Source organism: Melitaea cinxia, chromosome 3 (assembly GCF_905220565.1).
Source record: "Melitaea cinxia chromosome 3, ilMelCinx1.1, whole genome shotgun sequence".
Lineage (NCBI taxonomy): Eukaryota > Metazoa > Arthropoda > Insecta > Lepidoptera > Nymphalidae > Melitaea > Melitaea cinxia.
In genome coordinates this window covers 7,387,371-7,531,549 of record NC_059396.1, presented here as the reverse complement: position 1 = coordinate 7,531,549, position 144,179 = coordinate 7,387,371, and the positions used below count along the sequence as shown (strand labels likewise).

Sequence of the window (144,179 nt, the reverse complement as noted above, 5' to 3'; positions counted from 1 at the left end):
CGACCATAATGAATTTAAATTATAAGTTTGCACATTATTAAGGTTCTGTTGTCAAAGACTATACTTCTATATTAATATTCAAGAGTGTATATGCGTGCGTGTGTCATATATATGGTAGTTTGTGTATTTTTTTATTATTGATTAATGTATTTTTCTGCATAATTTAAAAAAAAATACCATTAGGTACTCCTCTATATATATTATAAGTGTTAGAAACTTCGTACTTCTTCATCCGCGCCATTTTCGTAAAAAGGGATACCTGACATGGAGAACATCGTATCTCATTGTGTTCAGTTATCAGGAGAACGTTTTACAATTTTGTTGCATTTAAAAAGTGGCAAAGTGATATTAAATAAAGCCGCATCCGTAATGAAGTTAATTGTTCTACTATTAATTTACTTCATTACAAATATATATTATTATTTTCGTAGAAATCTGAATTATCTTGACTGACAATGAAATTTTATTTCATAAAAAAATTGTTCTAGTAGTCGTATAAATACGGTTACCAGATTAAAATATACCTTTTCCCCTCACCATTTTGATGATATAGTTAGAAAACATTGTTTAATTAGTTAGAATTTTCTTAATATTAGGTATCGATATACTCGTATTATACTTACTGTGATTTCGAAATTTAATGTAAATTATTGTAAACACATACATATTTCACACAACCACATTAATATCAATTTTAAGCCCATGGAATGACGTTTGTATTTGTAGATACATAACTGAATTATTCTGAAAGCTGGTAAACAATTCTCCGTGGTGTATGAATACTTACGCAGTAAATTAAATCTAAGGATTCCATATCTCAGAAATGAAATAAATATTTGATTAGTGGTAAATTAGAGCAGTGATTCTGCGAGGCATTAAATTCTGCAACGGGGCGGCCAGGTGGGTAATGAATACAAACTGCGGGCCGCGGTTAACTCCGCCGTAAATTAAGACAAGCGGACCACTAGTCTGAACCTCTGGCGCGGACGCAAGGAACCACGCCCGCTCCCTTGCGGACCGTTCTTAAAACTTAAAACAATCAACCTAAACCTAACCTACCCTAATAAACAACTGACCTCACTTTTATAAAGACACTTTCTTTCTGCAATAATTTACACTAACATTTTTAGTGATTTTTCACTCAGTGTAAATATAGTATACGTGTTTTTACTGTCTAAACATTATTTGATTTTGCTTGTGTCTTTAATTATAACATTTAATTCCTGTTTTGACTAAAGTATTGCAAGTAATTTAGCCTGAATTAGACTTTGTCTGTAGTTGCTACTTGATTCAGACCCCCAAAACAAGAATCTTGTCTTAACAATCTTTAGCTTAGCATCGCTATCTCCAAGCACTGCGTTTGCGTAAGTTTGTAAATTATGGTTAACTTATTAAACATATTTTTTGTTTAAAGTGTTTTGTTAATATTACTAAAGTATTAACGCAATTATTTTTAGTGTCCTAAAAACAGACAGCACCTTAAAACCCCAAAATGTTATTTTAGCTGTCTATTGAACGCCAACCTAATTTAAACTTTATTTTGAACACAAATTTAATATCATATTTTTTTTGTACTTGAATGATTGTAAATATTTCACTGTCTAGATCACAAATTTCATGTCTGATATGAATCTTGATTCATACACAATATGCAATTAAGTCAGTTCATAGTATTCGATCAATCGATAAGGGGTCATTGGCACTGTAGGCATCATCAGTGGTCGAACCCCAAGCAAGGGCTGCCACACATTATGCCCCCTACATCACCCCTTCTAAATTCCAGGAAAACAGTGTATACACATTTTTAAATTTGCAAGGGGTTGCGGTTAGTTTAAAAATAGTTTTTCACATTTGCTAATTAATAATGACGTGTTTGTATGTGATTTGGTAAAAACATTTTTTTTAAACGCACATGTTGTTTTAACACGATATCGAGGGGAGTACACATTTTGTTTTATTATTATCGAAGAATAAAAACTTTAGAACGTTATTGTTAATTTGTATTGTTACCAAGGAAGATTAAAATGGTTCAACAGATTGAGAGCTTAGTTACTGTCATAAGTAGACATACAAAGACACAATTGACACCCCGTCTTTCAAATGTACAGGATCCCGAAATTCATTTTTATATGTAATAATAATTTCAACTAGGTCTTTGTATTATAGTCTATTTCTCGTAATAGTACAAGATATGTAATTAAATTTATAATTAGCTGTACCCGCGACTTCGTCCGCGTGGAATTTAACAAAAAAGTTATATTTATATAACTGCGCAGAGTTATAAAATAATTAAATTTCTAAAATAAAAGTAGCCTTAGTTACTCCTTACTACATCAGCTATCTGCCAGTGAAAGTCCCGTCAAAATCGATCCAGCCGTTTCAGAGATTAGCCGGAACAAACAGACAGTCAGACAGACAAACAGACAGACAGACAAAAATTAAAAAAAAAAACAATTTGTTATATGTACCGTACATGCATTCAGTAAAAAGTGGTTATTTTAATATTACAAACACACTCCAATTTTATTTATTTGTATAAATGCTGATTTCAACGTAAAGTTCAGCATTACAGCCTATACAGTCCACTGCTGGACATAGGCCTCCACAAGTTTACGCCAAAAATAACGTGAACTCATGTGTGTTGCCCATAGTCACCACGCTGGGCAGGCGGGTTGGTGACCGCAGTACTGGCTTTGTCGCACCGAAGACGTAAAATTAATATTATTTAATCTTTTTCTCAACACAGGTTTATCTCAAGACGTTTTATAAAATATTACGAAAATAATTTTATCTTTTGTGCATTATAATTCACTTTTTGGACGATATAATGATACATTAAATTAAAGTAAACAATCAATAAATAAATACCATATTTCACCTAATACTATTAAATTTTCTTAAAACGTTATTTAATGTAAACTTAGGATAGAAATGGGAATTCGAAACTTCTTTTCCAATTTTCTCCCAATGGCCATTAGGATGAAAAATGTAAAGTAGATTTCCGGTCGAAGTCGAGATATGTGTTCGAAAGAATGAAATTTCAAACTAAACCGGCGCGGCTCCGGAACTGTATCCTCTCTGCTGGCTGCCGGGAAAATGACTTGAAGACATTCTATGTAAAACGTACATAACTATATCTCCGGCATGTGTAACTTAAGCAACACCAATGTCAAATAAATAATAACTTTACGACTGACGACTTACAAGATCAACACGTGTATCTAACTCGATCTTTTGAATGGAAATGTTACAATCATGTTAGATAGCGGTACTCATAACTCCAGCGCTGAAAATTCATTAAGATATTAAACTCACCTTAGGAAACAGTGTTATGGAAACAATGATAGAAGGTATATCTACAACAAACAAAGCCTCTGAGAAATATCACAAGTTAACATAGTGTCAACAGGTTACTTGAGTCGAGTTGACAGTCTGTAATTTGGCGCGGGCGGAGCAAGTTGCGGTCCGAACCCCTCGCTTATTTGCAAGCCCACAACTAACTTTAAATTGCTCAGACTAATATATAACGTCCTCGACATTGCAGTTCTTAGTTTGTGACCCACCCCAGCGATATTCTAATGGTACGGTAAAATTTTCAAAGGAGCTTAGGTGATAATTAAATGACAGTTATGACACAACACACAAATCACTTTCAATTTTCCATTGCGGATCCGAACACCGAATGTGAGTCCTTGATATTTTGTAACACTGATTGAACATTAAATGTACTTACGTACGTGTATCGATACTACGAAACTCGATAAATGTAAATAACCTTATAACTTTTATAAAACTGATGACTGTTCACGACACTAGCTACTGTAGAAATAAGAAATTATTAGTCCTTATTTGAACGTATATAAATTAAATATGTTTCTCGTAGCGAACCATAATTTTCAATTAAGAGCTTGCTATCCCGCTGGTAAAAACAATTTCTTGGAAACAAGAAGAAATTCTTCTAAGGCGCTGCACAAAGTTTTTTTTTTTTTTTTTTGTTCTTTCGTTCTCACCTATTGAATAGCCATTTCAAGTCGGTGCACACAAGTTACGCCATGTTAACAATACTTTAAAAATTACACAAATTTTGTAAGAAGAGAATATTGTGTGTTCGAAGCGAAGGCGTGTAAATAGATGAACAGATTTTAATCATTGTAACCTGATTTAATGTTATATCTTTTTTCCTATCAGCGTGAACAAAAATCCTATCTGATGAAATACAGAGATGAGATCAAGGTCGGAGACGCGCTTTTACGCATTTTTGCGACAAATTTCATATGGACAACGTTCTGTTGTAGAAAGAGGAAAGAAGGAACAAAGTAGTGAATTTTCTACGCAAAAAATATCCTATGTGTAACATTTAATTAGTGTTTTTAGTTTTTGCAATACCTTTCTAATACTATAGCCATTCCAAAAATTACAAAAGTATAACGAGAAGTTCTGTAATGTGCAACAGTATATATTTACTTACGTTTTGTATTTTTTTTTTTTTTATACAATGATAGGCTTGCGTTTGACCACTATTTCACCTGATGATAAGTGAAAATGCGGTCTAAGATGGAGCACGCTTACCTAGAAGTAACCTATTCACTCGCGACTTAAAGATCCCCAGGTTATAATTTTCCGGAAACACAGACGCTGGTAGAGAGTTCCATTCTTTGGCTGTACGGATCAAGAATGTATTAGCGAATCGAAAGTAGTAAAAGTTGTAAAATTTAAGGAGCTGTTTTTGTGTAAAGTATCGCTTCATTTTGTTCAGAATTACAAACTAACGCGTTTACCAAGGTTTTCTTGGATCAAAGAGCATTAATACTACTAGCTCTAAGATTGAATACATCTTTCTACAGTGATATTATATATTAATAACACATTTAAGTGTTATGATATTTGAAGACGACGCGTTGGCGCAACGGTCACAGCGTTGGATTAAGGCTATTGCGCAGGCATCCCGCACAAGGTTTTTGTATTGACCATACAGGTGTTTCGCGTGCTCTGGTCGTTTGGCTTTTGTATATTGCGTTTGTTTTCGGATCCCTGACACAGGGGTAAATCCTAGTGGGGGTGTTGAGTGTGGGACGTTTGTTTACTATCATTATTATTATAGCAATTTTTTCCCAGCATGTTGTTAAGTTTACAAATCATGACATGTGACGGTCGTACTATGTAACTACGCATGACACATATAAAGTTTTTTTTTTTATGTTTTTAATTTTCAATGAAGTAAAAATAATATATAAAAATTATAACTAAAAATTCAAAGCTAAACACTAAAATAGTAAAAAGTAATTTTAAAAGTTCATAAATTCAAATTTGTACAGTGCCTCACGGAGCGCCCTATAATTTGCTGTGCATATCTGAAAGAAGCGGTACTTGGGTATGCGTTTGTTCAGAGCTAGTGAGTTTCTCGCCGTTATTTCTTTAGCTGAGAAATCCTCTCGCACAAGTTTAGTTAGGAATTCCGTTCACCTATCCTCGTATCACGCCACATATTTTGCGTCTGAAGGTAGTTGAAGTTTACTTTTTCTTACAAAATTCTTTATCTATTTATAGAAACAACAACATTGATTTAAGAAATATACAATGTAGTGGGGAAAATTGGAAAAATTAGGAACATTACATGTGATGATGAGCCATTTTTACAACTTACATGCAAATACCGTCAGACGTGTACATTTAATTTAACGAAATATATGACTTTTTCTGTTTTAGTAATTAATTTTTGTAAAATATCATAGAATTTATTCCTATGATAACAAGTCGCAACAAAGCCAGCCCTGCGGTCACCAACCCGCCTGTTAAGCGTGGTGACTATGGGCAACACACGTGAGATCCCACCATTTTTGGCGCGAACTTGTGGAGGCCTATGTCCAGCAGTGGACTGCAAAGCTGAAGTGATGGTGATGATTCCTATGATAGTATTTTCCTTAACATAAGAATTTCCAAACAATGTAGATAGGTCTCTCCAACGTTTGTAAAAATCACAACCTCAAACAAACTCTGCATTCTATTGTCATTCTGAGGTAAGCAGGCTTAAAGTGGCTACATTGTGGCTCCTATTTATCTAACGTAGACTTGTTAAGGGAATTAAAGCAAAACGATATTTTAATCGCCATAAACATCTCAAGATATATTGCACATAGCGATGTTGAGACTGGAAACAAGACTCTATTCGCTTTAAAAATTTTAGACGATGTAAGAGACAGCTTACGAAAAACTGGCCAGGCCGGTAAACATGTTAGAAATCATTTATATTCTGAGTGAATTCAGTCTCATTTATCTCTGTCTTACTGCACAGATTGTAAACGTTCGTGGTGTTTATTAAACTATCAAATGGGTCTTTGGACTTTCCACTAAAAAGAGATGTGCTATCATCTTTAAAAAAATCAAGCTAAATTTCGAAAATTACACTTTTACCAGCTGAAAGCAATTTTTTATACTACTACGAACATTTTCATCACCAGGAATATCACAAACACGTTGCCAATCGTGACAACCGCATCATAATAATAAGACTCCAGCACATAAGATCACTTCTGTTCAGTTTTCTGTGCAATTTTTGGAAAGAAACTAAGAAAGACATATACTTCGGCATGTGCATCAAATTAAACAACATTTATATACTGGGTGACAGGTGACCGCGACAACTATAGTAATAACAGTAGTAGTTCCCCTTTGAACCTATTTAGAAGTAAAAGTTGCAAGCTATTTGTCCTAGTTGTTCCAATTTTTTTATTTCCACAAGCATTGGAAGTGCAACATTTCCAAGTTAAAATAGCTTTTTATCTTTACTCTACGCCCAAGACACAAAAGTATCGAGAATAACAAATCGTTTTTGTAGTAACTTTAGTTGCCTATTATACATTTACATCGATCTAAATCAAGATCATTGTTTTCTCACATTTTTGAAAATTTGATATAGCAACAAAAAATAGTTTGAGATTTTCATTCGATTGATGGCCTGCCTAGTCATATATATATTGGTCACAATACATTCACCTATACAAACAGATTATTATCCCTAACTCCCTGCACAAATAAAATGATTTTATTGTAAATTATTACAACGCTACATGTATTAATTTTGATGCGTGTCACTGTAAAATAATTAAAAAACAAAAATACAATTATTTTTTGTATCGTATGTATAGATGTTAAGGAGGATAAACGCTTTGTATTGTATCACAAATACCTTTCCTGTTTAATATGGGGAAAAACTTGCGGGACGACGGATAGTTGTGGGGGTCAAGTTAATGATATCACCGCCATTTGCGGACGAGTCCCCGTTCCGAATTGCGCCCGAGCACGTTAATGGGCCCAGCTATGGCGCTCTGAATATTTTAAAGGACATTCGCTGAAATTACTACAAAAATAATGTCGCTTTGCTTGTACCGAATTACCAGAGAAACGGTTTAGAGACCGGCAATAAATATGCCCGGAATCCTCTTCCCGCTGTCTCTTTGATGATTACTTTTTTGGATTAAATGTTTTAGTTGAAGTTTTCGAATTCGTCAAAGATATACGCGACCGCCCAGAGTTTGATTGATTTTTTAAATGTACGTAGTTTATCGAAACATGGATTACATTTTTCTTAAAAAATAAAAAACCAAGAAAGTCAGTTTCACGTGCCTCGATAAGCACATATCGGTACAGAGAGCTTTAAATAATAAATGAGGTTTGGTGATAGAAGAGCACGCAAGCGTCAGCCGCAGCCAGCGTAATATTGCTCCTCCTCGCCAGCGCCGCCCGCGTGCAGACAGCGCGCTACGTGCGCCGCATAATACACCGCCCCGTGCAAAATTCACAACTACCCTCGAGTAAAATTTACTAGCGTACATCTCATTTGCTCTTGTTTCCCTTTGAGTTTTGCGAAAAACTTTATAAAACAATTTTTTCTTTAAGTTCTGTAACTCATAAAATATAAACGAAAAATATTATTTCATTATATTCTTAGAACACAAACTATTATTGTCTTAAGTTTATATTGAATAAAAAAGGGTTACAAATTATATTTAAATTCCATGTTATGTCATAGTGGTTTTATCTGCATGAATAAATTAAAATAAGGCAAAATATCATGCTATTTTATTAATAAACCAGCTATTTTGAGGTTACGCGTGGGCACTAGGCTAGATGTGGGTGTCAATACAGTAAGCCGCTCTTCACTATTCCCTCCACAACCGGAAATTAAACAAGATAAACGCATGAAAAATACAATAAATCAATTTTTAATATGCAACGCTACTTTTTATATAATCTTAAATTGCATATGATACTGGTATGCTGTAGTTTTTAAACAGGCCGAAAATGTATGTTTTGGATGGGATGTTGCAGGAGTTATTCTCCTGTCACGGCGAAAGAATAAAGTTTAATTCAGAATGCTTTCATTGAAGCTATTTACTAAAAAAAGGCTGAAAATTATATATTTTTCATTTATTTTTGTTTTATTTGCACCTGCTAAACGTACTAAAAATGTTAATCAGCCTCTGTTCTTGGCTCTATATTTGGCTTCTAAGATTTTTTTCGAGGAGATCATCTGTCGGATCTGCTAGTATTGTTGTTTGTTTTCTTTGCTTACGACTTCACTAGCTACATTATACTACACTACTTATTAGAGCTCGATAAATCGGTTGCCATTGCTGACGTATATGGATTTCCAACATACCTATAATATTTTTAATAAATAATAATAAATAAATAAATATCTTATAATATTCACACACGGTCGTCTGTTCCTATGATAAGCAACTTAATGCTTGTGTTACAGGTAACATCCGACTGTTACAACTATTTTTTTTAAATATACAGAAATATTACATATATAAATATATAAATACAAATATTACACCCAGACTCAGGCGGGAATCGAACCCGCAACCCGTAGAACAGAAAGCAAGGCCACTACAAACTGCGCCAACGGGCTAGTCGCTAGTTTGATAGATATACTTTTCACCATCCCTCTCTACTTTCTTCGTCAAATGTTTCTATTCTTATTATTTCTAATTAAATTTACAGTTTATTACTTAAGGAGAAACAAGTTTACTGACTGTTGCGCTGGCGGTCGCGGGTTCGATCCCCGCTCACGACAGATATTTGTATTAGCTATAGAGATGTTTGTCGTGGTCTGGGCGTTTGTGCATGTGTATTGTGTGTGTTTCCGGACCCCCAACACAGAAGAAAATCCTACTGGGGGCCGTTGAGTGTGAAGGGTTTATTTATTTATTAGCTTCCCCTGATATGGTTTATAATAACCTGCCAGTAACTTATGTATGTGCGTACATAAACTGTGACTATAGGTACTATGTAAGACTTGATTCTTTATATGACTAGCAAATTTAAAAGGTCAATTATTAACTAGTCATTGAACTCGTCAATATTTATCAACCAGTAACAGCAGCCGGAGTCGATTGTTTAACAATAGTTTAGACTCGTAAAAGTAGAGCTTTGAGCATAAAAGCAAAATTATGCGAAAACTATGCGAGACGACTATTGACTGGCTTAACTGTCTCTAAATATACACAATATATTGTAGCAAATATTCATTATAAATTATAAAAATTCGTTTAAACTCTACATCTAATAATAATATAAGAAAATATTAATTAAAACGATAACAATCCCTTCATTGCTTAGAAAGTAACAAAGAAATACACAACTTAGATTATTAATTTAATCAATATCGAGTCCGATTTGTAATCGCGATAGTGGTAATAGTTTAAGGATGCTATAACGATATGATGATGACTAATGAAATGTGGCTGTCTAAAAATTATTGCTTTTAGAAACTGTCAAATAATGATTTGTCGTTTTGTTTTTCTTCTGATATAATGAGAACTTAAATATAGCCAACGCCTTAAATGCATTAGCACTGAATATAATAAAAAAATTCGAATAGCATGTAGCAAAGTACTTTTACTTTCTGTTTTAGTCTAGCAGTATAAATTTATCATAAATATATTCGTGTGTATTTTAGCGATAGAGACAGTTTTGAATAATTAAACCTTGTCAGATTTGCATTTGTTGTGCCCTATTTGTGATATAAACAGACTGTATTAATAGTTTCATATCTTTAGAAATATAGAAACATGGTTGAATATTATAATTTAACCGGAATTAATTCAACGCGAGGTAAACCTATTCTGTAAAACAAATACTTTTGTACGTATAATACATTATACGGATGAACATACTTTGTAAGGTTTATGACGTTTGAATTTATAAATAACACAACTTTATGTATAAAGACTAAAAAACAATTAATAAGACATATTTTTACTCACACTTACTACAATATCAATCTTATAATTTTAGTCCAATTTCGCTAATTATATTATTAAAAATTTATTGTATTAGTTGTATTAAATAAAACAAAGAAAAACGTTTCAAAGGAAATTTAACTTATGAGCTACTTTTGCAACAGACTGTTCGTAGAAGGTAGGCTTTGTCTGCAGCTCGGCTTCTTATTATCGTACATAAATATCAGTTCCCCACCTCTTAAATTTAGTGCTGGAGCAAGACGGCGTTCAAACAACCTGCCCCTTATTATACGCCACGTCTAGTTTAGCTTTATAATAAAACATAATAGTATTTTTAAAATGCTTAATACAATTACTTTATTATGTTTTATTATTTTGTTTTTGATATAAATGTAATTCGTAGTACGACAATAGCAATCGTAGAGTTAACGACTTTGGTTGATTAATAATAATAATAATAATAATAAAGCCATTTATTCCAAATCTCACTTCCAAAATTTTACAATATTTGTTAGTATGCTGTTGCTTTAGTTTAAGAAAGGTTATACTTATAATAAATGTTAGTATTATTTTTATGAGATAAGGACCCCTGTTTGGGTAAAGGCCTCCTCCATCCTTTTCCATAACTCCCTGTCCTTGCCTGACTTTATCCAATCGTTACCTGCGACGTGTGTTATGTCATCAGCCCACCGCCTTAATTGTCGGCCAACATTCCTCTTTCCCATTGGTCCTTTCCATCGCGTGGCTTCAATGGTCCATCTTCTGTCGGAATATCGTGAGATGTGTCCAGCCCATCTCCACTTAAGCAAGAGTGCGTGCCTGAGAGCATCGGTGAGTTTAGTTTTTTGACGAATGTTTTCGGTCTTAATTTTATGTATTCTTCGAATTTTTAACATGCTAGACTGTAACCCTCCACTTTGGTTGATTATTAGATTTTAATTTTTTAGACTATTTTTTCAAGAGTTTTAATTATAACAAAAATATGTAGTACATTAAAAAAAATACCCTATAAATCACAGTAATTTTGAAATCAACTTCCCGTAAATGAAACATTTATCATTCAAGAATAATAATTAAAAAAAAAGGCCTTTATTACATTATTTTTAAGTCTTCATAATATTTTTTAATAAAAATATATATTTAAAAATTTCCAAATATAAATTAATATTTATGACCTTGTACTTTAATTCAAATTACATTATATGAATTTACGATCACCAAAGGCAAGCGAGTAAATTATTTCCTCGGAACATCGCACTGAGAGTGTAACAAAGTTTCAATAGTATTTTACTAGATTTTATTATCTGGAACGGGTAATTTTCCCTGTACAAATACTCGGCTCCGTTCATTCGAGAGCCCCAGCGCGCGCTAAATTTGAATTCATGTTACGAACGGGCTACATAAACCAATTACGAAGCAGAGCCAATAGCGGGTGGCGGCACGAGGAGAATCGATAATTCACAATATGCCCGCTAGAGTGCGACACCATCGCCGGCGGTGCGCGCCCACACTACTCCTCCACGTTGCGCATCCACACGTATAACGTTGTAGTGACGTCAAAAGTTTTATTAAATTTTAACGTAATATTATATAAGGTAATACAATGTTTTAGTGTGGATTGTACCAGATTATGTGGATATTAGATATATCAGATCACTAGTTTTTAATAAGTTTTGTCAAATGGAAAATAAATTCACAAGAAATTTCAATGTAAAAAATCACTTAAGTACCAAAAATCAATCATAATGATGTTTTTAAAGATTAATACATGAAATTTATTTATTATCTACCACAGCAATTTGAAAACCTTATAAATAAAAATTGCACATTATACATTGGACGTGTGTACAAAGTCACAGCGAGTATGCGCTTGTAGTCAGCTGCTGCTTAGCTTGCTGTTTCGTATCGCGCTTCTTGCCCGCTTTCAATGTTTTCTGTTTTATTTTGTTATTTCTGTAATGTAAACCAATTTTTTAACTAAAATTAATGTATTACGTTAATGTGAAATATATTGTGCCGTATAATAGTGGTGCTAGCAGACATACTTCAGATACAACAAGGTAAACGCCTTAATATTTTTGTTTGTCGCGAACATAACCTCTTCGAAATCATATTCGATGTTCATTTAGAGCCATTTAGTATAAAACGAGAATTGTTAGAGTAAATAATAATTGTTATTGTGATTTTAAGTATATCTTCATATTTCTGTACCGTTTCTTGTACAAGTGAGTAGAACTATACATAAATGCAGTTGCTTTGTGACAGGGAAGGTAATTTAACTTTGAATAAATTGTATCGGGGGTCAAAATATTGGCAGATCGTCTAGTCAGTTAAAATTCGTGGAGGAAAATTTATGGTAGTTGATTATTAACATATTATGGCGCAAATGTTGACATGAAGTGAATCACCATGACAATGCCAGCTTGATAAAACAATGACGTTGTCTGAAAGTCCCATAGGAGGCGTTAGTGTGCATTGAAATGTTTAGGTAGGTAACAGGCAAACATATCTTGGTTATTTTCGTTTTTTGAACATGAACTTAGTTAATAAATTAATGTTATTTTTATACATTGTTAACAAAAAAATATTTACCGAATAACATTTATACCTTTCTTTACTATATTTGTAGAGCAGTTATAAACTTAATTTACTTTGTTTAATTTTGTTGTAAAGTAACATGCCGAACGTGCCTAAGTAACATTTACTAAAAATAAAATGTATTTAAATTAATATTTATTTAAAATATCAAATTATTGTTCTCAAAAAGTATAATAGAGACGATTTGGTTTTAAATTTCTCAGATTAGTTCACATTTTTGTAATTCCTAAAATATAGGCATGTCATCTCTGCAGGTTATCTTTTTTTTAAACTATTTATCCGAAGAAATAAGAATTAAATATCTAATATATTTATTACTTTTTTTATCCCATTTATTCTAGATTTCAATTCTAAGTCTTGTATCCTTAACTTTTTGATACTTCATCCTTATAAAAAATATGATGATACTTACATTTAATAACATTATATATATTTCATTAAACCTATCAATCAAGCAATATTGTATAATAATACCTTTGGAACCTTATATAGTTATTGAAGCTTTTAAAACTAACTTTTACAGTACTACATGTTTCGTTGTGTTTTCCTGTTGTAGACACGCATACATTACGCATATTATGTTTTATAAAATATTACTCCCGTTCTAATTCTCGTATTAAAATACAAAATAGAGTGTGTTTCTCTAGTAAATCACATAGAAGCTTCTGAAAACTGGCTAGATGTTGAATTATAAAATAAACTCTATTATTATACCCATAGAAGTATTCATATTATATCTGTGTCAAAAGTTTAACACAGATTGATGCGAAAGTTATTAAAACAGTAGGCTAATTGCGGAATGTAATCAGAATCATTTGTTAACTGTCTAGTGCGGACAATTAAAAGGGTTTACCTTAATGAATAATAGCTATTTATTTGATTAAATATTGACAACAATATCTTTTTCAAATAATTTTGGTTACGTACGTATGTTACGTTACGTTGATCTATTATTTTTTACTAACTTCAATAGCAAAATATATAGTAGGTACATATAAAATATAGGTTGGAATTTTCTATGACTTTATTGGTCATCAATAATTATGTTTGTTCGCAAACAAAAGAAAACCTGCTTAAATTTATACGACAATAAAAAAATAATTATATAAGATCATTAGGAATAACTCAAAAAGTATTCGTCAGATCTCAATCAAATTTAAATGGAACCACATAACAAGCACTAACAATCGATTTAAAAAAAAAGAGTTATCGAAATCGATACACCCGACATCGTACATCGTAAATTTCGAATAGCGAACTAACTCCTTTTTTTAAGTCGCTTAAAAAAGGAGTACATTATCATCATTATGTATTTAACGTTTATGTTATAGTCGTATTATATCCAGGTACATATAGACATACCAAACTTCGATACGATAGATCCATTAAATATAGGTAGGTATTTGTGTTACGAGTGAAATTATTCAGTCGAATCGTCGGATCCAAGTAAAAGGTAGGTACATACGTAATAAAATACTCACGATAAGACCCGTAATAAAATTTCCATTAACATCTGAAAGCCAAAATTCATCGCGGTAATAGTCTGAAACCCAAAGTTTTGATATTATAATAGTTTATAAACGTAAGTATAAAATCAATATTTTTTTACAATTTTTTTTTAAGTATGTAGATTATAATCTTAGAAGAAAAAAAAACTATGAAAAAGAAAATGAAGATGACTTGAAGGAGGTTGGTTACTTAATACTGGAACTTATAAGTAGGATGCGGCAGTCTTGTTGGACGCTGGGCGCAAAGAAGTATCTATCTCTGCCTGTGTTTTTGAGAACGATCGATTTTCACGGATTTTTTTTTACCGTTTTAATTTAATTGCATATCTAATCAGAACATGATAAATTCTTTTATCAATCTATATTTTTTTTTTAGTTTTGTAGAGATCTCTTTGTAACAACCTAATACGGTTAAAACAAAATTAACGAATATTGTAAAAAACGTGGTGCTACATATAAAAATAAAATATCAATCAATAATTATGAATAATTTTCATCAATATAGTTATCATTTTAGTTATATTACTCCAAAAAGAAACATCCAATATTAAATTATATTTTTTTCTCTGTGCTACCTGGTCCAAATCTTGACATGCACGTGAGAATTGATAGCCAATAAATTAAATTTAAAACTACCAAAATACCGTTTCTTTAATTTGGCTAATATTTGGAAACCGAAGTTGTTGGTGTATTCTAACAACAACATAAAATTAGTTTAACGTCTAAATATGATACTAAAATAATATTGCAAGTTATTAGTAAAAAAATAAATTAAACTTTTCCATTATAACTTTTACCATAAACAAATAACGTCATTTCACAATTCAAGTACTCGTATTAACGTAGAAAATACACGCGAATATACGCGCTTCTCTGTTCTTACGGTAAGCGAATTAATGCTTGTATTATAGGCAACAGTCGACTGATATATGTAGGTAGCTACATATATATAACGTAACATCGTTTCTCATCACCATGGGTAGACTGGTAGAGATCTATTATAGAGATAAGTTCTCCCTTGCCAACATCCTTTGTAAAAATGATTAATAATTGTTTTAAAGTACAATAAAGAATATATAAAAAAAATTTTTTTGATAAATATACATAAAAATAATACATATAAATAAATACAAATATAACACCCAGAATCACGCGATAATTGAACCCACAACCCGTGGAGCAGATAATAGAGTCACTACAAACTGCGCCAATCAGCGAGTCAAAAGTCTGCTGATTTATCATTCAATGGGGTTTTTTTCTAGTACAAGCTTTAAGTATTACTCAATTTACATAGTTTTCGTACTGCCTTGATACAACACATAAAATACATTGTGAACAATGCACAATTAAATGTACAAAACTGGTATAATGCGAACAACCTCGCTTTAAATGCTAAAAAAACGAAGTGTGTTGAATTTTCAATGTCATTTTTGCGATTGTCATCATCGACAAGTTATACAGCGTAAGTAGACGAAACAATAGTCATGTACGCTACGCGGTCTCTTTTTCCATGTAGGAGAAGGATCTGAGCTTAATCCACCACGCTGCTCTAATGCGGATTTTCGAAAATATTCCCTACTATGTAACGATCACTATCAGGTAGGATGTAACAATCGTTATCAGATAGGATGTAACAATCGCTATCAGGTAGATAGGTACATACATGATAACAACCGGGACCGACGTCTTAACGTGCTCTCCGAGGCACGGTGGCGAGACCCACAACAACTGCACAAACACCCATACCGCGACAAACATCTGGATGGCCAATACAAATGTTTGTCATGTGCGGAGATCGAACCCCGAATAGAAAAATAAATATCGAATAGTAAATTCGCATTATCAGAGATGACGCAAAAAGTACTAGATCACACGACTAGCATCGGCTTACGATTAAAACAAGAATTATCGAAATCGGTACACCCAGTAAAAAGGTTAACCACACATAAAAAAATACAGTCGATTGGATGTGTGAATGAACCTCCTTCTTTTTTGAAGTCGGTTCAAAAGTAAGCAAGAAAAGTTTGTATTTAATGTTAAACAATGAATTGATCAATGTAACAAAGACAGTTCTGTTCTTGGGATTCGATTCAATGTATAGTGGCTCTTGATGTCAAAGTAAAATGCGAATAGGTTGCTTTGCTTAGTAGGTGGTGATATAATATTAAAATATATATTTTTAAGAAAACGTTTACGCATGTAAATAATGTAAGATTAGGTTAGATATAAGTATATTATTATTAGGAAAATGTGTTTTTCGTTAGATAATGGAAGATATTATATAAAATAACTTGAAAAAAAAAAGAAATAAAAATAATAATAATAATAATAAATCGTAGATAAATTTATACATGTAGAATAAATAATAGAATAGTTAAAAAAAAGAATGTATCATACGTTAGAATAAGAACCGGTCGGCGGACTCACGTCTCTGTTGGAGACATTAAGTTAGTCCAACTTAATGATGTTGCTGAGTAACGCCTTCTACGATTTAAAAAAAAATGCATGTTTTAGAAATAAAAAAGGACATGGGTTCAAAATCCCGTGGATGTATATTCATTACAGCCTTTACAGTCCACTACTGGACATAGGCCTCCACAAGTTTACGCCAAAAATAGCGTGAACTCATGTGTTTTGCCCATAGTCACCATGCGGGGCAGGCGGGTTGGTGACCGCAGTGCTGGCTTTGTCGCACCGAAGACGCTGCTACCCGTCTTCGGCCTGTATATTTCAAAGCCAGCAGTTGGATGTTTATCCCGCCATCGGTCGGCTTTTCAAGTTCCAAGGTGGTAGCGGAACTATGTTATCCCTTAGTCGCCTCTTACGACACCCACGGGAAGAGAGGGGGTGGCTATATTCTTTAGTACCGTAGCCACACAGTACAGTTTAGTATAGGATGTATATTACTAATATATAAAAAAAATGTATAGTGGCTTCAATGTAAAATTACTTATTTTCCATCTTTTACGGGAAAACCCAGTTCTGCAGTGTTCATGATTAGAAAAGTAAGACAATTAACCGTTTACAGACACAGTTTAAGTGTGTTTTTGATTGAAGTTGCAGATCTTTTCTGTATGAACTTGTAGCAACACTATAAAAACCATGTAACCGTGTGTATCAAAATCAAAGACAACTTTATTCAAATAGGCTTAAAAGGCAAAGCTACCAACAATTTGGAATGTAGATTCTGCAGAGAAGAATCGGCAAGAAATTCCGCAGTTACTCATTTTGAAAATAATATATAAACTGTGTTTTAGTACAAAATTAGTAACATCTTTCATGTAATATAGCGTCACTAAGTCCACACATCTTTATCAAGTATGTAATCCTGCACCGAATAAAATACACTGTACCTTTTAATTTCTTTTTAATTTATCTTGAGACAATTCAAAAATTATTTGTGGGATTTTATTATTCATGCGAATACCACAACCAGAAAGGAGACGTTTCCTTTGCGCAGTCGGAAACTTGGAGTTACAATTTTATCATTCCTTTTCGTATTTATATCAAAACAATAATTATTCTTGTGAATATAATACATAATCTTATATATAAAATTGTCGTGTCACAATGTTAGTGTAGTTAATGTAGTTTGACTAGCCCGTTGGCGCAGTTTGTAGAGTGACCCTGCTTTCTGCTCCGGGGGTTGTGGGTTCGATTCCCACCCTGAGTCTGGATGTACTGTATATATTTATTTATATATGTACTATTTATAAGTATGTTTATCAAAAAAAATGTAGCTATACCAGTCGGCTGTTACCTATAACACAAGCATTAAGTTGCTTACTTTAGGAACAGACGACCGTGTGTGTATTGTGTAGATATTTATTTATTTCTTATTATTTATTAGTTAGTTACAATAATCCTCTGAAACGGCTAGCCCGGTTTTTATGAAATTTTGTGTGTATATCGGGTAGGTCTCAAAGTCGGCCAACATCTATTTTTCATACCCCTAAATTATAGAGGGGGTTTAAGGGGGTTAATAACATATATGGCAAAACAATGTTTGTGGGGTCAGCTAGCATTGTTATAAATATATTGCGACGCACTTGTTTAATATCTACCTGATGAAAAACATTCCGTAGGGAGACTCGAGCTCCAAGATCGTAAATGCCGCGAATAGCCCTTTTTTGCAAAATAAATACAATCTAATAGCTGTGGCGTTACCTCTCAGTAACAAACGGTAAGACATATGTTAGTTTTAGATACATATTTGTTAGCATAAACTCATTTGTCTATTTAAACGCTTTTAATATTAGTTTTATATAGGTAGTGTAAATATCAGCAGTCAATGGAATTCATAGAGTTCTATAAACTCGTAAAAGGTAAAATTTTCAAAATACTTTTGGCCACATATCATGTATCGAGTTTCAATAGTTTGACAATGAACTAGATCACGGAATTTTATATCTTATTTAATCTTAGGGTAATGCAATATATACATTGCTAGCTGACCAGGCAAACATTGTCTTGTCGCTAAACGCTATTAAAATAGGGGTTGGTGGTAAAAGGGTGAAAATTTAGGATTGTATGTATTTTTCAATCCCAAATCATAATAAAATAAAAATATAATACTTTGTCAAATAAAAATTAGGGCTGGGTCACCCTTATCATTTAGAGGTATAAAAAAAAATGTTAGCCGATTCTCAGACCTATCCAATAAGCACACAAAATTTCATAAAAATGGGTCCAGCTATATCGGAGGAATTCGGCAACAAACACCGCGACACAAGAATTTTATATATTACATTTCCACATTCAAAACATTCTAATTAAAACCATTTGTAGCATCGGAGCTAAGTGGATATTCAGGCCCATCAAAAACTGCTCTTTGGGATGTGAGATGGTAAATAAATGTACCTATCTCATGGTTGATCATAAGATATAAGACATTCACTACAACATTATTAGTTTTAAACAGCATAATTGCAAATACACAAAATATAGAGAAATTAATAACACCTACAAAAAGGTCATTAAATGAATATGCCTACATATACTAAGTATTATGAGTCATGAGTGCTTATCATAATAAAATCTCATCGTATACGATGGGCCTTTTTAAAATTTGCATTAAAACTGTTAAGAAAGCATCTCATGCATATATTTCACAACATTCGTATGTTTTTTTTAAAAGAGTTACTTTTGTTTATTGCCAAATCTTCTAGATAAAAATCTACTATACAAAACGCATTAAAATTGGCAACTGATGAGTAAAAAATTAGCATAGAATTGTCATTTGTTAACCGACTTCCAAAAAAGGAGGAGGTTCTCAATTTCTTTGATGTTTTTTACTTCAGAACCTTTGACTAGGTGGACCGTTTTCGACAAAAAAAATTTTAATCGAAAGGTGGTGCGTGAAATTTGCTCCAATTTAAATTTATTTGAGATCTAACAATTACTTTTCGAGTTATATCTAATAATACGTTTTTACTTGACTATTTTTTCGTCGACCTACTTTGTATTTATACCTACCGCATAACTTTTCACTGGGTACCAATTATGATGATTTTTAATTTAATCGAAAGCTGATGTTAATCATGTGGTCACATTTAAATTTCATCGAAATCTGAATACAACTTTTTGAGTAATCTTTGATAACGCGTATTTACTTAACTATTTGTTACGTCTACCTACGTTGTATTACTTTTCGATGTAATTGAAGTCGTTTTTTTTTCGTTTGCGAGCAAATACAATTATTTTTTATCAAGTTTACCACCTACTTTGAGAGAGCCTTCCTTTTACGTTAAAGAGCTAGCTTAGTTAAGTTTAAATGACTATTTTAAAAGCTATAGCTCTACGAACAATCGCTGATAATGGGTATTCGAAACGTTAAGTGTACATGAGTGGCTGCATAACGTTAGCAAATGTCGACTTTTGTCCAAAATGTCCGTCTCGTCAGCCATATTCCGTTTAATGTCGCAATATTGTGAACGTCGGCGGCCTGTCGCGGTCGGTCGCATGCATTTACATACATTAATGTGGACGTAGCACATGCATGCACCTCGCATTGAATGTGTGTGCGTTGCGAATTAACTGTAATTGAGCTATTCGGACAGTGCCGTCCGACGCCCCGGTGCCTCTGTAGCTTGACCGTACCTCGTGCTCATCTACGTTGTTTAATTAATTATTAATACTATCTTAAATCTAAAGTTTAACTTCAAATAGCAGTCTCTCTTTTTCGATTCGAATGAGTTTTACCTAATAATTAATAGGTCGGGAAAAATCTTTTCGTATTTTCAAGTAAAAAGTTGCAATAAAATCCTTAATAGTTGTATTTTTTGTAACTATAGCTGGTTTTGGTACCATAAATAGGTAATATTTTATAAATGAAATTAAAACGTAAAAAACAGGTAGTTATCCACCACTTTTCATTTGTTTTTCTGTCCGCCAAAATTGATGAACCCAACGAAGAACGACGAACCATTCGACTTTGTGACGTTTGTGGTATCTAATGTAGTAATGACATGAGTAGCACAAAATTGGTTTAAGCGTTTTCAGTTAGGAAATTTTGATGTCCATTTGCATTTCGCTCTTGTGGTCGCCCAGTTACGGATAAACATGACGACATTTTTGAAAAAGTGGAGCTTGATCGACATTTGAGTAGTTACAATATAGCTGTAGATCTGAGAATTGACGATAAAACAGTTTCTGCTCGTTTCGTGGACTATAAAAAAGCTCGATATATGGCTGCAACATGAAAAAATTCGATCAAAAAAAATCGCTGAAATGAACCTAACGGGCCGTGTACTCATTTGAGATTCTCTCTTAAGACGTAATGACATCTAACCATTTTTGAAGAGATTGCTCACTGCTGATGAAAAGTAGATCATGTATGATAAGAATGTACGAAAGAGATCGTGGTCAAAGATCGGTCAAGCGGCACAGAATATCGCAAACCCGGGTTGACACGCAATAAGGTGATGTTAAGTGTATGTGGTAGGATTGGAAGGGCATCATTCATTATGAGCTTTTACCAACGGTAAAAACATCAATTCGGATTACCAGTGTCAACAGCTGATGGGACATGAGCAAGAAGTACAGAATAAGTGGCCAGAATTAATCAATAAAAAAGTTTTAAGTCACTCAACAAAAATTTAGAGTTTGACTCTTAAGTCTTAATGCCATATAGGCCCGACCTTCGACTCGCAGATTTTAATTTGTTTGAGTCTCTTCAGAACTCTTTAGGTAGTGTAATGTTAACATCACGAGAGGACCGTCAAAACTTCTTGTCGTAGTTTTTTAATGAAAATTCCCAAAATCTCTACAACAACAGAATCTTGTCACTACCTATGAGATGGTGGCAAGTTATGGAACAAAATACTATAATTATTATGTATAATTTTTATAAAATCTTACCATGAATTTCTATGTAAAATACAAAGAAACTTTTCCGCCGACCTAATAAATAGAATCAGTTTAATTCGAAATAACTTCGCTAAAAACGTGACTTAATGTAATCCAAACTATTTGATTCGAAATATTAGTTTCACAACGCAAATAACTAACTAAATAAAGCATTTAAAGATATTCATCTTCACCCCTTTCGCTGAGGCACAAACAGGGGCATCGGAATTTTGTTATTAGCTTTACTGAGAGAATAGATACCGTTCCCGTCGCACACCTGACTGATTGATAGCACTTCTTTTCACCACGGGTCGAGCTTGTAATCGAGCCATTAATAAAGTTTACTACCCTCAAGTTTGGCCTGTGGATTCATTATACTTAATGAACTTGTAATTTCTTTGGAAGATATTGCAGTTGTTAATTGAGAAAATATTTGTTTCAAAACTTTGTATTGACAATATTCCATCTATTAGTGTTAATGATAAAACTACGTTATCATGCCAATCTCACTTTATTAATCCTATTTTGAAATATAAAGCTAGATAAAGATACGTCGGAATTGAAATACCTTGTGACCGTCACCATAAAATGTAGATTTTCTTTGTGTGTCATTTCAAAGCGGTATTATCACTAGTATAATAAAATTAAAGTATTTCAATAAAGTTGGCAAACATAATTATTATTATCTTTATAAAATCTTATCAACAGTTCAGGAAATAGAGTTGGAAATAATTTTATTTGGCTTCCAAATTATCTGACAGCGGGTCGAGCTAATGTCACCCGACGCTTGACAAAGCGACTGTTGGCACGGAGAGGCTTTGCTAGCTGCTATGTAAATAAAGAGGACAAAAAGTTTCAAGCAAAATATCATAAAAGTTTTATTTAATTTACTTTGCAGAATAAAATTAACACTGATTCTGTCTGCGAATATTTGTTATCACAGTTCAAGTCGGACTGAGTGAGAGGACACGTACGGATCCAAATCGCGTTTTTTATTTCCATAATTTAAACGATAAGAGAGTACTTAGTTACAGATAAATTGTATTAAGACCTGCTTTTATTTTATGCTTCTGTACTTTTGATGTTACGTCTAGGCTAAAGTCATGGAATTGTATATATATTTATTTTATTGTTGCGAAGTAAAACATAAATATACCTACAATAATATGTTCGGTATTTAAATATTATTATTTTTTTTTATCGATAAGTCCATTGAATAAAGCTACTATATAAGTGGAGTCTTTTGCTACTAAAACAATCATTTTATTTATTATCCAATAATATGTTGCATGACTAATTTTGACACATCATTTTTAATCACTTATTTAGAAATTAGTTCATATTAAAAAAAATAGCATACGAAAATTTCATTATTCCTGGCTGATTCCTCCCGCTTGCACGTGATTGAAAGTTGACATTGAGCGCGGGGTGGCGCCAGGTACGGCCCTCGCCTGCTATTTTTGACCCCGAGAACTATCGCGCTGGCGATCGGCCTTGCACAAGTAACTTTCCTAATCGTATATAATATGCCGCAACAATGCAGTTATGTTATTAAAATTTGATTAAAAACGTGATAATTACATTGATTTAAAAAATAAAGTGTATTATGGAAGTAAATAGATTGATTTCTATAAGAATATAGCTGTAGGTACTTTACTTCTACAGGATTAGTCATCAAAATTATATCTGAAGGTTAGGTTCGCATGGTCGCGGTCGAGTACATTCGAATTGGGTCAACGTCAAGAACAAAGGTGTGGCGTCAGATAAGCGACGTATCCCGTCAACCAGCTGGCGTCCGACTCTTCTGAAACAAAGCCCAATAAAATACACCTTTTTTATTTACGTCCAATATTTTTCTTTGTTACTCTACAAAGCCAATGTAGATATAGATAATCATTAGGCGTAGTTTACCCAGCGCTCTTTAATGTATTTACACTGTCGACAATTTAACACCACGCCTGTTTGTATTGTAGCCGTTGTGCCTTCCCGATTAGGGTCGCATTTAAGCTACATATTTATTAGAGCGTAGAGCTCGCGACACAACTTTCATTTCATACGTAAAAACGTGGTGACGTATAATATGACATAAGATGTTTAAATAATTATTTTCCTTTTATTTGATTACGATACGAAAGTTATATTACTTTAGTAACTAAAAAAAATATACAGAAAATTACATGTATGGATAATGGCAAAGGTGGATTTATCCCTAGAAGAGATCTCTTCCAATCAACCAATGTTCATGAGATAGCGGGGTAGACAGTGTAAGAAGTAACTGCGTAAAAAAATAGCTAAATGACTGTAATATATTACACACTTCCAAGTATAAATACATACGTACATACATATATATACAAATACGTATCATCCCTACTAATATTATAAATGGGAATTTAAGTTTGTTTGTTACGCTTTCACGCGAAAACTACCTAACCAATTGTCATGAAATATTGTACAAATATTCTTGGAAGTATTAAAAGTAACATAGGATACTTCTTATTTAAAAAAACAATATGAGTGGAGTCGCGTGTATAAGTAGAGTAATAGATAATTATATACTTACACATTCACTAAATAGATGATTGTAAATTGAGTTGTGAAATAAAGTGCTCCTTTAATTTTAATTTAACGTTTGAAGGAAACAAGGGAAGTACTTTTTTGGACGCTTTCTGGGAATTTGTTTCTCAATAAAGATATGAGTACCGCAAATGAATTAAATCTGAATTTGGTATTGCACATTGTTATATCCAGCTTTGTTGTAATGCCACGGCGACTGGAACGTTTAGGAGAAGATAAGAAGTGAAAACGGGATCAAAGATAAGAAGAATGATTTTTAAGCAAAAACGTTGTAAGTAGGTTGGACTATTTTGATTTTAGTGTATGCCACTAAAGGATATGTGGCTCATAACTCCGCCGTCTACATGTAGCAAAACGCTGTGATTCCGACCTGTCCAGAGATTGATATTGGTCGTCTATCTCTCAATACTGTAGGCCTGGCATTGTCATAAACCAATAACGACGACGACTTTTGTTAATCTGTCCATTCATCTGATCCTGCCTGATCAGGATGAGCCTGATCACCGGCTCCATTGCGTTGCCCGAAGCGAAGTCGTTATTACAAGAATTTTATCACTTGATCTTAAGTAACGACCATTTGTTATTTAAATTATTCACTCGCTAATTACACAATCATCTTCAGCACATCGCATTCAGCTGTATCAGACTCTTCTCCGGTTCTTTTACGGATAATATGAAAATACACAGAGAATAGCTGTTTCCATCGCTATCTATGTGTCCGTTAGTTTGTTGTGATCGTAAAAGAATTTAAAAGTGTACATATATTTAGTAAAATAAATCAAATTGTCTTTGTTAAACGAATAAAACGAATGTCAGAAGTAACGTGAGAAATAAGGCTCGTCACTAATTACATTGTCCTAGTAAAATATTTACCTGGGCTACGAAGAGTTTAATTGCGACTGTACCTGTATTTTACTTCCAATATGCTTTTCCTTTTTCCACACAAGGATTGATTTAGTTTTATTTGAGTACGTTACCGGAAAAAGGTGACCTGAAAATAGTACGTACGTACTCTTTAAATTTATACAAATTGTATTGATTTCTGTAACAGTAGTGATTAGTTAACTTAAATTTAAACATGTGGTTATTTCAGTGTAGATATGAGCAGATAAAACTTGTATGTATCTATCATTTGAAATCAAAATAATTGTTTTTGAGATTGTTGTAGAAGTTTTTCTACCGCTTCCTAAATTTTGTGAAAAAAAAATTGTGATTCCTTAAGATATGTACATTCTCTATATCCAGCTAAGCGTTACAACTTAACATATACAACTTAACAGGTACTTTACGCAATGTTTGTGTATTTTATTGAGCAGTGTATTTATTATGAGACAAAAAAATTCTAGCTAGGGTAGTTTATCACTTGTGAAGTAGATCGACCGGCGGAGCTCGGTGACTTGCGCCAAGACTTAATGCGTCTCATCACGCGACTCCGACACGGCATTTGACAAATTTCAAACTTCGTTTAAAACTCAAATTAACTAACCATAGGCACATGCCTATTCTTTATACTCATATAACAGGGCTGTCCCTACCTGAGAGTTTGAGTTGAAACTACTTTTTGTGACAAGTAAATATGACCATAGTGCTTAACTACGATCGAAAAGCTAACGTACTATAACAATTAAAAAATAAATAAACGGCCCATCCAACTATGACAATAATTCAGTTGCACTAGACTCGGTAAGACACATCTAATTTTAAATTAATGTCTTACTCAATAATTTTTTACCCTACGCTTGCAAAAAAATATATTGTATATTTATTGCAAGCGTACCGACTTCATTTACTATTTCCTGTAACCTCAACACCTAAAAAGAGTTGTTGTTATACTTATCAGAAAACCGTTAAAGACGCATAAGTAATAAATGTAATTTATTATAAATTCAGTATTTACTCAATCAACACTGTTATCGACGTTTCTTCTAATTAGTAATGAAGTTCCATATAGATATATAGTAATGAAGTTTCAGAAGTAAAAATAAAGAACCAGAGAGAAGAGTCCTCTGTCTTGCAATATGACGAAAATTAAACACGAGTTTCTGTATCTTCATGGGAGTAAGGCCGGGTGCCCAGACCTATCTCCGTACTCGTGTCACAAAGCAATCCATCGAATTAATCATAGTTTCTGACTTTTTCATTAACTTGCATGACTTTTAGTTAAAATTTCAGATCAGTACCTTCTTTGTATTTAAAAATGTTTTGTACTGGTTCAGGCATATGACATCTGAATGAGAAAAAAAATCAGCGCAAACTATATACAAGTAATATTTTTACGTTAATTCTACATTGTTATCGTCTCATTAGAGTTAACTGTTAACTTCGCGTTCGATTTAAAAAATAATAGCACTATTTTAAACCTAAATAGTTTGTTATTTTAAGTAACACTATGTAAATAAAATCTTGCAATTGAAACGGTATCAGGTCATTTAGAATCTTAACTTTATAAGTTAGTGTTTCACTCAGCCTTGCAGCAGTATATCCATAGTGACTGATACTAGTTTAATAAAAGCTATAATTTGCCTCAAAGCCTTTTTGTACACAATATTTGTCCAACGGACGTAATAACAAAGAGAAAAACATTTTTTATTATCATTTATACACTTGGTAAGCATTCGTCTATAGAGTTAAGAACTCCGCTTATAGATAGTGTATCAGGATGAAACCTATGAAAATATACGTAAAATTTTACAGCCCGCACGAAATGGGTACGTCGATTTTGGAAACATTGTTTTATACAAAATGTACACAGTATGTTCTACGGTTACTAGTCCGGCAAGTCCATATATATACACTAGACTCACCAGGTATGTGCCAGCACTAGGAAGGGAAAAACTTTTGTCGACAAAATTTAGCACATCCTGTCCCGCGCGGGTCGCGATCTATTCTTATGTCTTTGCATGCTATTTCGGAAATGTAGTCGCAAATAACGTCTTACTTTTTTACCATTTTGTCTTATTTATTTTTTTTCGCCAGTATTTTCAAAACATCTAGTGCCGTCTCAGTCCCGTTCATGTCCTGTCAACTACTTCACATCGCCCCATGTCCTTTACAGTTTTTCTTTCTTAATGATAAAACTCTGCCGGTACAAAGGCATCCATGCCGCTCATACACTCGTGGTGAATACCACGTGTGCACCACTACCACCCATGATGTAGCAGTGTGGCGGTAGCTCCTATATAGGACAAGATGCTTATTCAAAATCAAAATCAAAAATAGCTTTATTCAAATAAGCTCCAAGTTAGGTAGGTGAGGTAATTTATTTTTAATGAAAACTTTAAATTTATGTTGAGACAATTCCAAAATCGTTTGTGGTATTTTATTATACATGCGAATACCGTGACCCAGAAAGGAAACGTTTACTTTTCGCAGTCGGGAAACTTGGAGTTACAATTTTGTTATTCCTTCTCGTATTTACAATGCGATTATTACTATTTATTTCAAAACAATGAATATTTTGGTAGATATACATAGTATTGTTATAAATATACTGCGACGCGATCGTGAATATGTCCACCTTTTGGAAAACATCCCGTAGGGAGACTCGAGCTCCAAGATCGTAAATATAGTCTCAATATCTGCAGCATTACCCCACAGTAACAGGCCGTAAGACATAACACTATGGAAATAGCTAAAATATATTAAGCGTGCAGTTGCAACGTCGGTCAGTTATCGTACTTTTCTAACCGCGAATGCCGCGGAGCTGAGTCTACCATTCGAGGATGACAAATGGGAATTCCACTGAAGTTTTGAGTCCAAATGTATCCCTAAAAAAACTGTAGTATCATTGACAATAAGCCTCTCGTTATTTATTATAAGAAATGAGAAATGTACAACCTGTTTCAGTTCAGTCTGTAATTGTAGTTAGCTCAATAGATATGTAAATAATATGTTTGAAGAATATTTCATTAAAAACATTAAAAATTCCGTGTGATTGGTAACTAACTATGTATTGCTAAGTCGCAGTGAACAAGCAAAATTAAAGATTTGTATTGTTTTGTATGTAAGAAAATAAAACATTTGTGTTTTTCATATAAAATACAAAGACAAATTTCCATAAACAAGGTTTTTTTTTTTTACTAAATAGTAAAAGAATATACGTATATTGTAATCGCAGTTTTTTTTTTTTTATTTGTTTGTTTCATTCAATGTAATACATGTTCATTTGATGTTTTGAAAACATTCTTTACGCGTTATATTTGGGCAAATAGTTTTATGTCAGCCATTTCTACTTTTATTTTATTTTTCGTTTATTTTCCTTTGCGCGGCCGTAAAACGTACCTGGGCTCGCTCGCGGGGATAACGGAGCGGGTTCACGAAAAATTTATTATTGAGACCTTTTCGCCCGGGCTCCATCGACAGACATTGCGAAGGCGAAAGTTATGAATGACACATGTTTTGAAATATTACCTGCAGTGAACTGCTTCTCGAGAAGAAAATTTCATAAGATGAGAAGTTTATTTGTCGTGAAATATGTGGAAGCTTTATGAGAGTGGGACTTTTACAATGCTACGGATCGAGCAATTTCAGTGTTCGGTCTGTATTGCGTAGTAATAAGTCAAAAGAACGGCGAATAAAATGTGAGGTGAGACAAATTGGATGAGAAACTTTATTATTGTATCTATAGTCTCGGTTTCATTTATTTAACTAGAAGTTATTGCCAGCAAGGTCTTCGGGGGCTAGGGTTCGTTATTTTATTTCCACCATGACTTTTATTTTCTCTCTTCGTAAGGCCGCATCCAGTTTGATATACTACTATTAAATTACATTAATTTACGGTACATTGTTTTGGGATTTATACTTTATATAAATTTTATAATCATGTCTTTATGTAACAAAAACACAACTAACGTATTTACGCAGTAAAATTATTTCGCATTTCTTAGTAGGTAAAACTGAAGTTATATAAAGATGCTTCAATTGAATAACATTCTAAAGTTTGAGTAACAAACATAATTCTACCAAGTAAACTCAATTTATATATAAAGTACAGCGAGCTATTTGACGTAAATAACAATTTATCCCAAATGTCATTCGCCCGAGGGCTAACATAAACAACTTAGTCATCACCCGCCCTGCGATATGTTTCCCAGCGAAATTAGCGCCAACTTGCTTCGTCCCCGACCTCTGTTTTATTCAGGCGTTTGGGAATCGAATGTAATGAAAAAATGTTTTGTGGAATTATATATTTTTCCCATATTTAGAATTTCGTGAACACCGTCGTAGACACGTGACACCTGTCTGGATATTTATTTAGTACAGGCATGAAAAAAAATTCTATATATGTACAAAGTTAACAGGGTGTAAAGGTGATATATCTTACTAGTGATAGTGATTTGTTACAGGCAACACCTGTCTGTCTATAAAGTAAAAATTGTATATTACATCAACTAATGTCGATTGCCTACTACTTGGTTACATATATAGAAACAAATTTGTCTATAAGTTTTACGTAATTCCCCGATTCTTTCAATGATAATAGTCAATTAAAAATATCGAAATTCACCAAAAAGTCTTTGTTAATGTCTTTTGTGTTTGGGGATATTTACTACGCTTTCTTTCTATTTAAGACTTAAAACGCATTAATAAATGACTATTATAAATTATAAGTCGTTTTACAAGGATATAAGTTCTGAATACTAAACACCTCTAAGGATATTATTAAAGCCGAAGGTTTTTTATATTAGGTAATGTTGAATTCATTAAAAAAAATGTGATAAGGTTTATTTCAATTTTATTAGACAAATTAAAAAACAATCGCAACTGCATAAAGCAAAAAGTATAATAAAAGTATAGAATGGAAATTCGCGTTTTCCCGGCGCCCGCCATCACACTGAGTCATAGCCGATCGACGCGCGGTTCGCGGAATTCGCTAACCCTCAATACAACAGAGGGGGTGCCTTCGCTAATGACTGTCGGACAACGTCGCCGCGCCGCCGCCTCCGCCATCGACGCACCGTCCGAATGCAATCAGAGCAGCGTGCAAAATTACACGCTCAAAACTATTACATTTAAACCCTTAATTCCTTAGTCCCTTGCTGCATTTTGCAATTCAGTGCGTGTTTATATGCAGCCTTTCAATCGGCACTGTTATTTTGATAAATATGCATGAACTAGCGAAACCGGCTGCGTTGGTAACATAAAACGCCATCGTGAAAATTTAATATCATTTCCTGGCAGTCCGCGTAATGAGTCATATCCGCCGTAGGGTTAATTTTTTTGCGATATCGCTACACAAAATCTTCAATTTCACACATTTTCAAAATAAAAATAAACACGGAAGGTGTGCAGACCATTATTATCGCACACGAAATTTCATTATTAAAACCAGTTGTAAAAAATAAACGAATCGTATTTCAATTTAACTATTATTTTTTTCACTTACACAAATATCAACATTAGTTAATTGATAGAGAATTAGTTCAATTGGATTATACTCATAGTATTTATTCTACCAATTAATTGAATTGGATTTTCGTTATTTAAACATTTACTTTAAGTAATTACTGTTTAGATTGTCTTTTTTAATGTATGTGCTGTTTATGAATCGGAGGAAATAAGATAGTTTACATATACATTACCAATTTTAACTGTTTGATTTCCTGATTGCAAGTTTTATTAAACTAATCAATATTTAAATTTAAGATTTTAAAGTATTTTATCCATGCAAATGTTATAAAAGCTTACAAATATTTAATAAATTTCCATTTTCAACTACGCAATATGTATATTTATTTAGGAATAAAATATTATTAACTTAAGCGGATACAAATAATGTTAAATATTGTCGATGTCTGTGTCAGCTTTTTGACCTTCTATAAAAATACTCGATGAAATCAAATAACAGGCATTTTAGGTACATTCACTTTGCAAGCTGCCTTGGCCTACGCAAGGTAATTCAGTGATATTATAACGCTCTATCCACCAATGACGCCTTCGAAAGTACCTAGTACTTATTCAAGCAGATCCGGTTCAACTTCATGTGCCAAACTCAATATTATTTCCAAGACTTCAGTTGAAAATACACTGTCTGTCTTGTCTATTATTATGATTATGTCAAATATTAGTTTTTTCAAATCGAATTTACATGTTCAATAAAATGGGTCACAATAATTATTAACTACCACAATAAAAGATGATGATATGCTGTGTGGTTACGGCAGTAAAGATTATAACCAACTCCTCTCTTCCCGTTAAATTAAATTAAAAATCGATTAAATTAAAAATCGTCAAAATCAGTACACCCAGTAAAAAGTTATGCGGTATAATACAATGTAGGTCGACGAAAAAATAGTCAAGTAAAAACGCATTATTAGATATAGCTCGAAAAGTAATTGTTTGATCTCAAATAAATTTAAGTGGGATCAAATGACACACACCACCTTTCGATTAAAAAAAAATTGTCGAAATCGGTCCACCCAGTCAATAGTTCTGAAGTAACATACATTAAAAAAATACAGTCGAATCGAGAACCTCCTCCTTTTTTGGAAGTCGGTTAAAAACTAGAAGACGTTTCGCCAAACTTCTAAACTTTCGTAAACCCAATTTTTACCCTTTGATCGAGTCATTTGCTCATCACAAATTTTACATTCCGTAAATAAATAATCGATTATTATTTTTTTATTAATCAATTTGCAAGTAATCTATTTTATTAAGAAATAATAATCGATTTATATTATAGTAGATTAAATAAATAATTTTTAATTAATAAGAATAACGCTAACAAAATTATTAAGTAAATTGATTACTTTAAAACTCGTTTTGCATGTTACGATAATCGGTTATTAGGTATATAAATCGATTTTTTTTCACATTCCTATACCTATCCCTACTACATTCATATCAAGGCAGTTCATTTTCATTCGTACAAAGGTGGATCATCAGCTTCATAGGTTTCAGGTTGTTTTATTGACATTGTTATTAAAACGTCAGATCAATGTTTTCTTTATTTAAACGCTAAATCCTGACGTATTCACAATTTCGTAAAAAAAAACAGTAATGTTACAGTAACAGTTCTTAATTAATTAGATAAATATCTTATTGGTATTCGTATTTATTTAATTAGATAAACTTTTAGGTAAGACAACTGTGTACTTTGTGTTATTTTTCCCAACAAAGAAAAAATGGAAGTACCATACGACTACTTGAGGAAGACTGATGTGATCTTTCAACAAAAGGTCATGAGTGTCAGTTTCACAGCACAAAAATAAAATGAAAACAAATATTTTGAATGATTTTTATTGATACACAAATGTTGTATTAAAATCAATCGGCTTTCTGGTTTTGTTTATTTATTTCATGTTACCGTTATTGTGATACCTATATTTTTTTTATCAACAACCCTCGATTTTGATAAACCACTTTTTTTATCCATAAACGAAATTTTAAGGGAAATATAAAGATGGTAGATATATACAACTATTTGAAAACATTTTATCGCGATCGACATTGGGAGGGGGGGGGGGGATTATGAAGCCTACAGTCCGTTTCGTTCATACTGTAAGAAATCTTAATCCGATATACTTTAATTTTAGATGTCAATCAGTTTCCTTCACGCTGAGGTTTTATACTTGCCAGTTTTAATGCTAATTAACTCTTAACCGTAGCGTCACGTATTAAATTATGTTGCTTCTTAACCTTCCGACATACAGTACCTGTGAAAAAAATGATTTTTTCATTCCATTGACACCGAAAAGTGTATTGCTTCCAACAAATACCCTATTTTTCTTTGTTATGTTATTTTAAAATATTATATAGCAATATTACACATTTTGATGTGTAATTAAAATCTATTATTCTGGTTTTTGTACGAAGCAAATTATATCTCCTCAAAAAACTGTGAGTGCAGTGAGGTAAACCAATATAGTTTAAGGGATAAAAAAAACTTGACAAGAATGAAAAAATTACGCTCGCTTTATTTCTATGCATAGAGTTATGGTAGACGCTTTCTATGTATATTTTTTTATTATTATATAACCACCGGTAATTGAAACTTAATTAAATGTAATTTAACTAATTAAAGTATAATCAGGTGTAACCAGCAATTATATTTTACCCACATGTGCCATAGCGTTTTTTACTTAAATCGATATGGGAATAAAAAATTGTTCAGAATGAACACGCAATTTTTTAATTGAATTTGTTGGACAGAGAACGGCGTTCATTACTGTTATTGTAAATGTAAGATAATATTAACAATGCACCTTTGCACCTTTTAAAGTAATATTATTGTATTTCCTTATTTAATTTAAATATCCAATAAAGTGTTAATGAATAATAAATAACAATTGATTTGTAATTTAGGTAGATTTTCAATGCTGTTTTTCGTTCAAATTAAGTAACGGATTAAGATTAGGCTTTTGAGAATACGACCTCGATATTTCGGTATTGAAAATTTTCGAAAGTAACTCGTTGTCAAAATTGCATTAAACGTTTAGTATTACATCCTTAACAAATTTAAACTTCAGAACAACTGTCTTTAACTTTATACGTAAAGCCAACTTAAAACATTTATAAGATGTAAATTAATTAAACGTAATATTGTTATTATTATTTTATGACGATAGGTTTAACTGCAGTGTGCAGGCAGATGACCCGGCTAATGGACCGGTCGTGAGGCCGACGGTTCTGCTTAGCGACCGCCTTTGGTATGAGGGCTCTTTCGCAAACTGGTTTTTGAGTGTACGCCATTATTGCCGTTCCCCCTACATCCCGCCTCCTCGTGCTCTGCACCCGATTTTATCGACTTAAATTATTTAATTTAACTTCAATATTTCGATACGCAAATTAATTTGGAATTTATTATTATAAGTATAATAAATGCATTTCAGCATATTTAAGAGTTGCTAAATTATTTCAATTTGTTTAAGTATCTTCTTTTTAGACTTTGAGTTACTTTAAACACGAAGGCCACGAACTGTTTTATCTGTATATATTGATTAGCCTTAGTCCGTCTATTGCACACGATTTAGACAGTGTCAGACAGACACTGTGTCGCCTAGGACACTCTTCGGGAAAACGCAGAGTTGCCTGAACTCTGCGCCACCCTCTCGACCTCACTACTGGCTAGGCCCACAGGAACGACGAGTTGCTACGTGGGAAGCCAGTTCGGCTGCAGGAGTCTTTCGAATTTTAGAGCTATGCCCACTAATGCTTGACGGAAACCCCATTCCGGGTTTCAAATGAAGTTTTCCTTCTCCAGGACCCTAAAGATTTTGAGCCAGGTTTATCCCTCGGTCGTCTTTTACGACCCCCATGGGAAGAAAGGGGGTGGTGCTATTCTACTCGGCCGACACCACACGGCATCTGTATATATATATATATATATATATATATACAGATGCCGTGTGGTGTCGGCCGAGTAGAATAGCACCACCCCCTTTCTATATATATATATATATATATATATATATATATATATATATATATATATATATATATATATATATATATATATATATATATATATATATATATATATAATTTTATGTTTTCTAGACAGTCTTATTACTGAGGTTTTACTTCGTGATTTGTACGGCTTATGCGCAGACGCCGGCCTTCTGACAAGAGAAAGTGCACAACCAATGCTCTACTTTCCACAAAAGGCGAACATGACGCTGCATTATGAGATTATAACTGTGCATATGTTAATACTACAATTTAATGTATAAACCACATTAACGAGCAAAATCTTGACATTCCTTAAATCATTGTTGAATTTTATTTGGATAACTATAGACTAAATGTCTCTTTATGATTATGCTTAATCTTACTGTACAATAAACAGCTGAATCAGCCTGTTACGTTCCATTGCTGGTAAAGGTTCTTCGCATTGAAAGGTCGGAGCTTAATCCATCGCGCTGCTTCACTGCGGGCTAACGGATATAGGATAGGGAATCGTAAACGACCGTCATCAGATTTCTATCATACTCGTAAGAACGGGGACCGGGGGAACGGGTCTTTACGTGCTCTCCGAGGCCCGGTGGCGAGATCCACGAGGAAAATTACCATAGTTATATTTTTTTTATTTAACGAACATTTTATCTAGATAGGAGTTGGTTTAATTACGAGATGTTCCTAGATGGATTATTGTCTCGTCGTAACTATTAGTATTTATATAGTCGTGGGCGTATGGCGCCTGAAGTCGGTCGTGTGGGCGAGACGAGCCTGATGTACTAGTTCTATTATTGCTGTGCAATTTCTTTGTATACCAATTCATAAAGCGCGTGTAGCCTATTATAAGCTGTGTGGCTACGGTAGTAAAGAATATAGTCAACCCCCTCTTTTTCCGTGGGTGTCGTAAGAGGTGACTAAGGGATAACACAGTTCCACTACCACTTTGGAACTTATAAAGCCGAGCTATGGCGAATAACCATCCAACTGCTGGCTTTGAAATACCCAGGCCGAAGACGGGCAGTAGCGTCTTCGGAGCGACAAAACCCGCCCTGCGGTCACCAACCCGCATGCCCAGCCTGGTTAATATGAGCAACACACATGAGTTCACGCCGTTTTTGGCGCGAACTTGTGGAGACCTATGTCCAGCAGTGGACTGCGGTAGGCTGTAGTGATGATGATGAACATATGGTGCATATGTTCGTCTAACTTTCTTCTTTATGAATAAATTTATTAGTGGACCAACGAATCGGATTAAGCTCCAATCCTTTTCCTACATAGAGAAGCAAGCCTATGTCCATCAGTGGAATTTTACAGACTGTATCGTTATAAAATGTATTTTCTTCATTCATTCACGTCATGCATTTATTGATATACGGATAAAATGAATGCGATTAACATTTACAGTCACTGCCTTGTTATGAATAAGAAACAAATCTGCAACAAACAACTCTTCACTTTTGATATCAGAATAGATGATAAATATTGCATGAATAAATTTTATATTTAAGTAAACTATTTAGACCCGAGAAAATTGTTTTTCTAAAATCTAAGCGTGTTTGCATTACAAATTATCTTACTTATCTGTCAAATACTATCAACAACTGATTAAGGTTCTCAAGGTGTTTCAACTCTAATCTTCCTCAAAGTCTACGAGCAGCAATCTCCTCCAATCGAGTCATTTGCATGCGAGCCGTGGGCGAGCACCGCCTACCCATGGTTACACGGATCGTAAATTTTGTCCTTTTACTTCTAAGTTCCAGGAAGGCTTTTTTTCAGAGTAGCAGATGTCCATTTTTCCGTAAAAGGCTAATTTATTGCATGTTGCGGCAGTGGTCGTAAAAGGAGTTAAAATTAAAGGACATCCCGAATGTTAACGTTGCCTTTTAGAAAATGAATGTCCTTCGTTTTACGCGTGTAATAAAATTAATGCTGATATTTGTGTTTGAAATTTAAAATTAATGTTCAATTATTGGGAAATATCTATTAAATGAACAGTTCATGCATAATTCCAAAAATTTATACTAATACTAAAATGATATGCTAAAATTGAAAAATACCATAGAAATATTAGACAGGAAATACGAGTAAACTTCCAAAAAATACTTTCATTCTACTGAAGATCATAAAGCTATAATATTGTATTTGAAAGAATAATGAACGGAGTAACGAACCCAGTTTGATACGATCAGAAAGACCATTCGCGGCACCAGCACGATTCACTTTCTAGTTAGCGCAAGAGGCCGCTATTGTTAGTCGTGTTTAATTTGTACTAATGTAAAATTCGTTTTAAGATTTATTTTCCTTAACAAGTGAAGTGTTTAATGGCTTATACTAAAATAAGTTTGTCCATTTTGTTATTACGTAATTATTTGATAACGAAAAACGTGGGTATGCAAAATCGAGTTTGGATATTGCATTGACCGTTCTGACTCATACTTTTAGCGATTGTAATTATGAAAGTCGATTTAAAAATGATCAAATGATAACTTCAAAGAATTTTAGATGAGTTAATAATTATAATGTTACTAGCTGACTCGGCAAACGTTATCTTGGCGCTAAACACTATTTTAAAATAGAGGTTGGTGGTAGAAGGGTGAAAATTTAGGGTATGTATTTATTTTTCAGCGTCAAATCATAATAAAAAAAATATATCTAAAAATTAAAAAACAATTTAGGGGTGGGACTACCCTTAACATTTAGGGGGATGAGAAATAGATGTTGTTCGATTCTCAGACCTACTCAATATGAACACAAAATTTCATGAGAGTCGGTCAAGCCGTTTCGGAGGAGTTTAACTTCAAACACCGCGACACGAGAATATTATATACTAGATTGCAGACCGAATCTGTTTAAGCCGTACGATTCAATTAAAAGTAGTTTTTAGATTAGGTTTTTACATGCTATTACCGCTTGACCTTATTATTCAAAAGTCGTGTTACTGATTCAAAGAGAATAGAAATCCCGGTTACTGAGAATACATTTATACCAATTTACTTATAAGTACATATCATTAAGCCTTTAAGTATTTCTTAGTACTTTACTGATTTTTAGCAGTGTGTTCAATTTTAAAGAATAGTTTGAAAGCATTTAAGTTTCAATTTTCATACAAGTGTTAAGCATATAAATAGTAAATCAAATTCGACGAAAATGGTTATTAGTTTCTCTTAGTCCGAGTTGAAATACCCAACAACTTGGTTCGTACTTGTAAACTGCAAAATCTGTCCATTTTTTAACATGTGACCTAAATTCGCGACTATTTTATTTCCTGAAGAGTTGATTTTCTAAATTAGCTTAGTTAACTTGCTAAAAGAATATTCCTTTTCCATGCTCCAAATTCCACACGTGTATCCAAGTTTAGTTTAATTTTGTCTTTTAGTTGGTAAAACAACAGTTCTCCACATGAAGTTTTGCTGAATAATATAATGCATTTAGTCAGTAGTTAGCTTAGAATTCGCTCTAGAACGAATAACAAAACTATTAAATGAGTTATTCATGAAAAGAAAAAAACAAATACTCACCCACGACGAAGCTACAGTCACTCGATTACTCAGAGTATAATTTAGTCCTCACAAGTAAACGGGAATTAGCTTAGGGAATAAATCTATCAATAAATATTTACAGCAACATTGTCAGACGATTCGCTTTGATGAACACAATGCCTCGGTAAAATATTGCAGTCGACTTACTCATTGGCGAAGTTCTTAAATCAAGCATCTGTCTTGGATACAGTTGTTATTGATACTGTTATTTCGAAATGGGAATATGAGACGCAAATGTTAAATAAGTATTCCTACCACGTAATTAATCTTCTCGAATTTCATATATTGTACAACAGTTACATAACAGTCTCCCTGCGATTTTGGAGTACATTATTGTATTTTTTATGTAACGTGAGTTTAAATAATTAAAAATCAAATTGATAGATTTATCTAAAAAAGTAATAATGTATGTTGTTTGTTCGTACCATAGCTAGAGGTAATGCTCGGCGTTAATCTGGAACTTTCAGCCTTTAATGAACTGTAACACTTCAGTCTTCCAGTCGGCCTGAAAGCTTAAATCAGTAATGTGACGCTTTCACAAACAGATTAGTTGGTGTGCAATTAGAGTGCGGTGCTTGCGGCGCACACTAAGTGCCGCCCAACAGATTACGCCTTCGTGTTTGCTCACCGCTGAAGTGGACGTTTAGCGATCACCTCGCTAATGCCTATTGTTCGCTTATTGATCTTTGAATCATTAATACCATAAACATCTAAAACTTGTCTGCCTGGACAATGCTTACTTTTGTGAAAGGGTTAAGGAATTAATCACCGTTTCACAATATAACACCATTTCATACCTATGTGTTTGCTGCACGGTGAGTTAAGAATGTAATGGTTTTTTTGTTCGTTTTATTGTTTTTTGCAATCGGAGCAGGGCTCATTATAAAAAAATCTAATTATCCCTTGTTCGTGTTGGTGAATCCTAAGTTTTAAGTAAAATCCGTTATTAGCACGGTTACGATAACTTGTGGCAAAAGATCTCGCGGTCGTACATCATTGAATTTTTCGAAAGGTGGTTCGCGCTATGTGGACAACATTAAAAATTGAGATCTAACAAGTACTTTTCGAGTTGTATCGACCTACGTTGTGTTATAGCGTATAACTTAACTTTTCAACCGATGTACTGATTTGGATGATTTTTGTTTTGATCGAAAGAAAACTGGTGCTTGTTTGGTAGTCCCATTAAAATTTGATTGAGATTTGATTTTTTTTTTTTATGATTGTTGATAACGCGCATTTACTTGACTATTTCTGGTCTACTTATGTTGTATTACTTACTTGTCGATGTAATTCAACTTGTTTTTTTTCCGTTTGCGAATAAACAATTATAAACAAATCAAAAAGACTGACTTTACAGATTTAGATTGAGAAGTTATTGAGAAAAGAATATTGTATTGAAACCTAATACTTTAATTTGTTTTTATTTTTAAATTATAATTAATATTAAGACAAAAAAAGATGCTAGAACGTTCGTAAGCAATCCGTGGCATCTCCTTCAGAAAGACGGCAACGCCGTAAACGCCACTTGCCTCTTTGTCATTAGTAGAGAAAGTATTATGAAAGTCATAAATACACACAGTCGAACAGTAGCTGTTAAGCCCTTCAAATCTGGGGATACATTTGTTCAAAATGATACTTCAGCAGTGACACTGTGCGGCTGCGCTTCGGTACCGATAATCTAAAATGATTAAAATATTTTTAAAATATTAAAGATCACGGCCGATATGTGCTCAGGATTCTTGTAAATTTCTTTCAATTCTTAAAAAATATAATAATAATTCAATTATTAAAAAATATTAATAAAAACTTAGTCTGTGTGTTATTACCCGACTGCCAAGGAAGGGTTATGTTTTTCGCGCGTATCTTGTATGTATGTATGTATGTTTGTATGTAATATTCTTTACTACCTCATATTTTCAGAACCGCTGAACGGATTTACATAATTGAGGTATCGTTAGGTTCGTCTTAGCTGCCCAAGTGTTCTTAGATAGGTGACATTAAAAAAAATCAAACATGGCGGCTGCGCGAAGCCATTGTAGTTAATGAAAAAAAATTTTTTTTCTCGAATACTACAATATGGGTATCAAATTGAAGGGCACAATACTAATATAATATATAAATGATTATTATTACCGTAATACTAATAAAGAAATACAATATCAAAGTTTAAAAAAAATGTGGACTTTGCTCTTTCCCACGCCTATGCCATGCCAAACTCGCCTCCTAGGCGACGATCAACTTCGGGGTGTAGCCTTTCTAATAAAATACAATGGTTAAAAAAAACATACAATTAAAATTACAAATAAAAATTAATAAATGTCACACCAATTTACAATTACATTAATAAAATCAATAACAAATACATAATACCAAATACAAACAAATAATTTTAATAATAATTTCATTATATTAAAACTAATAGTTGTTGACTTAAGCAGTCACCTATTTGCTAAAGGTCAGGCTTACGTTGCTTTGCGCAGAGTGAGATCTTTCTCCGGGCTTGCTATTAGTTCTCTTGACCCTAAAAAATTACTTAATCAACCACATGATGTAAACTGTTTTAATGAATTGAACCGATTACGTAAGTCTGACTAAAAAGACATAAATAAAATAGTAATTAAAAACAAAACAAAAAACCCGCCTGCGTGAAGAACAACTAATAGAAAATCAACTGAAAAAGCTGGAACAAGATAAAAATTCAAATGCCTCCGACTGCATGTTATGTACGACGTTGCATAAAGTTTCGAAGGACTACCGTATTAATGTATTTTAAATGTACAGAACAAAATGTTTGATATTGTTTCTATTTATTTTATTCTTGTATTTGTTTCATGTTTTTTGTCTTATGAGTCATTTAAATAAAAACTCGTAGGTATATGAGCCTCGTATTTTGGGTTAATGTGAATTGCATGCCTTTCGACGGAATCGCATCAGCAGAAAACAATTAAATATCGTACATGCAAATTTCGTACCACAATACATTGTAGCGGCTTACAGCGTATAGTTTAAAAACTTATAAAGATACAATGAAACGGACATATTTATGTAATATTGTTTGAGTGATACAACGATTATTTTTACTAGGTAACAGTGCATTGATAAAAAATGTTGTAATGACACGAAACAGCATAGTAATTAGATAAAAAAAATAAGAAGATGTAAGGACTACTTAATCACATACAACCATATATGTTATGTAGGCTTTGTACGAGTCAGTCACCTCGCTGCAGCGGTGGGGGCGAGCACGTGGGCTCTTGCCAATGAACTTGAGTGCGACGACTGCCGCGCCACATGCAAAACCAAACGCTAAAAGATCTTTATTATTTGATTTAGATAAACAAAATTATACCTGTTGAACTTAAAACATTTAATAATTGATCGATTAATAATGAAGTCACTGTTAATACAAATGTCTTTTTTTTAATACAGAACGGAACCAAACTGGACAGATTAACACTGACTGAACAGAGCATTAGCTAGATTGCATTTTTTGGTTTTCATTTCTTCATTTAGTAAGGTCTAGGTTAGGTAAAGTTGTGCGTGGCTTTTATAGAGGTTGTTTGAGACAGTAATGTAATTCTTAAATTATGTTTTGAATAATTTTTTTACAGCAGTATTTGAATGCTTATTATTTATAATAATTATATTTATGACAATAAACAGTCAAATAGTGCTTCTAGATAATTATAAATTTTAAATAAAAGTGATCAAATAGAAATGAGTATTTGTAATTTTTCAAGTACCTTTTTCAACAAGGTCAATTAGGTAAATATCAAATTACTATAATATTGATTTAAAATACGTACCAAATTTTATATTACTGTGAATTCACAAAATTCCATTTCACGAACTCTTACAAAAATTTAATTAAAACATTGTAACGCTACAATAATGTTGAAAGTTTATTATACCAAGTCACACCTATAACACAGGGCTAAATACCAAATAACCTGGAAAATTATTTCATTTAGGCCCACATCGATTTCGAACAGCACGCACATTTCACGAAATTTATTACGCTCAGTACACTTTTAACATATATGGGAACTGTATATTAATATAAATTGTTCTATTTGGTGTTTTCCTTTATACATAATTTATCTGTAAATAATGATAGAGACTACGCACACAATAATTATTTAAAATAAAAGTTTTTATCGTTTCTGAGTTATAAAAAATCAATTGTTTTAAAATAAATCTTTGGCATAGACAATTGTAGTTGATTTTAAAGCAATTTTTTATTTCTTTTCTGTAGGTAATTGAAAATGTAAGTTTTTATTCACCATTGTAAAATAACAACCAATACTTCTATATATTATTGTGTAATTTTACTCTACATCTAAATCTTAGTTAATGTTATATACCTGTCTAAAAATAATAATTATTATTGTAATGGTTATTTAAGTTAAACATCGTTTCTCATTGAATTTACAAAGACATTTTATATGATCTATATAAAAGAAGAGCTCGACGTAAAGTTTAGTTAGAAAGATAAAAAAAGAACATTATTTTGCGTTCAATGACTTATTGTTAATATTTTAATGTCACCTTCGTTTTTTAGTCTCCCACTTGATAAATAATAAATTGAAAGCTATATATATATATATTATAGGTCACTGACAACAGCATATACCTACTTGTATTATATATGTATATCATATCGTTTCATACAGTCATATAAAGCAAACTAGTTAATGGATTAGCGTGGGATAGTCGATTTGGTGATTTGGTATGTTCATCCATTTCGTCTTGTTTATCGATTAGTCAAGAATCCGCGCCCATGGGCCAACTTATGTCATTTGGCTGGGAGTCAAGGACGACGATGCTCGGCTCGTCGGTGCCACGCCGACCTTATTTGGTGATTGGTGGGCAACAGTTTTACGACTTTGCCTTTTTCCTACTAACTGTTTCCATGTATATAGCTTTTTCGTATACCTACTTTAGTTACAAGAACTTATTGATATTTCTTATCTAAACGTCCGCTGCTATTTTGTTGTTGTAATATCGTTTTTTATAGTAATATATACATATAATAGAATATGTAATTTTAATTAATACAATATGTATGTAATATTCAACAAATTTAATTGAATTTAATATTTATGAAGCTGTTTGTACCAAAGTTTTAAATTCGATACATTTAGTAAAATCTACAACACGGTGTTTAAACTTTACGTAGTCTAATCCGCCCGTCCTCCGAACGACCCCGAAAAGATGGAAAAATCTGGGAAGACTCACATCAAATTACCTGCTTTAAAGCGTAGTAAATTCCCTGAGGCCTCAGAACGACACACCTTGCCTTTCAAGAGCGTCCCTAAAAATAACGTCGCCATGTCCTGCGGGAAGTTTGCAAGGTTCGGTCCGCACGTGCTTTTGTCATACTTTTGTCGAGTTTTACGTACGACGTGCCACGCACTTCGATTAAGCCTTAAAAGCGTGTTCTCTGCTAATTCTTTTTTTGAAGTTTTTGTAACATTACAACTTTTATATTTTTATAAATGTTAAAATTTTTCTTTTGTTTTAAAAATTAAGAAATTCGGAAATGTGTTCTTAGTTCGTTTCTTCCCACACTTTGTTGAGAGATCTTCTGTGATATATTTAGACGCCACAATGATTCGATTCTCTAGTAACATCATATTTAAAAATTAATTTATGTTATATACTGACATTAATAAAATTTAAAATTCATATAATCATATATCAAATATATCTTATAATTCATATATCAAATATTTCAAATTCGGGTAATATACACAACCGGTCGTCTGTTCCTAAGGTAAGCAACTTAAATCCGCACGACGACCGCTCTGGTGTATGGTGCGTGTGTCGTGTCGGCGGCGCCTAAACACCGACGGTCGCTGGTTCGATTCCCGCTTGGAGTGGATATTTGTGTTTATACAAATATTTACTTACCGGTCTGGTCGTTAGTCCTTGTGCTGTCCCTCCTCGCCGTGCCTCGGAGAGCACGTTAAGTTGTCGGTTCCGGTTGTTATCATGTACACCTAATAGCAATCGTTACTCATAGTAGGGATTTAGGGAATATATCGGCCAACCCGCATTGGAGCAATGTGGTGGATTAAGTTCTGATCCTTCTCATACATGGGGCAAGAAGCCAATGTCCAGCTGTGGGATGTTACAGGCTGAAGCGTAATATATATCTTAATACATACACATTGGAGTAAATCGTAGCAGACGGACACATAATATATGGCTGTGACGGGTGGAAGGACACAGGAGCTATATACTCTATAAAGATCTCGTGTGCTGAAAATCAGAAATCGCACCCTATTTTGCCTAACTAAAAGCAACAAATTTTTACTTAAACTAAAGACGCTTAAGATAAAGACCTTTTTACTAATTTTCTTTCTAAGCATATAATACGTTGACTTTCAACACTGTCACATCTGATTTTACAGTAAAAAGTCGAACCGTTTTACCGCGAGCAAAAACGTTTCGCAATATTCACATTTGACGCTTACGTAAAAGCATATTTCAGCATACTCTCTTCATAATGATTAGCGTGTCGTAAAGGAATTATCACAGTCGTGTTAAGAGACGTGGTAGTTAATTTACTTTGATAAATGAATTTCAAATATAGGTAGTATATATGTAGTTCCAGTTTCTATTTATTGTTGTATATTTTGTGGATTTATCTAAAATTTAAGGAAATATTTCAAATGTAAAGTAGTAATTAGTACTTAGTAAGTATATTCTACACGTTGTATTATATATACTTTTATACGACAATGGTCATTACATAACTTGTTTTGCATAAATTAAGTTTTTAATAGAACTACGACTAATTAGAGTAAAATCTAAACGCTCGCCGCACAGCGCTGAGCTTACCGGCGGATGTCACAAATCGTAGCCAAGGGCTCGGTAAGCAAATAGCAATGTTTACCTGACTCCGCCCGTCGGCGCGCCGCAGTCATTTCAATTCATAATAACGCCTTTTATTTCCGTAACTAGCTACGACGCTCTCATTTTGTCGGTTAACGCGTATTGTGACACGGCGAAACGAATGCCGCCCCGTAATAGAGTTTATAAGCGCAGCTTTTTCGCTTCGTATTGCAAAACGGGTTTATGTAACTAGAATGATTACGCGATTTTGCAGCAAATGCCACAGGAGCCTCTTTTATTGTCTTATAACACGCTAAAAGTTATTGCACACGTAAAAAATAATTTAATTGTATCTTAGTTAGGTTAGTAAAGTAGCTAGGTAGTAAGAACGGTAGTTTAGTAAAAAAAAAGATTTGGCTAATTTACGTAATTAAATCACTTGTTTATCCGTATTATGCTATTGATTTATCTGTCATGAATACATTTTAAAGGATTTATTTTAGTGATGAATGATCCTTCGTAATGTTTGTGTCAACAGTGTGTGCGTAAATGAGCTAGGGTGGCTCCTATACGCGTTCCAAACTTCAATTTAAGCAGAACTCGGCAAGAAGCCTCGTTGAGAGGCTATTGCGAGTTTAACATTGGTATAATTTGCCGGGCATATTGGAAAACTTGTAATTGGTTTAGTTTTATATTCGCGAAGCAATGTGTGCTGAGCAAACTTAAATGATATCACTTAAGAATTGATCTTCACCTCTAACTATATTTACAGTTCTAATATTAAATATATTAATTATTTAGATTTTAATTATCATTTGCTCAAATATCTAATGTGCAAAATTCTTCTTTTCAGATTTTGGCTCGGAGTCATATAATAATTTCAAGGAGCTCGCCTAAAACGTAAGTTTATAAAGAATAATAAACAATTAATTTCCTTGACATTCGACTACTAGAATATTTTTAGTTAGCGTAACAAGTAAAAAAAAAATTCAGCGCTATTTGTTTTTTTTTTTAAGACCACTCGAGTTATTTTCTACGTCTTTAAGACAACGTCAATGCGACATAGTTTTCTTGATTGACCTCCAGAGAACAGACCAGATACACCTGTTTTTTTATATCTCTCTTTACTTTAACTATATTTACACTATAGAAATATTTTAATAAAACTTAGTTTATTATTGCTTACTTATGAATTAAAAATAAACGTCTTTATTATATTTTAATCACTAAGACAGTTCTTTTTGTTTTTTAAAATATAAACCCAACGCATCAAACTATATTCATAACAGTGTATCCGAGTGATATTGTTCTTGTTCAGACGCTTATAAAAAAGAAAGTCATCGTTTTGTTTGCTGGTCCTGTCTGAATTGCTAATGCAGATAGTCATTTACCTGCCCTGTGTGCACGCCCAGATTCACAGAGCCGTACAGACCCGAAGAAATATAAGCTATTGTCTGAAGTTACCGAACCGATCCGCATTAATAAACGTTGAACGGCATCCATATTATTTTTAAGTTTACGCTTATTTAAATACATCTATTGCAGTTTCACATACACAACACAAAATAATAAAACTTCTGAAATTAGTACGACGATTCGGTTAACATCACACGGGCAAAGGCCTCTTTCTCTTTGTTGAAGAAGAATTGGAACTTAATCCACCGCGCTGCTCCATTGCGGGTTGGAGAAAAAGTTTACTATTATAAGTAACGATTTCTATCAGGTGTATATGATAACAACCGGGATTAAAGCTTAACGTGGTCTTCGAGGCACAGTGGGGAGACCCACAAGGACAGTCACCTAAAACGGAAAGAAACATTTGTGCAAATACAAATATCCGTCTCAAGCGGGAATCGAACCCGCAAACCGCAGGTGTTTAGGCGCATACATGACACAGTCACGACTACGCCCGATCGGTTGTTTAGACATTAATAGCTGACTACAAAAGGTCAAATTTTATCAGAATCGTGTTATTGAGTGTTATAACAAAAGAAATTATGTTGTCCCATACTTTCCATTTTACTTTATAAAATTAAATGAAAAAAAAAATATATATATATATACATATTCCATATTCAATGTTTAATAAAATATTATTATAGAGACTAAATACCAGACAAAAATCAAACAAAAAAAAAAAATTCTGACAAGGAATTAATATGACGATCAAACTACGGAATAGTTTTTTAACATGGTCGTTACAGAGTTATTAATGGTTCGCGGTGTCCGTCTAAAACTGGTAATAATGACCTTGATATTTGCATAAAATTTTAAATCTTATTATTTCTATATTTTCGTGTATTGAATAACATCCTTTATTTGCTCTATATTTATAAAAAGAAGTTTTATCAATAATTTTTTATTCTCTTTTGTGTACAAAAAAAAAAAAAAACGATATTTATTGATGACCTTTTTTTTTAATTTAGATTAAAAAATACGTTAAGTGTTAAGTGAAGGGATCTTAAATCTTAAACGGAGTTTGGAAGTGAAATCCCAGGCATCGAATATTTTTTAAGTATTATTTATCCTTACAATTCATCACGAGCTTCGAAATGAAAACATCGTGAGAAAATCTACATATGATAGAAGTAATTTTGAGCCATGCAAAGACATTAATCCGCAATGAAATGAAGGCGGTGAGCTTACAAAACTCAGTATCTTTTTTCTTTGTCCACCAATTGGATATTAACGTACGTCTACTGAGTAACTGACTTCTTGTATATAAAATAAATAACAAGAAAAATGTTGATAGACGAAAACAAAATGTGCTTTTGGTACCGTAATCTATTATTGATTCCTCTGTTACCGCATGAATATCATAGCGCTGCTATTTAGGGACCATAATAGGTTGACTGTTGAAATTGCTTTGATAACATTTCATAGACAATTGCAATTCTGTTGGTGGTTCTAATTAAATAAATAAATAAATAAATAAATAGACAAATAGTTTTGATTTAGTTATTAGTACGGAATCTTTCGTGTTGGACTTCGCGTCGCACTTTACCGTTTTATTTTACTACGTATCTTTGCGTATTTGTACCCTCATAACCGAATGCCACTCGAATTTAAGTTTCAGTCTTGAATCGTAGCCATTTATACTTTCTACAAACTTTGCTTTCGCAAAGTTTCTAAAGCGATTAGTCATAAATAATTGAACGCAGCCGATATTTCCGTATAAGAAGACAAAGAGATGACATCCCTAAAACTTTGTCAATTTACGTTAAGACCGTAAAGACTTGGTCGTTCATGTCCGTACTTGGTAGAAAAGTGGAGGTAACATCATAAGAAGTTTCCAGTCGTACTTACGTTGTCTAGAAAGGGATCAAACTGCGGTGCATTCGCTGCAATGTATTATGCAGTCCCTGTGCGGGCGCTGGAGTAAGCGGCTCGGAATCACTCTACTTTCCGAAGAACACTGCTATCCCAATAAAATGTTCCGCTCTAAAAGTTCAAGGAGAACTACATTGCATAGAATACGTTCTTTAATTTAATTTATCTAAAGTCAACTACTTACAAGTGATGTCATGTAAGTATTTTTAACTAAAAAAAACTGTTCTTTTATAATTACTTGCAACAGCTACTGTAATTTAACTTTATTAAAATTTATGTAAAAAATAAGGTTCATCTTCATTTTTAAGAGCAAATAATACTATAATAATAACACAGCCAAATTATTTGATTATAGAAAGATATTTTTTTAATAAGTGTTTTAAATTAAAGTAAGTATTTAAAATATTTTTTGTCTGCTAATTGCTAATATTATAATGCAAAAAAAATGAATGCATTTATCAGTATCTAGAGATACGAATGCAAAAAAATATATTGAAATTCGAGTTAATTAAGGTAAATTATAGGCTGTAACTGATAACAATGTACCAGTAATTACACATTTGTAATATTTCGTGGCTGTATTAGTTTAAAAGAATATAAATACTAATGAGAAGTTGGAACAACTTCACGTTGCTGCTATCGTACACATTAATGCTAATATATGTAAATGATAAAGATAAGATTCGATTGATTTTAATCTAATGTACATGAAATCCACTACTCTGGAGCATACTTTCTATATAAGTACGAGAGTGTTTAATTAATCGCACCTCATTTCCTACGTGTCTCGTTGTAGTGGGAAGCAGTAAATGAGATTGTGGGTTGAAGTGTCATATCGCGTAGGTGTTCTCCAAATAGACCATCACCACGGATACTACGAACTAGTAGCAGAAATATTTCAAAATAAAAAAGCAGGAAATTCTTTACAGTACTTTTAACATATTTTCACCTTTTTCCCTGATTCAAATTCCACAAGAAACTAGGTACATATTACATTTCAAAATAGAAAACTTTCAAAAAACTACTAGGTGTGTATTTTACTATAAATGGTATTTTGAGATAGTATATTTACATCGGACTTCACGCAAGTTATCTCCGTCGTTTCTCTACTTCTACGATTAATTTGAGTCGATAAATCCGCATAAAAAGTCATTTCAGGGGTAGCCAACCGCGCCGCTCTCTAACTATTCCAAGTTCTTTGTTCGCGTTGACCCGCGCGAGTTGTACCCGTAGACCTAATTACACTTTCCGAGTAATGCTTTTATTATATAATTAATATAGCGGCTACGTCAGTTCACGACTGTATCGTTTGTCATACGATATATATTGGTCTTAAATTCGTTAAGGGTTGGTGACGTAGTACGCCATGGCTAGAGCCAACGTCACTAGCCGCCCAGACAGACAGGCAGCGTGCTCGGCGCCTGCTAGCCCATTAGACGTCTGTCCGATCTGGAACGCTCGATAAACTTGTAAAAACGCCTTCTACCCATTTAATTTTATACCCTAGCTAAAAGATTGCTATTGGCAGATTTCTTCCTTCTTTTATAGGATCGTCATTAGCTGTATCGTTTATTATTACGTCCCTGGCTTGTAAGCAAAATCTGTAAATAATCGCTTAATACCTTAAATGCGAACCGCTTTATGAAAAGATTTTATCGATGTTACTAAGCCTTTTATCTGTAGCTTTTCTTTATAAGTAACAGTAACTTAAGCTTGTACTTACAATATTAATATTTTAATTATCATGGAGTATTTTTTATCGAATCGAAACTTACTATCTAGGTATTAACAATGTCATATACACATCGATATCTTTATTATATTATGTATCTTCAATTAAAGTTTTAGCTCTGAAACCGTTTGGCAGTTGTCACGACACGTACGTGAACTTTCATTCAACGAATTTGGTTATGTAATTCGTTGAAAATATTCAAGTTTTCCCTTCGGCGAGACGTTATCGCGGGTGGGCTCTCAACGCGGGCGCGAGCGGGCGTGGGCGGGCCCTTCCCCGCGGGGACTTAATTTGTTGCTCTCCTGGCGCCTCGCATCTCACTTTCAAACGGCGTAACGCGACCTTACCACGTTCCCTTCTCTGGTGCCGTGTTCACGTCATGTTCGCTTTCATCACTTACACCGCCAAACATCATGCTTTTCATTGCAATGGTACCGCCGTAAAATAAAAATAAAAAATATTGAAATCACTATCCACTATCCAGTATCCATTTGATCGTATTAATATTTTATTCATTCTTTTTATTTTACAAATAATTCTATGATTAAAGAACTTTTCGAACAATATTTTAAACATTTCAATTAGAGTATATCTATAAATTACACTTTTTAGGAAGTCGTTGAAATTTTGATGCGAATCGCTTTAATCTGATCACAATGGGTGCTGGAAAGGAATCCTCGGTAAAATATTTATAAGTCGAGAAAAGTTTGGTACTTGCTTTAGGTGTTAAGAAACTAAATACGATCCAGTCCTGTAATACATTTGAAGTATTCTTTTCTCCTATGGTAAGTGGTGGTTAGTAGGTAGGTACATATATTTACGGTTTTCACTAGACTTTAAAAACCCGAAAATGAGTCATAATTATAGACTTCTTCTAAGTATAATAAATTGTTTGTATTCTTATCAATTAATTAGACTAAAGTTAAATACAAATGGTGTCACAAAATTATAATTAAATTTCCACTTTGAAAGGCTCAATAATAGAGTCCAGAGACCGCGACGGACACATAACTCATTAGACTCGGTCAAATTGGCGCCGCCCACTGAGCTGTAACGATGATGTCCGAGCTGTCTCATCCCCATAACTAACCTAACCTAACACCTCTCGTGGGAAGTCCTAAAAGGTATATATTTTAAGCAAAGTCTCACATTTGGCAGTCCTGCAAAACTTCGCGGCTTTTGCGGTACATAAACAACTAGCACACGTGCGCGCCCGACCGCGTATCGATTGATGTAACTTAAAATGTATAGTTATCCGGTCTCCGCTGCGGTGTCCATCAACCCCCGCCGAAATTTTCAATGTGGCCGCCTAAACAACGCAGTTGTAATTTCTTTAGTCATTCAAACTTAAGTAGATATTGACTTATGTTGTTTTAAGTTTCTGAAACTAACTTAATTTTAATTACCCTTTTTGGTATTAATTACGAAATTTTGTGTCCAGCTCTCGTTATAATGCTAATAATTACAAATTAATCAACATTTTTCCCCATTATTATGAGCATTTTACAACAGACGAGTAAATAATATGCAATTAATATTGCAATCGTTTGCAGTAATGTTAATACAATGACAATTTGACTGTAATGATTTCTGAATACTTAACACAGTCGTATCTTGCTTTGACAGCGTTGTGATATTATTATTATTATTTTTTTACTTCGAATAGCGATTTTTATGCTATTAATAAACTTTGTTTAAAAAACGTATTTTTTTGTGTAATATTATTCCTGATCTTAATAAATTACTTATAAATCCTGAGCAATAATACCTGGCCTAGGCCTCTACCTGCCACTGGAGGACTACTGTTTTTATATTTTTAAATATTTTTATTTGTTTTTTTTAGGGTTTCGTAACCAAAGGATAAAAACGGGACTCTATTACTAAGACTAAAGCTGTCTGACCGTCACCAGGCTGTATCTCAAGAACCGCGTTAACTACGAGTAGACAGTTGAAATTTTCACAAATTCTGTATTTTGTTGCCGTTATAACAACAAATACTAAAAATAAAACAAATTAAAATAAATATTAAAGTGGGGCGATATTAAAATCAGCACCAGGTAAACGCTTGATATATTCACAAAATATTTAGCTTTCTTTTTGTGTTCCTACTGTTGTTTACCTAGTCAATGATACGGAAGCCTTCGTGCGCGAGTCCGACTCGCACTTGGCCGGTTTTTTTTTTTTTTTTTATTATAAATAAAAGGAACTTTGTTGAGTAAAAGATAATAAAATTACACAAAAAATAACCATGGAATGAAAAATAATATTTTAACATAGTAATCATATCGAACACGATTCAAGTAGGTTCTGAAAGCTTTTTGAAAGCTTGCAACTACGTGTGATGAAACGTTTATGCGATTTCTAGATTTCAAGCTAACGCGTTGGATCACTTGAACGTTTCAGTTTTTAATAAAAATAAAAGTTTGTGGAATTGACTTTTAATTTCTCTCAAATTATTGCGAAAAAATGCTAAAAAACATTCCATATTGTTGATGCATATATTGTATGAATATGTTTGATATAATATTGTAATACGTAAGTTAATAATAAATTGTTATTTTAATAGTAGGTACTAGAGATAGGTTTTAAGAATCTAATAAGAATAATAAGAATCTTATAATACGAATAGCATATAAAGAAAGAAAAATCTTTCCTATCATGAATGTAAATATATATATATATATATCTTTACAAAAGAGCATATTTATTAGTTTTATTGAAATCATGTTTTTATTGAATCATACTATATTATTCATAGAAGTAGGAACAGAAATATAGTGATAAATAATAAATTACTAACATTTAATGTCAAAATTTTTTACGTTCAACTGTTACATCACTGTTCTGTTCAAACATATGTATGTAGTAACTGTATCATCTAGCTGAGATAGACTGCGCCGCAAAAACACAAACATGTTTCATATTTTCACTTTTACACAAAGGAAGACAGTTCTGCATGTATTAAATTTTTTTTTAAATATGCCTTAATGATTTTTCAGTACCTAGTATATATTATTATTAATAGAATTCAAAATCAGAAGGTTTTTTTACTCAAGTATTCTTCAAAATTGCTCTTAAAACGCCAAGTTTTTGGTAAACTAATTATATTATTGGTTTGTGTTTGTACTGTGTGGCTACGGTACTAAAGAATATAGCCACCCCCTCTTCCCGTGGGTGTCGTAAGAGGTGACTAAGGAATAACACAGTTCCACTACCACCTTGGAACTTAAAAAGCCGACCGGTGGCGGGATAACCATCCAACTGCTGGCTTTGAAATACACAGGCCGAAGACGGGCAGCAGCGTCTTCGGTGCGACAAAGCCAGCCCTGCGGTCACCAACCCGCCTGCCCAGCGTGGTGACTATGGGCAAAACTTATGAGTTCACGTTATTTTTGGCGTAAACTTGTGGAGGCCTATGTTTAGCAGTGGACTGTATAGGCTGTAATGATGATGATGAATGATGATTGTTTTGTGAAGCTTTCAGCGATTCGAAATGTAGATTAAGCGGGAAAGAATCAAGCAAAAACTTTCGCAGTTACTTTTTTAAAAAAATCTCAATTATTATGACTTTAGAAATGTTTTGCATGTCATACAGCATCACCAAACCCATAAGTTTTTACCATTAATATAACCTATTAGTATACCGTTAGTATAGTAATAGATAATAATTGTTTACTTATCATATGTAGCTATCAACTAACATTATTATTACAACGTTTAAAATATACCGTCCAATAGTACATCCGTTTTATGAGCCCTAATGTCTTCTTAATGCAGAATGCATGCATCGAGTTTTCGTTTGGCACATTCACGGCTGCTGTTGGCGTTTTCACTATAATGTACAATCGTTTTTTCTTCGAATACATCTGTTCAAAATGAAATATTACCGTCTTATAAATATAATACGGCAATATTTATTAATACGTTATTTTCAATATTTGTGACATATTTATACGTATCAGCCATTATAGCATGTTTGAATGATTTACTATTCAACAGTCTCTTATCTTAATACAGAAGTTTAGAAGCTTAACTGTCCATTATCTACCGCGATTAGTAGACTAGTATAATTTACGGAAAGCTTTTTCGTATTTACAAGTTCCAGCCCGCATTCGAATCCACAAGTCATTCGGTTAACATCGATCGATTCAGCCTGTAACATCCCACTGCTGGCATAGTCCTCTTTCTCCCTGTTGGAGAAGGAGGCGTATGTCCTTCTCGGTTAAGATACCTATTTCTTATTCATTGTGCCATCTTGTCTCCTGGACTATGAGGAACTAATAGCTATTCTTAGTAGGTGTATATGAACATAAATAATAAATCTATTTCACACTCAATGTCTGAAATATAAAGCGACCCTAAGTAATGTAATTAAATCTGCGAATATATTTAATACAAAGATTTTTATATAGAACTAAGCTCTAGATAACATTATTCGAAAACGTTCCAATGCGCAGAGTTAGTTAAATATGAAAAGCTACATTTGAACGTGATTTTTTTATTTCGTTAGGCCGTTGCGCTCGCCGCACTCTCCTTTTGTTCTAGGAACGTGATCTGGCCGAGATGAAGCCCACCGACGTTATTGCTCCGTTCCTCGCTTCAATTCAGTTTGTTTCTGCTCGTCACGCTTTGCTGCTTTGCGTATTAACATCGCTAAAATGATTTCCTGTTTCATTGTACTCGATTTTCCCCCGACGAGTGAAAAATTTCTACTCCCATTTGTTTTCGAGACGTATAAGATGCATTACATTTTATGCCATTCGCTTTGCCGCCATATCTCATCGCTCCATAAGGCTTCGCTTCCAATATAACGCCCAGGAGTGACTAACGGTTTCTAGTCAAATGTGACATAAATATTACTAAAACAGAATAGGGAGAGTGTCTTTAAGATGTACTGAAAAAAATGTAAGAAATATGGTTCCTTTACAGTATTGTACTGATTTAATAATTATAATTGCATATTATATTGAAATTATATATTTGTAAAGTTTATGAATTGAACTCTGAAACATATTAAAGTACTCATAAAAGGCTTCATAAGTACTAAATATCGGCACTCAATAAACGAGTTTAAACCACGATTATCGCTTAAAACGAGTCAATTCACAATCAAAATATAGCATCCACTCGAAAGCGATTGTGTCGGATAAAATTAACGCGACTAATTAAGTGTACGCATGTGACGCACATTCTCATGTCACAACACAGAGTGGCGCCGATGCGGCAAATACTCTGGAGCAGTTATCTCAGTATCGCATGGCTACGCCCGCTGTGACCGCCGCGTTTATTTTTAGACTCGCGTGTACATTCACTATTGCTATGAAATTTTACAGCAATCGCCGTGGCTCGCCGCCCGCTAGACCAATACCCACGCTCCGGATGACAAGCTACCGCTATTTCATAAATGTCTGATATTTTATGTGAAAATTCAGTCTTGCTCGATGAGCAGTAATAATTCTTTTGTTCCACAATTCATCTGCTCAATCTTAAACAAGTATAGTTAATATTTTTTATACTGGAACGGTAACATATTTGTAGTTACTTTTGTTTTATTCCCTTCAATTAACTTTTAAAAATATTTTAATTATATAAATAAATAAATAACCAAACATTCTGTTTAAGAGTAAATTAATATGAGACTCACCAATGACAAGTTCGTTAAGAATATTCACCACATTACACACGTCGCGAAAACTAATATCCACGTTCGTCAAAACACCATTAGCCGCACAGCGCGGTCTCCATGTCAGACCGAGATTTAGCTTGACTTAGTGACTGATTAGCGCCTGCTGCGAGCTGGCGTGTGCGACAGGTAGTCGGGTGTAAAGGGTGCCTGACCCATGGTCGCATTCTGATTGATGACTTATAATCCAAATTGCACCGTTACTACTTATAAAAATATGACTTTATCCTGTACAAAAATTTTAAGGATATAAAACGTATCCGGTCATCCCACAAAATGTCAAATGTCGATTGTTCCTAGAGGTCCCACGCTCTGCGCCCGATGTCTAATAACACGAGGTCAAGTCACTGTTCATGCATATTCACGAACGGCGCGGCGGTCCATCTGTAACGGTCCTGCGACCGGTTGTATGGCTCATTGTTGCATGTATCCGTCAGTCCATATGACCAAAACGAGGCACGAAACGCAAAATGTGCCTTTAAAATCGCTTGCACGGTTTCACTCCACTTTATGTTTTTTTTTTATGTTTATAAAAATACTGGTAGTACGCTAATAGAGTTGATCAACCGGTTTGGCCACTTTTAGTTTTACACAAATTGTTTATTATATTCAGTAATTTCTCTTCAATTATATGGTCTGAAATACGTCACAAGGGCTTTCTTCATATACCTTATTACTTTACTGATAATACAATAATATCAAATCAAATTTAACCAGTTTGCTAATATGGCGTAATGTTATGCTATTTTATTTTTAGATATGCTTAAAAACTTATAAAATATTAGCATCTATAATTACTATACCCAAGAACCAAAGAGTAACCTTTTCTTTACATAATTTAGCCATATAATCGTTTTAATGTTTTAGCAAATTTACATCATTTCCAATTATTTTAATCCGAGACAGCGAAGTATTAAGATTATAATGGCCGGGTCAGTTGTTAAACGCCGGTAGATATTTATATTATAATTAGGTGCCAGCGACAGTCGTCTGTGAGGGTGCATGCGTAATTTAAAAGTTTTTTTGCTTTCTTAACACAACATTATGACATTTAATTCCAAAGTAAAACGAGGTAAAAATGTAGAGTTATCAAATAATATGATAATGCATAAAAGGTAAAAAGTAAAATGAGTATTTTTTCATATGAATATCATTAATATGTTTACTTCTAAATATTATCTTAAGAATGCCACCTACTTTTTGTGCATTTCATCTCAGTGAGCAGTAAAATAAAGATGGCGTAGTAATGCATTTTACATTTTGAAGGATCATTAAATTGCGCATTACACGGCCCGGGCCCGTCGAGAGGCAATTAAAAAAGAACTGTTAAGACGGTGCTCGTAAACTGGAGTTGTGTTCTCAACTGATTAAAAACTGCTTTAATCTCTTAGTGTGCGTTCAATTTTGATCGCAATCATTTTTTGTCGAACAAAGTTTTAAAAGTATTTATTTCAACCTAATTAATGTTGTTACGTTTTAACAAAAAGTAGGATGAATACGATGCCTTATCATTTCCTTCTAAGAGAATTCGTCTGGTTTAACTGTCAAGATGTATAAATTAACACGCAAACTCCATTGCCTTTCTGTTAAACGTCCATTAACATTAAATTGAAGGCAACATGAAGATTGGGAGCAATCCTGATCGTCTTGTAGTTTCTAGGGCATTAATTATTGGTTAGCATACTCGTTGATTAAATGTATTGTTACAAAACTTTGATTTTTTTTTTATAACAAGGTTTTCTTCCATGAATGTAAAATTTTTGACTCATAAGGAAAACATTAATTGTTCATTTTTATCGTGTGTAAAGTATGCGCAATAAAATATGGGCAATTTTCTCAAAAATCGCTTTCATATAATATAAGTAACACTTGTACCAACCCTGACAGTACATACACACGTATGAGTTATATAACTAAATAAAATGTTACCTTGTCCACTATAAGAGAAATTGTATAACAAGCCAAAAACTCGTTTCAGTATAAATGAAATTCAATATTTGCCGTGGACATCCAATCACTACGACCTTCTATCATAGGTTACGTGGCGTTTAGCAGCGCGAACACTGATCACTCAATGGCACGTTCTCGCTGTAATTAATCCTAGATAATTACAATATCATTTCACACAACGAATCTAGGCTCGAAAGTAACTACATCAAAATTCAACATAGTATACTCAATGTTACTTATTATGAAGAAACAAATACGCGCTGTTTTATGATTCCAAATAAGTTAGGAAATGCCAGTCTTGAAATAGGTGCAGGGTTTTTTTGCAGATAAGTATTTTATTGATTTTGCTGTCGTTGTTATCTTTATGTTGTGTTATGAGATTATTTTTATTAATACACTATAAAAAAATTACATTGAAAAGTAGCAAAATTTAGTTCATTCAATTTTATTATATTATTTATTTTGTCTCGTTTTAATTCATTTTTGTACCTCGAGATTGTTTCTCTGTATATATCCATGAATCTAAATCAAATAAAATTTGGCGACGTCTATTTTGAAGACAACTAAGTTTGAAGTCACCTAAACACTTTCAGTGTCGACTATGATGAAAACTAAAATAAATAATTAATTTTGCTATTTATATTTCCTACGTTATGTATCCGTATCAAGCAATGACAAAGCCTTGTTACACGGCATAGTTACAAAAGGTAATAACATCCTATTATAGACATTTTATAATAAATAATAGCGCATGGCTTAAACATACATATGTTAAACTTAATTATCTTCTAAAAATTACCAAATCTTTTATTAGCACAAACGTCCATCCTTTCAATGAGCCAAAGTAAAAGCATTTATTTAATGTTAATTATAATCATTGCCTTAGAACAGCTGGCATAGACTTACTCCTCACGCGAGCTTACGAGAGGCTAACTTAGTTCGGGAACTAACGAAGTGGCTGCATTAATTACTCAAATTAGAACGAGGTTGGTTTCAATATAGGCCGCTTACATCAAATATTTTATGACACAGCGTTCGAAATTTAGAGCTGAAATATTGTTTAATTCATCAACAAATTTTGTGTAACATAAAATATGCCTTTATTCCGCATCCCCATGTAGTGCTAAAGAGTGGCAAAATTGTTTGGGTCGTTAACTCAAAAATGCCTGTGTGATCTAATGCTTTAATTAAATTCCTAGATTTAATTACGAGATCTCTTGTTAATGGTCCGTTAATTTTCAAGTTATGCGCCATATATTTAATATGATACTTTCAATAATTTTATATTTATTAAAGATATCTTAGATGAAACGAGCTACAAATATACCATATTACATGAATTCGTTAGGGATTAAGGATATTTAAAGTTTTGGATAACTTTCTGAAAGCTTAATTTAGGCGAAGATTTGGCGCATTCGTTACAGTTATTATTAGTTATGTGTACGATTTCCACGATATACAAATGTTATTTTCTTCAAATTTATTATCTTCATCCAGAATAAATAATAACAGAACTCATATTGTCGACTTTTATTTGGCTAATTATAAGGTCACTATCAGTATAGTCAAATTATTGTGCAAACGAACTTAACTGAATTTGAGTAAAGTATAAATGAGAAACTTAGTTATGGGCGCCCTTTTTTATTTTCAAGTATTTGCATCTCTTATCTGTAATATATGGCTGCTGTTGTTTGATATTTAGGGCGTTTATATCCAACGTGTAATATGAATGTTGCGACATTCATGTGCGAATTACGAAATATCACCTGCGGTTATGATAGTGTCGCTCTGAACATATTTAGAAACCTGCGCAGGTCGGTTCGGTGCAGTGTTATTTAATACACGACCTATTTGTGGTCAAGCATGCTAGACGTTCAAACCACCTCGCTGGTTAGTAATCCTAAACCTGTTTTAAGGTTACTTTACATTGCAAATCTAATCTTTTGTACTCATTCGAATAACTTGCTTCTGTCGCTACATCGAAAAACGAATGAAAGAACGACAAAGCATAAGTTAAAAGTTGTGTTTTATTTTTTAATTAAAATGTTCATAGTTCCATTACAGATAGCGATATTAAATAAACAATTACCAAAAAAAAAACATATAATGTACATATAGTTTGTCTGAAGATTAGTTTCTTCAACATAATTACTTTTGCTATATATTATTTAATTTGCGATCATAAATTTAATCGCTTTGCTCGTCATGGTTACCGCTCGTTTACATATTGTTTTCACAATGAAATTATATCCAGTACTTCAGCTACATTCGAAAAGTGTTTGAATTAACTTAGGCTCCTTTGTAATTATGTTTATGTTTTAATAAGTTTACCAATTTTAGCCCTTAAAGCGTTTCTACGCAAAATAACGATTAACAGTTAACTTATTTTACGTTGCCTGATTAACCGATTCGTCCTTTAACACTTTTTCCTGACACGGGTGTTATGGTCTATACTAATTTCTATAATCGATAAATACTCCTTCGCAACTCATTCTCTTCACCGCTACATTGATTAAATATTCAAACATTACAGTGAATAACCGACTAGGATTATTCTTTAGTTAGAGAAGTTACGGCTAACAATAATGTTTAAAATAACGACGACGTGAAAATTATATTACCAGTTCATTTCCAAGCTTCCCTACTAACGAGGACTCGTGCGACGATCATAATAAGTAGGTCAAGTAACCCTTTGGTGTGTAGAGGAGTGAGCAATCACACGCGCCACCCGCCTAATTGAAGTCCAATGTCGCGCAGCCCGCCCACGGTGATTGATACCGCCCGGCCGCTTGGCTGCCAGGCCCTGCGCCTTCTAATATCTGCCACAGTGCAGACGTACGTGGCGTCACATACCAACATAACATACCGACCACATCGATCTCTATTCAAATAGCTTCTGCAACAACGGAAATCTACGTAATTATATGCACCCAAATAAATGGGTTACCTGCAAAAACTTACCGCAAAAACATAAACATAAAGGCAATAGTAGAGCAGGCGTCTAATTAGTTGCGCCATCGCCATCAATATCCATTAACGGCGCCACACGCGACGCTGGCCGGCCGCGTCGCGCCGCCGCCGCCTCGCCGACTGGCCGCCGGTGCTTGCGGCGATTACCGACTATCACGGTGCGATACAGTTTTGCACTTACTTGAACGACTAAATTAATATTAAATTGGAATAGTAAGAAAATAAAAATAAACGTTACATAATAAAATAAAAAAAGTTTAAATATATATTTTAATAATATGTCATGAATACAAATGGTTATTATAGTCGCATAAACAGGTTATGCTTTTAATATTTTTTTTTGTTAAATTTCAAATAGAGTAAGCGTGCAGTGAGCCCGTAGGGTGATCGGATTTAATTTGAAACTTCTTCACCTCTCGCTCCTAAAGGGTTGCCCGTTGCCCTACTCTTTGAACTATGACTTGACCGTTAATACGCATATATAATTTGATTTTCGATTATTTATACTAAGGAATGGCATGTTACGAATAAATTAGTTTCATGTTAGGGAACAAAGCCGGTCTTAGATTCGAGTAACGGTTATAGAATAATTTTTGTTTGTGTAGAGTTTAAATTGTTCTACGAATATATTAAATGTCGAAACTTAACTGAAACTTGGAAAAACTTCATTTTAAAATTTACAAAACAAATACGTATTCCTTGTTTACAATTAATTAGCAAATACTATATAAATTTATTAATAGATAAGTTTTCTATCACATATCTGAACAAATAGCACTAATGTGAACAAAAGTATAACACAAAGATCGAGAAATAATGCTACTGTTTTCGATTACTTATTTTTTTTTTTTTTTTTTTTTGTATATTTTAGTTCTATAACCTTAAATAAATTTTGGACATCTGGTGACTCCCGGCCTTCCGTTGACTTCGTGACCTCCAGGTGTAAGTCGCCTATAAGCCCCAGTTCCACACTTCATTTACATAGCCAAGGAATCCTCTGCACTTTGTATGCACTCGCGTCTCACTTTATAATTCAAATGATTCACGCGAACGCGGGGTGGATTTGAGGAAATGTGAGAAATTGTAACGGAATTTTTAACGAGTCTACGTTCACATACACATTTTATCTTAGAAAATGGTGGTACTGTTGAAATAGTACTAATTATATATTGAATGTATCATTCCATTTCTAATCTATTCTGTTTTGAACAAAACAATTATTATGTTTTGTGACATATACTTGTAAAATTTAATTAAAATTGTCTCAATCTTCATTTCATTAGGTTATGAAACAAAAACATTAAGTGCTAAAAATACGTGAGCAAATCTGAGTATGAATAATCTTCCAATTCGTGGTAATAAATTTAAATAACATCGTTGCTATTTTTGTGTAGCCTCCCAACAGCTCGTGTTTAATCTATACCAAATATAATAAAACGTGATACTCAGAAATCAATTTATCGAGCACACCTAACAAAAATTGACCTTGAATTTTAATATTGTCAAGCTAGCCTGTACACGAAAACGATGTCATATGCTCTAATATATATATATATATATATATATATATATATATATATAAATATAAGATACAATAAGAAACCTAATTTTAAATTTAAATCTAAAATCAACCATACAATTTTTTTTGTTAAATTGACTGTAAATAAATCATATAAGCTTCAGAATGAAATTTTACCGGATAGGTTAGGTATACTGCAATTAATATAATCATGACACGAGCCAGATCACAACTGTGACCTGAGCTACAGGCAAATCTAGCACGTGCGAGACACTGAGATACGCCACGATTGATTTGCTTCTCGCTAAACGATACGACCTTGGCCGATTGTAATCAATGTAGATGAGTCACAGTAGCTCACGCTAATTAACACAAACTCTAACCATAACACCACCGTAGACGCGGAATCGTATAACAACAACGCCGGCTAAGCATCGCTTACGTGTAATAAGTATTATCATTATATTTAACGATAATGATACCTACTTTATATATAGGAATAACTAGCTGTACAGTCCATTGTCGACGGCAGTTCAATATCATTCCTTTATTTCACACAAACTATAAATAATTGAATTCATAACTGTTGGGTATATTGTTCATATATTTTAGCTTGTTCCAAATAAACATCTTCGTCATTTTTGTAGATGCGTGTAGGTGGATTCACACAAATGATAACTTCCTCCTATATTACGTCATTTTGTTATGATTCAGGCAGTCTGTTTCATTAGCCACAACTTCGTAGACACACTTCGGTTTGGATTCGACTGACCTCGACGGTCATATCGCACGATATGACTTCACCGAGCGAGTTTATTTGTCTACTCGTAAAAATATGAGTAACATGATTTTTCTATATAATTTTTGAAATTCTATTGTTATCAACAATACTACACACATTATTATGAATACATAATTGTACATTATTATGAATACATTTATTAATTATGACTAGCTCGTTGGTGCAGTTTCTAGTTTTCTCCTCTGCGGGTTGTGGGTTCGACTCCCACCTGAATCTGGATGTAATGTTTGTATTTATATATTTATATATGTGATATTTCAATGTATATTTATAATAAAAAAAAGTATTTAGATATATCAGCCGACTGTTACCTATAACACAAGCATTAAGTTGCTTACCATAGGAACAAACGACCGTGTATGTATGTTATAAGGTATTTATTTATTATTTTTTTAATATTTTACTAAGTTTTAAATTTTGTAGAAAATTTAATATTTAAACTCCAGTGTTACCTGCTGTAATATTTTACTGTACCTACTTATTTGAAAATGCTGATTACGGGGTAACATGAACAGAAATCCGAGCTCGGAACAATATTACGATTACGTCATTCATAGAGTAAGTGCATTAATGCTGGCAGCGGTGGCGCCATCTTTGTCTACCTCGGTAGAGGCCTGTTTCTGATGTGAAAAGCAGTTTTCCGAGTAGTAAATAATAGAATGTCAGTCTGATGCTAACATAAAAAAACTAATGTTCCCTTCCCGTGCTATTTACCCTACACTATTACAATATGATAACTAGGCAGCATGTGTTGTTGCAATTTTTTATTTAAAAAGGAGCATAGCTTTATACAAATTAATTTCAACTACGCACTGGATTTTATTTAACTGCTTACTATATTATGCTATTGCTTTTTATTTTTGTATGAGAACACTAATGTCGACGTTTTTCTCGCGTTTATGGTTGTTGCTCTGCTGCTTGCTCCGAATAGTGTCATAATGATGAATAATTTGTAACTTGCCTCTATAAAACAACTTTATATTTTTATAATATTAATGGCAATTAGATACCCTTCCTGACTTAAAAGCATTAAAAATATAAGATATAAGAAATTATTATTTATTTGACTTATGCATGTATACATGTAATTCATAATATTGACGAAGCAAAACGAAGCTGTTAAGCTTTATTTGTTAATTAACTAATTATTTAATGTGTTGAGTTTTCGATAAGGCTTATGTGCAAATTTTTACGAGTAACGGCATTATATTCGTCAATGTATTCATTCTTATTTGTTGAAAGTTTTATTTTCATATTCCATTTGAAGAGAGTGCCTGTTTTCTTAAAACAAGAGAAGAAATGTAATTAATCTCGTATTTTAATAACCATAATTTTTAGTTACAAGTTACTTAGGTTAAGGTAAGCAATATTTTTCTTAATCTACCCTCTTAGTAATTAAAAGAAGCATTCTAAAGAAAGTGTAATTCTTTTGAATACATTATTCACGCTATACATTGTATAAAATACTGTTAAGTACAAATTTTCATACGCAATTCCGGCAACACGATCCTCTAAATAAGTGTTCCCATACGGCTAATGAAACTGCAAAGCCAATACGAGACCGCGCTTATTCAAAAACGACGATGTCGAGCAGATGACTCCCAAACAAATCTCAATATCTGGCATATGGAATGAATATTTAGAGTGAGACAGAACAACAAACGTTAGCTTTACAGTTATAATAACATCGAAAATAGATTGTGCGAATGGGGTTACACGCACCTGTTATTCAGTTTTCGGGCTGAAGGGTATGAGGGAGGCAGGGTTACAGCGCATTCATTAATAATGGCCCGCAAAGAGACGCTCTTATTTACGACCTGCGGTGACTTGGCCGAACCACATGCACGCGATCCTATGCGCTGTGCTAGTGAGGCGTAGATAATGCCGAAAACTTCGACATTAACTTTAAATTACACCAGCAAAAACATCAGATTCAAAGTGATTACTGCATTCATTATGTTTCGTATTGTATAATTTATGTTCTTGAAATCAGTGACATCAACAAATTCTCTATTCACGTACCTTGTATTCGGTTACTTATTTGGCTGACGCCATACAGGCTTAATAGCCGATAAATGGACATGCGCTTAATTTAATATATTTGTTGGACACGTATAGGGTAATGTCAAAGCAATGAGGTGAGTGAATTATAAAATGTAATGTAATCAGTAAGACGATAGTTATAAATTAAAAAAAAAAAATAACTTTCTATATATTTTGTTCAAATTAACTTAAAATAAATTTTAAGTCTTAAATCGTGCTTTATTCTTCTGATTTATCACAAAGTTTTAGAAAATTATAAATTTCCCGTAATAAGGGGATAGATTTAGCACATATAAATACGTATGAATCATTGAACATGATTTTATAAGACGCGATGAGTCGCACTTTATTTGTGTACGAGATATTCTTTGTACTCCGAATGAATTTATTATGACTTAACATTTTTTGCTTAACATCTAAATTGGGCTCATGTTTTCTATTGTTACGTGCTAATATCCTAGAAACAGGAGGCTCTTATGTCTGGATTCGTGCTTCAGCACGTTCTTTTTGTCTGAAAGACACCAGAGATCAAATCATGCTTTAGAAATACGAGTAAAAAAGTCCCTAACCATGAAATGAGATTTCTCGATGTTACAACATAAATAGATCAAATAAACATCGCAATCATTACTAAATTCGTGCATAAACAGTAAGATTGTCGGACTAGCAGGCGAGATGAGGTAAGCGACCTTAAAAGCCACTTAGCACACAGTACTCTTAGTGCCGCTTGCTGCGTCTCTTATTACTTTGATAATATTTCGGTTCATAACGTATTAATACGACGTTTTGATTCGTCATCCGAAAACTGTCTTCTGTTATTTTTGTAATAATAATTTATTAATTTAATTTGGTTCTGTTTATTTAATTTTGTATTTCAACTGTTATTTTAAATACGCCTGTTTTCTTTACAATTATATAGTACCTAACACCTACATTAAATGTGTGGTTAACATTTTTTTTTTTCGAAAAGTTTTGAGTTTATTATAATAGGAAAGTTATAAAATAAAATCAGAAAGGGCAAAACATACGTCGTTATGGGTTGTTAAATAACAACAGCAAATATCAGTCTATGCCAATAGAAGTCTTTCATTTCCGTGCCCACATCACGAATCCGGAACTCAATTCTGTACGTTTATCAAAGAAGAGCGAATGTTCAGTTCTGACCAAAGGTCGGAAATCAAATTCAATGATTCCACAATATTTCTCCAATTTCTTACATTTTGTATACAAAACATATCCATGACAATCATTTATTCCATTAAAAATGAAACTTAAAGTTTATTAGAAACTATAAAATGTATTAAAAAAACTAAAATGAACACATATATACTGCCGACGTGGATGCTTAAAGTTTAGTCTGAAATTGTAAGAGATAAGTGCGATTAAGCAACAAGGAATCAGGTGAGGCAAGTTAATTAACGTTTATGCAGCGTCATCCAGTAGATACTGACCCGCGGTTTTACCTGTATCGTAGCCTACGAGAGCTGTATCCCCGTTATCACTTTTAATTAAATCCCGAATTTTATTGAAAATAACTGCAAGAATTCTTAATTTGAACACTTTTTTTTTTTAGTTTTGCACAAAACGAACGTAGGAATTGAATTTCATAATTGTTTCAATAAAGATTTGACATATTACATAGATTTGTATCTTCCGTAAAATAAAACCATCTGAATTATGTTACTCCAGTAATTCATTTTCCTAAAAAGTTTTAAAGCACTGTACAGCGCTAAAATATTTTATGCATTTTTATTTTTATTTTTTCACACTAATTATTTAGCAATTAACGCAGTATCTCGTCTTGAAATAAATCGGACTTTTTCCAAATTAAATGTAAATAATGTTCTACAATTAATGTACAAAATACATCGCATACGAGTATAATGCTTTTATGCTCTTAACTCAAGTAAGTCAATTACAACGATGCGCTTCAAGGAAGCTAACCAATTTCTAAATTCTTCGTAAATTTAATTTAATTGGTATATAGCAGCAGTGGACCGAGAATTATAGCCTTTTTGTTAAAACGTTAATTACAAATTTATTATGATGACAAATCATACGGTTTCTTCTGAAAAATTAAAATATTTATTAATAAGTATATTTGACTGCATAAATTAACTATGATCGAATCTTAAATTTAATCAATGGTAATATTTGCCTATGGCTCAATCTTAATAAATGATACAGGAAACTCGACGCGTGCCCAGTGAGTTGATGTGGAGATGAGATGCGTGGGCGCACCCCGCTGGCTTATTTATTGTTCAACAATTGGCTATTTTGTTTTGAGATAAGATTGCGACTTGCTCTAAATAATATAAATAGGTCGGATGTCATAATTAATCAGTCTCACGTCGCCTCTTTCTAATACGTGTAAAGAGTAAGCAAGTATTACTTTTGTGAGATAGAAGCAAAGAAGGCGTGAAATGTGGCTTGAGATTAAAGTTTAGCCACGAATGGTACACGACTTTTCATTGTGTGTTTGGTCGTAATGATTGTGGAAATGTGTGAGTGTTGCGTTTGGCGTGGGACGGAACAGTGCATTTTTTGCGGACATACGATGAACGGCAGGTCAGTGAACTCCATCGTCTCGAGGACACCAAATTCGCCAACGAAGCGCATCTTCCTTATATTAATTAATAAAATATCTTTACCGAAAAATTATAAAATATTTTTTATAAGTAACATCATTTATCGAGTTTCTAATAACAAGCATCACCTATGACGGGTTTTTATTCCAATATTTTTTTTATATAAAATTTATTTTTGCTGCTGTTTGCTGGTAATAAAATCATAATCTAATAAATCATTTTAATTTAATATCTATCATCATCATCATCATCACTTATATAATATATATTTGATTCAAAAAAAATACTTATTATTGCGTTGATATATAATAATAATTTACTGTTGAAGCTGTAAGTTTATGGAATAGTCTGCCAATAAAAGAGGCTGAGTCACTACAGGCATTTAAGAAGTATGTAAAAAGTCACTATCTTAAACTGGAGACGACATAAAACGAGATTTTTTTCTAATATGTTTTTCACTCAGAGTTTAATATGTATATTATTAATTTTGTCAATTATAATAATAATGATTATTTTTTATTTATTTATTAGTTTATAATAAGGTTATGTATTATGTATGTATGTTTGTATGTATGTATTTATATGTGTATGTATGTAAGTTTTTCATATACGTAACTGCATCACCTACCCTGTCTCGAGATTATATTAAATTTATCCTTCCTTTAATTGGGTTGTCTGGCAGAAATGGCTAAATAGCCATAAGTCCGCACATTGTATCTATTTCACAGTCTTTAAATGTTATTAAATGTGTTTAATTTTTAAAATGTAGTTGTGGTGTACAATAAAGTATAAATAAAGAAATAAAAATAAATAAATAAATAATATCTATATAAGGCTAAAACTATTTATAAAAAAAATAAAAAATAAATTAAAAACAAAACTATCTATACTCAAATATTGCATGACAGATACAAAAAGATATTAAGATATATTCTTTATTTTTAACATACCTATATACTTTGTTTTTAAGTTGTTATCTAATGGCGGTATAATTAGATGGATTTTATTGTTACATATTATTTGTTAAAGAGGTTATTGAACCTCATTTTCGTGCTTCATGAAGCCACGTGGCATATTCGGTGTAATCATTAAGAATATATTATATCATTAATATTAAAAAAATAAACGTTTCGAGACGAGACGGCCGCAAGAAGTATATAAATGAGCCTTTAGAGTTTAGACGTCACGGTCGAAGGCGCGCGACGCAAAAACGAGCTCACGTCGTCATCGCATCGTGACTGCGGCTCGGCCTGCTCAGTCTTGTTGCATACTCGACTACACGGCAAACAAATCATTCCTAATTTATCTGAAATTCAGTGTGCGAATATAAAAGAATATTGCGGTCCGCTTGACTTTTACGTTGCAGATGCGAGATTGGGGCTTCGTAGTCAATACGGTTTACCTTATGTAATGCCCTCCACGATCCTGTCCGATTTCATAATGTCTTCGTTTTCTATTCTATCTGTGCTCCCATTTCCGTATCTTTGGGGCCCGACTGCACTTAGCTTTGATTTTATAATGTATTTATTACTGGGCTAAATTTTTTGTAAAATTACAAATTAAACGTTAAAAATGTTAAATGTTATTTTAAGCTACACGTAAATGTTGGTAACATTTTCGCAGTTACAATAATGATCAAATCAATATATTAGTTGCATATACAGCAATTATAGATCCCACCTGCTCATTTATTACCTATTAATGATTTTTAGTAAGGTTAGTTAGAATAATAATAATAATCTTCCATAGTCTACTAATTAAATTTACTTAAAGTATGAAATTTTCTAACAACAATCAAAAACAAAAGTACCTATTTGATGTAGTTCCAATATAATAAAGTACCGCTTAAGCGAACAAGTAAAGCTACGGTTAATCGCATTTTAGTATTACAAATCTCATGGAATCGTTCCCAATTGTATCCAGCGCAATATTGCCAAGTGGTTGGTTGCGTGTCCTCGGGCAGGTCACGCGCAGTACTCAAACTTGTTCCAGCGCACTTTCACCGGGCTTCGCCAGCGCCAATCTCTCGCACTCGCTTAAACATTAATGTGATGTCCCATTCTCGCATTAGTCCTATATCCATTATTTTCTTTGTAAGGTATAACCCATACCAAAATATAAACGGTTCTTCCTTTTCTTATAAAGCATCCTAAGTCTAGATGAAATTAATCTGCAAATATGATATGTCAACTGTTCATATTTAAGACATTACTAAGATTTAATATTTTTGCTTAAAATAAGTTTTTGGAAAGAAAATGAAATTGCATCGTCGCTTGCTTATTATAGATCTTTAAATCATGATAGTTATTTTAAAAGTAGTCGTCATGTAAAACACATTGACCGGTAAAAATTCAACATAATCAACGGGGCGGGCGGAAGTGTGGCAGTGGCGAAAAGCTCGCAACTGCATGAGGAGAAAGGAAGCGGCGCGCCGCGCGGCGTGATAAGGCAGCCGGCTGGCGTCGCGCGTCGGGGCATGGGAGGGGGCGCGGGAGCGGCGCAGCCGAGGGTGGCGCGGGGTGAGGGGTGCGCGCGCAACGACGTCCCGCGCCGCGCCACTCGCCACCCGTCAGTCGCCTGCCGACTCCGCTTGTGCTTGTGTGACTCGCGCCGCTCTGTGCACCGCACTCGTGCTCCGATCACGACGCGTGCCGCCCTACCGTGGCCGCGAACGCGACCTCTACGCTACCGGCGAATCGTTTTTCCCAACTTTCGTGCAACTTGCTATGATTTGACTTTTGGACATTTACGCTCCCTTACCCGGCTTGTTTATCCCTCATCATGTAAGTGTTATCGCTCATTATATTAGAAACGCTCGTATTTGTTGAATTTGTAACTCGCGTCAAAGTGAGCATCGTGAAAGTTTGTGAATAAAACTGGTGTTTCCATGGTATCTTATAATCTTATCGTACCCTCCTCGTATTGCTAGTGTTTTCATATTTAGTGTCATTGCGTTACGGCAGTTGTGATTTCCGAATTTAATCGGAAATTTAGCGAAAAATAGCGTTCAGTGTTAAGTGTGCGATACTCAGTTCAAAGTTCGCTCTTGAGTTTTCTGCGTCCCCATATGAGAGCTTTCGCATTGGGTAACTAGACCTGCTCGGTGCATTGGTGAACGCACTGCTGCTTTGATTATTTATATTCTTTCAAATTCAGCATTTTTATGACTACTACTATTTAGTTAAAATTTCTGCACGGTACCCATAGAAAAAAGTATTACCTCAGATCATGAAGAGTATTAAAAGTTACGTCATCCGGAAAAAATACTACTTGTTCGTTTAGGTAATAAAATATTTAAAGAAGTTTAAAATTGGTATGTATGACTTTATCACATGTTACTCTTTGGTCTCAAGTAAATAAAACAAGAATAATAACTTTGGCAACAAAATTATTGTTAGGTAGAAGTAAATATAAATTACCGGTGTTTAGAGTTATAAGTTAAGTTTTGTTGTTAGGTGAAAAAATCGTACCTTTAAAACTTCTTTAAAAGTCATTAAAATATTTATTTGTAAATTAGACAAAGTAATGTCAAATACTTCCTTCTATAGTTGTACTTTTTGACCGTAAAAGTTGTGTAGAGATGTTGTGATGAATTTTAAACTAAAGATTTTAATAAATACTTATAATAAAACTGCAACATTTATGCAAAAATTAAAAAAAAAACTTATTTAACTTAAATTATTATGTGATAGATAGTTTAACGAACATCAACGGTACAGAAATAGTTACTACAAAAAACAAAGCAGCAACAACATAATATATAACCTACATCGTTGTTTTACATATTTAATAGAATCTAAAATACAACAAGTTCTGTATAATATTGTAAACTAGTAAAATATGTCGTACGGTAGTCATATATGTGCATAAAATAACAAAAAAGGCTTTATTCGAAATTGTGAAAGATAAACAATTTAAAAGTGACAAATGGTGCATGTGTTAATTTTGAAAATTCTCGGTATATTGGATCAGCTAAGCTCGACAATGGTCTGTTTGCACCGTTTCGTCTACGAGGGTAACAGCTGGCTCCGCTACCTGCTCACAACAATGAAACCTCTGTCAATAGAGCCCGCTGTAGTACAATATTTTTTGTTTTATTTTATAATTTTAAATTCTAAAACCACAAAAAAGCAAGAGAGGCTATGAAACTCTTTTATATTCAAGCTTTTCGAAAATAGTTCGTTAAATAAAACGATATTCGTTGTTATAAAAATGTTACGCTTGTAAAAATAAATGTATCTTTTGCATCATATTGCTTTCTATAAAATATTTCAAATTAGTATGTGATTATTTCATAAAAAATGCACTTAAATCTAAGTAGAGTCTCAGATGTTATCGGAAAGAATTTTTATCTTATCTCTGTAAAAATAACGGATGTGATACACGAATCCAAGTTGTAGATTACTCGACCAAATTAATCACTGATAACGCACTGTTACGCTTAAGATAAGCACAAGTCGCCATATTATTCTATAACATAAAAATGCCATGCCTTTAAAAAGAACATGGTTCATGGTGAATGTAAATTAAATTTTTAATTCATAAAAAAATGTTTAAACCGCATTTGCAACGCTTGCGACGCCAAAACAAACCCTTAATAAGCTAAAGGTTTTTATTCCATTCGTGTTTTTTTATGCAATTCTTGTATCGTTACGCCGCTATCAATGTTTAATGTAATATCACACGAGGGCTCCCAATTCCTCAAGCAGTCGTCGTACGCTGTTCGATAAGGCGTGTACATTAACGACCGTGCTGCAGCGATAGCGCCGGAATCGTGTAATTTGCGCCTCGTAAATTTTAAACCGTCGCAAATTTTTCGCCTCTCTTGCTAATTACTAGTCTGCTAGCGTCCCCCGAGGCTGCTTAATGTGCCTCGTACATGTCCCGAATACGAGAGCAGTACTGGTTGCAATCTGCTCCGCACAGGTAACAATGGCCTTTGTTTTGACTGCCGGAACTGACCTACGTGCTCGACTAAAATTCGGTTTGCTTTGCACAGTATTTGCATCAATTTGTCCGGACTAGCTGGTAAGTCATATTTTAACTTGTAGAAATTGTAATTAAGTGCAGAAACATTGAATGAAAAAGTTGTCATATTCCATTCATATTAATGTTTGTAAGTTAATATTACCACGAGGCCTTTCTTTATATTGTGACTCAAACGACCACGTGTGTCCAACGAATGTGGAGCCGTGCGCAGAATAACCAATGACGATAAATTTCGGTGACGACGTCTTGTTAATCTAGACTTAAATCTTCGTCCCTATGTTTGCTTTGCACGAATTACTATTTAAATACCCATCATATATCTTAAGAAGGGATTTTATCGTATGGACATAGACTTTTTCTAACGAAAAATTTACTGTCTAAAAGATTAGAAAAGTTATAGACGTAACGACAACCTAATTATTCACAAATTTGATTAAATACTTGTCTTGATTTTATTAATTATTTTTTGTATTAAAAGTTAATATAGTTCTTCTTCCTAAACAAATTTATTCTAATTTAACCTCAAAAATTAAAACTGCGTTTGTATGATCATCTTTAGTTTAAACGAATTTTGTAATTGTGATATTTAGTTCCCACTGATATTCCTCTTTTAGTGGATTATCTACCGAAACTTACAAGACTAAATCGAGTTATTCAATTTAATATTAGTGTCAATTTGTCCTCAGAGAGGTACAGAGGTCACTTGCAGTCACCAACTCATCGTATCTAAAAAAAACGGACGACCTCAACGTAGTTCGATACACCTAGCAAAGATAAAAAATATAAAAAAGTTACGAAATATGAAACGAACTCTACCTATTACGTATAAGTTACGTGTTATTTTTAATTCAAGCGATAAACAAAAAAATCTTGTATATATCCCTTAATTTTTGTAATTTTATTACTGGTACCGACCATAATCGAATACAGGCCAGACAGACAGGCCAGAATATTTAGATTCTGAATTGATATAAGGAAGTATTCTATAAAGACATAAATTTATTTATACAAAAATTGATATAATGTAACATTTATGACGTACCATTTAAAAATAAATATATTTAAATAAAATTCGTTATTTGAAAAGAATCCTAATAATAATTCTAAACGTAACACATTTTTTAAATATCAACATCGCTGTAAACAACTTTATTAAACTTCTAAAATTACATAAATTGAAATACCGACCGATCTAGCATTTTAAAGTTTTGTTAGATTGGGTTGCTAATCATTTGTAATAGTGAAAATAAGATAATTTAATGTAATATAATGATTATTTGGAGCGTGTCACGTCTCAAATGAAGCGTGTCGAAGGCGAACGTATTAATTGACAGTTTTTGCGCGACCGGCGCTGGCGTTTGCAGACGGGCGCGAGCGCGGCCGAGCGCGACACCGCAACCCAAGGTCATCTCTTGCTCTTGTCTGCTTCTTTTTCCGCTTTATTGTTCAACTGCCTGGTCACCAAATACTTTTTATCCCTTGAACCATTTATCATCTTATCGTACTAACGTCGGTACCTGAATATAAACTCGAGCAGCGACAACAAAAGAGAACAAATCTTAACCAATTTAGTTTTTGTGCGCTCTAAATAAACGACCTATTCTGAAATCGATTGTGACACGGTGCACGACGTAAATGAAATTTTAAATAAAGTACTTCCTTATCGTAGATATTACAATCTTCAGTGCAAGTCGTTCTAAAGATTTTATTATTTTATTTTTAATGGACATGATCGATCGTCCTATCTTACGAGACTATTTAATTTTTAGAATTTTTTTCTTTTCTTACAGAATATTTATTGTACTTTGTAGGATAACTAAAATAAAAGTTTTTCACTATTTTAGGGGTCTCATATGTTTTTGTCCACTGGCATGTATATACAAAGAATGTTTCTGATGTCTGTTTTTGATGTATGATGATGAATACTCTCGTAAAAAGGGGTAATAAGATTTTGCTTCACGTATTAATATACTATAGATAAGATAACAATTTTATACTTTATAGTGATTAAATAAAGGCAATTTTTCTAATAAAAATGTGTAATGTTTTATGCGTCAGTATATAAATTGAATAAGTGGGACAGTCATAATCAACGTCGATACAAATGTCACGTTATAAAGTTCAATCGTGTGTGGGCAACGGCAGCGAGGGAAAGGTGCGGTTGAATGTGGTAATACTAGGTATTCGTTTACCAGCGTACTTATACGTTTGGTAATTTATTTAGTAACAATGTCGTAACAAAAAATATAACAATTACTTAGATATCGATGTTGCTAAACAACTACGAGATCACGCTCGTTCTTTGCATTCTTATTGTCTTGATAGCTCAGTGGTAAGAGCGCCCTCCTAAACGGTGGGAGACCCAGGTTCAATTCCCGGTCAAGACCGTGGGTGCGAAGAAGCGAGACGAGACTCACCTATTTGTTATTATTGCATCTAGCCGCACTTCCCGCAATCCTAAAATCATAGTGTAAATTTTCTGTATTGCAATTTGATCGAATCGTCGATCACAAAGGCCCGACTGTTTTTCTCCTCCCCTCGCAACACCCTCGCACCCGACCGCTTTCACGAGATTCTTATTTAGATTCGCTTCCGTCTGATTGCTCTCGGTAATCTTTTCACTCTGTTATTGAATGTCTTCCCCGTGCGTGTCGAGCATCTAAGAAACCCAGCCAGCGGCACCGTGCTCGTGAAAAGAATCAGACGCCGATATCCTTTGACGCTACCATTCTCAGTTACTTGTTTAATGCTCGAAATAAAACGATGTCCATTTGCTTTGAGTTCGCTTAGTTATGTGTGCTCGGTAGGATTACATTTCCGATCCGATTCGTTTCCTTCTTTTTGAATGCCAGCGCACGTAAGACGCTGAATAAGACATGCAAAGCTTACCTGGAAATATCTGTGAAATGTTTACGTATACCTGTGAAATGTATTTCAGTGTGACTTATATACTACGCCTTAATTGACGCAATCAATATAAATTGTATCTGACTATATTATAATCAGTCAGCATAAGTTTTACATTTTTTTTACAATATTTCGAAGTAATTATTAGTAATTACCCACAAATATTATATCGCTTTAAAACAAATGAGGAGAATATTGCTCTTATAAGCAACTTGTAAATAAAACAACACTCAGCAAATAGTTGTAAACATTTTTGTAAAATGTATATTAGTGTATGCTTAGTAAGTTTTAATATAAAATAAATAAATAAATAAATTATATTTTGTCTAGTGTATAAATGAATGGCTTCTTAATTGACTTGTTCAATAAGGAGGTGGGTGTATGTCGTCACAACGCTACTGCACCTATTTCAAACAAAATTTGAAGATTATGCACGATGAGGAGCGCGACGTTGCGTTGCCGCACACTGAGCTATTTTCAACTGGGTTATGCTTTAAATAGCGCATTACGATAGTATTTGGTTTCACGAGTTTTTCCCTGTTACCGGCCCCAGATAGCTACGTTCCTCTTCACGGCGCCCACACAAAGAATGTTTCCACCTCTAACGTTCGTCGGTGTGTTCACTCATCTCGGCCGTTTCATCATTTTCCTGCAGTTGCCACAACCTCGATTTTTAGTGTCCAGTTTATATTTTACGTGACTATTAATTTTTGGCTGCAACAGATGATGTCGCCTGTATTTACGTCCGCCTTTCTGGCTAGCGTTATTATTGGTACGACACCTGTTTAAGTCGCGCCACACCATGCCCTCGTAACACCTTATCAACCACGGTTCATCATAAAAATAACGATTGTTTTATCTGATCCTATTTACATGTCGCTTATTAATATGTCCTACATATTGTAATTATAAAAATTTGAAATAGTTAAAGAAAAACACAAATATTAACATTATACCCGTATGTATTTCCCTTATTCTAGTATATTTCATAAACCTCCATTGTTGTTTAACCAAATATACGTTTCATATATTACGTATGAATAGAATTTGGGTGTCTGTTACGTACTGTCTGTCTTTATGCGGTAAAATATGTATTTAATATGAATGTTGCACTTAAAACAGTTACTAAAAGGTAAATGTTTATCCATTACCTTTATTCAATCTTTGGAAGATGTGAGGTATCATCATAAGAAACAACAAGTAAATGTGTAATTACTTAACCAAATATAGACGTTTTTTGTTTAATTAAAAATGGTTACCGCCAACTAACATTGTCTGACTGGGCTGAATGCCATGATGATTGCCTCGACTATGTCAGTAGCAGTAATATAGACGTATACGGCGCGGGCCTGAGAACGGCCGCAGTGCTCGCTTCCTAACCCGGTAGCCGCTTGTGCTTGGCTCCGGGGCTGACCGCCCGGAGAGTAACCATTGTGTTTTGTTGTTCGCAGAGTTGAGACCCGCACCGCACCGGCTTGTTCGCTGACCGCCGAGCCGCTAATCTCGCTTTTTTCGCGCCCTACCGTCGCCTGCCCAGACCCGCACCGGCCGCCGCAGTCATGCTAGCACACCAAGCACCGCTCGCCCTCTACTAAATCAACCGTCAACATCGATACGAACGCGTGTGATAATAATATTTTAATACTTGCCTAAATAAGCTTGCAACGTCGGTGTCTTTAATTCTAACATAATTCTAAGATTAATACTTCGTAATTAATATTCGTCGAACCGCGGGATATCTTCGTGTGTTCCATTTACATTCGCGTGTGCAGTAGTGTATGTAGTGAAGGGTGCGCGAGCGCCACAGTGGTCACCGAATCGATCGCCGCGCGAAAGTGAGAAGTGCATGCTCGGAGCGCGCGGACGCGCTCGCTCCCCCCTGCATATGCGCCGCACTCGCTCCACGTAATTGTGCGCGCTACTCATACTCTCCTACACAGTGCAACGATGGCAACCATGGTGAACATGAATAGCCTCCTCAATGGAAAAGACTCACGTTGGCTTCAACTCGAAGTGTGCCGCGAGTTCCAACGCAATAAGTGTTCGCGACCAGACACCGAGTGCAAGTTCGCACATCCCCCGGCAACCGTCGAAGTACAGAATGGAAGGGTCACCGCTTGCTACGATAGCATCAAGGTAAGTTTAATTATGTCTTGTTCTCGGAACTTAATGGTACGGGAAGTAAATATGTAAAATATATAAACTCGGACCTTATTAGAAGAAGAAACGCCACTTTAATTAAAGGTTATTAAGAAACTACGTTTCCTTCAAACCTAACACAGAGTAATCGAGTGCTATCATTTAAGCACTTTAATAGTAGGGAGGGTAAGAACAGCAGCATTTATGTTTGATTTAAATCTTGAACACACACAATTTTAAAACACAGAAATAATTGTGTAAATGCAATATATCTTTAAAGTATGTTGTCGGGACTAAATATTTAGATTTTATTGCTAAATCTTTGAACTGGTAATATTTATCGCTCGTTTGTATCGTTAGTTTTTATTATTTTATAAGTAATATTTTATAAAATTAATTTGTCCTAATTCGTAATTTTTTAATTTTATTAATATGAAATCAAACCCTACATAGTTAATTTTCAAATTATTCACACGATACGGTTTCTTATGTATACATAAAATGATGAAAATTCGTGTTGATTTAAAGTATACTGATTTATAAAACTAATTTGTTTCTTTACAATCTATTTATATCATTAACTAAAAAGATTTTTTTGTTTATAAATTAAAACAACAAACGAAAATTAAATTTGGTAAACATTGTTGTTTATTTTATTTAAATACAATAAAGATACCAATAACAACGTTCATTCGTGATCTTTTATAGTACCATAAATAGGTAAAGCTTTTTTTATAATTATTTTTTGTATATTTTGCATATCAATATGAGTCAAATATAATATCCTAAAACGATTTAAAATCTTCATTTAAATTTATAAGTATTATAAATATTACATTAATACAACATATAAATACTGCCAAATGAAGCAAAAAATACCAAGCAGGATATCTTGCCGCTAGAAAACTGATGCAACGCATATCCTACCTTGTATACCTAGACGAGCAGATTGATGGATCTCCATTGTATAATAGAATTGCAGAGAACATTATTTGTAGGAACCAAATATTTAATGTCCTTTAAACGCAACAATGATTTTCTGCTTCAATTTAACAACGGCTGAGACAACATTTCTACCGCCGCCATTTCGAGCACCGACCTCAATACCAAGGCTAGCCTGGAGTGACGTCAGCCGCCCCACCGTAGCCGTCTACCATTGTATGGGAATTGGCATCGTGCTAACATAATGAACAGACCGATGACTCGACGGCGCCTTAGCTTATTGTAGTCATTTCGGTCGATATGTTCGAAAGTTATGTAATAATTCCGTGTCATTATTTTTCCATTTATAATGTAATCGTTATCCTTAATATCTACATCGCCATCCAGAACTACTGAACGATATCATAATATTATATTTTTCATAAATATTACTTGACCGAAACTTCACTAGGTTAGGCCTTGATATGGTTTTTTTTTTAAACTATTTTAATTTGTAGCCGCACAATGTATTTATCGTCCACTTTGTTGGGAATTTCATGATACGACCTTATCAGTTCAGTTAAATAACGTGACGTACCTATATATTTGGCGAATGCTTCGCGATAAAAATTATTCCAGTATTAATATACGTTAGATAACACTAGCACAGCATAATAGGATGAAAATCAATTATAATGTGTAGTTTTACATATGCTGCCTTACCTGAATAACAAAACATATTGTTTTTAAAAGGAGGTAAATAAAGAGAATTAAAAATGTCTCGAAATGTTTCCTTATATGTTTCATCATACTTTTCTTTGATACTCTGCTGAATAATACGATGAAAAGATATGGGAAGCGTATCCGTTCACTCTGGAAAGATTTTCACGGCTGTCATCTCGATTGTCCGCGCTGTTTTCAATAACTCGTTCGGCGCAGATAAACGTACACCTTTAAAGTCACTGTCGAACCTCGTTCTCAGCTTCTCCGCATCATCTGTAGGCGTTAAAGGTTATCGACATAAATGCAAAATAACTTTCGCTTTATTATGCGTCTTTATCTTTATTGACAAAAACTATAACGATATATCGTGGATACATAAAATAAAAACCGTATGTTATTAATGCTTAACAATTTATATTTTTCACTATTGAGTTCACACGTAGTCAAATACATATAAATTTCGTATGTAAATCATAATACGTAGATAAAACATGAATATTTCAAAGCGGTAGTTGCATTCGGGTATAGATAGGTATAAACTGCAAGCTAATACGTTTAAAGCGGTCATGTTTAGCCCGAGACGTTAAACAATAGGCAAGCGTCGTGTATTGTAAGGATTTTGTGCATCGTGTTATCAGCGTGCAACAATGGAGCTGTCGACGTCGAACCCTTTGCTCCAACCAGTGCAGCCAATGCTTATCTTCGATTTTGGTGCAATCTCACTTCCTAACTGGAAAGTTTCTTAAACTCCTAAATTATCCCCGCGGATCCTCGAATAGCACTCATTATTCATTTTTCATATTTCTCTGACTTAATACATTAAATGGGTCTTTCTAATTTATAATCTACTCATATTATGATTAATAACACCTCATAGACCAGACGGATTATTTAAACATGGAATTCTCAATTAGGTTGACTTAAATTTATGGGATATAATATATATATAATATAATAAGCAAAAATTAAACTGAGAACAACGAATTTCAGTTGTAGAGATCATTGCGCACTCGTTTATTAAAGCTAATTAGGAAAAACTGTAAACAAATTTTATACAAAGCATCAAGTTCTTAGGTAGGAGCTTGTTGCTAAAGATCAGACAATTATAGTAATAAAACAATGACGGACGAAACCGTATTTAGACTAGAGAGAATTTAGTTATTACTTATGCGCCTTTACAGACGTAGAATTCTGAGGAATAAACCAGTTACATTCGCGATTAAGTCCGCCATCTTAGTGTAAATTGTCACATGTTCCGAGCGCAATCGAGAGCTGATCAAACAAGCCCGCCCTCGCCCGCATCCCGCCGCACCGCGAAAATGTCTCCCGTGATTAAGTCTTCAATTACGCGATATGACGAGGGGGTCATATTTGATTAGGCTACGTGTTGTATTAATTAAAACGAGCTTATTGACTTATTCACCTAATCTAACCAACTCCGGCGTCAAAGCCACTGTATCAAACCGGATTTCATACTAATGCTTAGCATGTGAGCGCCGAGTCGTCCGTCACCTGACATTAAAATGGCCATGAATCGTTGACCATGTGTGATTATTTTGATCAAAGCGAGTGCGGATTGTGAAGATCTTCCGAACGCCTACCCGAATCTACATTAGATTACGACATCTTTAAAAAAACTGTTTTATATTTATGACGTTATGTGTATATTGACATGAATGAATACTGCTTATCTGCTTTTGCCCATACAAAACAAATGACTACACTGTGACATCCGCTTAGTGCACGTATCAAATGTCAGCATAGTCAGCCTCATTAGACTAAAGATTTAATTGTAAACATAAATATTATAAATGAAAGAAATTTACACAATCGTGAAGCTGTAGCATAGATATATTTTATAAAGTTTTTTAAGCTTTAATTATCCATTGTTATAAAAAGCGTGAGTAAAAGTTAGATAATTTAATTATATAATCGACAAAAGCGTCAATCTTTGATTGTGTCACGAATTCACAGCGGTCTCGACTACTTGCTTAGTCAACCAGACTCTGACATCATCGCGGTGCAACATTTGTTCATTTTGTTTGTTTTTTCCTTTTAAACAAAATTCTACTCCGTAAATGGGACGGCGTTAATTTATATACATACTTTTAAATGACTATTTTTCTTTTTATCTACCAAATTGGTTAAAAAAACTTTTGTAATTACAGAACTTTCGACAGTGGTTTTAAGTCTTATTGAATCCTCGAAAAGTTTTCGTGTAAATCTTGACAATAAAAACATCTAATTAAGTTTAGTTAAAGGGCTAAAATTGTCAGAAAGCAGTCAAAAGTCAGCCAGTCAGTCGCTTTAGTTCAAACTGTCGGATTTAATAAGTAACAGATAGTATCAGCAATTAATGGGTTAATATTTATTTTTAATCTTTTACGTGTATTCTCAATTTAAAAACTTTTTGCAAATAAATACATAGTCTTGTCCTAAACATTGTTACGAAGATAAAAACAGTTTTTTCTATTGCAAATAACATTTATTACTATTGTAGTGTGTTAGTTTAATAAATTAATATAAAACCAACAAAAATATATAAAGCTTATTCGAAGTGGTCTTCATTGGCTACAATACAGTCCTTTAAACGTTGAAGCTAGTTATCAATACTCGCACTCTTTCCATGGGAAAATTCTTTACTACCGATCGTATGAATTGTTTTAGGGACTCCCAAATTATTATGTAATTTAAAGAAAGCCATACTCTCTAAAACTGACCATAACTCATAATCCAGTGGATTAAGTTCGGAACTAGATGACGGCCAGTCTTCAGCTCTGATGAAGTCCGGAACATTGGTCTCTAACTAAGATTGGGTGGATCGAGCTTTATGACCCGGCGCTGAGTCTTCCCGAAAGGACCATTCTTGGTTATTGAATATGGTGCTGTTAAGGGACTTAACTACCTTCTCGAGGATGGTACCTTGATACACTTGTGCCGATATTTTGATACCTTTTCTACAAAAATATGGGCCCACCACACAGTCACCCCCTTCATAGCTAACATCTAACCAAAATATCACTTAAGTCAGATTATGCCCACATTGTACTCAGTTGACTAATTGGGAAGCTTACTTACAGCTTTGAGCATAAACACGGTCATTTTGTTTGTTAAAATATTACTCAATTGTAAAAAAATTCTCATCCGTAAACAAAATTTTTCTATGACCTCCCTTTGCATACCGTTTAAGTGGTTGTTTTGATTTTACCACCCTATTCTTTTTTAAATTATCAGTTAAGAAATGACCAGTGTGACTCTTATAGGCTATAAGTCCTAAGTCATCTTTTAAAATACGTAAAATGGATCCAGGTGCTATCTTCATCTCCCGAGATAAATCTTTTGCTTTCGGACAGGATTTCTTCAACTTCTTTCCCTTACTGCTTTGATCGCCTATTTCGTACAAACACTACGTGGACGGTCAGATCTTTTTCTGTCTCAAACAGAGGAGGTTTCATTGAATCTATCAATAGCCCGGTACACAAACATTTGACTATGGACAAGCGTATGGAGAGTTTTAAAAATTGTATTTAGCTCCATACATACTTAGTGTAATGCAATCACAGCGATTCGGTTCCCTTTATCACTCCACTCCATTTTGATATCACAAAATATTTTACAATTAATTGGCCCGAAAATATTGTAACAATATTTATGGCCAGACTATGCAATTGCTAGTCTAATCAGACTATGTATGTATGAAGTTAAAATGTCTACAATAATTTATTGCTTCATTAACATGTGCTAAAACGTCATTACATTCTATCAGAGATTAGCTAAATATAATATATACCCTTAGTTTCAAAATATATTTTTCAATTTCAAATATATTAACAAAACGACGCAATAATATGCATTTATGTGTTTTATTTAAATGTTTTATACTTAAAAACGACATGGACGTGGGTTGGGGTGAGTTGTGACAGTTGCTGCGATAACCGGTGTTACTCGGCACACCGACGAGTCGCAAATATATAATTGCGTACAGCTAACACCCACGCGTCCAGTTTCATCATACCGCCATCCGCTTTTAAACAGCGCATTTCTAATATAATCAATGTATTTTAAAATCAATGACAAATTCTTAAAATGCTAATACAATCGAAACTGAAGCTATAGTTTGAATGATATGAAATTATTTGATTATAATTTTCACCGCCTAACAGCCCTCGTTTTAGTGGCATGTTTTTGTTTTTGTTAAAGCGACATCTGCCGATTCTTGAACTCTTAAAATGGATCACAGCCATTGTTATCAAAAGAGGAAAACGGAACGAAGTACGCGTTGCGAATCGATAAGCTGAACTTAATTTAGTCCTTTTTACTATTTTTAGAAGCTGCTCGCTAAATGTTCCGTTATAGAACATTTGGAGCGTTTAAAAGCTGGCAGTAATCTCGACTTGCGCTTTGTTCGGTATGCCAGAGTTGTTTCACAGGTTGCGAACTTTGCGGCCGACCGCGTGCCTGCCCTCCCGCGCCGATTGATGGCTCTCTACCCAGCTATTCATTCCTGCCGTGTACACAACAATCACATAGACAAACAAATAATAATAAGTGGGTCAGTTGACATGTTGCACTGGGACCGTCTTGAATGGCAATTTTAACTGCCTAAAGAATGCTTTAAGTAGTCTCATGTTAATAAACATGAGACATTTTTGTTTTTTTTTTTTTTTTTTTTTTTTAAAGAAATATTTCTTTCTTTTATTTAATTATAATGAAACAAATTATTCCAAATACTACCGCAGTTTATTAAGTTTTTTAGATGCCCAACGTTTCGAATACAGCAACCATAGTCAAGGGAGGACTGAGGCATAAGAAAAAAAATCTTTATTTTTAAAATTATTGGTATTGATTGGTTAGAAATTCCATATTGGCAGCTTGGTGAATCGGATAGTTAGGTATATTGTACCTACCATACTGTCAACGAAAGTCTACATGAAAGTAGAAAATATATATTTTTCTTTCGTATTGTGGTAAATATAGAGAAATGCCAAATAGGGAATAGTTTTTCTCATATATTAACTCTCTCCTAAACCATTTAATTTGTCAATTAATTGTGCCAAGATACATATTTTTGACTCTAGCGTTGCCTGCTCGTTACAATATTTTTTACATACTACTATGATATCTCACGCTACGTACACATAATTAGGAATGTTACATGGTGACTCCATAAACCCGGTTATAGATAAATTTGTGTTTTTATTGATTCGGCCTGTAACATATCACTGTTAGGAATAAGCCTCTTTCTCCATGTAGGAGAAGGTTTTTCTACTCAGGAACGGGTAAGGAACTACTAGGGGATTAGGGCGTCTCTATCCAGATTTTTTTTTCCATTTATACTGCTCTGCAATTGCAAATGCGTGCATGCATATAATCTGGTTCAAGATATTTAAATTCATTGCAGAAATGGTACTAGATTTATAAGTAACAGAATACATTTAAAGATTTATGTTACCTATTTACGTAGGTACTTTATTTATTAATATTATACTTTAATCACTATCAATATTATATAAATAGCACTTATTCGTAATACTGAAGATTATCTTTTGACTTTTTACAATTTATGTAAACGAAAGTACTAAAGCTTGCCTTTGAAATTACCCAATAAATATCGGTTCTTGTCGGCATTAGATTATTTTATTCCGTATCCTAAAGCCAATTAGCATAATTAACACGACTGATCAAAACTCGCTGTTTTGCCGGCAAGCATTTATTAACATTGCACGACTGTGAACATTCAGGTACCATGCTGACGGTGGTATTAGATTTTAAAATCACTCAAACTGACCTACATTGAACGCGAACCTGCTTTAAATAATTGCTGTATAAACTGACGCTCAATTCTAATTGTACCAACGTTTGGTTTCGCTTGATTATTCGGATACTGACTGAAATAAACACGACTATTACCAATCCTAGGTGAACCGTTGTAACGATCATTCTCTGTCAATCCTTAAATATATATAATTTTGTCCATATCATCGTTTCATTGTTTTAGTAATTGCCTAGTAACCGTTATGTATGATTTAGAAGTTAATACATCTTACTTTCACGTACCGTGATAAGTAGGGTGTCACGTTTCGTTCGCTCGCCGATTTCGCCACTCTCCGCTTAAATTGCCCTCCGATTGGAATCGTGCGCTTCTTACACTAACTAGCCCATGATTTACTACTTAAACTCTCGGAAAAACGGAAATAATAATTTAACAATATATTTAATTATATTTTTAAATGTAACTATTCAGTATATGTTACTGGAAAGTACTACGAAATTGTTTTGTTGTTACCAGCTTCTATGTGAACAACGTGTATAAATATTGACAAATGCACTCTATCTACGTAAGTAAATTCCTTTTAACACTATAAAACGTTTCGTCGAGAGAAGTGACGCGCGAGCTGAATTCTCGCTTTCTAAAAACGTTAGTCTCTAAATTTAATCTTTCCACTGAGAGCAGATCGTGGATGAAATATACTGTCGTTTCGTGTCCATTAGGCACAGTATTTTTGGATAGCGCTTCACCTGATATTACAATAGCGAATATAAAAACTTGTTTACTATATCAATCATATATCAATCATACACAATCAATCAGACACAATGTGCGTTCCGATATCACGACCTTGTCAGAAAGTGATATGAATTTTATTTTTCGTAATGAACTTGTATTAATCTTCCTCGTTTAATGGAAACCACATCGACGATTCTCACTAGCATTTCTAGAGTCGTCAATAAAAAATACCACGAATCGTTCGCGAGGGGCAGCGTGCGGCGCATTCCTACATGCCGCGCATTTCCATCCGATATTGCGCCGCCATTATACCGTGCTCCTCGAGCCCCGCGCAACCATCCCCCTCGCCCTTTAATTAAACGATGAGGCTCGAGAGACATGTCTCTAGCAACGTGGAAAATCACATAAATAGCTCACAAAGTTAACGCACGCTTAGTCAGTCCACTGATACTATCCGGAGAGCCAAAATTCACTCCTTCCCTTCACCTCACATTTAATCTTCTCTTAAGTCATCGTTCTGATTAATTTTACTAAAATATTAATAATTATAACATATTATCCAGTATATCATATTCTAAGTAGCTTTTTGTCAAAATACGGGTATTTAAATAGGATCCCGACGTATTTCGTTTCATTTAACATAAGAGTATGCAGTTCTACCCCTATAGGCAACAACGGGGTGAAACATTGCGTGAAATTTAACAGCATTAACCTCCTTTCTCAGCACATCCGTAATAAAATAAAAGCGTCTCAAACAGGGCCCATAATCGCAATAGACCTCGTCGGTGGGTGTCGGGCGTAATGAGCGTGACTTTATCTGTGCCCATTTGCATGCGAAGTGTATCAGCCTCGACCTTGGCACCTTGCATCATGGTACACGCATAGAATCTAACGCCAGCAGTGCGTTAACCAACTGCTCTTCCGTTGGCATATTTCATATTTTGGCAATTGCGTGCGCAATTTTTTGAAATTTATATTTATTAATAATAAAATTTTTATTTTTAAATAATAAAATTAATTTTCGTAAGATAGCAATGCATATTCATTAGGGTAAAAAATACGCTTTTGGGTTTGTGATTATTTTTTTATTTTTTATCTTTATTTTTTTTTTATGAAAAAAGTTATGTAAACAATGTTAGAAGTTATAAAAATGTCAAGTTTAAATGCCAACCAAATTGATACTATGGATAAATGCATGCAGGAAAATGAGTCATAGACTGCTTGTAATAAACGTAATGTTCAATGTTTATTGAGCATAAATCTTTAGAGCTGAGTATTCTCTTTTATTTTTTTATAAACAATGTGCGTTTTTGAATACGTAGCACCTAATAAAATGTACGCAACATTGTATATTTGTTTAGATGGTTGAAAACTTTATTTTATTTCATAATATTAGACTCATATAGAAACAACTGTGTTCTATCTAATCTCCTGTTTCTGCGTAACCATATTTACCCATTTTGAATAATACAATTTTTTTTTTCATACTATGGAAAATAGCCAATAAAATGCACAAAAGCTCACCTATATATTATGTACACACAAACAACTTTTTCAAAATAACCAATAAACAATATTCATAGTAGCGGATTTATATCTATTGATAAAATAGGATTAGTAATGTTAAGACATTATTTCTTTTATACAGTAGTTATCTTTTGTTAAATGAAGTTGTAATTTTAAGCGATATCTGTAGATGAAGATTGCCTGTTGAACTATTGTATTTGGATCAATTGCTTCAGAGATAATAAAAGTTAAGAACAATAGGGTACAGCGAGTGCTTGATGATAGTTGGATGAATACAGTCACTGGTGGAGAAATTGGTTGGCATGGATTGATTATAATATTTCTGAATTAAATAATATAATGTAGTAGTGAAATCGTGGCGGGTCGCTTAGAATGAAATTAAAGTGTTGATCTGAGGTTCATTCACATTTCTAAAAAATATACGTGGGAGACAATGGAGACAAAAAATAATTGCTACCAAGATATGTAGCCTTATTTTTATTATTTTTACTGACATATATTGTTTACTATAGTTATAAAATAACACGATGTCTGATTCATTATTGCAGAGTCTACTATTGATGTTAGTTAACATGTGGAATTTTGTAGGGCTTTTTCACGATGTGAAAACACGGTAACAGAGTATTTCGAAGTTTCACTCTTTTGAGTTAGGGTTGATAAAGCCTAAATGTCTTGCCAATAAAATAATAAAATTAAATATAATACTAGTATAATAAAACTAGTAAGTTCCCATTATGTAATTTTATTTGGCTTTTGATGAAAAATTAATGAATGTATCAGTATGTGTCGTATATTACTTAATTTTCTTAATTATTTAATTTTCTTGAATCTAATCTTACAGAAACTTCTATCCTAGTTTATTAAATAGCAACAGAAATTTAGAATGTTGTTTTTCATGACGCAGGGGCTTATTATAAAGCGATTTTTTGAACTTTGACTTCTAAAGAGATGAGTGGAGGCAGCAAAGATTTTATGTGGAGCAAAAAAACCTTTTTCTTTTTAATTATACTCTGCCATCAAGATTTTTAGTAGTAGAATCAAACTAGAGACGATTTTCAACCATCTGTGGATGGATGGAAATTATTTTATATAATTAGTTTAGTGGAAATAATCGGCATATCTATCGAATGTGAAAATACATCTTTCGATCCTTACTAACCGTTTCAGTGTGTAAACCAATCTTGTATAGCATATGTTTATATAAAGAAAAAAAAATAAACATGTTTTGTACGTGTGCATGTCTGTGGGAGTAGCTGTGAAGACGCAAATTCATATTTGTAATGAAATATTTAAAAAATACTAATTGCTTAACACGTACATTTCACAATGGTACGCATATACCTATTCTATTTTGGTATTGCACTTTAGTAGGTACAACGGTATCCACTTTCAAATGAAATTTGCTATCTCTAGATCGTCTTAGCAAATAATTTTGATTAACGCTTGTACACATTATTTTGTCTGGCACATACGTCTACGTTATGTATGCATTAAAGTTTTTTTTAGAAATGAGTCAACTTGAAACCATTTTTTAAACATTTGAATATAAGATGGGTTAGTCGTAATCGGTTATCTAGTGTAAGTATGTGCCTAGTGGTTTCGCGACTCGTCCGTCATATTTCCATTTTTCTGCTAAGGTCGCCGGCCTTCGTTTCTAAATAACAGCAATCATTTCGAGAAAGTGCATTTTCAGCCGGAGGCTAAACTCCGCCTCGTGCCGCACTCGTAGGACGTTTTACATGACAATTCCTGTGTCCCCCAGGCGAGTATCGCGTAACTCAAGTGCTTTCGCAGAGCTATCTCGACACGTCACTCCTTTACGTAGTTATGCACTTAAAGTACTTTTAATGGAACATAGTTATAGCACGCGTACGTAACGTTCGCGACGTTCGTTTCGTCTAGGTTTATGAGACAAAGCTTAATATACATTTTTTATTTATTTGACAGTGAGAAAATTTTACGATTTAGCAAAGATTTAAAAATAATTAGAAGAGACGGTGTTACAAAATAGTTGCACACGTTCTTAGCAGATGTGAAAGTATAGATAGTGAGATAAATATAAATACAGTCAAAATTATTGTTAAGACTTACGCACAAATGAAAGACGGGAACCGCTTAGAACGAGCCCTCGCTATGTATATTACGTATAATTTTATTTTTAAAGTAATTTCATTCCATTTGGATATTTAATTAGAGCACTCTAAAGGGTCAACAAATACATTTTTCAAAGCGAGTTGGTTGGGGAGCTTCGGGTGTTCTTTCGCGACTGTGTTTGCATAATTGAATATCTACTACATTCACTAGTCGCGTCACGCGCGCCTCTACCCGACTTAGCATCCTTAATTGCCCTACGTATTATTTGCCAATTAAAGTAAATTCTCATCGTGGACGTGACACGAAACCAGTATAATTTCGCAGCTAAGATATTTTCACCCTAGAAAGTCCTTTTATGTATGCAAATAAACGTATAACAAACCTGGCGAATGTATGCTGTTATTTCGTATAATTGTTAGACCCGTAATCTCATCATAATTAAGCAGGTATTTATACTTGCAGCTCTACCAAAACACAGGTGTTTATTTAATATTATCTTTTTTACTTCCATTTCACTTACAGGTTTTATTACGAACGTAGGTATAAATTTAAGTTGTTTGTAAAATAAAACCAATATGAATTAAGTTTAGAAATAAAGTGTTAAACCTGAGGACAACAAATACAGAAAAGACCATATGTTATTCAAAATTTAACTTGGCATACAGATTGTTTAAAATTCAAGGCCATCCGTACAGTTTAGAAAGCGAGTTCCTGATCCGTTCAGGAATGGCTCGCTCATTCCCGACTGCTCGACAGGAATGCGTGCAAAATAAACAAGTATAACCGGTTTCCTTGCGCATCGTGCGCTTTGTCCACTCGAAAGCAGACATAGCCTTAGCCCATCTCGCTCACACTTGCAACATTGGATCTCACCGCATTAGCATATCACAATCCCGTCATCCTTGCAAGAAAACCACAAGAACGCTTGCCTTGTCATACGACACACATCGTATCTTATTCGAAGTTATTGATTTAATATTCACTAGCACTCGGTTGTTGCGATATCAGATTATTACTTTGCAACAATATTGAAACAGTATAGTACTTGATTTAATGTAATTGACGCGGGAAGGATAGAAGCAAAATGAACATTTTGTTGCTGAGGAAGTTCTATCTATTTATAACTTTTCTGATATTGCTTTAGTTGCAAACAGGTTGTGGTATGGCTATGGACAATGTAACGTTGCAACGAGCGATAGTCGGCTACGCCCATATATCTTGTGACGGCCACGTGATCTATTGCCACCGATCAAATCCCGCTACAAGCTTTCTGTGTAGTTATAGCCGAACATTAACGATAATAAAATATCTGACAGAAGTGTTTGAGGTAGCTTTGAGATATAAAATATTAATAGAATATTGTTTGTTGACGTATGATATGTTTTAAATTTTCTTTTTTATTTGCTGCTTCAAATGTTAAGACTAGAGTGTAGAAATTACAAATCTTCCTTTCTTAAATAATACGTAATATAATAAATTTGCCAGTTTTTTTTAATGACTTAGCTGCTTGACAGAATAAAAAATATTTCGGTAAACTAGCCACCCTGTACGGTTTTATCTGTGTTAACTTCATTGGTTATTGCTCTACTGTTCTATTTTACTCTGCATGATGTTGTATTGATAAACAGACATACGACAGATGTGGATTTGACCTCTTTATTTATTGTTTATAGTAAAGACAGAGACAGTTATAATATCTAAAATAAAAGGGTATCCAAAAAAAACTTCGTTACAATGTCACTAGGATTTTTTTATAGAGTAGAAACTAATTGGTAACGGTGTTTCAAATATTAAGTACGACCTCCATGATCAGAACAGTAAAGAGCAAATATATCAAATATGTATATATATATATATATATATATATATATATATATATATATATATATATATATATATATATATGTATGTATTATTTTTTCAAATCAAATCAATATATATATTTTTTATGTAAGCTCGGGGATAACTATGTCGCTTATAAACCGATTTTGATAATTCTTTTTTTGTTAGAAAGGAGATATCCCAGGTGTGGTACCATTATAAGGAAACCATCTATGATGAATCTAATGATGGGATTCCAGAGAAATCGAGGGAAACCCCTGAAAATCTGCATAACTTTTTACTAGGTGTAACGATTTTGATAATTTTTAATTTAATAGAAAGCTGATGTTTATCATATAGTCACATTTAAATTTCATCGAGATCTGATTACAACTATTGGAGTAATCTTTGAGAATGCTTATTTACTTGACTAGTCGATGTAATCGAAGTCGGTTTTTTTCGTTTGCCAGCAAACACAATTATTGCTATCATAGAGACACCTAATTATTAGTTTTTTTTCTTTTTAATATAAATAAATATTATTATGTCTGTTACAATTTCATTATATCTGTTAAAGCAGAGCTATAAACCACAAGCATAAACTACGAGTATAAATCCAAAACATTTTGACTTACACAAAAAGTAACTATAGACATCAAGTACGCTGATGAGTATAATAATTAAGTTAATTAACCGCAATAACCGCGCGGGATGCCTAGTAAACGTCTAGCAGGTTTCATATTGTAGCACATACGCCTTTCCTTATTAGGAATTAAGTTTCGAATTGTCTTTGTACGTTGGAATATATATGCCAAATAATTTCTCTGAACAAAAAGTTTCTTTCTCTCAAAAGTCTGAATGAAAACATTAATAACATTTCGCGATCTTTAGTTAAAGTTTAGATGAGCGTGAGCGCGATGAGTTCTAGAGACTGACATCGATCCGTACGATACCGAATCTATACATTTAATGTGAAGGACCTGGGTGACCGAGCTTAGCTCGGTATTTTTAGTAAATCGTGTTTTTTGAAAATCATATTTAAATACAAATTACATATTGATAAAATATGAATAATATTTTTCGATTTTATTTTTTTTTTGAAAAAAAAAAGAAAAAAAACGATAATCGATCTGGAATACGTGAGGATTCGAACCATGATCTTTTCGGCCGAGCGCGATCGGCCGATTTCCCCTGAGCTATTACAACTTTATTGACAGATGCGAAATTTACCTTCTTATTCTAACGATATTGTAGCCATTTTTTCATTGCCTAAAAACAGGGATAAAACGACATTTTCTAAAAATGAATCCTAGCTAGATTTATTTATCTCCCCCGTAATCCCCTGTATGTGCTATGTGCTGTGTGGCTACGGCACTGTGCTGTGTGGCTACGGCACTGTGCTGTGTGGCTACGGCACTAAAGAATTTAGCCACCCCCTCTCTTCCCGTGGGTGTCGTAAAAGGCGACTAAGGGATAACAACGTTCCACAACCACCTTGGAACTCAAGAAGCCGACCGATGGCGGGATAACCATCCAACTGCTGGCTTTGAAATACACAGGCCGAAGACGGGCAGCAGCGTCTTCGGTGCGACAAAGCCAGTACTGCGGTCACCAACCCGCCTGCCCAGCGTGGTGACTATGGGCAAAACACATGAGTTCACGTTATTTTTGGCGTAAACTTGTGGAGGCCTATGTCCAACAGTGGACTGTATAGGCTGTATTGATGAATCCCCTGTATACTAAATTTCATGAAAATCGTTGGAGCCGTTTCCGAGATTCAGATTATATATATATATATATATATACAAGAATTGCTCGTTTAATAGTATAAGATAAAATTATGTGTAAAAGACACGATAAATCAATAAAAATTTAAGATTAATTTATTAATAAGCATACTCTTTTATTTAATGTTCGAACATATAATTTAATTATTTAAGGTTGAATTTCGAACTACTAGATGTTTCTAAACCTAACGTGTCTATTGTTTGAACTAAGAAACCTCAGTGGACAAAACAACTTATTTAATAATATGATATAAAGTATGAATTTGTTTTTATAATTTATCTCGTGCACTTCACCCAAGTGATGAAAAACAACGTCTTGAAATTTATAATTATAAAAAAATACTGCGAAAAGTATATTCGCTAATCCAAAATAGAGCTGCATCGTGATTTAAAATTCAACTCTTTTCTTTTTAGAAGATTAGCAGCAGCAGCAGCATTCCCAGTCAGAAATTATATACAAGTGAACTATTACAGTAAATTTATATTGTAAGAAAATTAGAGTATCATTTTCTTTTGAACAGATTAAAATAACTTAACTGTTTTAATTGAATTAAAAATAAGCAAAGCTATCTTCTAAACTTTTGTCAATTAATTTTAACAACTCTTCTTAACTTTCCTGAATTCACAGCTAAAATTAGTGGCGTAGAAATGTACAAATGTCAATTTCTTACGTTTGATGCTCAATATCTAGGTATACAAATAAGTAAAATTGGAGTGTCTGTTTGTAATATTAAAATAACCGCTTTTTACTAAATGCATATGGACCATATCTGCGAACTGAACAATAACTTTTTTTAAATTCCACTCGGATGAAATCGCGGGCACAGCTAGTCAAAGATAAAAAAAATGTGTCAGTTTGTGACATTAGCATTAGCATAGTATTATGTGTAAAAAGTGCAACTCATTAACTCGTAGTTTGCTCGTTAGCTATGCAATTCTCTGTCGACGTATAAGGTGTGATCATGTGGAAGTAATTCACGACTCTACGCTAAAAGTGCTCTGACGTACTACGTGCGAGAGCTTCTCAAATACCTACCGAATTTAAAATAAATATTACTATAAAAATCTTAATGTTAGGCAATACAAATTGCTAACTTTAAGATAAAACACGCGTAATTTTAAGATAAGAACATTTTAAGATAATAATGTTACGAGATTAAACTAGGAACACTTTAAGGGATGCGGTCCTAATATTGATCATTTGTCTTATTGGTTCTCTCCGAACGAACATAAACTGAATCACTGTTTTTATTCGTTTCCTTTAGCAGTTTTGTCGGATGTTATTATGAAGACACTAAAACATTTTCCTACTACTACGTTTCCTACTCCGTAAAATGGTTTTGTTTTCATAAGACGCGGATGGGCTCGAAACGTTGAAAGTAGAGAGACGGAATAAGTTGTAAATAATAATTATTCAGTTCGCTAACTATGCACAGCTTACTGACTCAATGAGATTCATGAGTACAAAGAGAAGGTAGTGCGATTATTATCGCTGAGGCACGTGGTACGGAGCGCAGGAGAGTTTTTGTCGGCAGGTTCGTTAGTCGGCACGAGGTGGCGCCGCTACAGTACTCGTGCTCGAGAGCGCTCCTCCAACTCTTTAACTGCCTACATGAAGGACACTCGACGGTGCACTCTCCTATTATAAACTGCTCTTTTAATGGTTTGCGCCGATTTTAATTATTTTCCCGATTTTATTTCAAGTTTGTTTTTAACATCAACGTACACACTCTACATCCATCCGTGTTACAAATGAACGTTTAATTTTATTTTGTTACGGACAGATCGCTAGTGCTGCTTGTTAATGCATTATTGCCTTTTAAACCTTAAATTCTTGCGCGCTATTTTCGCTCCAAGGTAACGAGCCGATTCGAAGCTCTCGACGCGTACTCGTTCATCGGCGAGTGGAAATGTTCCCAGTTCCTTTCTCTAACGAAGACATTCAAAGTTTCTCTTCAACATGCTAAACTATTGACACCAGATTTCAAGGATGAACTGCTACGTATCGTGTTACACGGTAGACCGCTCGCTTGGAACAACATGTATTTTCATACCGGCATCGCGTACGAAACTCAAATTCGGACAGTAATCCTGTTAGTTTGCAATAGGCTGACCGCTTCGGATACCACGCCAACAAAATCTATTAAGTGCGCTAGCTCTCTCTATAGTTGCGTACGATAATGCAGGCATTGTGCAGCACCGTCGCAGCTTACAACTAACCATTCGGTTATATTCCACAACTGCTGATTATCTCACGCACAATATCCAACAAATTGGATAATACACTTAAAATACAATCGCGCTATGAATGCGTCGTAATCTAGTGATGCGGCTGACGATGAGCATATTAATTTGTCGCGGGGATGGGATTAAAACAATGGCGAACAATATTACGAATATTGACATTGTTTTATGGCATTATACATTTATTAACGCCATTTAATAACATGTTAATAAAATTAAGTTTTAGTCTAAATGTAACAAAATATTTTTGTCTTAGTCGTATATCTGAGTAAAATATTACTTTTTAAGAACTATAATAATATATACAGTATGATATTTATAAAAACTTATTATAATTTTATACATATGTTAATCTACTCAGCCGTAGTATATTTTAAATATTAATATTGTCATAAAATATCCCGCCATGTGGTGTTTATACCAGTACCAAACTCAACTCATATAAAAAAAATGTGTTAGTAACTATAACGCAATAAAACTCTACAACGGTTTTCTTTGCAACACCTTTCAAACATAATTTAACATCACGATTATTGATCAGAAATATATATGATAACTTAATTTGAATTACGTAGACATCAACGGAACCCTAAGACTTCTCTGTCCGTTCATCTGCCCCTTTTAATAGGTTGTTAAAATAGGTTAAATAATAAAAATACTATGTAAAAAATCAAAGGGGTCGCCAAAAACTTGTTTTTCTGCGTTCTAAATTCTTAATAAAAAATATTTCGTTTCAAATATTACACGGTTCCATCCACGTTACTTTATTACAAATGATTTTTCTTAAGTAGGTACTTACTTATTTTTTGTCGCTTTTTAATAAACACATAGGACAGTGAAAGATCGTTATGACTATCAATCAAATTTATTCATTAAATATAATATGTTCTTAGAAATGATATGTGTAGAAATAAGAAAATTGTTAAAAAATAATTAAAATTACAAATACAAATATACTTTATTGTACAACCAAAAACAATACAAATAACATAAAAGAAAAAGAAACAAGCGAGAAATAATAATAATAATAATAATAATAATAACAAAAAAAGGAATGTACAAAAGGCGGTCTTATCGCTAAAGAGCGATCTCTTCCGAAATTAAGTTATAATAATCATTAGCAGGTACTGCGCGCTGTATTGTATTATAAATACTTCAGATACAATTCAGACGACAGATTTGCTTCCATCGCACTCTACTTATATAAATAGTATACGCTATTTCCGATATTGCGGATGTGAGCAATATTTCTTAGTTTGACAGTAAGATCGCGGCATCCCGCACCGCGCCGTCGTCTTCGCCTTCCAACTTTCAAGGCGTCCGCGACGCTTCGCTGTGTTTCGTCTCGTGAAAGTTTAAAACTGTGCGCTTTAGGTTCTTTATTGTCTTCACGGGAAATGTCTTTCTACATTAAGTTTTTATCCTTTTTTTTTAAATAAATAAAACGTATTTTAAAATCTGACTAGGAATATATATATACTTATAAATATTCGTACATATATATGACCCTTCAAAGCATCTCCTAGCAACAACTCGAAACCGTTATCAGTATTACATAATATGTCAAGACATAACTGCTGGTGTTTCTTTGTAGCTCCGCCCTTTAAAGTCCTTTCAACGCTCCTCCCTTTGCTTTTTTTCTGCGTGCTGAATAGAAAGAATACGTAGACTTATATGAGTTATACGTTGTACGATTCGCTGTTCATCTTCGCATTTTATCAATGCCGAAAAAAGGTCCAAGACCATAGAGTACTAGACTTACAAATACTATGTAAACGTGATTTAGTCGTGCAAATATACATAGTTTTAAAGTATTTACACGCACCTGGTGTAAGAAAATAATAGAGTCTACAAAAGAATCCCACTGGACTATACCCGTGTCAGTAAATCGAAAATTTTCCGTCGCCACCGCGGCCACCGTCATTTACCTTGTAACTCACTTTTGATGTATCGTTGTTTTTCTGTAGTTAGAATGTTGTGAGCATCACGTTCTGAAAAGTTTTGGGTCCACTGCTGTACAAGCATGATATTAGTATACGTAAAGTCAAAGTTTTCACCAACTCGCTCATATGATAACAACGTACCTCATGAACTGTCTAGATAAGCTTGAAATTGTACACTTAGTTCAACTAGAACATGTAGTAAAGATGTTGTTCGTTAGCACTACGAATATGCATTTGTATTCTGATGTAAAACAAACGTGTATTAATTTACGTCTTTTCACTTAGATTTATCCATTCTGTGTATTGTGAATGTGAATATTTTATGACGTATTTCTACTTTTAAGATATTTCTGTAGAACGAATGTTTTGCGAGGTTGTATCGCTATGTATAATGACCGATACATATCTAATTTTAGTAATATTTGTCTGTTGCAGGTAATTATCAATACTTGTCGTCGACGTAAATTTGTATTGAAGAATGGGTGAGTGCGTTCACTGGTTTGGTTTCAGGGTTTTATGTAAAGGGTAACCGATAAAACATCCTTCGTTCGTGCGTGGCTCATTTGCATTCATAGGCTCGTAACCCATACTCGTACGCTGTTGGGGGCTCGTCTGCCGGGCACAAGCGTAAAACTGCTGCCTCACTTTTTGCAAAATAATTTACGACTCACCATGTAAAATGTCGTGGACCCAATATGAGTTACCGATGAGGATCGCTAGGTCGTGGCTGTGCCATTCCATTTACATATTATATTAAACTCGCCGTCGTCGAAGCCTCTACTCCTCGCCGCCACCGGCCGTTACGCTCCAACTTTTCTCAATTTTTTCGTCCATAAAACGCCCAAAACGAAAGTTTCTCCTTCCGTCGCGTGAGGTCGAGTGTAAATACAGATTTTATAATGTACTTAGTCACTCTGTCGCCCTCCAAAATAGGACTTCTTTAATAAGGCGCTCGTTTCTTTAGTACTTTTTTTTAGAAATTGACATCATAAATAAACCTTAATTTTTTTTTAGGTTCAAATCGTTTCGAAAATAACAAAGATATTAAAAACTGTTAGACTGCTGTAACAATTTATAATTAGAGCATGACTTTTGGGGTAAAATTGATTTCATAAATTTGGGGTCAATAAAAATTTCATGAATTACATTGACATTAAATAAGTGTAGACCTAAGTATAATTTTTTGACGCTCAATTCTACTTTTATCCGATTCAAGTTTCTTACAAACTGATATTTGTATTTTTTAACCGACTTCAAAAAAGTAGAAAGGAGATTACTCAATTCGACCGTATAAATATGCTTTTTTATCTATGTTCGGGTATAACTTTGTCGTTTATGAACCGATTTTGATAATTATTTTTTTTTGTTGATAAGTCGATATCCCAAGTGTGGTAGCATGATAAGGAAACCAGGATCTGATGATGGAATCCCAGAGAAATTGAGGGAATCTCCCGAAAATCGTAGTGACGAACAGTGTGTTTGTAAATTTTTTTCGTCTACCTACGTTGTATTACTTTATGATGTAATTGAAATCGGTTTTTTTCGTTTGCGAGCAAACACAATTATTACTATGTCTTAATTAATTATTACTAAATCTGGAATATCGTATCTTTCTAATGATTAAAAATGTTTTAATGAAGCACTAGAACTATTCAAATTATCCTTCATATAAACACAGGTGTAGAGAACTTAAGCTTTCTCTTTATAACATTAGCATAGACTTAATTCATATTTTCTCCAACGGCTAATGTAATTTAAGCACCGGTATTTAAATCCTACAAATAAATATTTCTAAAACAATTACGATTTTGTCATATTTATTTTTATTACAAAAGCTTGTAATGTTCAAAATTAATCTAAATAACACAAACAGGAAAACAGATATTAAATATTTCTAACCATAATTTAACCTTATTACGTGTTGTAACATAATACACTTAGCAAATTCTGTTTCACGACTGCCTGCTCCGTCGGAAGAAGCGAGTAGTTAAATAAACAAACGTACGCAGCACAATTGTTTACGATGAATCTAGACGCAATCCGTTCATTCCAGCGACTGTTTTAGCTCTAGGGAAATATTTGGTAATTCTTTGTTTAAATAGTAAATGTAGACCCCTGAATCTAAGCTTTTAATAATAATAATATGCTTAAAAATATAAATAATTATAATCTCGATCTGATTATTGATCTTGTTTAATTATTACCTTACTTTTTTAGCAACATTAAATAGCAGAAAGGAGTCCTAAACTTTTCTCTCGTGATAAAATTTAATAATTCATGTCCTCTGACATCAAGAAGGTTATTTGTATATGTTTCTTAAGGTAATCCTTTCTAGATTTATCTTACACCTTGGGCTGTGCTAAACTTAATCGTTAGCAAGTCCTACGGTTTAGTTCTATTTACAAAAAGTACTTAATGCGGGGGCAGAAGAGAGCGCTCGTAGACAGACTCTGTGTCCCGATAGCGTCAATCTAACGCTCAATTAGGCCAATGCGATTATCCGATCTGTATCCAGAATCATGGACGATTTCCGCGCATCGCCCCAAGACAAGCGCGCAAACTTTATTAATTAAGCCCCGTCTTATCTCTTGTTAGCACTCATTCTATTATTTGTCTTTTCATCCCTCATTTCCATAATTTCATTGGGTAATTCCTTGCCACAAAACTAAGAATAACTAACTCGTTTTGTTTGTTTTATTTCATCGCCGTTCGGCTCGAAATATTACGCTATAAAAATGATACAGAGGTTGGATTTTAAACTGAAACTCAACATGTTAACATGTTATTTTTGCACCGCTCTTAATAACACTAAAGCTAAAACAATAAGTAACTCACAGTCGACAATTTCATTTTAAATAAATTAATATTCGTACAAACTCAGTTCGTCGTTACAAATATAGAATTAAGCGGCAGTTTGATAATTGTTTTCCTGTTTTATTAGTTACCGTTTTATACTTGATAACATGATGCGTCGCTTACGAACCGCTAAGGGTGGTTATATATGGGTAGGACGACAGTGTCCAGTCACCACTACTGTGTGTTTAATTAGCTTAATTGACTTCGCGAGGCGCGGTGTCCGAGCGTTTGTTTGCACTATTGTGTTACCGGATTCGCCGGCGAACTACGTCGCTGTCAATATCGTTAACTTATGTCTGAAATTGTTTTTGAGACAACACCGTTTGTATGATGTCAGACCGATTCCGGTTATAATTAATCCACGGGATAAGCACAACCAATTATAATTCGTGACCCATAGCTTATCTCATTACTTATACATTTCGTCGGCCTAATTATTAAAATCCTCCATACGGTTAGAAGAAAAAAGAAACGATTGAAGTAAATAGTTAAATTATTGACGTTATTGTCAATTAAGGTAAATAAATACTGCCGCAATGTGTTATGTAATAAAATAATGGTTTTTGAATAAGAAACGTAGCTAAAACATTTATAACACAAAAAAAAGTTTTATAATCAGATCGAGTAGTATTTGTAATAGTAATCAATTTAAATTTAACAGGCTAGATGTACCTTGCGTTTACCATTTTCTTCTTCTTTATCCGTTAGAAGAACGATTTTTGTGTATATCAAAAACAAAAAGTTTTTTCTTCGTAACATTTAATATAATTTAATAATATAGTGGAGAATTAATATTTGATTAAAGGATTCAATAAATATAGTAAAAGTACGGTAATTTTATTTTTAACCAATATTTAAAGCTGAAATATAAAAAAGTATGACTTACATAAAGTATTGAAAAAACCTTTGCAATTCCGGATACCCCCGTAAGGATTTTGATTAAACGCTGACTCAATACAGCGCCATACGGCACTCTCGATTCGCTGTGCTCGTGCAAACGTCCTTAGTCTGCTCTTCCGCCACCCACGTGACACAATGAAACAAATTAAGTTTTTATTCCTGAACTTATTGAAACTTGCTAAATTTTGTAATTAAAAACTATTTATGATCATTGTTATATATAGTAAGTAGCTAAAACTAGTGCTATCATTATAAAATTGTTCTAATAAATACTAGCATGCTTGTAAGATTATGGCTTTATAATATAATATTTAAATATTACTTAAGTAAGCTGACCCCGTTACTTAAAAGTTTGAGTTCGTTGGTTTTACTTAATCGTCTAAGTTATCGTATTACCTTACATATTTTAGTAATTTTCTGTTGTTCCTAAATTTGTGTAGTTCAGTTCAATTTGGTTATTTTTATATATTCACATAAATCATCACTACTAAAGTTGTTAGTAGTCAACAGTCATATTAATTTTATAATTCCATACATTTATACAAAATATCCTGTTCTGGTTATGTTATCAAAGCGACCTAATTACCGGATAATATGTTACCAGGTTTGTTAAAACACATTTAAATATACAATACTAAAATATTATTACTAAAATACATACACAGAGTGGCAATATTGCTTATCTACTGTAAGTTGTGTAAGGAATTATCTAATCTTGTTTATCACCGAGTTTTGCAATCGAAGGTACGGGAAGTCTCGTTGCTATATTACTATTTCGTTGACTTACCTATTAACTCAGTGAAAGTGTAGTGAGCGAGTTTGCCGATCGTTTCCTCCTAATGAATATCTCTAGCTCGTCATATATAGACTCGTGTGATTAATCTCGCCCCTAACAAAGAACGATTCGGACTGTTCGGGTCCTCCATGTGATCGATCATCCACCTCCAGGAGTAAAAATAATAATAAATAATGGGGTGCCGGCTCTATTGTTCAAACAATGATCGCGTGTCGGCTATAGTTTTACTATAAGCGTTAATAGAAAGATAAAAAAAATCTCGTTTAGTTCTTTGGAAATAATGCATGTATTTTGTTACGATTAAAGGAATTCAAGTAGTGACATTTTATTTTTTTATTAGTATGTTTATATAGAACAAATTCTTATTTAAAATGAGTACAACATTTTCGTTACAATGATATATATATTTTTAAACAAGCTTAGTTTTCTAAGCTTTTCTTGTACATACAATTATATTAAATCAAAGTGTCGTACTAACATTGGTTTTTGTTATTAAATATTTCTAACACTTATATGGAATTTAATCTGAAATAAATAAATTATTATTATTATTTATTTATATAAATGTGTTAAAAGTAATAAAATAAACTTTTCTTTAAAACTTTAACTGTCAACACGTTATAACCCAATTTATCTAATATATAAAATTCTCGTGTCACGGTGTTTGTAGTTACTCCTCCGAAACGGCTAGACCGATTCTCATGAAATTTTGTGTGCATATTGGGTAAGTCTGAGAATCGAACATCTATTTTTCATCCCCCTAAATGTTAAGGGTAGTCCACCCCGAAATATTTTTTTTAATTTTTAGATAAATTATTTATTTATATTATTTGGTGGCGTTGAAAAATACATACAACCCTAAATTTTTACCCGTCTACCACCAACCCTTATTTTTAAATAGCGTTTAGCGGTAAGACAACGTTTGCCGAGTCAGGTAGTATGATATAAAAGTTTGTATCGAGATTTACCTGTGTAGATAACAAGTAATATGGCATAAGCTATCCTCTGAAAAATCTCGTATGGAGAAAGACTAACATGTGCTTTTTAACCAATCTCGATAATGGTTTGATTAAAAAAAAAATAGGTAATAATAAAATTGGGTTCTTGCAGATAATCCCAGATAGCTCTGATTAGTTATTTTATTATAGTAGAAACTAAAAATATTAATTGCAAAAAATTTAAGAATTATTCGGTCTTCATATTCAACAGGCTTCTTAGTTAATAATTTCCTGATATAATAAAAACCAGCTTATTTCGACAAGTGGGTCTCACTTTTTTTTGCTATCATCCGTACATGTTGACGTCCAACGTAATATTTATTTAATCAATTCTTTTTACTATAATAGCAGAAAAACCGACTTCAATTATATCGACAAGTAATACATCGTACAGACAGACGAAAAAATAGTCCCGTAAATATGCATTATCAAAGATTACTCCAAAAGTTGTAATCAGATCTCGATGAAATTTAAATGTGACCACATGATAAACATCGGCTTTCGATTAAATTAAAAATTATCAAAATCGGTACACCCAGTAAAAAGCTATGCGGATTTTCAAGAGTTTCTCTCGACTTCTCTGGGATCGCCATCATCAGATCCTGGTTTCCTTATCACGGTACCAAACTAGGGATAGGAGATCCTTTCCAACAAAAAAAGAATTATCAAAATCGGTTTATAAACGACGGAGTTATCCCCGAACATACATAAAAAAATATATATATTGTCGTACGGTACGGTATATAATATAACCATATTTAACTAGCTGAACTGGCGAACTTACTACCGCCGTATTTTTTCTTAAATATAATAATTACATATCAAGATAAAATATAGCCTATCTTTCAAGTTGGATCAAACTGCACACGGTGTGCAAATTAAAGTCGGTTAAGTAGTTTAGGAATTCATCGCGAACAAACAACGTGACGCTTAATTTATATATATTAAGATTTATGGTTTGATGTTTAATCTGTATTAAAGTATGTATTTGATAGCATTGTTATAAAAATATAAGGTTTAAGAGTAAGCGCTTCCCGTATTTTTCAATTTGTGAGAGTAAAGCAGAGTCTGTCTCATCGGAGGCGTGCAAAAGCAGACATAAATGATCTTGAAATATTTGTTTACACATAAGACCACATGATCCTTGCAGAATCTCTCGATGTTGTTCCACATTCACGTAGAAGTCTCGTTCTGCACATAAATAACTTTATATGAACGCTCTAAATCTCATTACGGCTACTGTAATAGCTTCCAAGGCTCCGCTGTCGGCTGTGACGGGAATATAAAGCAAGCCTGATTTATTCCTCCAAATTAACCGCATCATTGTATAGTTTGAGAGTAAGACGAACAATGGAAGCCACGTCTGTACACTAGTTTCTCTTCGGTATTAAATTATGAAACACCTCAGTTCAGTAAAAAGAAATGTAGAAGAATGTATCAAGAAGATAGAATACTTTGTCCGAATGATTGCCAATTTTTCACAATTTCTATGAGATGCGGCACGATTCAACCTTTGAAAAATTGAAGAAATCCGGACTTCGAAACCGCCGCCCCTTTTACCGCTGTCTTCATGATAGTCGATAGCGTAATACCAAAACAAATGGCCTTCTTTGTCGCCCCTTCATTTCGATGAGTAATGCTCTTAAAGTTTATGTATATGTTAGTATATTCATATGATACCTGAACTCCACACAAAATACTTTGTTTCCTATTTCCTAATACAAAAATAGCAGCTGCACTGAAATAAGTTTCACGAGACGGTTGCACTTTTCGCAAGTTCTTTTTATTCGTCTCGCTATTCACTGGAGAATCGCTTCCAATCAGGGTTCTTTTAATTGGCACAGACTGAACTATGTAAACACAATCTCGCTTTACGTCTATCTTTACCTGATTTAGAAGATTCGAAATCTTTACACTATTTATTTTATACTAGACAAAAAGTGTACTACAAATATCCATCACTTTTGGATTATGATTTTGCATAAAAATAAACGATTTGATAAATTCGATTTTGTTCGTGAGCGACTGTAGCGGAACATAGAGGCGCACATCGATCCGATCTACGTTACCGAACAAAGAGAGATGAAATTTTAATCGGTCGCGTTGTCTGCCATCGCAGAAGTTGGCCGCCGAGCCGGCGCCGGCGTTTACTCGTATTGTAATGAGCGGACCCGGTCGACACGCGGCATAGGATACTACTGAATAGGTAATCCATATTAAGATGGAAATGGCATAGGCCAGATAGTCGCAGATATGAAGTGCAACTTCGTTTTTAGCTGTACAAACATTTCTAATTTCAAAATACGATTGTCATACTATAAGATCAACTGTTGTTATAAGTTAAATTTTGTTCAAATTAACTTCGGAATTTTCCACTTCCATGCTGTAAGGTTAAAATCTAATTAAAAAGTACAATGCATGCGTTAATCCATGAAAATTAGTTACTTTTAACGCAAGACTTTCGCTAGCAATTTTAATAGTCATATAAAAAACAGATGAATCTTTGATATCCGTGCCAGCATCATGTTCGACTTCAAACCAGATTTCAAATTCTTACATAATTGATATCCTCGTTATGTTCAAGGTTGTCTTTTTTTTGCTGCATATTTATCAATAATCTAAATGACATCTTTTTTTAATATTGTCTCCTAGGCATTAATATAGAAATATAAAGCAAGCAAAAACCACCTATAATAAAATAGAAAATATCTCCTTTTATAAGTCGTTAAGTTGTTTTGGAGGGTGCTCTTCAAGAGTTCGATGCTACAGGACCGGCGACTAGCAATCTCGTTAAAATCTACGACGAAACTCTGCAATGGCGTTTTCCGACCATCCAATAGATGGCGCATTCCCTGCTTATAAGATTGTATTCGAACCACATTAACGAAAGTATTGATACCAACTTATGTAGGTATTTAATATTACGAAATGGAAAAGTTGGCTTTATTTGTTTGTTGTTGATTTCAGGATTTAATGACTCGATTTCAAAAATTGTAAATCCGCAAAGTATGTTTATATATATAACACTAGCTGTACCTGCGACTTTGTTCGCGTGGAATTTAACTAAAAATGTTATTGTTCAGTTTGCAGGGTCATAAATAAATTTCTAAAATAAAAGTAGCTTAAGCTACTCTTTATTACATCAGCTATCTGCCAGTGAAAGTCCCGTCAAAATCGGTCTAGTCGTTTCAGTGATTAGCCGGAACAAACAGACAAAAATTGTAAAAAATGTTATTTTGGTATATGTACCGTGTATACACATCCATATGCACTTATCGCGGCTATTTTAATATTACAAACAGACACTCCAATTTTATTTATTTGTATAGATTTTGAAGTTTCTCTTTAATCAGTATCATAGAACTAACCAACTAATTGATTCATCGTTGTTAATAAATGAAAATATTCAAGGTAATTAAATTTGGGTAGTATGATGATGATGGTAGTTGCGAAGTCATCTTTCCAGTTCCCAATTTCTGATGTACAAAATGTATATATACAATATAGTACTATTTGTGTATGATGATGTCGTCGTCAATATGTGTACAGTGAACATACAAATACCCGCCAGCCAAGGTTGAGAGCAATTTTTTTTTTTATATAAGTTGCTAAGTGTATGTAAAAATGGCACTAGCTTTAGTTATTTCATAAAGCTAATTGAGATCTTAATCTACATCTATCACTCAAAATACTAACTGTACCACATCTACTTGGAGCTGCTAAAACTATTATGGTATGCTTGTATTGATTTTTTATTTATTCTTTGTAAATAAATAACCATTTCAACCACAACAAAATACACCATTTACCCGAAAAATGAAGAGAGAAAAGAAGGGTTATTTTCTATAAGCTGTCTTTACGTTGGTGTAAAATAAAATTTATAAAAAAAACATGTTCACATCTTGTTTACATATTTATTTATTTAACCAGTTATATCATAATCAAAATCATTCATATCTAAACGAAATTGCTTTTGGGCTCTCTCATTTTTCGGACTGCTGAACTTAATTGCAGTAGAATGTGTTTCAGTATTGACTTCATTTATGATATTGTTCAAAGTTCTTCTTGAAATTCCATCCGCATTTGAAATTCGCTTTTGAACCTTTTTTAAATAATTACTTACATTTTCATCTTCATTTTTTTTTAATTTTCCGGCTTCGATAACCAAATATTTATAAACATTGAAGATGATTTCTGGTAATTGACCTGGGTGGAGTGTTAACAACCATATATATATAACTGGACGTGACTGCATTCTATTGTACGTGGAACAACGACTGACATAACGTGACACGGTAGTGTGCGCCAGAGACAACGCTCTACGAAGCTTAAATTAGTCGATTGCCTCTTTCCAATGTGGACGTTTATAATTTGCACTTTTATTACAGAAAAGAACAGATGTTTCATGTAGGCTAATTTGCGCATAAAACTTTCACTTCAGCCTATCGCAGTCCACTGCTGGACATAGGCCTCCCCAAGTTCGCGCCACACATCCCGGTCTTCCGCAATCCTCATCCAGCCTACACCGGCAATCTTACGTAGATCGTCAGTCCGACGGGCCGGAGGACGTCTCACACTGCGTTTGCCAAACTTTATGATTACTAAATTATTTTAAACATTTATCAATATTACAAATATAGAAACGTTATCATATTTCGATAAAGAAATGCAAAGATTTTCAAGTTGTCTGTTTTATAAATATATAAAATAAGGCAATACTACACTCGAATGTCCTTCCCGACAGAAATTAAGTTTGATTTCTTCCTGTGTGTATTTAACCTCCATTGCTGTCCACTTCCACGGGGAGTCTATCGTTAAGGACTTGTTGTCTCCAAGCGGAGACCCCTTATCGCGTACGCTACGAATAATGACGTCTTCGATGGCTGGCTAATGGCCTCCGTGGTAGCACTTAGATACGCAAATGAGCATCGAAAAGCCATCACGATTACACACATTACGAACCGAAGTGTAAATTTTGTACAATGATTTGTATTCTAATGTAGTGTAATTTTGTTCATTTCACGTTTTAATAAATACTTAATCATGAGTTCATTTGAATATCTGCTATCTTTCAACGATGCAGTCATGTTAATGATAATTTTATCAGTATTACCTACTGTACTAATTTAAATGTTTAACACAATATTGTACCTACTGAATCAAACATAAATATTAAAAAAAGTAAAGAAGAATAATTGTGGCGTCATAATATTGCATTTTACAGTATAATATGCGACTGCAATCATGACATGCCACGAGTAGTCGACTTTTGACTGGGTTCCTCCAGGCATTGCGCGGTCGCTACAAATATACGAATGCTTGAACTGTCGATTATTGGGAAGCTATTGAAAAATCGTCCCCCTCAACCTACCTCCCACTATTTGTGTGATAGTATCAGCGCTTTTCGCAAATATCTATTTTTCATAGAAAGATTTTGTACTACCGTAGTAAGAATTTAAACGCCACTTTTAGAACTCTCCACATTTTTTATAGTTAAATTCTCTGATTATATTCAAAAATTGCTTTTATGTTTTACTTCTTTAATATTTATTAGATAATTCATTTCGAATATTCGTATGTCTAAACAAACCAATTTATATAACCCGCATAACGTCAAAGAAAATCCACGTCAACCCATATTTAGGATTATGTAGACACGTTAAGCCCAAACTAAGTTATAAGTTTTTACTTGTATGTAATTTTCTCATTGCTAACAGCGGTTTAGTCGATGTAAAAACCACAGAAACTACACTGTTCTATGGCCGATTTGAATAAAGGATTTATACATTATACAATATCCCTCGTCCCATGATAACAAAACATTAAATCATAATATTATCATTACAAACGGTTTTAAATTAGATAAATCCCTTCTTTAAGAAGGGTGGCGTAATATTTTGCGTATACTAGTTTATTGTAATGTATGAGACCTTAATTTTGTCTTATTTGCATAAAACCTCATTTTATTTAGTAAAGCATTTGATATAAACCGAGTTGCACTTGTAGTGCTCAAATATAAAATATTTTATGAATATAAATGATTTAAAACTCGCCTTCAAACAATCGTTCGTAGCAGGCGTTTCAAATGATTTGTCATATAACTTTAAAATAGATATTCCAAATTATATAATATCAAATTCTTTCATTTGATTACTTCATTCGAATACCATTGAAATAGTAGTAAATCATTCTTTCTCGCTAAATATCAAGATTATTATTTAAAAAATGATACCTTGGCTATCATCAATCAATTATAAATAGTGACAATTACATTGCAATGTGCGTTATTAAACTCAATAAATGTTCATAAGGTCTATAAAACAATATTATAACAGGAATAATCCAGTGCAATCTAAAAGCTGGAGTAATTTATTCACTTCAAAAGATGTTTGTTGCGTACTAACAATGCAGAAAGCCGACGATGTGGCGCCCGCCCAGCTGTAAATGAGGTGCGCATTAATAACCAACTATGGAATAAATGTTATTGTTTGTCATAAACTTTGCTTTATGTCGGCCGACTCGCTCATCCTTGTTCCACTCGATGGTTTCATAATCGTGGCGTCCGATTTGTAATTACTTTTATTTCCTATATAATATATTTATAGTGTTTCTCATCAAAATAAATAAAATAATGAGTAACTGTTCCTTTTAATTAAGAGTCGGTAAAAGAAAATGTATACAAAACAATTTTACATTTTAAAGTTTTAAAGGATATAAATCCGATGTCGAATATCCACGTAGGATCGCTGAGTCAAAGCAAAAGTTGCGCTTAGTTTTGCTCTAATATTTTCCTCGACGACCTACCTACTTACGAAGACTTCATATTTATCAAAACGTCGTCGTGGATTGCTATAAAGTATGAGTATTTGTTTCCATTTTGTATCTCCTTAAACAATAATATTAAATAATTTTGACAGGTCTATTCCTATTTATAGTTATTAAAATATATACATTAGTATTAAAATATATACATTAGTAAACTATGCCTAACATACAAGTACAATAACAATGGAAAAATTGCTTTTGAATTAATATTTCCGAATTATTCTTATAAGTATCGAATTATCTTCACAAATTTTTGCCAGACTAAATATCGTAATTGTAACATGTTACAAAATTATTTCGCTATAAATATCATGAAATAGCCTTTTTCGGATCGGTAATTTGGAGAGCAAGCTTAACGGAATCCGAACGAGTCGTGAATCTATGATGACGACGCAGTACGACTCGGCTTATTTGTATGTAGCTCAGCCTCGCCGGGGGCGGATCCAAGACGTTCAGCGCAATTTTTCAACGCTTCGATTTCGTGTTTGGGAAGTCGATAGAGCAACCGCAGTGCAGCCGCTCCTATCTCCCCAGTGCACCTGCTCTCGCGTCGCGCCACGTATTGCAACTTTAATCCCCGATCCGTCAACGCACGACCGCACATCGACGCGACGCTATATTTCAATTAATTCGACCATCCATTACGACGTGAAACCTCATCGTTCGGCTCAAGCCTCGAACCATCTCGCTGTCCAAAACGCAAAGTGACGTTAATGCATTGAATTAGTTTTGCTGGATATTATACGTATCTTGATCAATATCGAAAGCAATATTTTTGTCGTTTAAATTAAAATTCATTGCGGATATCGGTTTTTATGTTGGCGCTCGTCAATAATAATTGCTTTAGTTGAATACACACGAATCGCAATAATCATTAGCGCCTTGGAGTTCATTTTTCGTATTGAAGCTTAGGGTGTTTTTATGCCAACGATTACGGAATAGCTTAGCTAAATAATAAAAATCCTAAATTTTTCTTTATTTTTTCAAATATAATGTAGTCAAAAGTGATTTGCCGAACTCATTAGTTTTAAATTTAATATTAGAATTCAAAATAGAAAAATTTACCTATAATAATAATAATCGTTACTTTCATTGTTTACAATTTTAACATCAATATTTTACCGCTATCCCCACACAAGTCGTAATGTGAAATCTATTAATAAGTTATAGAAATTGATTCAATTAAGTCTGTGACCGTCCACTGTTATATTTATAAATTCCTCTGCCTTATGAGACAGTTCTGTATAGAATTTATCGGTTCATTTCTTATTCTTATTGCGCACGCTAGGGCGCCGCACGTGTCCACTCCGCTGCTGAATCAACTCAACCCGACCGCCGCTAACTCTCCGCAACTGAATGAACTTAATTTGATTCCGATTGTATTTAGCTCCACCCACGTTCCCACCTAATGGCCGAAAAGAAAGGAGTAATCCATTTTTATAGCTTCTAGTTCAAATTTGAATCAAAACCTTTGTCTCTTACCTTTGCGCGTTTTCATGGCTTTTATTGTCTCTAGCGAATTTATCCTACTCTTCACTCGTCGCTACGTGAGTTTAATCGGTTTACGTTTAAATTACACACGTTGTGTTTTTCAAAATTTTTGTACCCTTTTGTTGCGGTTTTAATCTTTAACGGACTTCAAAAAAAGGAGGTTCTCAATGATTTTTTTTTTGTGACCTTAGAATATATCCGCCAACCCGCATTGAGCAGCGTGGTGGATTAAGCTCTGATCCTTCTCCTACATGGGGAAAGAGGCCTATGCCCAGTAGTGGGATATTACAGGCTGAAGCGCACCCTCAAATTAAATTGAATAAAGCTGACGGAAAGCCGTGGTGTTTGTAAAAACCGCAAGCAACTTTGCAGCGATGTTACATTGTAGAGACAACTGGCACCGCGGAGGCACAAAGTAATTAGATAGCTGTTGTACTGCTCACTTGCTCAGCGCTATTCCAATGAACGGTCGGCCGTTCTCTTGTTTAATTGCGGCCCGAACCGTAACGGACAGCGGGCCGTTTTTGTCCAACCCCAATGAGACGAATCGCGCATCCTTTAATGATTCCCCCGACCCTCCCTTGACAAGCCTTTACCCTTCTCTTTCTAATAGAAGTATACACACAGTCGTTATGTCGATGACTTCGTTACAAAAGCTTTTCCATTAATTGCTTTTCTTAACTCATTACTTAAACGTTTAATATTTTTAAAAAATTCTAATTCAAGGTATATATATATATATATATATATATATATATATATATATATATATATATATATATATATATATGTATATTATTACTAGAAACGCTATTGTTAATAATGATATATTATAAAGTTATTAATACAAAAACTATTATGAGACACTTTTTACCGGCTTCCAAAGAAAGAGGAGGCTCTCCATTCGATTTTGTTTTTTATGTAGGTATGTTACCTCAGTACTTTTGACTGGGTGGACCGATTTTGATGACTTTTTGTTTCCGAGAGTGATGCGTGTCATGTGGCCCCATTTAAACTTTATTGTGATCTAACAAGTACTTTTCGAACTATATCTAATAATACGTATTTACCTTACTATTTTTTCGTCGACCTACGTTGTATTATATCGCATAACTTTTCATTGAGTATACCGATTTTAATGATTCCTATTTTATTCGATTGATCGAGATCTCACTACTTTTTGAGCAATCTTTGATTGGTGTGTTACTTGTCGATGTAATCGGTAAAGTCGGTCTTTTTTTTGTCGTTTGCGAGCAAGCACAATTATTATTTAAGAAACTAGGTAACAAATCAGTCTTCGTTAATAATGTAATTATTTAGTCTATCTATGTTATTATATGCTATTGATTGAAAATCCTACTGAGTGTAGCACCAAGATAATTATGGTATATCACGCTTTGTTTAACTATAGCATAATACATATTGAAATTCTATTGTGTGTGCTAATTCAGCAGTCGCGGTACACACGCAAAACTTTGCCTTCAATCTATCTCGGTAACGCCCGCATTCGGCACCGCGTGAACAATTCGCGCTCCCGGAATGAGTTGCCCGGATCGGATGCCCCATGTAATTCCACATTTTCGCACCAACGGCCTTCCGAGTACGCATTTAAGTTTTTGCCCACGACCCGTGCCTATTCACGGTTAATTTTCCGAATTCAATTTTACAACCCATTCGTTTTGAGAACATTGCGAAAATACTTTGTTTAATTGGGCTGTGTTCGTTAGAGATTTGATTTCAGCATGTCTTTTTTTCTTTGAAAATAAAATCGTTTTAAATCAATATAGCTAGGATTCATTTTTAGAAAATGTCGTTTTATCCCTGTTTTTAGGCAATGAAAAAATGGCTACAATATCGTTAGAATACTATAGTAAATTGCGCACTTGTCAATAAAGTTGTAATGGCTCAGGTGGGAAATCGGCCGGTCGGGATCGACCGAGAAGAACACGGTTCAAATCCCCATGTCTCCAGATCGATTTTTTTTTCTTTTTTTTTTCTAATTGCACTCATGATTTTTTATTTAAATAACCAGTCCCCCCGTGACCATGGTTGCTGTAAAGTATCCGAAACGTCGGGAATCAAAAGATAATAATAAACCGCGATAAAATCCGAAAAAAGTTGTTTCATTAAATTAAATAACCAGTTCATTTTTTTTATTATTATGTCGGTAAAATCGGAAGATATTATTCATATTTTATCAATATGTAACTCGTATTTAATAGATATAAATTCCAAAAACACGACTTACTATAAATACCAAGCTAAGCTCGGTTACCCAGGTACTTTGAAATAAAATGAATATATTTATAGTAAAATTTTATTAATATTCATAAGTTAATTGTTTGGTCTCCCGGATTGTAAAAAAAAAAATTAAATATGCATCAAGGAACTGTTCCAACATTATAAATTCAATACAATATGCGAACACTAAATTAATATTTAAATAAAGATTCATTAGCTGTTAGTAATTAATTAGACGATGTCGTTTATTCAGCAAGTCGCCCAATAAGCCAATTTGCGGTAGGTAAGATGGTAAGAAGGCGGCTTAGCCCGCAACGTCATGCAATAACCATTTGTCATAATCTCCATATTTGCTATTACTGTCAAGTATAAGGCAGTAAACAATGATTAACTATATTAGCGTCATCGAAATCTAAGATCGTTTAGAACTATGACTTAACTGTTCCTTAGAAACGTAACTAAATTATTATTAAATATAATATACAAAATTCTATTGCTCTCTGAGCCTACAAAGCTATGTAAACATATTTGGATACAAAAAATAAATTATATCAAAATAGAATCAGTTTAGTTAACCGATCAGCGACCTCGTTGCACTTAGAAGCTTTCAGTCGAAGGTACCAAACATTACTTTCCTCAGTCCTTTCTTGCTTGTCATCGCCGCTGCTCGTTCTTTGTGGCATTATGTTTTTGTTCGAAAAATAAATCCTGACGCATTGAAATCACATAAAGAAGAGCGTGGAAGGTTTAAGAGGCGTCAATCAAATGTTTTTTCAAGGTAACTCGTTCGAAAGGCCGAAACAAAGAGGTGCATTTTCGAAACAATCAAATTAATTTTACCCGTTGTTGTTTAATTAGCGCCGACTCTTGGATGGCAGGGTGGGCGCGGGGCGGCCGGTGTTTATCATCGGAAACAATCGCAACCCCCCCCCCCCCACCCATGCTGCTTCCGTGGTACCCATTATTATCGGAGTCAAGACTTTTAACCACAATGACTGTAATTCGTCACTCCCATAGACTTTATTATTATTAATAAAAGGTATTTTTGTACTTCCTTGAGAAGTTAAAAAATAAATTTGAAGAAAAATCATACTTAATTTATATTATTTATTTTGTTTCAGGTAAAGTCATAATGATCTCGGGTGCAATTCCTCCATATTTACTTGGAGGCAGGTATAAAGAAACATTAAATTTGGATGTCTAATATTTAAAATCAATAATGAGTATAGCATGTTTGTGAACTAAAAAATGAAACAGCATACGTTGTGTGAAGCCCTATGAAGGTAATCTGAAGCCGTATCTAATTAAATTGTAGGTGTATGTGGCCGACACAGGTTATTCCTTGTTCAGTCGCCTACCTGTACGGACTCATAAAATTGTGAAGTCTTTAATTTTTATTTCTTTCCTTAAAAGTAAAAATGTGTTTAAATTAACAATCTACTCATTGGACTCTAGGTGAGATAACAGTTTGTTTTTTAAACTAATTGTTATAATTCCTAAAATTTAAGGCAATACCGTGCATTAACACAATTAGGCTAATTAGATTTTCAAAACGTGGACGTACCAAGTAATCGATTTTTAACCAAAGATTTAAGAATATTCTCTCTTTTCGTTTTAAAAGCAGTCACGTCTACCTAGTTTTTGAAGTTTTCTACTTTCCTGGTAATAGTCCAGAAACTAATATGTAATAGGAAAACTTCACTTCAATTTACTCGTAGACTCGGTCGGCGGCAGCGTCTAATCTAATTATCGAGTGAGCTCTTCAAAAAATTACGAAATGTGGTGTGAGAGAATAACTTCGCTGCGTACTTTATGTTTTGAGTATTTATAAATTTAGATAAAGGAAAATCGCAATGCCATTGTTATTTAGATATGTATGTTTTATTAGCAACGCTGCTTTTACGTTTTACAACATTGTCGTAAAAGCGAAAAGTTATACATGACCGCATTTTGTCCCTTTATTCCGAGGCCCTGTCCGCCCGCTGCTAATTCACTACGACGCTTGTAAGTGCTCACCCTTATAATAAGGGGAAATAACATTTCTCCCCAGACGATAATTGCGTTTCTTCATTTTCATTACTTATATCGTATCGTATATGACGAGTTATAGACGTGGTTATTACCTATTCTTAAGGCGCCCTAAACGAAGGGATTACTGCCAGTTTCCGGCTCCACTCGACCCGACCTGGAACTTTGACCTCGAGGTGTTTCCATTGCCTTCATTTTATTAACCTGTTTTACTAGATAACGGAATGCGTCACTATATTGTTAATTGTTACGCAAACATAGCTCACATTAACTTTAAAACAACGTAAAACTATCATTTTCTCATAAATAACTTTATGTACCTATTTAAAATAATTTTATTTATTAATTCTATTTTAATTTATCAAAATATCCTCGTTGTATATTAAATAAGATGATCTTGAAACATGATTTACATTTAATATATTAAATGTCAGGCTATATAAATATTAAACGGTTATTATATTAATTTCACTCTTAATATAAAAGGTTAACAGTTTTTCTTTATAACTAAATGTGCTGTTTATTGGTAAAATGAAATATTTGCTTAAAATAAATTCAATAACATATATTTGTACCGGCTCTTTTGATAAACATGCAAAATTGGTATTCGACAGTAAATATAGCGATGCTACAAGCTCACTCTGTATCGTACAGGAAAATATCCAGTTTAGTATTTGATATGCCGCTTTATCACGTCAATTTTGCATAATGTATAATATCTCGCGAGCGTATAAAGTAACTTAACATATTGCTAGTTTATTTCGTCGGCGGGCAAAACGGCTCAGCTCAGAGGCTCGTATTTGTAACGCGACGGGTTATTAATAGCCGCGATAGCAGGTAGCCCGCGGCATAACACGATATTTGGGAAATCCGGATTTGCATAGGATAATGGGAGCGTGGCGGTGCAATTCGCAGTTTGGTGGTGGCGACCGGCCCGGAGCCTGCCAGAGTGCCAGCTGCGAGCCATTCAAACTAATTGTGAATTTAGGTATCGTCTGTACTTGTTGGTGACTTACTTTGAACGAAATTTTCCTATAAACAAGCCCTTAAATATTTTTTGATATATACAAAGAAACATGTCAAAAACAAATTTTAAAACTTTTACAATGATTGAAACTTATTCTATTTAAATACTTAGAGACATCAGAGCTTTAGATATCACATAAAATAGTTTTAAAATGCATATGTTACTAATTTTTATTCCCAATTATCATGTTTTAGTAACCTGTTCCGTATGTATAAAAAAGCTTTTATGAAATTTTATATGATTGAATTATTATTCATCTTATTTCATGTATATTTGATTGAATACGAAGATACGCTTAAACTCACTTATCGCTACATGAAAATCTGTTATTTATACACGATAATTTAATTAAAAATGTTATGTAAGAGTTATTTTTGCTTACATTATAGTGTAGCGTTAATGTTTCTTAGTGCAATAATAACGAACTAAGTGACGCGGTCCGGTTTATTCGCTCAGAAATACGATTAAATAGGGAAACAATGATGATAACAATTAGTAGAGGACCGTAGCTAGCGGGTGTGCGGGGGTGGCGAGTCGCGGGGCGGGGGTCGTCGCGTGCCTGATGTATGCGCCGCCGCTGCGTCGCCAGACCCGCCGGCGCCGCGACGCCGTCGCACAATGCAGATATCGTGCACCGCCACCGCAACCTTAGCGTTTTCACAGTTTACGTCCACGCAAATCTAGACCCCCATCGCTTCGCTGCCAAAAACCCAGTTTTATGGTTTCAGGAAATCATTATTCAAGACTTACTTAGACTGAGAAATATTTCATGGTAATCCCAAGTTGGTATCGATTATACAACAAAGTTTTCTTATGAAATTTCTCAAAACATATTGTTCGTGAACTGCCGCGTTCTAGAAATGTTTTAAGTCCTATATTTTTAAAATGATCATCATCGAATTATCACGGTGATCCTAATGAGTAGGAACAATGTTGTAGTATTTATTTTCCACACACTCATGTCGACCTTTGATTGATGCGTGGCTTAATGACGCGGGAAACTATTTCCTTCACATTTCCTCCACTCAATAAAATATCGAATATGCTTATTTATATGTTCGCGTCAGTTTATTTGGGGCTTTGTCAATGCGGTCCGTAGTGCCGACTACACTTGAAAGACCGTCATTTGTCAAGATTACGGCTGTTTGGGGATTGAGATATGAAAAGCGGTTATTGTTTAGAATATATATTTCTCTTACATAAGAACTCCGTTTTTTTTTTTCAAACCCATAATTATCTGTATACCCCATAAAGCTTTATGATACTTATCCTTTTTCATATAGCATGCAATATTACCGCAAAAGAATATAAGGTCGTAAGAAACACAATTTTAGTAAAATTATTGAGTGTGTAGCGTTTATTTATTATTATTGCTACTAAAATTTGTGACAGCTTATTTCATTCGTATCTCGGATTTAGTACTTAGTTGTACTTATAAAAGTTTATACAATTAGCATGCTGCGTGCGGATCTTTTCAGTCACGGACTGGCGCCGAGTGGCAATTACGATATTTTATCCTCAATAAAAGTGCACTCGGGCGCCGTTAACGTCCAAGTCCGAAGAAAACTCTCCGTCCATAAAGCTAATGTGGGCGTATGAAGATTTAATTGACGTGTTAGACAAGAATTCTTATATATCCACAAAATGTTATGTTGAAATTAAAATGTATTTTTCACCATATACTTATAAACAATGTAGTTAAAATTGTTGTAAACTTAAAATAAACAACATACCGACGAGAATCTATTTGATCCTTTTGTTGTGATTCCTGTAACAGCCATTACATTAAGTCTTACATGTTTACCTCATCAATATGTCTAAATTGCGAATAACGGGACTCGTATAGCGTGTGAGAGAACATTTTGGCGCTATTAATCTGACAGCGCTGTGCTATATCGAGACGCTGGAGGCGGCACATTTATTTTATGTGCCGGCAATGTTACATACGCCATAAAAGTCGTTAGGAGGACGTAACGTCTCGCTTGGCCGCTGTAATTACCAGTTCCTATATGGTATTTCTATAACTATAGCACCCGGTATCGCTCGTGCCGAGATCCCCTTGTCGCATTTCGGGCCCCCAGACATTTAACCTAATATAAAGTAATAACAGTCTCACACCTAACGTATTTAATGATACACAAAACCCTATATTAGGTGATATAAATTTACGATATATTACACTTCGACTTTGTAAATAAAATTACAAATAATTTAATGTAGCTATAAATCACGCAAAATCTCATATTATATAAGGTTCCTCGCGGGCATCTAAGGCTCGGTGTACACTCGGTTATTCGTGTTGTATTTATGAAAATATGTTTGACATTATCTTAAATAGAAAAACATAAAGAGAGAGATATATTAACGGTGTAAAAAAAGGTTTATAAACAACTCAATGAAAACACGACGAAGTAGAAGCTTTCTTTTGTAAAAATCACGGAGTTAATAACTCGACTGTGAAAAGAAAATTGATTTATGCGAACATGTTTACTAAGTTCTCGGATTTTAGTGAGTGGAATACGATGTAGCGTGGGAACGACACCGGGTGCAACGCAGACTTTAAAGTCTTCTAACCGGAATTCATTTATACTGTACTGTCAATTTAATAAGATACCTACTGGAGTTTTATCAAAGTCACTTTAGTTTTAAAACTTACTTAAAAGACAAAGAATTAAAATACAATTTATAGAGTTGATTTACATTCATAAATTTATTTGCATTTTATTCTCATTTAGGATAATCTCCTCGCTCTTTCGTAAAGTATGTTAAATATTAAATAATAATTCATTTGCTTAAACATTCTGAACAACATAAAAATACGCTTCCTACGAGGAAGTAACAATAAAAGCATTAGAAAGCTACTGAATGGAGGAGTTAAACTGTCAAAATGAGTTTGCGTGTGTCGAGCGCCCGTGGAGCTGACGTTTCTCGTACCTATGGGGTCAGGCACGGAGGGAAGATGGAAATTTATCACGCCCGCCGGAGCTGAGACTACAAGTTCGCGCATTAAACGACTCCGGGACATTAGCCGCTTGCAAGATGCCGCCCGAGATCATAATTAAGTGCCGCCCAATTTATCGGTCCGACCCGCACCCGAAAACTCCCCTTAAACTTCTCTTATCGTAGCTACTAAAAGCTCTTTATTTTGTAGTTAGTCCGCCTCGCAATTATCGCCTTTTATCTTTGATGTCACGCTATTGGAGATTGCACTTGAACTAAAACCAAGACATGAATGTAAAACAATAATTTTTCAACATATTACATAAAAGATATACCTACACTCAAAGCTTCAGGAAATTTTCCGTTTACCTAAGTTTTATTTCGTAAACAGTTAAACTTTATCTGAAAAAGGTTACGATGTCTTAATGTAATATAAAATTATTAGTTTTTAAACCTTCTCTACATGGAGAAAGAGGCCTATGCCCAGCAGTGGGGTATTACAGGCTGAAGCGAAAACTTTAATAATTTAAAAAAAAATGAAGTTAATATTTAAATCGAACAACGATTTTTCAAACCAGTTCAGTGATATGTTTTTATTTGAGGTCTTTTTGATGTTTTTCATGTACATATAAAATGTTATGATAATTAAAATAATAAAAAATGAAGGTAAAGTCGCAAATATCAGCTAGTCTAGAGTAAGCATTTGTTGGGACGTTTTCAAGTTATCTGTCTTGACCACTGACAACACTGAAAGATACCGTTGTAGAAGTGACCCAGAAATCTTTGTTCATCGAGAAGCTATTGTAGTTTAAAAATGAAAAAAGAAAATACTTATTTAAAGTCATAAATGTTGTTTAATAGGGAGACAGTTGTAATATATAGGTATGTCACTAGAGTGAATGACTGACGTAAACGAGTGAATCGAAGTATGTCAAGCGAGGCATGCCGTGACAGAGCTCGTCTGCTTAGACTAATTACTGCAGCAGCTCGCAGCGACTAAACGGGTTAGGAAGTGCTGACTCGCCTAACTTGGCAACGCTTCAGTGTGTTGTCTACATTCCTTTCGTTGCTATAGTGCCCATTATCCACAACTTAATTATTAAACGTAGAAACATGAAGCGCATAGTTCTTTCACTGCAAATAACTTCCTACTAACTGTTCACGCTTAATTATTTTAATACCCTTAGATGAAACAAATCCAGAGTTAACGTTATTAAAATGTACCCACCTAAATCTTAAGACATTTATAAGCTAATGTTTTTTTCAACTGGGCAATACGTTAGTAAAGCGGCCAATTTACGCTAGCCTATAAGTAACAAGATTCATTAAGGCAGTTACAAAGTAGCGGCGTTCTTAAAGCGAATGGCCCTCGAGCTTACAGCGTTCATAATGGCCGTACGAGCCGGTCGAGGCGCCGCGCGCAATTTAATGAAACACCTGGAGAGGTCGTGCCTGCTTCCGTTGCATTAATCTCGCTGCTCGCACCCCGCGGCTGTCCGCCCGCGCCGACTGTATTATCATCTGCGTTGACCAAACATATGAAAATAATGGCCAATATTTTTCTCGTAATTTATAATAATTATCTCCATCTGTTTATTAACAAGGTTTGCGTGATTATTGATATATATATAAAATTTTCATCCTAATAATATTAGCGACTATTTCATATAACTCCATTACCGCACCTCGACATTTAAAAGTAAGCAACTAATATTAAAGCCGGGATAAACAACGGCTGACCGTCCGCTGCCGGCGGCAACGGCAAAAGTGGCCGAGATAACTCCGCGCACGAATGCATATTTTAACGTTAAGCTACGGCACCGCGATGCAAACTTGTTTGGAACTTCACCAGAGTGAATAATTCTTGATTTAAGATATCTCCTAAAAGAACTAGCTTTTTCTCTTCGTTTTTACTTTAAAATATTTGCGAATATTTAAAAATTTGTAACAGAACATGACTCTTATTTTTTCGTATAGAACTGTAAGGATTCGCTTTCATGTTTTTACACGTATACGTATTTGCGTTACGTGACTCGTGAGCAATTTGAACGTAGTGGTGCTTGGCGCCGCCCAGAGCTGAAAATAAAAAAGTAGCACGAGCGCGAGGCGTAAACACGCGCCCCTCTCGCGTGACGGCTCATTAGCCACTCCCCTGCGCCTCTATAAATCATTTTAAATTCAAATTTTACTTTCTTCGAGAATTTACTTTGCTTACCTAATTCCCTTTGCAACCGCAAAATTTTGAAAATTAGGTTATACCTACTTTTTCTTTGTACAAAAAAGAATATATTTGATACCCCGATTGGAATCTTCGACGGACATCGCCTTATACGAGTATGTGCGATGCTTTTGAAAATTGATATTCAAAACTTTAATTTTACATTGTTTAGTCCGTATCATATAATTCCTAGAACATACTTTTTGTGTAAAATATTTAAAATCAAATAGTCGCTTTTCGCTTAGCGCAATGTAATATTTCCTACCTAAAAATGCCCTGTTATTTCGATTCCTTTGGCCGTCCCTTTGTTTATTACGGGGCGATATCTTCTGAGCCTAAATAGCCAGATTTTTAAATAAAATGTGTATAATTTACTAGGTACGCTAGTAATTTTTTTTATATTAAATTACTAATTGTAGCCTGTTCAATAAGCGTACGAAAACTGATAAACATTACAGTGGTCGTATGGACTATTTGTCTTATTTACATACTGTAGTGTTCCGTATTGTTTTGTATTCTACAGTGAAAAGGACTCGCGTCGTTCTCATTCTTAGAAAATATTAATCCGATAAATATCGGATGCAAAAGCGAAATTGCTTCATTCCGTGCTAGCTAATTCTCATAGTTACAGTTAAATAATTTTAAAACAAAATATAAAATTATACAGTCGCCTTAGAAATGCTCACACAAATATCACAATTTATCATGTAGACAAAATGTAGCGGGATAGGCACGTGGCCACGTGCCATAGATACCGACGCACACTGGGACGATACGACACTCTTACACAGGTATATAAGTTGGCACATGCTACCGGTCGTTTCTATTTCCATCCCTGTTTGACATCATGAACATTTTTGGCACCCACTTCATGCGTACAAGTGGGCTGTAGATTCTACCCGTGAGTGTCATTCATCTAATCGTCAGCTCATTGTTTTCCTAGTGTATCGATTCGCAGTGGCGCGTGTCGTGTCGGCCAATAGTGAGCTAGCTCGCTGTGAAGCGCTGCGCTTACGACAGATACTATTATCTTGCCGCTATCAATCGATATAAGCGCGTGAATCACTTACATAGCCTACATTAATTATTTAACTCGTTTGTTTATTTACCTACAGTGAATAAAATAAAAAAGCTTTTTAGCGTTTATTACTTTATCACTGTGGCACTGCTGTGTCCCACGGTAACATCCTTTCTACCATAGAAAGACTGGTAGAGAACTGAGGTGGGGCACAGCAGGAAATTTCAGGAATTTGGGGGTAAGTGGGGGTAGAGTCTGCAACGCGTTTGCGATGCTTCTGGTGTTGCTGGCGTCTATAAGCTACGGTAATCGCTTACCATCAGGTGTACGTACGCTTGTTTGCGACCTAGTCACACAAAAAAAAGATCTCTTATAGAAATAGGTTCGCGCAACATTCTTTGTAAAGATGATTTATACTTATATTTTGTCGACATTTTTAAAGACTTGAATTTTGACTTTTGACAAACGCTGAAACACGTGTTTGTTTATTTTTATTGAAGAAAAATGTATGCAATATAAAATTTTGTTGAGTTAGGTGATTTATTTTTAATCTCCCCATCTTTCCCACCCTCTTAAGATAAACTCTTCATTTACCTACATCACAAAAAAAATCAACTATCCCTAAATACTGCTTTCTACATCTAATAGTTTCGGATATAATATAGACACCTCATATGAAGAACATTGTTTCTCATTTTGTTAAGTTCTCAGGATAGCGTTTTACAATTTTGTTGCATTTAAAAAGTGGCCAAGTGATGTTAAATAAAGCCGCATCCGTTAAAGAAGTAAATTGTTCTACTATTCATTTACTTCATTTCGGATATATGTTATTATTTTCGTAACCGAAATTACAATTTTTTGAGCAGAAATCTAAATTATTTTGAATCAATTGAAAAACATGAAATTTTTTTTCATGTGAAAATTGTTGTAGTGGTCGTATAAATACGAATCTCAGATTGAAAGTTACCTTTTTTTCCCTCAGTATTTTGATGGTATAGTTAGAAAACATTGTTTCATTAGTTACAATATTCTTTATATCAGGTGTCGATATGATGTATCTGTTAAAACCCTCATTTATTTTATGTATTACATAGAACGCTTAGTTGAACGCTTACTACGCCACTCGTGCCATGTATGTATGTGTATAAAACAAAATAGTCGGTGTATTAATTAGTAAACCAAACGGTTATTTTAACGATTTAAGTATAAACAGTCATTGCATTCACAAATATTTTTTTGTTTTGTTAAAGTCTAGGTTGCAGCGCAGTAATTTTTCCGTATTAATTACCTAGTCTCGTTAAGTCGGTCGCCGCCGGCGCGCGCGGCAGTAACGAAGGTGCCGGCGCGTGCCTACTGCCCGACTGCAGCAACTGCATTGCACTACACTGCACTCGAGGACCGTTCGTTATACGCGTTACAGCTTTAAAGAGCACTCGGCGGCTTTACTCGGCTCCACGAGACAAAAACGCCTCCGTTCATTTTTCATTGATGTCACTTTTCCATAGTGATACACGCTTTCCGGGACATTTTAAGCACATTTAGTAACGTAAAATAACAGTAACCAAATAAATATGTGTAAGTTTCGTTTTAGTCTTATATGTAGATGTGAGTTGTATATTTGTTTAAATATTTTCTTGTTTAATTTTGGAATAGATGCGTAGTAAATGATACCGACTAAACCCTTACTGCGAGAGAGCATTGTGTCATAAAGGATATGGCAAGGGAGTTACTCCTCATCTCTACACTCACAAAAATGTTATTAGTTTTGGATGGTTATAGTCCACCCTGCGACCGTTAACCCTTCACCATTCACCCTAACAAGTGCCTATTGAACATTCTAAGCTAGGCCGACATAACCGATATAATTCTAAAAATATACGTTATTCTTATTTCGTAACAAGTTGTAAGTAGTAAGTATAGAAATAAATCATACGCTGAATACGCAAAATTTATTTATTTATTTATTTCCATAACATATAATAAATAAAGCATCTCTTGTTAATTCATTCAGAGTACAACAGAATATGACCACCTGATCTAACAAATAAAAAATAGATGGCGATATATGATATAGTTAAGCTAAATATTTTAATAGAACTAATATTATAAAACAATAGAATCAATTGCGATATATATTTTTGAAAGTTGAAACTCATAAGGTAACGAACTAACGAGATCGTACAAAATCAATAATATTTAAATAGAGAGAGATAGTGGCAGCAATTAATGCATTGTAATGTGTAGAGAGGGCTGGAACGTCGGCCGTCCGTCTGAGGCGATGCGGTAATTCGTCACGGCGGGAATCTGTCACGCTAATCGATGACTCCACCTGCATAAATCCGAATTGCAAACTGTTGGAAGCGGGACTTCAATTGTTGCAAACTAGTCCAACCAAGACAAATATTTCTACAACAGGGGATAAAATTGACTTGCACTTTTAAATAAATAAAAACACTGTAAATCAAATACTAATTCAAATTAATGCCCATCAAGTATACGATACATATTGTCGAAACCATCTCCTCAAATAAATATCAATTTGATAGACCAAAGTGAGTTATCGTAGTTAAAACAGAAACGTGATCACCCATTCAAGTTTCACAAACGGCTTGCTAGGAATCGAAACTCGGTTAAGTAGACGGCGCGGCGTAACAGGAAATAATAACTTTATCCCGAGCTTAACTGCGAGAGGACCGGCCAACTAACATTATGCCTGCCAGTAACAAGTTAATCTAAATGCAGCCGACTGCTTCTACTAGCTAGTTGTAGCATGCATCGCCGAAGTTTAATAACTGAGAAATTTCCAGTACGTCTGCATTCGATTCGTTGATATATTTAAATCCGTGTTTAATTAAAAAATATACATATTTGCTACTTTGTTTTTGTTTTTAGGAACTAACTATAATCATATGGACTTGGTTGTTACCGCTTAAATGCTTTTATAAGATTATAAAACGTGACGGCTTGAAAAGGACGATAGCATTTATCTTTTTTTTCACGAGGCACTAGTGTACAAAATAAATTAATCATGAAATCATTGAACTAAACTGATACTGCAAATGTGTCGCTGCTAATCAAAGAACTCTTGTCTCTGGTAAAAGAAGAATTGAAACTTAATCCGTGAATCTGCTCCACTGCGGCTTGACTCTTATATGTCTTTCACAATTCATAAGAATCAAAGTTAACATTATTGGTAATAAATTTAAAAAGATAAAAAAACTAAAATTATAGAATACTCTGATTTATACACATAAACCGGTGTTATACTTGCTTTACCTTTTTGTTGTATAAATTTTTACAAACTATAATCCCACCAAAACAACATCTTAGATTAATAATCTGATTAAATGCGTTCGCTGTTTTGCGAAGGTACTTAATATGACCGCTTGTTATTGAATTTGTAAAGTAAATTGTAACATAAATCATACATTTGAAAAGTTGTACTGAAACTTTATAAAAATCTACAACAGTAAGAACGATAAATTTGCACCAAAGACGTTATCAGTCGAGTTTCTAACTAAATTGCTTTGGTATTCAGTTGAAGTTTGTTTGTTTAAGTATTTTCTTTAAAACGGCGATAAGCTTTTTTCCGGTTTTTTTTTTTGTGAATAAAGTAAAGCGTGGAGCTCGCCGTTTAGAGATAAAACGTCTACGAAGCCCTTCCTGTCACGTCCTGCGACAGTTAATTACGCGAGTGTAAATAAATCATCATAGACGGGTGCGGTAGGTTTTGATTTCGATATTAATTACCTCGTCGTCACTGAGCCTATAAGCTAAAAATTAAATAATTGTCATAAATGTCACGTTTTTATAATATATTCAATTACAAACAAATTTAAATAAAGAGTAATTAATTTTTTGGTATTTGAGTGATTCCCGATTAAGCCTAAAAATAAAGGCCTTCCATATTAATATTATTTCCTTTTCAAATCTATACAAATAAATAGAATTGCGGTGTCTGTTTGTAACATTAAATTAACAGCTTTTTACTAAATCAAATGGATGGTATACACGGTACATATACCAAAATAGCATTTTTTAAAATTTTTGTCTGTCCGTCTGTCTGTTTGTTCCGGCTAATCTTTAAAACGGCTGGACCGATTTTGACAGACTTTTACTGGCAGATAGCTAATATAATAAGGAGTAAATATGACTACTTTTATTTTAGAAATTTATTTATTTTACAACTCTTTCCTAACTCTCATTTTATAACTAAGTTTTTTGCTAAATTCCACGCGAACGAAGTCAGAAACATCGTTTTTAATTATATTGCCAATATATGTGAAAGAAATAATTAAATCCGTTAAAAGCTTGAAGGTGATTGTGAATTTATAAATTTTCAGGGTCGGTGTAACCGCGAGAAGCCGCCCTGCAAGTATTTCCACCCGCCGCAGCATCTCAAAGATCAGCTTCTCATCAACGGTCGGAATCACCTAGCACTAAAGAACGCTTTAATGCAGCAGATGGGGTTGACGCCGGGCCAGGTGCTGCCTGGCCAAGTTCCAACTGTGGTGAGTGAATTCGTTTTACATATGCTAACACTAAATGAATGCTTCGAGCGATCGGCCCTCAAATACTAGGTACATTGTGCACGCAACACGCAGCTTTCGGTGTAACTTGCTATTATGTAATTTTTGAGCATTAATTGATTTACACGTAGATATACCTTATTTAAAAATTTAAATTGTTCCTGTATATTAATTTCTTCTAAAGATATAATAACTTGTTAATTACTTTGTAATACATGCGTAAGTTTAATTTTTAATGTAACAATTATTATCGAATCAATTCTGTTAAGAAAATTCATTAGATGCAGACAAGTGTTTGTTGTAAGTTAATAGTTATTTACTTTTCTATAAGAAGTACAGTTGCTCTTGGAGTTCTGAGCTTCAATTTAAACTTTTGCTCTGAGTTGGTAGTGTTAACAAGTATGTAGCTGTACAGTTGTATATCATCAACTCGTAGATTTATTTAATAACAGGTACAATTTAAATTTTTCGCCGAAGGCCGATCGCTCCTTACAGCTTAAGCATGTTTGTTTTGTATAATTTTATTTGTTCCTTAAGTGGCATGTCTCTTTCCAAACTTACAATTGTATGAACTGGGTATAAGCGGTAATGCAAATTAAATCACTGAAATATACTCCCTCACTATTCACACTATTGCTAACGTTACGGCCCGATCTCCTCGGGGTCTCTCCTCGCACCGCCTCTGTGTTCTCCTTCAGGAGCTTCTAGTTCGTACATACGCAACTCCTGCGCTTGAGTAGAAAGCTGGTTGGACTAGTGCGCGGAGTGACATCGAGGGGCGAAGTACGGGCGCGGGCTGTCCCTCGCACGATGAGTAGCGTGTTTGTGTGGTTTTGTGTTGAGGTGGGCGGCGTGAGCGGAGCGGGAGCGGCTGCGAGCCACCTCGCCGCGCTGGATCCGATCAGTCTCGCCCTGCTCGCTCCGCAGGTAATCTCGCTGACGACGCGCCGCCACTGCCGGCCCCTCACACCGATCGTACCACTCGCCTGTCCCTATTACCTTTTACTTTGCCTATATATTATTATGTTAGTTTAGGCTTTTGGTTTTCAAATAACAACACTTCCGAACCTGATTCCTATCCTTTGGCCGGTGGAGGTAGCTTACTGGACAAACCGTATGCTTTTTAATTTTTCGATTTTAAATACATTAAAGCATGCCGAGCTTTCAGTTACGCTAACTTTACTAATACTAATAATAATAGTACGTTCTTACGCAGATATATTAACTCTACTTACGCTTTTTGAACTTACTAGGGCTTGTTGGATTTTATTACTTAAAATATTTTGGGATCATTTATAATACAAGAAAAAGTATATGAAATTGTAATTATCATCCAAGTGAGAACTAATTTTGTATGTTTATCTCAGGCGACGTCGCCATACTTATCGGGCGTACCCGGCGTAGGGTCGACGTATGCCCAATATTATGCGCCTCAGCTGGTGCCAGCAGTACTCGGCCACGACCCGGCGGCCGCAGCGGCTTCGCCGCTAGGCGTGATGCAGCAACCAGTGCTGCAGCAAAAATTGCCGCGCACTGACCGTCTCGAGGTAAGAACATTACGTTACCTGTTTGAGTCTCTAATTGTCCCTAACACCTGAGTAGCGCTTCCTGATGTTGCCACATATTTTGGGGACCGACACGAATTATCTAATAATAGTAGTTATATAATATACTTAAATATAAATTGGCAGCTCAATATTTACTATTAATCAAACATGTGTCGGTTTCCTAAGCAAATTAAAGGCGATGGAGCCTATACCTGTCCCCGTGTGTCTGTGGCGCGTGGGCGCACTGGCTCAATACGTCTGCGCGTGCGCTTTGCGAGCAACACTCGCTTTACTCTCTCCCGGTGAAGGGTCTACACTGTTGGCGTAACGTCGGCAACAATGCCACGCTTTATCTAAAACTTACAACTCACATAGTTAATGATTACTAGTAGAATCGAAAATATAGTTTCATTATTCACAATAAAAGCTGCCGCCTCCTTGCCTTAAAACTGTAATAATTTTTTGTGCCTACAATGTAGTGGTGCCAGTTTGTGATTACGGTAATTAATAAAAAGTTTTTGATTACTTAAAAATAATTATTTAATGAAAGATGCGACGGATGCGTTACTTTTAAAAATATCATAACGTAAAGTTTTCGTACTCGAAAAAAGCGGCGTCGGGTGAAATGAATTGCTCTCACTTACATTTGTTAGCAAAAATGCAAAAGGTTCTTGGTTAAGGTCGATAATTTTTTCATATCGTTAATCATCGTTGTCGCGGTTTGAATTTAGGAGAAATATAGAAGTTATGTCGCGTACAAATAGGTTCGAAACAAAAATATAAAACGCTAAACAGCGGTGCGATGTAGACGAAAATAACGGGTAGAGAGGCGCGCGTGGTGACGGGAGCGAGGGCGCGAGCGGCGACATGGCTGGTGTGTGGTGGTGCAGGTGTGCCGGGAGTTCCAGCGCGGCGCGTGCAAGCGCGCCGAGTCCGAGTGTCGCTTCGCACACCCGCCGCCGCCCGTTGTCGCGCACGACGACGGCTGTGTCACGGTGTGCATGGACGCCGTCAAGGGCCGCTGCGTCCGCGACCCCTGCCGCTATTTCCACCCTCCCCTGCACCTGCAGGCGCACCTTAAGGCGCAGGCGCGCGGCGCGGTACGCCACCAGGCTGCACGCTCTCGCCTCGCTCGCTCGCGCTCGCTTGTCTTCTTCCGCTTGGTCTCGCTCGCCGCGACGCCGCTTATGTTTCGCAGAGCTTGTTCTGTTGAGTTCGCCGCGGTGTCGTCCCGCGTCACGCTTCCGTCGCACTCACGCTTCACTTTTAATTTTTTTTATCTATCGCATAATATCACCTTACGCCGAGCTTTAGGTGTATTCTGTGCATCTATTACATTGTTATTGTTTCTGTCCCGTCCTGCGACGCTTGGCTTCACGTAGACGGCCGCCGCATCGCAGCAGCCGGCAGCGAGCGCGACTTCGGAGCCGGGCAAGAAACGTCCGGCGCCCGCCGAGCTCGAGCCGCCACCGGTACAGCCGCCAGCTTTGCACGCTTCTCCTCCCCCGCCCGCTCCCGCCCGCACGCTCCCCGCGGCCCCTTCCGGGCGGCGAGGCGCGGGCCGGCCGCCCCCGCCCGCCCGCGCCGCGCCGCCCTCCACCCCGCCCTCGAGCCCATAGAACCCCGCTCAACCGTCTCGTTTATCTTTTCAGATGGACATGAAAAGCGTCGGATCCTTCTATTACGATAACTTCGTAAGTATCCCGACGGCTGCGAGCAAAAATTAAATCGACATCTCGGGCGACGGATCGAGCGCGATCATTCAACCGTATTGTCTCGTTTCAGGCCTTCCCAGGAGTGGTGCCGTACAAGCGACCCGCAGCGGACAAAGCCGGAGTTCCCGTGTACCAGCCGGCGACCACGTACCAGCAACTGATGCAGCTCCAGCAGCCGTTCGTGCCCGTGTCATGTGAGTACCCCGCGCCCGCCTCGTCCGCCCCGCCGGCCGCGGTGACGGCGGTGTCGGGCGCATCGAGCGCGCCGCCCGCGCCCGCCCCGCCCGCGCCGCCCGCCCCGCAGGCCCCCGCGCAAGCCGCGTCGCCGCCCGCGCCCAGCGCCGAGCCCGCGCCCGACCCCGCGGCCGTGGCGAAGGAGGTCGCGCACAAGAACTACGCGGCCGCGCTGGCGCTTGCGGCGCAGCAGTCCGCCATGGCGCACGCGGCCGCCGCCTACACGCAGCAGGCCTTCAAGGCGCGCGCCGCCATGCCGGGCCTCATGCGCGCGCCGCTCATGATGAGGCCGGGCTGGCCCGCGCCGCCCGTGCACATGCCCGCCTTCTACCAGCAGCCGTACATGTACGCGATGCCGCCGCCCACGCCGCCCTCCGCGGCCGCGGCGGCGGCGGCGGCGGCCGCGGCGGTCAACCCCTACAAAAAAATGAAGACGACCTAAGACGGTGCGCGGGTGGGCCGCGGCCGGAGGGGCGCGGGGCGCGGGGTCTCCGCGTAGAGACTCGTACGTGTGCGATCGAGTGTGGCCCCGGCCTGTCGGGGCGTTAGCGCTAGGCGTGTTGTCACATTTGTATTGTACTATTGTAAGGACGAAGCGAGCGGTTTCCGTTTCGCGGATGTCTAGGTAGTTTTACGCTATGATATCTATTCTATTATGTATCTACTCACTTACCGTTTTATCTTATGCGTGTATATTTCTCGTATCTACGATCCCGGTAATAATAACGCTTGAAATGCATGACTGTACGTTTTTTATTACCTCTTATCGATCGTCGTTTATCGTGAGTATCGTCGTACTGAGAGTTGAGCGCTTAGTCCGTCGATCCCGTTTCCCGCTACGTACACGCTTGTTCTCGGAGGAGCTCCGCACGGGTGCGCTTTGGCCATTGTGTCGGCAGTACCTAGTGGTTACCGGCTTGCAGCAGCGAGCCCGCACCTAACACAGCCGCCTTCTAATTTTCGCATGGATAGAACCCACCACCCCTATATACGTTTGGCTCATCAGGTACTTTACTCATTATTCTAGTGCTCCTCGTGTGTGCTAAGTGTGCCGGCGTGTTCATCAGTAGAGCCGCGGAGCTGACGAGCGTCGCTCCGCATTTTCTTTTAAGTCGCACTTCTTTCTATTTATTTTTAACGCTTTCTGTTACATGCCTTCCGAATGACCGCTTCGGCTGTCGTCCGCATTGCAATCTTTTGTCGCTTTTTGTTTCGGACGGACAGGCTGTGCGCCCCCCAACGCTCCGTACGTGGAGTACACGGACGAGCGCGGACAGGTAACGAGTGCGCGTGCCCGCTACACACCGCCCCGAGCGAGCATGTCGCTTACTAACGCTACCCTGACACTTCCGAGTCGGCGTTCCTTTTGGGTTTTCGGCGGCTTTCTTGCACTCCTGCTATTTTCGATCACGGGCTCAAGTGTGTTCGCTCTAACCAAACTCGCATATCACCTATACCTGCTCCTTAGCCTTTAACATTTTACGTTTGCCAGTCGAAGACATATCATATTTTAAAAAAAAAAATAGTAATAATAAAAATCCTATTGAACCTTATATAATTGAAATTGTAATTTCTACCGATTTTATTCTTTTTATTTGCGATATAAATACATCGAATAATTCAACACCTCCTATGAGCTTGCTTCGTAAGTTTGCTTCTGTAGTAACATTTAGTTGTGATGTAGGTAATAAAGTAGACTAAGCGCTTAATGAGAAAAAAAAATGCGTGCTAAACATCATGCCGTCCTATATTATAGGCTACTAAAACAAGCTTGGGGTACGCTTGGTTAAGCTTCGTGTCAACCTGACACACCACCGCCGAGGATACAAAAATAAAGCATTTTAAGAACCTTCCTGTAGCACTTGGCGACCGGTGGGGACGTGTGTTTATTCTTCGAAAGCTATCTTTACATAACCGCCAAGTTCTCACACTAGCTTGGACAGAGCCTATCTAAACTGTCTGTGGCAATAATTTTCAGCATACCTAAAAGTGATGGCATTGCTTGTGAAGCCGTTCATACGTTTTAACGTCATCGTCACATCAATCATTTAGTCATTGTGCTGTAACTGTATCAGTTAAATATTGTATTGAACAGTTGATGCTACAACTTACATGTTGACGATTTTTAGTTTTTTGTATAGTGAAACATATTTGCTTTCAAATGTGGAAGAAGTCACTCTACAGTATTGCCTTGCTTACACCTGGTAAGATATAATCAGCTTACTTTAATATCCTCAATATAAGTGATTTCCTGTTTGTAGCCTATACTGAAACACCGCTTTCTTAAAGCATGTATATGTATTCATTTTAATAAAAATAACAAAAGCAATTAATATTAATCACAATCTAAAATAGTCGTTTTAAAACTTACTGCGAAACTGCGGTTATTTCAGTAAAGGTATAATTTTATTAATAAATACATAACGAAGCGAGTGATTTATTTTCTGTCATTGAATTGATGTAATAACGTTGCAAAATGATGCTTTAGTAAAATTAAACAGTTCTTATTGATAGTAAAGAAATTATGTCAACTCCATGTCAGAAATTCACCTCCAACGGTCAACTGTCAACTACAGAAAGGGGGTTATTTTAAGTAATATAAAGCTACACGCTTTTTAAGTAAATGTAAGTTTGTGCGTAGTTGGTGGTCGAATTGACGGTGGTGAAATAAGAGAAATCAAAGTGATGCCCTCGATTACTTAGCGTTAACGTAACGAGCGTCCGTCTCGAGAGAGGTTGCTATGTTTTTCTTTGTGCTCGGGCCAATTAACCACTTTGAGTTTTCTTATACAATGCTTAAAGTGCTTCGCCGTTGCGGCTTCAGTTCCTCGCTTAAGATTCGTTGAAGCCCCTCTGATGCTTACTTGAAGTACTCACCGTAGACGTAATTAATATACTTGGTTTTCTTTTGTTTGTCGTACAGTAACCGCACTCTCTAATGGTCATTATGTTGCAGTTTGTACTACCACTAACATGTCACGTCCAGAACTGTCATGTAAGCTAAAGGTATAAGTTTAATTTGTCTTTTTACATATAACCATGCCTACCTATCGTTACCGACCAGCATGACTGTCCTCGGTCCTCTACAAAGAACTCACGATGGACTCTCACAGCCGACGCAGACACATTTCGCAAATATCCCTACACAGCCTATTTAAGCTTTTTTTTTATAGCGACCGTTGGTTTTAATGGGTACACTTTGGACGCTACAGAACTTATAGAACGCCCTCGCCCTGGTACAAATTGTCTAGCATCATGCTTTAGCTTTTTTGTAAAATATAGTCACGCTTAAATAAGATTGGCTGCGCAATAATGATTATATTTCAAGCGTTCTGCATGCCATTTAGATATTATATATTCATACCTACTTGCATAGTGCAGCGTACTTTAACACTACTCTACGGTTACGGAACTTATTCACAACAACAGCTCCGCCTCTGGGCTCGTAATGTATTTCACCGTGTACAGTTTTTGTCGATGACGGATATTACAATATAAAAGTGACACACTGTCAACGCGCCACTTGATAAAGAATGCTTGGAAGGTACAATCATATTGTGCAACAAATCTTGTAAAGTTATTGTAATATTAAAGCAGCAACAAGATTTGATTTCGAGCAATTTCGCCTTCCGTGTGTCTTATTTTTGTTCTTTGAATAATACCGTAGCGATTGAGAAACTACACACGCATTTGTTTAATTCTTTAGAGGGTCGATATGAGTACGCGTGAGCGATGTGTCAAAGGTCACTGTACCTTTGCTCTTTGATATTACAAAAACTACTTTGGCGTTTTTTTCAGACGGCTGTGCAATGAGGATACTTTCAGTGTCAGATGTATGAATGTTCATGAAGTGATAGAGCTAGCATTAACACTATTAACAAATAAAATTCATAAACCGTCAGATATTTCACAGATATCATACAAATATTACTCTATGTACAGTATTTTTAAATATAGTTTTTTAAATCACTTTCAACATTTTTTGACTGTTTATGAAGTAGATGATTTAGTTATTCTGTCATTCAAACAGTTCATTCACAATATAAAATATGCGAGATGATGATGTATTGTCACGAGATGACCTTCGAGTTAAATAAACTTTCACATTGTTGTGAATATGAAAATGACTCCTTGTTAATGCCACATTTATACACTATCTTTATGCATACAACGACGAGTTAATAGAAAAATATAACCTTAAAAATCAGAAATGAAATGCAAATTTAAACAACAATTGGCAGTGTGAATAAATGGGACCTAGTGAAAAAGTTTTTAAAGAAAATTCTATTAAATAATAATATTTTCTGCGTATGTATATATTTTGAAAAAACTGTTTGAATGTACATATAATTATAAACAAATTCTTATGAATGATTTTTACGCTTTTCAGTTACTGGACACCCTCCCGGTGTGCCAAGATTTTAATCGACAAGGATGTACGAGACCTACCTGCAGATTCGTTCATATTCGTGAAGGTATGATATTTTTATACCGTTAAGTTTTATCCGAAATCAATTGTGAAGTAAAATATTTTTATAACTGTTTATATGACTACTAAAATTGATAAATGTCCACAGTTGAGAATACAATCTAATCGATTTAATAAAACCTGCATGAATACATTGTTCCAAGTTCCTGCAGATTTCCTTCTTTTTGCATGATCTGTCACTAATATGTAGGTTAGATCTTTAAGAACGATTAGTCCTTATTAGTTACAAAATATTAGCGTAGCCTATTTAAAAGTAGTTTTGTATTTTATTAGAAAAATCTCGTCGTTGTTGTTATCAATAATTAGATCTAATGTAGCCGTTTTAGATAAATAGAACGAAATTCAGTATCTATTAACTTTTATTTTAAAACTTTATTCACGCCAATTTTTGTCGACGACATTTATTTTATCATATTCAATATATAAACGTGGTCCTAAAACAGTAGCCGTAGCCGTAGCTTGCATAAGTCGCGTAGTGATAATGAGTCACGAGCGCGTGCGCGGTGGCGGTCGCGAGGCGAACGTGTAACGTGTTGGTGCGCAGGGTGCGGGCTGCAGGTGGTGGGCTGCCGCGTGGTGGTGTGCCGCGACGCCGCCGCCGGCGCGTGCCGCCGCGCCGCCTGCCGCTACTACCACATCCCCGTGCAGCTGCCGCCCGCGCTGCGCCCCCCCTAACGCCCTCCCCCGCCGCGCCCCGCACCCCTCCCCGCCCCCAGCGATCGCGCCTCTGACACACTTGGGACAGGTTTCCATCGGAGGTGGTTAAGTTTCGAGGAATTCGCCGCGCGGGCGGCGGCCGCCACCCGGCGACCTCCGCCGCCCGCGCGTGCTTTCGGGAAAGAGTGTGTACATAGTAGCGGGATACGATTCTCAGGCACGGTCATGCGATTGTGATATGAATAGAATTCGAGACGCCGGAGCCGTTTGAATGGTTTATCGAGATCGTACCGAGATCGTCGAATAGTAGTTAGTGAGGTTTCAAATGTTTTATTACTATTGTATATTATTTTTTTAAGATACGATATGAGTTCCTGTAAAGATCGGCGCGGCCGCCCCCCGGCGCCGCGCGGTGTTTGTTGTATATAAGCGAGTAATGTTAGGCCAGGCGCGCGCCCGCGGGCGTCTGCGTGGCCGCAGCTTCTGCCGAAGGCCGAGGCCGGAGTCGAAAGTTGCACCACCCCACTCCTACTGTGAGCGTTTTTGTGAGATTTATGTTAATTATTATTTTGTTGTAAAATTGTTTTTATAGATGACAAGTTTACACTAGATTAGATTAAGAGGGTCTATGAAACACCAATAGTGTAGCCGCTTCTCTCCTTCGGCACCGATACTTTGACGCCGGAGCACAATGCGCGTCGCGGAGCGCCGCTCGTCCGCTCGGCCGTCGTTCCCGTGCCGCGTCCCCACTTAGAATAGATCACGACACTCGTAGAGTGGTAGTGGACTAACAAATCGAAATACAATGAACGTTGTCGGACAATATTAAAGCAAGGCATACTTCCAAGCTATTTACCTAAATTATAGGATAGAAAGTCGGCTTTTATTCCAGATAGATTTTGCTAGATAACCATATTTTTTTTCGATCGATCCCTGTCTATCGAAGCACAAATAGCGACCGACGATCGAGTCCGATCGAGCCGTCAACGAGTCCAGATACTGAAATAGCTCCCTGTATTGTTTTCGACATGAACAGTATTAACTTTTGATCAAATTTATCTCGTCGTATGTATGTAGAGGTGATATGCGGATAGAGAGAGGCAGGAGGGCGCCGCCGCGAGGCGAGGGAGCCCGATGCCTAATATTATTCCTAGTCCATATCCTTTTTGTTGATCAGTCATGCGATTAATGTTAGAATAAAAATATTAATAATTTGATTTATTCCTCCCATTTAGTGGATATTTTGATAATGATATATTAATAATGAAATATTTAAGATACATAATACATATTTGATTCTAAATCCTGATAAAGTGACACTACGTTAGTAATTTAGTCGGAGGGATACTTGTGCCGTGATTATATTTTTAGGTATATATTATGAAATAATTCCTAGCGTCGGAATTAAAGAAGTGATTAATGTGTAAGTGCGTTATATTTATTGTCGTATATCATAAGTGAAATGCCATATCGATAAAAGATGAATAGCGGAAGGTGGAGTTAAACTCGTCGGAGATGGTTGCGTTTTGTTTGCGTTGGTTGTTAATCGTCCGGGCCGCTGGCTGGCTGGCCGTGGGACAGTTCGCTTTTATCAATACGGCACTATATGACTCTTAAATACATAAGTTGTCTTTTTTGTTTTGTGTTGAAATTTATCGTTTCATTGATTATTTGTTGCCTTTAATTTTTATTGTCAAAATTTTATGATCTGACGCATTTATTGTAAGACAATCGATTACTTTTATAATTAATTAGTGTGATAATAATTATTATGGTATCAAATTGCCGTTATAATATTGAACATCGAAAGTATCCTTCCTCTTTAGAAGGGACTCTTCAGGCCCAAGGTTTCTAGTGGATTTTATATTTTTCTTTTTGTTGTATTTTTAATGTTGCGTGTGTCTTACACATAATATATTTCATTTTGTGATATTTTTAACTATAAAGTACTGTTATTATAAATCCAAATGGAATAATGAAGACCTAATTAATTAAATATTCAAGAATTTATTTGTAAATCACAAAAAAAAATGTAAAACTGTAAATATATTAACAAAAAAAAAAATGAACTGCAACACAATAATGTTGATTATAATTATATCTCTCATCAAGTACACTGTAAGTTCTTCAATACCTAATGGTATGTTATTATGTAGTAGGTACAGTCTACTAAAAGGTAAACCGGTCCAGTGAACAAAGTATTGATAATATTGTGAACATTTTTTTATTCATGAGCAATCACAGAAAGTACATGACATTGTAATATTATTTATGAAATTACTATGTGATGTGATCTTCGGATCAATTTTGAGTACAGTATAGATAATAAACAACTGAATATGTCACGTGGTTATTTATTTACATACCTCTAAATCTATGCCTATGTTCGAGACGTAAGAGAATGCTGACTGCATTCTGCAGCTACATTCTGAGGCCTATGTTTGTATTATATTGATTTGCCTTATACCAATGCTTACTGCTTTATTATTAATAAAAAATAGTTTTAATATTCAAAAGATTAGTAGGATCTATATAGATATAGCTATCATATTATGAGTTCTTATTTATACTATTTACCTAATATTTAATTCATAATAAGTAGTACTATATTGATTATACGCTTTAGACTGGCATCTCCCTACAATACACATACTGTTTGTTAGTTGATTTACAAAATATTTCCGATTTCATAGTTAAAAAAAATATATAAATTATCTGCACAAACATACCCATACAAAATATTTTTACTGTCGCTGGATTTAGGAGTAACCCACAGTCACAGCATTACTATAAAAATTAAATAAATTGCTTAAAGTCCAGATTTCTTTTAATAAATAGTTAAATAAGCTGAAATTAATGCTATAGTTAAATAACTATATACTGGTGTATCTAGTTCTACCTAGACTAGTTTCAAAATATCGGCTTTAGTTTTATTCAATTTACGGGTAAAAGCTACATTTTTTAAGTTTACATAAGGAAGGAATTATAAAATCAAAAGTTTAGAAGTACGCACATATTTAATTATATTTATAAAATGCTATATAATACGATTTAAAGTAGTAAAAAATACTTTCATATCAAAAAACGTCCAATCTAAGATAAAGGATAGCTGAGATTATCGTATTCGCAAAATCCCGACAGTAACATTGCAATTTTGGTCATTTGTTTGTAGTTAAATTTTGCAGTTGGTTGACCACTGAATTTGTTTTTAGGAGTTAAAGTTTAATTTTCTTTAAAAAATACCTTGTTTGGGTAAGTACGAAATCCAGGCAAACCCAGAGATTAAGAATCATTTCCTATTAGCATACAGTCGGATGCAGTAGATAACAATTAAACTATAACAGAATTTTGGTCTCCAGTACCTACTATTTCAAGGTTATTTAACGTTTATTACTATACTGATCAGTTACCCTAGACGAACGATCGTATGTAAAGGGTTCATGTATGGTAGGGGGTACTTTACGAATTACAAGGTCTCCCCTTGTACTATTCTGTTACATTTTATTTCCCCTACTATAAATGTTGATTGACTCCTGTTATGAAATCAATGTTGGATAAAAATTAAATATAAACAATACTACTAATACATAATGTTTCTTTTTTTTATTGCAATAAAAATAATCCAAATAGACATATAAATCGCTTTCAATTCCAGGTCTACCACAAATATTTACCTAATTGAATATATTGTGACATTGATTTTCAACGCCGAAAAATCCCGTACACGTTATGAACCGAATTAAATTTTCAAATGTCTGCCGAATACATTACAAAAGATACAAGGATTTGGTTGAGAACCTTTGTGTATCGAACAAAAAAATCATGTATTCATGAAAAACAAAAAGTGACGAACGACTACGTGTCGCCGTATTGAAACAAGCTATCCTTTGTTGATAACGAAAAAGGGGGCCTCACATATAATTAACCCGGAAACTTGCGAGTCCTTGACATCGTTTTTTAATAGCTAAACTAGAACGCTCTATATTGTTTGTGGTTGTATCTCCAATCTCCAACCCATTCTTATAAAAGACTACCTACTTATAACATCGATTTAATGTAGGTACAGTTTCATTTGAACTGACTGCAACGATTATAATAAACTCTTTATTTTTAATGGCTTAAATTACCTGTCCAACCAACTGTCGGGACAAACCGAAATTAAAATAGAATAATATTTGATTCTGCGATGGTAGCGTAGTCTACCGGATCCAATGTAAAACATTCCAAAATTAACAACTACTTATAAATGAAAAATTAGTTAAATAAAAATTTAACAGTGGACCCAATTGTGAATCTAAACCATACTCGAATCACCTTGAACTCACACAATAAAAATTCATCAAAATCGGTCCAGCCGTCTAGGAGGAGTTCAGTGACATACACATGCACGCAAGAAATATATATATAAAGATATATATACAGCTGTGCCTGCAACTTCGTCCGCGTGGAATTAAAAAAATATTGGTCAGTTTGCAGAGTTACAAAATAAATAAATGTTTAGAATAAAAGTAGCTTAAGTTAATCCTTCAGCAGCTATCTGTCGGTGAAAGTCCCATCAAAATCGGTGCAGCCGTTTCAGAGATTAGCTGGAACAAACAGATACTCGTATTTTATTTATTTCTATAGATATAAGTAATATGTTGCGCTGGCGATTGCGAGTTTGATCCCCTTGCACTGTTAATATATATCTAATTTATAAAATTCTTGTGTCGCGGTGTTTGTAGTTAAACTCCTCCGAAACGGCTTGACCAATTTTCATGAAATTTTGTGTGCATATCGGGTAGATCTGAGAATCGAACGACAGCTATTTTTCATACCCCTAAGTTAATAGGGGGAGGGGGGTGTTAAGAGGGTTAGTAAAATATAATGAAATTGCAGCAAAACAACGTTTGTGGTGTCAGCTAGTAAATATATATAATAGTTTTGTCAGTTTACTTTTGTGTCTAACTGTTATAAACGAATATGTTCTGATGGTACACGAAAATTTTGGTAAATAGGGTAACTTTATTGAAAAGACACCCCCTTAGGAGGGATTTTTAGAAATTCTACCACTATTTCATAAACATGGATTGAAACTTTGGAAGTCAGTAATTTTTAATTACGGATGCATGAAAATTTATTTTTGTACTACTGGCTTAAAATAAATACCTTTTTCAACCTATGAAAATTCTACACCCAAGGGAGTGAAATAGTGGTTGACAGAGGGTGTTAGTGTGGAAGTCTGTCTTTTTTTAGGTTAAAAGCATAAAACTTTATCCTCAATTTACAAATAAGTACATTAATACGTATTTCATCATTTTTGGAATTTATTTTATTTTCTAAGCGGGAATCGATCCACGACCGCTGACGTGTTAGATGACTACACGCAACACTACACCAGAACGATTATATACTCGTCCTGATTTCGTACTAGCGACACTTTAATTAAATTAAATTAATTGACGTTCATGATATTCATGGGAAAGGTAAGTAAGGTAACCTTGATATGTAGTCAAATATACAACAAAGACTATATAAGATGAACTGTAACGAAGTAGTTAACATAAATTTAAAGAAGAATGGAGCCTGATATCTTCATGTATTACAGTAAATTATTAAAGTAAAATTATGTTTTATTTAATTTTTATCAATAATTAATAAACAATAAATAAATGCTATAGAACCCAAATGATTTATTTAGAATGTAGATTGATGAGATAGATGTAATAGATTAATTATTTATTATAGATTATTATATTTTATCAGTCCGTTCAGCCTATGCAGTCTACTGGTGGACATAGGTCTCCCCAAGTTCACGCCAGACATCCCGGTTTATTGCAATCCTTATCCAGTCTACACCGGCAATCTTATCATATATATGCTTAGTCTGTTCCATTGCACGTTGAGCAACTTCTGGATCAGTCCCTTCATCAGTGTCCACGTCTCGGCTCCGTATGTTAAAACAGGCAAGACGCATTGGTCGAAGACTTTTGTCTTCAAGCATTGCGGAAACTTCGAAGTGAAGACTCGACGAAGCCTGCCAAACGCGTCCTTCTCGAAGATTTTTCGAACTAGTTGAATGGTGTTCCTAGAAAAAGTGTTCAAAGTTTACAAGAGATGGAAAGTGTGAGAGTGATATTGAAAGAAGAGTGAAAGCAGGAAACAGGGTGAATGGAGCTTTGCACTCATTTATGAGCAGTCGGGAGGTTTCTAACAAGGCTTGTTTGGCTATGCATGGGGTGTTCGTTCCGACACTCATGTACGGAAGTGAAAGTTGGGTATGGCAGAAGAAACATGAAAGCACAATAAATGCAATTGAGATAAGAGCATTAAGAAGTATGATAGGAGTTAAACTGAGTGACAGACATAAGAAATAGTGAGATAAGGAAACGTTGTGGTCTACAAGAAGATGTAGTGACAAAAATTGAGAAAGGTATGCTCAGATGGTTTGGTCATGTCGAGAGCATTCTCTCTCTCTCTCGTGAAGAACGATTGACGATAAAAGTGTATAAGGCGAGTGTGGATAGAAGGGTTAGAAGGGGGAAGATCTAAGCGGACGTTCCGAGACCAAACGGACGTCTTGAAAAAAAGCCAGGTCCAGAGTACTCTAAACCGAAGAGCATGTGTGTGGTGTTCCCTATGTAGAAATAAGCCTGAATAACTTCGAAAAGGATACTATTGACCGATACCGAGCTCGGCATTACATACTTATCAAACATATCTTTTATTTTGTCCAAATTCATCCCGAGACTAACTCATCGGGAGGACCAGTTCAGCCCGCCCAGCATTTGGCCTCGTAGCCAGCATTGGCGTCACCTAGCTAATCCAACGTCTCCGCAAAGATAACGATACAGTCGGCGAAACGAAGGTGAGAAATGTATTCGCCATTGTTGTTGATGCCTCGTTCCCCCCAAGACAAGTTCTTAAAGACATCCTCCAACGTAGTGGTAAACAGTTTCGGTGATATTACAACTCCCAGTCTTACCCCGCGCCGAAGGAAAATAGGTCTTGTTCTCTAGTCTTGGATATGGACCATCATCGTCGCCGCGTCGTACGTACAGTCCACAAATGCCATACACAGCGGCTGATTATATTCTTCTGTCTTTTGTATAATCTGCCGAATACTATGGATATGGTTTACGGTTCTGTAGCCATTTCGAAACCCAGCTTGTTGACACACTGCTAAACTAAGTTGAACAATTTTTCCAAGGAGAGGCAACGTTGACGAGGTATCGGTAAAAATATCGTTATTAGTGTTATAATTCTATTTACCGATAACATAACGTTAAAACCGTTGCGTTACCTAATTACCGTTAAAAATTTTAACGGTATAAAGAGCATCGGAAAAAATTAGTAATGTTTACTGGTATTTTATTTATAACGTTACCAAGCCCTGAGTCAAACAATAGAACCTGATTGCCATACTTTAAATATCCAAGTACATATTTATTAAGCATTAACACGTTTTCGAAATCACTGAAAAATATACCTACAGTAATACCTAAAAGCGTAAAATATGTGTGAAGCCAAAACATTAATATAATATACAGGCTTGTTTCACCAGTTGTGGATAACGCTATGAGACGGATGACGGTACCTGTTAGTTAAAAGTTTTTGATTCATTATTCTATTTACCTTCTTTGTTACCATCGAATTCTACTATATATTTATTATTTGAGGAGAAACCTGATCTAATGGCCTATTCTAGCTCCCACAGTCAAAGTCTATTTGTATCGTTATCCATGAAATAGCGTTATCCCCAACTGGTTATTTTAAAGAGAAAAGTTCGATCTCATTCTATATAGTCTTTTCTAATTCTCTTGTGTTACGAAAAAATATTAGACGTGTTTTTCACAGCTGAACCTCTTGCTCACCACGCTTCTCTATTAAATTCTATCATTTATTATATTTTTCAATTATGAGATTATTAAGCGTCTAAAATAAATGAAACAATCCCTTATCAATTATGAAGTAATTAAAGTAATTAGTAAGTAAGCATCACAATACTTGTACCTACCGCGAATGGTAAACATACATCATTACAGCCTATACAGTCCACTGCTGGACATAGGCCTCCACAAGTTTACGCCAAAAATAACGTGAACTCATGTGTTTTGCCCATAGTCACCACGCTGGGCAGGCGGGTTGGTGACCGCAGTTCTGGCTTTGTCGCACCGAAGATGCTGCTGCCCGTCTTCGGCCTGTGTATTTCAAAGCCAGCAGTTGGATGGTTATCCCGCCATCGGTCGGCTTCTTAAGTTCCAGCGTGGTTGTTGAACCTTGTTATCCCTGAGTCGCCTCTTAAGACACCCACGGGAAGAGAGGGGGTGGCTAAATTCTTTAGTGCCGTAGCCACACAGCACAACATACATATATATAGGAGAGTTAATAATTATATTTAAAAACTAATAGGTTTT

General features: G+C 34.6%; 1 protein-coding gene and 1 long non-coding RNA gene across 3 annotated transcripts; one reads left to right on the top strand and one right to left on the bottom strand.

The window, feature by feature from the left end:
- Positions 1 to 77,449: 77,449 nt before the first annotated feature.
- Positions 77,450 to 135,476, top strand: LOC123669367 (protein muscleblind). 2 transcript variants are annotated; one of them, XM_045602973.1, is made up of 7 exons: positions 77,450 to 77,703; positions 126,956 to 127,123; positions 128,509 to 128,688; positions 129,579 to 129,863; positions 130,341 to 130,382; positions 130,474 to 130,597; positions 135,028 to 135,476. In XM_045602973.1, exons 1-7 carry the CDS (start codon positions 77,515 to 77,517, stop codon positions 135,060 to 135,062), a joined length of 1,023 nt encoding a protein of 340 aa, XP_045458929.1. In that variant the 5' UTR covers positions 77,450 to 77,514; the 3' UTR covers positions 135,063 to 135,476. The 2 variants fall into 2 exon arrangements, with proteins under 2 accessions (XP_045458929.1, XP_045458930.1); XM_045602974.1 differs by lacking the exon at positions 129,579 to 129,863.
- A 5,955-nt stretch (positions 135,477 to 141,431) lies between these two features.
- On the bottom strand, positions 141,432 to 142,783 carry LOC123669136. Its single transcript, XR_006745693.1, has 2 exons — positions 142,748 to 142,783; positions 141,432 to 141,850 (listed from the first exon to the last, which is right to left on the bottom strand). It is a non-coding gene; the product is annotated as an uncharacterized LOC123669136 (long non-coding RNA).
- Positions 142,784 to 144,179: the final 1,396 nt, after the last annotated feature.

Coding starts and splice junctions, on each gene's coding strand:
- LOC123669367 (XM_045602973.1), top strand. CDS start 77,515: ATGGCAACCATGGTGAACATGAATAGCCTCCTCAATGGAAAAGACTCA. Junction 129,864..130,340: donor TCCGCTTGGTCTCGCTCGCC/GCGACGCCGCTT, acceptor TTATCTTTTCAG/ATGGACATGAAAAGCGTCGG. Junction 130,383..130,473: donor CCTTCTATTACGATAACTTC/GTAAGTATCCCG, acceptor GTCTCGTTTCAG/GCCTTCCCAGGAGTGGTGCC.